The sequence below is a fragment of the Cnephaeus nilssonii genome, assembly GCF_951640355.1.
Source record: "Cnephaeus nilssonii genome assembly, chromosome: X".
NCBI lineage: Eukaryota > Metazoa > Chordata > Mammalia > Chiroptera > Vespertilionidae > Cnephaeus > Cnephaeus nilssonii.
The window spans coordinates 120,177,981-120,288,167 of NC_137071.1; the positions used below are offsets into that span (position 1 = coordinate 120,177,981).

General features: G+C 49.6%; 2 protein-coding genes across 6 annotated transcripts; both read left to right on the forward strand.

The window, feature by feature from the left end:
* The first annotated feature begins 18,876 nt into the window (after positions 1-18,876).
* ZNF185 (zinc finger protein 185 with LIM domain) lies at positions 18,877-89,034 on the forward strand. Of its 5 annotated transcripts, none has more exons than XM_079764861.1 (25): positions 18,878-19,050; positions 34,841-34,919; positions 35,114-35,237; positions 35,669-35,734; positions 38,205-38,243; positions 38,348-38,425; positions 39,042-39,131; positions 40,278-40,364; positions 41,375-41,458; positions 41,768-41,809; positions 43,199-43,282; positions 43,713-43,802; positions 49,685-49,771; positions 54,804-54,908; positions 55,886-55,984; positions 58,192-58,287; positions 59,157-59,246; positions 65,689-65,886; positions 74,310-74,522; positions 76,799-76,909; positions 78,214-78,294; positions 80,398-80,469; positions 82,637-82,739; positions 84,780-84,878; positions 86,087-89,033. In XM_079764861.1, the coding sequence occupies exons 2-24, from the start codon at positions 34,886-34,888 to the stop codon at positions 84,876-84,878; spliced, it is 2,172 nt and encodes a 723-aa protein (XP_079620987.1). In that variant the 5' UTR covers positions 18,878-19,050; positions 34,841-34,885; the 3' UTR covers positions 86,087-89,033. The 5 variants fall into 5 exon arrangements, with proteins under 5 accessions (XP_079620990.1, XP_079620987.1, XP_079620989.1 ...); XM_079764862.1 differs by having other exon boundaries at positions 18,879-19,050; positions 74,325-74,522; positions 86,087-89,032; XM_079764863.1 differs by lacking the exon at positions 78,214-78,294.
* A 12,206-nt stretch (positions 89,035-101,240) lies between these two features.
* On the forward strand, positions 101,241-104,688 carry PNMA5 (PNMA family member 5). The gene is made up of 3 exons (XM_079765699.1): positions 101,241-101,504; positions 102,205-102,262; positions 102,456-104,688. The coding sequence occupies exon 3, from the start codon at positions 102,582-102,584 to the stop codon at positions 103,911-103,913; it is 1,332 nt and encodes a 443-aa protein (XP_079621825.1). The 5' UTR covers positions 101,241-101,504; positions 102,205-102,262; positions 102,456-102,581; the 3' UTR covers positions 103,914-104,688.
* The last annotated feature ends 5,499 nt before the right edge of the window (positions 104,689-110,187 follow it).

The following is a 110,187-nucleotide window of genomic DNA, read 5'->3' on the forward strand; positions in this document are numbered from 1 at the left end:
TACTATGGTTTGGAAGGCTTAAACAATAAAAATGTATTGTCTCCCAGTTCAGCTTTCACCCACCTTCGCAGGTTCACTTGTGGCAGATGTCTCCCAAACACCATTGCTTATCAGATGCATACTATAAAAGAACTACATTTACAATGTTTAATAAAATGAATGAGATTTCAAAAAAAAATGTCGACAGGGAACAGGACTGAAATCATATAGAGCATACCTTCTAACAAAAAATAAAATAAGCGCCGAAACCGGTTTGGCTCAGTGGATAGAGTGTTGGCCTGTGGACTGAAGGGTCCCAGGTTCGATTCCGGTCAAGGGCATGTACCTTGATTGCAGGCACATCCCCAGTAGGGGGTGTGCAGGAGGCAGCTGATCGATGTTTCTCTCTCATCGATGTTTCTAACTCTCTATCCCTCTCCCTTCCTCTCTGTAAAAAAATCAATAAAATATGTTTTAAAAAATTAAATAAATAAAATAAAATAAGCTACAAATTGTAACAAAAAGATAGCTGGAAAATACTGACATGTTTGGAAATTAAGCAGCATGCTTCTAAATAGCTACAGGTCAAAAATCATAATGGAAAATTAAAAATATTTTTAGTATTTTAATAAGGAAAATACTTCATATCAAAACTTGTGGGATATAGTCAAGATCATGCTTAGAGGGAAATTTTAGCCATAAATGTGTGTGGTTGAAAAAGAGAAAAGGCTAAAATTAATGAGCTAAGTATCCATCTCAAGAAATTAGAAGAAGAGGAGCAATTAACCCAAAGAAAAAATGAATTAATGAAGGTAAGGACAGAAATTAATGAAAAAGAAAAAATACAGCAGAGAGGATTGACAAAACCAAAATTTGTTCTTTAACAAGAACTCTTTAAAAATTAAATCAGCAATTAAAAGTGTCCCCCCCCCCGAACCTCATGATGGTCAATTTTACATGCCAACTTGACTAGGCTATAGTCCCCAGTTACTCCATCAAACACTCTTCTAGGTATTGCTGAGAAAGTATTTTATAGATGTGATTAAAGCCCATAATCAATTGAGTTTAAGGGAGATTGTTCTGGATAACCTTGGAATAGGGTGGCCCTGATTCAGTTCATTGAAAGGACTTCAGAGCAGAGCTGAGGCTTTCTTGATGAAGAAATTCCTCCTGTGGATGGAAGCTTCGGCTCCTGCCAAAGGGTTCCACAGCCAGTGCTACAGATTTCGGGCTTCCTGGCCAATCTCCACCATCATGTAGCCAATTCCTGGCAATAAATCTCTATATATCTCCTACTGATTCTGTTCCTCTGGTTGAACTCTGACTGATACACCTCCCCCCAAACAAAATTTCCAGGCCCAGATGGTTTCAGTGGTGAATTCCACCAACCATTGAAGGAAAAGATTCCAGTCTTACAAAAAGAATACTCTGTAGAGACTAGAAAAAGAAGGAAGGTTCCCTAATAGGAACAGAACGGAAAAGGAAAATGACAGACCAATCCCACTGATGAGCATAAATGCAGAAAGCAACAAAGCAAAACAAGCAAACAAAAATATTATCCAAGTGACCATAGGCAAAGGATCTTATATCAGAACTGAGGGTATCGGTGCAGGAGTGCAATTGCAAACCAGGTCTTGGAGGGCCAATGGCCTTAAGTAAATGGTGAAATTCAATTTGAGAATAGTAGCACACCAATAGTCATATTTTCTAATGAAATGCTTTTTTTATTTAAAATTTTTTTTATTGTTGAAAGTATTACATGTACCCTTCCCCCGCCCCCTATTGACCTCTTCTAACCTGTCCCCGTCCACCAGACCTTCACCACCCCATTGTCTGTGTCCACGGGTTATGCCTATATGCATACAAATTCTTTGGTTGATCTCTTCCCATTCACCCACCCTCCATGAAATGCATTTTAAATCAGTGTGCACATCATTCAATTACCTTCATATCCTTGGTGTCTTTGATGCCTTGATGCCACAGGATCCAAGGCTGAGAATCTGAGTTGAGGAAGGTTCTTGGCCTCACAACTGCTTGGGCTCTACCCCTGCATTACTTCCCTGAAAATCCCCACCTCACTCGAAAGCCACAGTCCTCAATCTTCGCCACATACCTGAGTCTTCAGGGACATTTGCTAAAGATGTGAATCGTTAGACCTCATTTCTAGGCTGAGAATTAGGAGTTCTGCGGGAGGAGCCTGGGCATGTGTATGTTTCAAAGGTTATCCCAACGTCTCGTGCTTTCTAGGGCTTTCAGAGCCAGGCAGCTGTGTCTCCTGGGCAAGCTAGTTACTTTCTTAAAAGGCTCTGGCTGCCTTGGACTGCTGTCCCAGCTCAGCCACTCCTCAGCTGTGTCGCCTTGGGCAAATGACCTCATGGTTCTGAACTCCAGTGTCCTCATCTTGACCATAGTAGCATTCTGGCCTATAGGAGAGGAAAAGGTCACTGTTTTTCTGGCTTCCAGGAAGGGTCCAAAATGTGCTGAAGACCTGTGCGGAACAAGGGTGGATTCCCTTGGGCAGCCTGGGGTCCACGGGGTCAGCTCTGCCTTGCTCATTCCCAGAAATAGCAACACTTCTGCTAGAGGGCTCAGTTGGAGCTGAGCCACCATCTCCCCCTTCCTCTTCACCGAAGACAGACCGACATGGACCATTTCCTGGAGGGGCTGGTGAGGTGTAGTCCTCATTCTCTTTGTAAGCAGTCAGATATTCAAGGTCAGGCTCCCCAAATGCAACTCATCCCCTGATCTGTTTAGAAATATCCTGCTAAAAGCCAATCATATGCTTCTTTTTCAAATGTGGTATCTTGCACAGATATTTAAACTCTGGCATAAGCAGTAGGTTGCACCAGCCTCTCTTATAGTTAAAGCCTGCAGGATTCCAATAATTTAATTTTGACCAAAGGAAGAAAGCCTCCTTACAAAGTGGCAGAAAAAAGGGGGGATCCATGCACCCTAGAGGATTTTCTCAGGGCACCCACTATCTGAAGCACTTAGCATTGTGCCTGGCACATAATAATCCTGCAATAAATATTAGCCTCACTATTAGTATGGCTAGCACAACTCCCACAGATTCCCCCTGATTCCTGATTCTGCATGTAACCTGATAATTGAGCAGTCTGAGCTCAGTGAGGTAATAGACATGGAAGTTAGGAGTCCAGGCTCTGAAGCACAGCCAGGCTCAGATCTACCACTTGCTAGCTGTGTGACTGTGGGCTTCAGTCTCCTCATCTGTAAAATGGGAATAATCAAAGTATTTATCTCATAGGGATGCTTTGAGGCCTGTATTGCCACCTTGGGTACATCCTGATGGAAGGTATCTGGCCGCAACTGTTGCTGGCTGTCTTTAGACTGTAAGAACATTTAATGCCTGAAGTTCTCAGCCAGGAATTCGAAAAGTACCTGGCTCTTAGTGGGAACAAATTGTTTTCGAATGGCTCCTGGTACTATTTGGGGAGCAAGCAGGTCATCCCCAGTGGGTATCCCATTTCCCCTCTGCTCCCTGCTCAGGCTGGATTAGTAGGTTTCTGCTCCTTGCAACTGGATGAGTCTTTACAAATGTAACTGTTATTGCCTGATCTCTGATCCCTCCTTTGTAGGCTCTTTCCTCATGAAGCTGGGCAGGGCTCCTCCTTGGCCCTCCTTATTCTTCTATAGACACAGAACCCTTCCCATATGGCCTAAGTGAGGCCATGCCCTCTGTGGCCTTCAGGAGCCACCAAAAGCTGCCTCTGCCCTGGCACATTTGGCCTCTGCCCTGGACAGTCCTTCTGAGCCCCAGCCCCATAATATTCTGGTACTTTGGTTGTCACACGGACCCCTCAGTCTCATTATCTTTTTAAAAAAAATATTGTTATTGATTTCAGAGAAGACGGGAGAGGGAGAGAGAGATAGAAACATCAATAATGAGAGAGAATCATTGATCGACTGTCTTCCACCCACCCACACACTGCCCACAACCAGGGCATGTACCCTGACCAGGAATGGAACTGTGATCTCCTGGCTCATAAGGCGATGCTCAACCACTGAGCCACACTGGCCTGGAGAGTCTCATTATCTTCTAAACCATTTTTATTACCTGCCCCTCAAATTAGATGCCTACTCCATGCCCTTCCTCAGTTACTTCCCAAGGCTTCTCTAATTCATGAATAAAACCTTTGTGCGGGTAACTAAAGCAAACAGGCTCTCTCTCTCTCTCTCTCTCTCTCTCTCTCTCTCTCTCTCTCTCTCTCTCCACCATTCCCATTCCTTGTTCTAATGCACACCAAGCATTTGTCCTTCGCTCTGTGGATGGGGCAAACATTTTAACCCCTTCAGACCAAAGGAGGAGAGGACCAGTGGGGACCTCCCTTGCCGAAGCTGGGAGTGGAGGCCAGGGAAAAGGGAGATGAAAGTATATCCCAGCCACATAGGAACATTTTTGTTGGTGCAAAAAACCTACATCAAAGTGGCCACAAGATGAGCTAATAGAAGATGGACAAATGTGACTCCACATTTACTTAGCTTGATGTGGAGTCTTGACTTCATAGGGAGGGGCCCCACCCATGCCATTTTGCTGACCTCTTCCTCTCCTTCCCAAGCTCATGGAGCAAGAGGCCCCCCATTAAGGTTGGTTTATGGCATTTGATATTCTTATCTCTATTTTAAAGCACATGCTGACCCTCTGTCCCCCTCCCTGCCTTTTCCCCTGGGGAAATATAATAAAGGAATAATGACGTTTGTCTTGAAAAAAAAAAGCTGTGAATCCAACTTTTACAGATAGGGATAAGCTACAAAAAGCCTTGACCTGATGGTGGCATTTCACTGACAGCAGATTTCCTCCTTCTTTCCTTCTCTCCCTCCTTTTTGTAGTCATTAACCTGTGATCCAAAGGAGCACTCAGCTACTCCAGAACAACATGATTTCACCTTCCACCTCTACCTCCTCCTTCCTTTAGACCTGAAGCTCAAGGAAGCATGGAAGTCCCCTCTAAATGGGTACCGGCTCTGCCATATCCAGGCTCCCCTCCCACCTACTCTTCCCAGGACCATCTCTTTCAATTTCCCCCCAATGTCCTTCTCCCCTCTCCCAACTGGTTCCCACCCCATGCCAGTGGCTCCTCTTCCCTCTGACACTAGTTCTTCCCTCAGGACTCAGTGACTTGTTAAGCCTTTGGGGCATTTTTTCTCCCCTACCAGACAGAACCACCTGGGACCTGGGCTTGGCACAGGCAGGCACTTGGGACATATACATGGTCTACCTGAAATCTGCCTCCAAGTGTCATTTTCCTCTGTCCTATATCACAAGGAGAGAGTAGAGTCAGGGATTCAGGGGACCCCTTCTGGGGTGACTGCATAGAATTTTATATAATTTTAATCATTTTGACTTTTAAAATGTAAATTTCAAAAGCACAATTTAACTTGTTTTTAAAACACACCACATTACCTGCTTTTTACTTTGCCAGTTGGACTTGCACTGAGTGGCCAGATTATCATGCTCTCTGAACGCATAATAATCTGGCCACTCAGTGTATGTCTTTATTGGTCATTCAAGTAGGGCAAAGGAAATATCCTTTTAAAACTCAAGCAAACTGGGTGTTTGTCTTGTATCCTGTCAGAGGAAAAAAATGGAAAAGAAAAATAAATAAAACACCACATACTTACTGGGCTCCTACTTGTGAATAAATATTATTACACAAATGTTAAGAGTGGTCAAATGCAGTAATCGTGTGAGGACAGCTAAAGGCTGGCTGTCCTGCTATCCACGGTGTGATGGCGTGATTGGGGGGGCGGGGGTCAAGTCCCACCACTGGGTTTAAGTTTTTGTTTTGTGCAGCTGTTTTATTAACGAGAAAGAATATATTCAAGAGATTGTCACCTCCAAGTTACTCCTTGGGGAGGGACCCACTTGTCCACAGAGACTGCCTTGGCCTAGAATCCAACAGTGTGAGGTGAGCCCTGTGTGCCACCTGCTTGATGGACATGCTGGGCCACTGCAGATTGGACAGTGATGCCAGGGGACACCCAGGTGTCATCCTCTACCTTGAGTTTTGAAAAGTGAGCATTTACAAAATGTCATCTCCATTTTCTTTCTATACTAGAGAGGAACCCATTCCATTGCTCCAGCATTTACTGAGTGCTTAGTGTGCGCCTGGAGGGGAGGAATGGGAGTCAGTTTCTGCCTTCTAGAGGTCACAGGCTGTGGGGGAGACAGAGAAAAACCATGATGTGTTCTGTGAAGGGAGTACATATGTTGACATGGCAGTCGCTGATAGCTCAGAGGGGCTACAGTAAGGAGAAAGCTCACCTTTGAGAAAGGTGTCCTTTGAGAAAAGACAGCTGTAGACAGTTCCATGTGCATCCAATCCCTGCTGTGTGAAGTCTCTGTTTTAGGTCAAATTAATTCTTTCTCAATTAGGGATGACCCCAGATTCTGCCATACAAGTTTGTTGTAGAAGAGTTCACGTTCACCATCTCTACGTTTTCTGATTTTGCAGAGTTATTTCTTCTTAGCACTGACCTTTACAGACTTAAAAGTGCTTTGTTAGAGACACCGGTTCATTATTGGAGTTTTCTGCCTCTGACAGTCAGTCAGCTCCTTGGCTGTGTTAATGCCTTCTCTCTGGGCCCCCTGGGGGCCTGGCCTCTCCTTCCAGCACAGAGAGTAGGGGAACCCACAGCTGCAGGCTTTGTGGGGGTAACATATTACTCTTGGCTCAATGCATCACCCAGAAGCAGGAGGAGCTCCCTCCTGGGCAGCCCAACTACTGGCCCTGGCTCCGCAGCTCCAGAGCTCCTCAGCCAGAGGAGGTCTGGCACGATTTGAGTGGGCTGCTTGTGAAGTCGGCAGGGGCCTCAGCATGGCTTGGTGGGCTGGGCTGGGCCAGTAGCAGCAGGGGCTGGCAGGGGTTGACAGGGCTGGCTTGGGTGTTAAGAATAGCTCTCTTTTCTTTTGTGTTTTCATTAGTGTTTTTTTTATTACGAAAGTAATACTGTCATAAAAATTCAAAGAGTGGAGAATGGAATAAAGAGAAAACTCAAAGCACAAGTACCTTCCCACTCAGCCCACACAAACCCACTGCCTAGCGGCAGCTGCTCAAACCAATGTCATATGAAACCTTCCAGATACTTTCTAGCATATACAAACACAAATATAAGGGTGTACTTTTTGAAAATCACTTTCTTAAGAAAAAGAGATATGTATATTTAAAAAACCAAACACTACAGAATACATTTTTTGAAAAAGTAAAAGTAACTCCCAATCCATCTCCTAAAGGTAACAAATGCTAACGTTATTAAAGGTGTTTCTCAATGCCTTCGGACAATTTTACAGAAATGAAGTAATGCTATACATGCTGTCATGTATCTTATGTAAACTGCTTTCCCCACTTGTTTAAGAACATATTATAGGCATTTCCCAGGTCCCTAACTAGAGACCTAAAATCATCACTTGATCAGCTGCATATTAACCTGTGATAAATTTTGAACACGCCTATGGATAAAAATGTAGACTAAATGTTAGCATTAAAAATATATATTTTTATTGATTTTTAGAGAGAAGGGAAGGGGGAGAGGGAGAGAGAGAGAGAAATATTGATATGAGAATGAAACATTGATTGGCTGCCTCCTGCATGCCCCCTACCAGGGACCAGGGATCGAGCCTGCAACCCAAGCGTGTGCCTTGACTAGGAATGGAACCAGCAACCCTTTGGTGCACAAAATGACACCCAACCAACTGACGCCCGACTAGGGCATTACCAGTTTTTAATATCATAAAAAATATTGCAATGAGCATACTAGTACTTGTATTTCTCACTTACCCCATGCAGTTGCCACCTGAGCATAAATTCCAATAATACAACTCAAAACTGCAATGAACTAACACTTTGCATCCACTACATTGGCAACAATAACACATCTGACAACAACAAGTGTTGGCAAGGATGTGGAGCACTGGGAATTCTCAGACATTGCTGACAGGAAAGAAAATCAATGCTCTGTTATCAGTTTGAACATGCATGTATCCTATGACCTGGCCTTTCTACTTCTGGGTATCATATACCCCTAGAGCAATGGATCTCCAATGAGTAGTGTCAGCATCAGCTGGGATCTAGTTAGAAATGCAAATGATTCCTAAACAAATCAGAAACTCTGGGAGTGAGGGCTAGCACTATAACAAGCTCTCAAAAGGGATTCTGATGCCCATCAAAGTTTGACAACCATTTACTAGAGAATTTCTTGCCCATGTAATCAGGAGATGTGTACAGAATGTTTAGAACAGTGTTGTTAACAGCAAAACCACTAGAAATTCACCAAGTAGTGGAGTTGGGGAAAAGTAGGGAGATTTCTGGATCTATTGGGAAGGTGAGGCTGGAGGATTTCCTGACAGATAGGATGTGAGGAGTGAAAGAAAGTGAAGAGTCAAGGATCACACCAAGGTTTTGGGCCTCAGCCACCTAGAAGGATATGTGGCTATCAATTTTGGTGGGGACAGCTGCAGGAAGAATGGATTTGGAAGGGCTGGTAAGGAGTTTGGTTTGGAACACCAAGTACAATACCTAATAGGTATACAAGTGGAGATATCGAATAGACTTTGGGATATAGGAATCTGAATTCAGGGGAAAGGCTGACTTGGAATTGTTAAGTTTAGGAGTCACCAGCCTTCAGATGGTATTTAAAGACAGGAGAAGAGGCCAAAGAAGACTTAAATGGGGCTAGTGGGATAGGAGGGAAAGTATAAGAGTAAAGAGTCCTGGAAGCCAAAGGAAAAGTGTTTCCAGAAGGAGTATTTCTTATGTCAAATGCTGTTCACATGTCTAGTAAAATGAGAACTTAAAACTGATCATTGGATTTAACAAGTTGAGAGCACTGGTGGCATTGGCAAGAGCCATTTCTGTGATCTTCTGGAAGAGATAGAAAGAAGGGAAATCAGAGACAAGGAGTATAGATAATTATCTTCAGGATTGTTACTGAGAAGGGGAAAGGGAAATAAATAAATGGAAGGGAAGGTGGGATCAAGAAAAAGCTTTTGCTTTTTTTGTTATATAAATTAACCCATTTATTATAGGCTCGCAACGTTTCAAACTGTGGAGCTTCTACTGGTCTTTCAATTCCTTCAGTCTTCTGATGGCTGACTTTACTGTGATGGCAGAAGTGGTGTTGTAGATCCAGGCACCACCAACAAGTGTTTTCATGCAGGAACCACAGTGCCAGATCCCCACGGCTCACCTCTTCATCTTGGTTTTGCCACAGAAAGAGCAAGTGTACTTGGCGTGCTGGCTGATTTCAAATTTCTTTTTTTTTCTTTAACTTTATATTATTTTTTAAAGTATTACATATAGTAGTACATATATCTCCTTTTTTTCCCCATTGACCTTTCCCCAGCCTCCCCTACCCCCTGTCACATGCCCTCATCCCACTCCCCCCGCCCCAGTGTCTTGTGTACATTGGTTCAATTTTCTTCACCATTTTCCCAAGGGAGGCGCCATAACGGTCCGTATTTACCAACGTTTCTGACCTTCATGGAGCATTTAGCAATGTCACTGGGAACTAGGTCGGACACTGAGAGCAAGGTTTTTTTTTTTTTTATGGTGAAAAGAATTATAGAATGATCCAGCCAAGAGGAAATTATTGATGACTCGGAAGAAAGGGAGAAATGTTAGCCAGATGTCCCTGAATAGGTGGCAAGAGATGTGATCAAGGGCACAAGCAGAGAAATTTTCCTTTCATCTCAAGCCAGGACAGGTCATCCTGAGTATCAGGACTGAATATAGAAGGCATAGATAATGGTGCTGGCTGGTGGGTAGATGTTTATATGCATCACATTTTATATACTATACATGTATACCATTTATATATCAGATAATAAAAGTAATTTTTAAATGGCAGTATTGCTGGGTCAAAGGAAGTCCTCTTTGTTCATTTTGTTACATATTTTGCCAGCCCAGAAAGGTCACAGCAATTAATACTCCCACCCCTATGGCCCCTGGGACATGAGAGTAAACCATTTTTCCACATCCCACGCAACCCAGGTTTTGCAGATCTATTTTAACTTTTGCATATCTGATGGAGGGGTGGGAATAGTTGCATTTCCTTCATATATTAATGGACTTCAGCAAGTCGTCATTTGTGAATTGTCTGTTCCCTGTTTTGCCATCCCATTTTCCTATTGCTTGCTTTGAAAAGAGCCCTTTTTTATTTTAGGAAGATTAAGCCTTTGGCTGTCATATGTGGTACAAATAATTCTTCCTCATTTGTCATTTGTCTAACGACAGTTATGGTGGGTTTTGCCATACAGAAGTTTTTAATTTCTCTCTCTTTTCTTTTATGGTTTCTGGTTTTCATGACATACTTAGAAAGGCTGTCCCCACCCCAAGATTCCTTCTAGGACTTTCATGGTTTTGTTTTATTTTTTTACATTAAATTTCTAAGCCATCTGGAGTTTATTTCTGTGTGGAGTATGAGGTAGGAAATCCAGTCTCTCCCCCCCCCCCCCCAGTCAGTGCAACATCATCTATTGAATGATATACTTCTCATCCACTGATTTGAAATGTTACCTTGATTATACACTGCATTTGAAAGTAAATTTTATTCTTTCTTCCATTCATTTTGCAAATATCCCTTGTGTGTCCACTCAGTACCATACCAGGCACTTGGGAGAACAGGCAAGCACAAGATGTGTTTCCTACATGCAGGGGGAAGGGAGGAGAGAGACAGGAGACAGTGACTGCCCGGCAATGAATGCTTGGCATAAGTGCAGCCCAGGAAGAGATACTTAACTGGGTCTTGTGCTTAGGGATGATTTCCTGCTAGATGCATGAGTATAGTAGGGGTTAACCAAGGCAAGAGGACTTCAGTCAACAGTAAGGTTTGGAGACAGACAACAAGGCTTATGTGGGAATCAGCAAGAAGTACAGTATGGTTTCATTGTGCTGGGAGCTTGGAGCTTGAGAGTTTGGAGAAGAGACAAGATCCACAGCAGGCACCAGCCCTATACAGGGAGAGGGAAAGATGAGTCTCAGATGGCACCCCAGTTTCCAGCTTGGACAGCTGGGCTAATAGAGTCACCTTATTGCCCAGACAGTGAACACAAGGGGAGATCATTCTGGCTGATTCATGGAAAATAGATGCAGCAGAGCAAGAGTGGAAAGCTGGGAGACCAGGGAGGAGCTGACAGAGGATACTGGCTTGAACTAGGATGGTGGTGGCAGTGGAAGTAGGGAGAAGTAGTAAGGTATATTTTGGAAGTAGAGCTGCAATCAGGACTTGCTGATTAATTGGATGTGAGAAATGAGGGAAAGAAAGAAAAAGAGAAGGTAGGGGTCAGAAAATAGAAGGCCTGTGCTAGACATTCTAGAGGTGATGACAGGATGCAGGCTCTATCTATAGGAAGAAGTGGCTGCGGTGTAGTTGACTAGGTCTTCAGAGAAGTCAAGGTCGAAGAACTGGGAGTCCTGAGGGTGAATGGGTGTTCCACAAGCATGGATACTGAAGTCACACATTCACTACTCCACCTCATTGCTATCCTGCCCCCATCCCTCCCAATCACTTCCTCACATTCAGTGAAGTATGGAGGGAAAGGAAGAATGAGCCAGGTGTGAAGATTTGCCTGAATGTTGGATGTGTTAGTTGGTTAGCCTGAGCATCAAGGAAGATGAGGTTTTCATCCAAGGGCAGATTAGTCTATCCAAGGTAGGTGGGATATGGGGAAAGGAAGACTTTCCCCGGGGGAGGCTGTAGGGGTACCTTGCTTAGTGGAGGGTATCCAACTTCAATTAAGGAAGAAGTGAAGCAGCTAGAGTGCCTCTGTCCTCCAGAACTTTCTGTGATGATGGAAATGTTCTCTATCTGAGCTGTGCCACATGGGGGCAATTGAACACTTAAAACTGGACTATTGTGACTGAGCCACTGAATTTTCCATTTTATTTAATTGTAATTAATTTAAATTTAAATAGTCACATGTGGCCAGTGGCAACTATAATGGCAAGTAGAGTTCTAGAGATATGTGCTGGTTAGGGAGCTGTGGTCCTCAAGGTGACAACAGAGCAGGTGGGGGAGAAGGGGAAAGGGAGGAGAGCACAATGCCAGAGATCATAGAGCTATTTGGTTGAGTTCATAGTCCCCAAATACAGGTTACTGGGGCCAAGAGGGATGGATAGGGGCCAGGTGATGAGAGCCAGTCCTTCCCTCTATGCTGAGATTTGAATTTCCACCAAGTGGGGGGCGGACTTTGGCCAGCAGCCCCTTGTCCTGCTCAGATGGACAAGGAGGCAGCCTCCAAACACTTCTCCCCTCTACTCTCTCAAAGGCTGGAGGAAATCAAGGCAGCTGAGCACCCAGGGAGGGAGGTTTCCAGAAAAGACTAACAGAGAAGCTTACATCCTAAGAGGTAAATCACAGTAACCTGGCTCTCCTGTGTGAAGGGGTTTCAGGGATCCACTGCATTTCCCCTTCCCAGGTGGGCATTTTCCCAAGTGCAAGGGCAATGCTTAACCATAAGGAACAAATCAGCAACTCTTGGAGTTGGACAGACCCTCAGGTTTCTGTGGCCTCGGCTTCCCCAGCCAGCGGTTTTGCCAAGCTAGGCTTAGCAGGGCCCCTAAGTGAAAACTCCCTCCCTCTCCAGACAGATCTAACTGTTCAGAAGTCCATTTTCCCATGCAGACTGCATCCCCCTGCCAGGTCTTCCAACCCAGGGTCCCAGTCAGTTCTGGGGGCACTACACAAACCCCAATACTGACTCAGGCTTCCTGTTTCTTCAACAGGTGGTGGCTTCCACACCTTTTCTCTTCTGGACCTGGGCTCACAATACCTAGTGGGCATCAGAGGGTCCTGGAGCCCAGGCTGCTTCTGAGACAGGCTGGGCCCCCGCCCCCCCGGGGGTGGAGCTTGGGCCAGACTCAGGGGGCCAGCTGATTTCCCAGCCTGCCAACAGACTAGACCCTCAGCATGGCCCCTTGGTGGGAGTGGCTGAGCTCCAGGGATGAGGGGGCGCTGGGCAGGGAGCCTACTGTCTCCTCCTCATGACTTCCCTTCCTCCTTATCCCAGGAGCCTCCGTGCCGGCCAACTGTACTAAAACTCCGGAAAACCATGGCGGGGAGGTTTTCCAATTAGAACATTCTTTTTCCGATCTGTGGATGATTCTTAAAGCAGCAAAAAGCCATTCTTCAGGGCATGTGGGGATTATCTGCCAGCAGGGCCTTGGCTCGGCTTGCGCATTCGTCCTCTAGAGGCCTGGACTGGGGCTGTTTCACAGCCAAAGACAAAAAGCAGTCTGCATTCTGGGGCATCAGGTCACACAGGCCAAGACTGATGGTGGAGCAGTTCCTGGGCTTATTCAAAGTAGTAGATTCAAAAGGCAGCGGGAAATTCAGGCTGCAGGGGTAGGAGATGTCCCAGTGGCCAGGGAGGCCTGTTTGTATGACCTCCCTGCTCCCAGTGGAACCACTGTCCACAGAGCATGGATTCATCTCCTTGGAGCTGAACTGGTCTGCCTTCTGCACCAGACTGGGAGTTATTCCAAGCCAAGACTGGGGGTGGTAGTGCGTTGGAGGAAGGAGGCCCAAAGGGGGCATTTGGTGACTGAGAGTATGTGTGAGTTCCAGGGAGGGGGACCAGTCCCTTAGCCAGAAGTGCAGGCTGATGGTGGGGCAGGGGGGCTCCAAATGCAAGACCAGGCAGGCAGGGTCTCACTCAATGTGCTGGCCCTGCAGATTCAGGTCTCTAGGGGCCATTGTGGGTGCAGCCACACTTGGGGACCCTTGCCCCCCAGGGGATCCACCCTACTTGGAGCCTGCGGAGTCGCCCAGCAAGTGGAAACTGGTTGAAGAGCTTAGAAGGATGAGACGGCAGGGCGGGCCCTGGAAGGGAGGGAAGGAGGGGATTAGGGTGCAAACAGGAACCCAGCCCTTCCCACACATGAACCTGAGCACCCAGACTGGGTGGGGGCTCCATTCAGAACAATTGGAGCCCTGGTTTTAGTCCCAGCTATGCCTCAGGCTGGCTATGTGACCCCAGCTTGATGCCATCCCTCTCTGGACTTATGTTTCTCAACTTACACAGTGGCAGGGTTTGGGTTAATTGTTCATCTCCAGTGCCTTCTGGTATGGGGAGACTGCCTGGGTTGGCGTTGAGGCCTAAGAGCTTTCAGTGCCCCATCCATCATCCCCCTCCTTAGCCTGGGAACTCTTCAGCTAGACTGGCATGCCTGAGTTTCATTCCCAGGCCTGGAGATCAGAGGGGCCTTCCTGGATCTTGTGAGCACTGCTGGCAAGTTCTTTCTAAATAGCCACCTATCCCTGTACTCATCTGCTTGCTTCAATCTGGCTTTCCAGAGAATCTATTTCCACTGTCTGCTCATGGGCTATGGCCTCACTTGGCATAGGGGACCTCTCCACTCCTGCCTCAACTTTCCAGACCTCTTCCCTACCCAGGCAGTCAAGCGTAGCCCCACCCTTAAGCCCACCCTACTTAGAGGCAGCACCTAAGGGCCTTGGTGTCAGTGGGGAGACTGCCTGAGCTGCAGGCTTCAGGAGGATTCTGTCAGAGCCTGGCCAGCCTTAAAGCTGGAGATAGGGGCCAAGACACAAGAGAAGCTGAGAGTAGACAAGAATGGGGCCAAGTTCGAGCCAGGCAAGCGCAGCTAGAGCCCAGACTTGGGGCAGCCATCAACCACCAGGGTCTTGGCCCTCAAATTCTAGGCCAAGGAGAATTTATGAAGGAGCAAATGTTGCGACTGAGAATGGTTAGGAGGTCACCACCAACTGAACATCTTGTGTAGGGGCCTGGTGGTATGAGAGCAGTTGGTGTGTCTGGATTCAGGTGCCTGAGGGCAAGGAGTCAAAGAGGAAGCTGATAAAGTTGGCAGGGACCCTGAAGCTTGGATGAGGTGGCTAGGGGTGGCTCTGGCAGGGGTGGGGGCATTCTACTGGGGCAGTGAACAAGTGGGCAGGGCAGGGTAGGGCAGGGCAGTGACTGTTCAAGTCAAACCCGTTTGCAAGTGAGATCAGCTGCAGGGCCTGGCAGACTAGCAGGGAGGGAGGAGTTGAGGAAAGGCTGGTCCCTTTGGCTGACACTATCGTGGTGGATCTGGCCTGGGCAGGGCTGAATCACCTGGGACATGGGAAGAGCTTGAGGCCCTGGGGAAACCCATCTGATGCCCTCCCCTCACTGACTGGCCATTGGTGGCTTGGGACACCACTCTTGATTGTGCTCTCTAGCTGGCCCACCCAGACTTAGGGCTCTAGAGTGAACTTGCCCATTCCCAGTGGTGGCATTGGGAAGGAAGGCCACCCTCTTCCTCACCCCTACATCAAATCCATCACTGTGTCCTTTACATTCTATCTCTTTAAGATATAGTCTTTTGAAGGGGAAGGGGGCCCAGAGAGGGGATGTGACACACTCTAGGTCTCATGTTTAGGAGCTAGAATGCCAAGCCAGATACATCCACAGCCACCAGCAGCTCAATGCGGGAGTGGGGCAGGAAGGCTATAGATGTTGGCCACCAAACTGGAAGCATAAAAATGGTTGTTGGCAAGAGACAGAGATGAACTGAAGTGGCTTTACACTGAGTGGCCAGATTATTATGATCTCTGAATGCATAATAATCTGGTCACTCAGTGTATCCTATCTAATTAAAGGGTAATATGCAAATTGACCATCACTCCAACACACAAGATGGCCGTCCCCCTGTGGTCAAAGATGGCTGCCCCCATGTGGACACAAGATGGCCACCACAAGATGGCCTTCAGGGGAGGGCAGTTGGGGGTGATCAAGCAAGCAGGGGAGGGCAGTTAGGGGAGACCCAGGCCTGCTGGGGAGGGTAGTTGGGGGGGACCAGGCCTGCAGGGGAAGGCAGTTAGGGGATACCCAGGCCTGCAGGGAAGGGCAGTTGCGGGGGACCAGGCCTGCAGGGGAGGGCAGTTAGGGGAGACCCAGGCCTGCAAGGGAGGGCAGTTGGGGGGGGGGGGAGGACCAGGCCTGCAGGGGAGGGCAATTGGGGGGGGGGACCAGGCTTGCAGGGGAGGGCAGTTGGGGGGGAACCAGGCCTGCAGGGGAGGGCAGTTGGGGGGGACCAGGCCTGCAGGGGAGGGCAGTTGGGGGGACCAGGCCTGCAGGGGAGGGCAGTTGGGGGGGAACCAGGCCTGCAGGGGAGGGCAGGTGGGGGAGACCAGGCCAGCAGGAGAGGGCAGTTGGGAGGGACCAGGCCTACAAAGGAGGACAGTTGGGGGGAGGGGACCCAGGCCAGCAGGGGAGGGAAGTTAGGGGTGACCAGGCTGGCAGGGGAGGGCAGTTATGGATGACTAGGCCAGCAGGGGAGGGCAGTTAGGGGCAATTGGGCCGGCAGGGGAGCAGTTAGGCATCAATCAGGCTGGCAGGGGAGTGGTTAGGGGGTGATCAGGCTGGCAGGCAGAAGAAGTTAGGGGAAATCAGGCAGGCAGGCAGGCGAGTGGTTGGGAGCCAGCAGTCCTGGATTGTGAGAGGGATGTCTGACTGCCCATTTAGGCCCAATCCCGGTGGACAGTCAGACATTCATTAACCTTTTGTACCCGGATGTCGAGTGTGACTCGACACGGTTAGCATTAGAATAAAGGAATCGAGAAAAAAGCAAGCGAGTGCAAAGGGTTAAGGGGTCCCAGATTGGAGAGGGGGCAGGCTGAGCTGAGGGACACCCCCCCCCCCCAGTGCACGATATTCGTGCAAGAATAGGCCTTCCTTCCCCTGGTTTTGCTCCCGGCTGCCCAGGAGCCGGCAAGTCCCCGCTCCTGGCCGGAGCACCGCTCCTGTAGCTCCCTCCCCCCTCTCCCTCCCCCTCATAGTAGGCATCCCGCCTAGCCGGGCCACTCAGCGCCTGCATATGCAAATTAACCTGCCATCTTTGTCAAGTTAATTTGCATACACACTCCTGATTGGCTGTGGGCATAGCAGAGGTATGGTCAATTACATGTTTGTCTATTATTAGGATATATATATATATATATTAGAGGCCCGGTGCATGAATTTGTGCATGGGTGGGGGTCCATCCAGCCTGGCCAGGGGGAGGAGACATGGGCGGTTGGCCGGCCTGCCTGCTGGTCGAACTCCTGGTCGAGGGGACAATTTGCATATTAGCCTTTTATTATATAGCATATACACTGAGTGGCCAGATTATTATGTGTTCAGAGATCATAATAATCTGGCCACTCAGTGTATATGCAATCCCCCCACCTTTACACCCCACACATATTCACGCAGACACAGGGTCACCTCCTCCAGGAAGAGAAAAATGAAGGCAGCTTCCAGAATCTCAACACCGCTCGGTCTTCTGCAAATCCTCTCTGAGACCCTGTGCTGGTCTCCATACCCCAGTGATGACTCAGACAGGGCCCTGCCCGCCCAGAGTTCACCATCTAGAACAAGAAAGGATGGTGGCCACTATGCTAAATGGATACTATCAGAGGAAACTAGGGGAGCACACAGAAGGAAGTGATCAACTTGACTGAGTGGCCTGTGCAGTCAGGGAAGGATTATGGACACTGGAAATAAGTTTTGTGGGATGACTGAGTTCACTAGTCAGACAAGTGGACAAAAGACATAAAGGGAGTCTGAGTGCCAGGAGCAAATGCCCCAAGGAGATGGGACTTGTGATGCATTACAAAGGTAGAAGGAGGCCAGCGTGGCTGGAATGTAATGAATCCAGGGGGAGATTGGCTGTGCCTGCAGAGAGGTTGGTGCAGCAGACACCTTGGGCCCCTGAAAGAGTTTGGCTTTTATCTTGAGAGTGATGGGAAGCCATCAAACAGTTGCAAATGTGGAGCAACGTGTAACTGTTACAGAGATTTCTGTATGGAGACTACATAGGAAGGAAGGTTAGATCAGAGGCAGAGAGACCAGTGAGGATGGTGGCAGTGGGCGTGGAGAGAAATGCATGGATTGGAGGGCCATCTGGGATATAGACTTGTTAGGGCTGGATGAAGAACCTGTTGGTCCATCCTTTTGATTCTGTCATTCTGATAGGGCAACTCTTGACCAACTCTACTGTCTCTTAGACTGGCTTAACTATCCCTTGCCTGGAAAACCTCCCCCACTTCCCTACAGGTAGGGTTAGCGGCTTCTTTTGATGCTCCCTCCATCCTGCCCCCCCCAACCCCACCCCACGCCCAGTGCCTTGCACATTGCAAGTACTCAGTAAGCTTGATTGAATGATACACATGCTCAAAAAGCACGAATGGATGACACTGATCAAACTGCACTGGCCCTCGGTGTTTTTATGTGTCTCCCTGCCCAGCCTGTGCCATGGCCCTGCTTGCTGACGGGTGCTCCCTGCTGCTGTGCCTTGGGAACTCCAAGTCCCCCCAGGATGGCCTTCCTGGATAACTTCCCCAGTGTGGCCTCACTTTCTTCTCCTTCTTCCCAGCCTCTGGGACTTCCTGCATGATCTCAGCCGCCAGCCACTGTTCCCCCCCCCCAACCCCCCCTTGCCCCTCTCCCCGCCCCTGTCTGGGATCTCCATCTGTAAAATGGATCTAGGAACAGTAGTTCTCGACAGAATTAACCCGCAGCATCTGTGGAAGTCATTGGCCTCGAGAGGGGGCCAGATCACATCAGGAGCGGGTAGGGGCGCAACTAGGCAGCCGGGGCCCTTCACGTGGCGGAGGCCTCCCAGTCCGGGGCCGCGAGCCTGGAGGAATTTGCCTGGAAGTTTTCCACAGGGGCAAAGCCTTCTGGAGCTCGCCCTGGGCTCGGTGCGGGGAGCCCCGGCCTTGATTTCTCCTGCAGCCCCGCAGGGCGGGTCCGGGAAGGGGCGGGCGGGCCAGGACACTGGCAGGAGAATGTGCGGAATGTGCCAGGCCCATCTACCTACCCCAGGAGAGGGCAGAGGAAGGGGGCCGGCCGAGGGGAGGGGCGAGGGGCGAGGCTCCGGGCGCCGGAGAAAACCTGTTTGTTCTCCTGCGGGCGGAGCCCAGTCCGTGTCTCCTCGCCGCCCTGCGCGCTCCCCGCCGCGCCCCGCGCCCCGCGCCCCGCGCCCCGCGCTCGCCGCCTGGCCTGGCCAAGGGAGCCCGCGCCCCGCCTCCGCCAGACCCTCCGCCCGCCACGCGAGCTGGGCACCTGTGCCAGGTAGGGCTGTCGAGTCGCCGTCGGGGCAGCCCGGCAGAGAGGAAGCAGGGGGCACCGGGCCCCTGCCCAGTCTGGTGACAGCAAGGCTGGTGACAGGGACAACCACAGGGACAACTCCGGGCTTCAGTTTCCCTATCCATAATCTTCACGAGCTCCAAGCATCCCCCCTTTGCTTCCGCTGGGGAGGCAGTGCACCTGGTTTTCTGCTTTTCACTGTGAGCAAAGAGACTGAGAGAGGCAAAGAAGGCTGGCTTGATTCCTCTGCCCTCTCGCGCTTTCTGTAAGAGGGTTTGATTGTTGGTGAATGGCCTGGGGCCAGGGTGCTCTGAGAATTAATTGCAGGCCTAAGAATCAGGGAGTCTCAGATCGACTAGTTCACCCTGTGTCCATTTTATAGATGAGAAAACTGAGACCCAGAGTAGGGGGCTCGCAGGTTGCTTGTGAGCAACCAGTAGATTCCTGGAGGGCCATGGGGAAGGTAGCTGCTCAGACAGAAGGCGCCGAATCAAGTGTCACTGGGTGTTATCAACGGGATCTGCAGCCAGCGTGACTCTGTGGCTGGATTGTTTTGATGGGGGCAGGGGGAGCCAAGAGTCTGTCCTCTTTGGAAAGACAGAGTAAAATCTCAACTCAAAAAAGAGACTGAAAGCTCAGCTTCTCCCTCTGTCCATCTTCCCTGCTACTTCCAAGCTGGGGGCATCTGGGCCGCTCCGTCAGTCTAAGGGGGTGACTTGCCAGATCACCTGCCATCCAGGGCTGCTGGGGGCTCAGATTCAGTCAGAGGTGGGTGTGCCTGAGCTCTGGGACATCCAAAGTTCAGTAGAAACTGTCTGTGTTCTCACTCAGCCATTTACACTCAGCCTTGACACTGTGGAAGGTTGTGCAGCCGCATCTCAGGACCACAGTCTGTGAACCCCAAGAAAGAGCCCTCACACCCCACCCAGCAGTGGTCGAGGCCTCTGGCACCCAGACCCAGTCTTGCCTTGGTTTCATGGTTCTTTGGACTTCTGATTTTGATATTTGCCTGGGGACAGGGAGCAGGGTCCCATAGGCTGATAGGCCTGGACAGTGGGGAGGGGCTCTGGGTTCCCACTTCCTCCTCAGCAGCTCACATAAAGCTGTGGAGGAAGGCTGGGGAGGGAGGGTCCTACCTCCCTGGGGGCCTCCACTGCCTCATCTGAAAAATCAGGGACAGCTCAGAGGCCTAGCTCGCCACTTAGAAGCAAGTGGCCAGGACAGATGCACAGACCTTGGGCCAGCTTACCAGCTGGCCTTAGTGCATGTGCTGTTTGCCTCATCACCTCTGGGCCACTCCAGTGTGGAAAGAAACAGATGATACCTCTTTCTGAGGTGAGGTGTTATCTGCTCTACCCCCTCCTTTCATCAATTCCCAGCCCCAGCCCTTGTGCCTTCCTGGTATGGCCTTCAGAAGCCCTGGCCTGGCTGGGGGTTCCATACTCGGCTGCAGTGAGCTTATGGAAGACACCCAGCCCAGGGTCAGGCACACAGCCGCTGCTCCAGATCTGTTCATTTCAACCCTCGGGACACTCACAAGTCAGCTACAGAGATGGCCAATGACCACATTGGATGCTGCGGCTCTGAGTGGCATAAGCACAAGGGGCCGTGGGTTCCAGGAGCAAGGGAGCAGCTCTGACTGTGAGGATCAGGGAAGGCTTCCTAGAGAAGGAGGGCTTGGAAGTAGGAGAAGGAGCTCAGCAGCTACCAGGTCAAGGTCCTCACATCCTTTGGGGCTGCTTGAGTCTGACCTCCTCCTTGTGACCAAAAGAACAAACCCAGTTTTTTCTTAAGCTTCTGTATGTTCCACCCAGTTCTTTCTACGTTCCTGTATGTTCCACCCAGAGCTGAGCAGAGGGAACCTGGGAAGAAATTGTGAATGACAGTCCAGTTTGGGAGACAGAGAGGCCACTCAGTAAGGAGCTACCAGCTGCACTGTGTACCTCAGTTCCTCCTTAATTTGAGGGCAGCGATCCCAGGGGCAGCCAACACTTTGCCTCAGCCTCCCTCAGCCTGCCTTGCGCCCCCTGCATTTCTCTGTAGTGTCCCTGTGGCCTCCTGAGATGTGGCAGGGAAAAGACTCTGAGCCTTCAGCGGTGAGCCTGGGACCTGGCCACCCTAAGCATTGTCACCCGGTCCCTGAACTGTCCTCAGTCGCATGCCCAGGGAAGTCCCCAATCTGGCTCAATGCTGGGAGCCCTCCTCCCTTCCCCACTCAGCCTCCATGGGTGACTTATCTCTTAGGTCTGGAACTTGCTTCAAGCCACAGCCCACAGGGTGCCAGCTCATGTGAAATACCAGCTTGCTTTCTGAGCTGAGCCCTGAGGCTGCCCGCATTGCCAGGCCTTCATGGCATGGGACAGGACCGTGGCCCAGGAAGAGGAGAGCTACAGCTCACGTGGCGCCCTGGGCCTTTGGGTTCTTGTGGTTGGGATCCATCAGGGACTCTGAATGCATTTCCACTGTGCCTGCTGATGCCAGGACAAGGGCAGCACACCCAGGGAGCCCACACGCCGGAGAGCGATGCTCAAGAGAGGTTGGCATCATTGCTTCCAAGGGTCAGAGAGCTGGCAGAAGGCTCCTGAAGTGCAACAGGGAAGTGAATGGTGGGACAGGGCGGCACCTTTACAGCCTCGGGGTAAGAGAGCGGCTGGGAGGTCAGGCTGGGTTCAAACCCCAGCTCAGCCACCACCTAGTTGTGCAAACCTGAGCACATCACACAGCCTTTGGAGGCCTGGATTTTGTCACCTGTACAGAAGGAAGGCTGAAGCCAGGAGCACCTGCTACATAGCGGCAAGCAGCTGGCACCCGGCACAGAGGCAGTGCTGTCAGGAATGTCCTTTGAGACAGGACCACAGTGTGGTCCTCTAGGAGCTGTGGTGGCCAGGGGTGAGGTTGGGGCAGGTTGGGAGGAATGTAGTCTCCCCACCTAAGGAAAAACGGTTGTTTAAAAAAATCACTGCTAGTCTGTGCCGGTGATGCACGTGGTATCAAACTCACAGTTAAATGATTTGCCACAGAAAACTTCATTCTTAGGTAATTTCTGGATGCCTATTAAAATCGGATTCACTTTCTTTTTAAATTTTCATTGTTTTTATTTTTAACTGTTTGTCTTGGATCAATTCAAAACTCACAGCAAAGTTGTAGGAGTGGTACAAAGAACTCCCGTGGAGCCTTATCTGGATTCCCCACTGTTAACATTCCTGGTGGTTTTCTTCAGGAAGGGAAAAATTGACATGGAGGCACTTGTGTGACACTAACCATCCACTGAGGAATGGCTATGGATGGGTCAAGAGGTGGGCAGAGCTAGTGTCAGTCATTTTTCCAAAGGGAAACTGAGGCACAGAGAGAAACTCAATCAAGACTCATTTGAGGATTAAGAATAGAGCCAGGTTATCGTATCTCACATACACACGCAGATGTATTTGGCCAGTGTCTTCTGATCCCTTGCCCGTGTTAGGCACTGAGGCACAGGGAAGACTGAGAACTGAGAAGGCCAGGGATAAGAGAAGTGGGAGGGGCAGGCCTGGGTGGAGAAGGGACTGGAAAATGAAAGGACAGGAGGCTCTGTGGGTGTCATTCTCAAACTCTGATGTGGGGAGACAGGAATCTGCAGCCTAAGCACGTGTCCCAGAGGGACCCAGGGCCACTTGCAGAAACATTGTCTATGCTTTTCCCATGGGGAGTGTGCTCGCTTCCCATTTCAAGAGGGAGTGGAGAACTGGGGTCGCTGGTGGCGACCGATGAGGTGGCTGTGGAGCTCTGTGGCCACACCCTGGGTCAGAGAGGTGACCTGGCCACTGGGATCAGTGGTGGGCAGTCCCCACGCTGCTGCGGGTTGTGCAAGGTGGTCCCTGGCCTTGGCCCCATCTGTGGCCACACCTCAGGCACGCATCCAGCCCCTTTGGTCTGGTACCTGTGATCGTTGGCTCAGAACGCCACTTTCTGATGACTAGGTCAGTTTCCCAGAGAGCGTGATGTGGCCAACGGTTGCTATGGAGAGAGGCTCAAGAATTCCAATCACAAGAACGGGTGTCCCTGGTGAACATTTTCAGTGCCTGGTTTAGACTGAAAATAAAAACAAAAACAAAAACCCAAAAACCAAAAACTAGGACTTGCCTCACTACTTCTGCCCAAGGAACTCCTACTCACTCTTTCATTCTTTTGGGGGCACCCGAGCCCAGGGCACCTCCTTGAGTAATGCAGCACTCTGGCAGTGCCCTCACAAGGCTTCTCTAAGCTGCCTATCTGTCTGACCAGCACCCAACCAGCACTGACTTTCCATAAATGCTTTTTGAATAAATGAATAGGTGGCCTTCGGCAAATGTTTTCTCCTCTCTGGGTCTCCATGTTTTTATCCAAAAAATGAGGACAGTGATAAGAGGTGAGAGTGGAGCTCAGGGGACTCGGGGACTTGGGTGGAGGGAAAGGTGAGAAAGGAGGGCACCGGGAGGGAGCTGGGTAGGAGAGAGCTGCCAGGAGGAGGAGGAGGAGGAGGAGGCCCGCCCAAGGTCAGCTGAAGTGGGAGATGCTGTGGGTGGGGAGAGGGGGCTGGCACTGCTTTTCCTCTTGAGCCTCATTTGTGATCACCTGTAACTGGGACAAAAGGAATTAGCTTTTGCCAATGGCAGTCAGGTGTAGATGTGGGGGGACTTCCCTGTCACTGGGCCTGCCCTGGCAAAGGCCGAATGGATGGTAGCAGTGAGGGTACAGGGACATTCCTGGAGAGGGAGAGTTGGTTGGGGTGAGGGTGGGCTCCATGACAATTGAGTCCCTTTGAACTCCCTTGGCTGTCTGTGTGCAGATGGGGATTGCATCTCTGTCCCACTGGGACAGGCTTAAAACTGCCTTGGTTCCCAGGCTGCAGAGACAACTGGGGTGTTGAGGGTGGAGGACATAGCCAGACCAGGCCCCATAGGTGCGCTCCCAGGGTTCCTCAGTGCCCCATCTCATGGTACACCAGGGGAGGAGGAGGCTGTAGGAACAATGAGAATAGCTCATATAGGTTGCTGTGCCAAGGGGTTCTGTTTGGGGTGAGGGCTCCGGGGTCCTGCTGTGTCCAGCACATTGACCCTGCCCAGTCCTGGCTATCCACAGAGATATCTCAGATGGCTCTTCCCTTTACTGGCCCAGGCAGACAAGACACGTCTGAAATGGCCCAGTCACCCCCCCCAGTAGTCACTTGTGTTCAGCCTGCCCAGAGCTAGAAAATGGGTACAGGAGAGCCAGAAGGAACCCCAGCTGCTCAAGGGTGACAGTGGCCAGGTGGCCATGGCTCCCTTTGTCCCCTCAGGGCTCAAGCTCCCCACTGCTTTGGGAGGGAGCTAATCCACCTCAGACATCTGCCTCCAAGCGGCCCTCCAGCGCTGACGCCGAGAAGTCTAGATTCTGGGATACTGGGGGTGGGATGGGGGGAGGTAAAATTCCAGACTTTCATGCAGAAGTCATTTACCTGTAAAGCACATTTACAAATACTCCCCCCATGCGTTCTTTTTCCATATTACATTTTCCCCTCTGCAACCCAAGTCTCCTCCTGCTCTTTTTTCCATGTGGTGCATCTCCTTCCTGCCGCCCCATTGGTTAGCCTCCAGGCAGGAACCCCCGGGACTGGAGCATCAGGGGCAGGTCAAGGTTCTTTGCTCAGCCCCTCACACTGGCCCCTGGGAGCTGCGTGCTGAGCCGCAGACTGCGGGTCTTGCAGACCCAGCTGCTCAGTCATCACTCCTGCAGGCCTCTGAAGGACCCCTTCCACCCGACTACTGCAGAGACCCTCTGGACCCCAGGAATCCCTGGAGCAGCAGCAGCGCCCACTCCAACCTTTTCCGGAGGAAAGCAACCTGCTGCCGCCTGCCCTCTTGCCAGCTGCTGAGACCAGGAATTGGGATGCCCTCATTCACGAGACCTTCATAAAATGAGACATTTGATCATTCCAACCCTGTTGGCCTGGGGAATCGGGTCAGCTGCCTGAGTGCTGGCTTAGGTCTGCCTGGGTCAAAACTGAAACAGTTTGCCAAGTGCCCGCCTTGAGAAAGGACTGAGGGAAAGGGGGCAAGGGCACTTGAGGAGGGGGTGGAGGCCACTCTCCCTGACTTTTAGCATTCCCAGCCCCTTCACACTCCATGCCATGTCCTGCCTGAGGCCTCGGCACTGTCCATCTTTGTATTCAGGTGTTTCTCAGCCTGGCTTGTGGTAATTCCTGCTGCAGCCTTCATGGGACCCCTGCCCCTCAGCCTGGGCTCTCCCTATGATGCTGGACCTTTGACCTCCAGGGGATGTTCCAGAGGGAAGACAAGATAGGGATGGAGGCCCTGAAAGACAGCACTGAATATCATCCTGTGTCACTGGTGATGAGCAGAGGGCTGCACTGAAGCTCATGCCTTCCCACCAGGACCAGGTGCCAGGGTCAGGGAGCACTTTGAGAAAAGGGCTTCATCTTCAGCCAGAGAGGGTAAGTGAAATTTCCAGTGACTCGTTCTGACAGAACCAGGACTTGGACTCCTTTCTAGTGCTCTTTCCTTTGCACCTGAGTTGGAAGACAGTCTGGATGTGTGGCTTTGCAACCTTGACCAAGTTCTTCCACATCTCTGATGGCACCAGTGTGCCCCTCCTATGAAATAGCAGTTGATGGGCCCAGCTGGTTTGTCTCTGAGGCCTTCTGAACAAGCAGTGTCCCCACCACCGACTCAGCTTGGGTTACTGCTGCCCCCTTCAGGCTTGGCAGCTGCCAGACCGGCTACAGAGGGGAGCTAAGGAAGGCCAGTCTGAGAGAAGACACCTGCGCCCCTTGGTTGGCAGGTAGGGCTCTCTAGCAGGTGGGCTTTGACTACGTCAGTGTCATCCTTTCCTTGGCAACACAGACCACCCCAATCCTGGGACAGCTCATTTCCCTGAAAGAACTTGAGAAGGGCCTCCCAGGGGCACTTATGCACAAGGGAGGACCCTGACCTTGAAGCTCAAATGCATTTCATTAAAACACACCCAAAGAGGACCTGAGTGTCTATTCTGGAAGGTAGCTCTAAGGCATGGGACTTTTCTTTGAGTCCTTTCCCCAATGCTGGGGCCACTGGAGGCTCTTTATTCAAAGAGAACATTTACAGTGCAAATGGGCAGGCGTCTCCCCCATGCTGAGAATCCCCCATCACCAGGGCAGGTCCCAGCAAGTCAGACTGTCACACAGGTGAGGAGGGGCACAGCCTTGGAGGGTGGCTTTGGCAGATTGGAGCCTTTGGATTGTAGAGACCAACTCAGGCTCTCAGAGGAGACCCAGAGGGGAACAGGTGTGACAGCTTGGGTCCCCCTTGCAGGCTTTGTTTTTCCATTATTTAATCATTGATACTCTTATGCAATGGTAGGGAGCCAAGGCCCCATGAGAGAAAGGAGTCTCTTTCCACTAGGCCACCTGTCTACTCTGAGACCCCTGGTAGCAACCAGCTGAACAATCAGAACTGGCTGGTCCACTCATCTTAGGAACAAGTTGCTGGGCAACAAGGACTTGTCATCACTTCACCTCTCCCCTCATGACCCAGATGGAAGCACTTAGGTTTCTGTTGAGGTGGCAGAGGAGGCCTTATTCTGGGGCTCTGCCTCTGTGAGAGCTCCATACCCCAAAGCCCCATGAAACTGCTCATTAAAACGTGGTCTGGGGTTGGTCCAGCAACCAGCCCCTGCACTGGGCCGCCCAAGGCCTTGATGGCTTCATCCAGATGTCATTTGCCACATTCATGTTTGGTCACCGGGCTTGGCTGCATGGGCTGTGTTCTGAGCTGCATACTCTCGCCCTGTCCCACTGGGCCCCCACATGCTGTGCCCATACCTAAGAGGTCCACCCAGAGCTGAGCAGCTGGCTTTGGTTCAAAGAGACAGAACTGTGTGGATCCCTGCCAGTCAGGAAAGGGGCCCCTTGGAAAGCCGATACATGTGGGCATATGCAGTTGGGCTTCCGCTCAGCCCCCTGGGTGCAGAGTGTCACAGCTCACCTCTGGGGAAGCCCTGCCCCTTGCTCTTCTGCCTAGGATGTGCCCACTCATGCTCCCTCATGGTAGCCAGCACCCAGCACACACACACATTCAGACAAGCCCCAACACCCATGCCCCCTGGGTGTGTCTCCTTCATGTGCAACGATATTCCATGCTCCTGGGAAGCAAGCTAAAGATGTTGCTCCTCTTCCCTCCCAGTTTAGTTAGGTCTCTGCCTGACATCCAATACTCCCTATTCCCCTGCCACCCAGGGTGAGAGAAGGGCGGTCGCTCAGCCTGCTATCTCCTTTCACACAAACCCTTGCCACAAAGATCCCAGGCCAGGGGTTCAGGGGCTCAGGGGGACCAGGATGGCAGTTCCAGCTACCTTGCCCCATCCTCTGTGTGCATCCAGTTGTCTGGAAGAAGCCAGCCCTTTCCATCTGTGCAGGGGAAGCAGAGAGGACATTTTAATCCTGGAGTGGGCTAGCATGAGGCGGCCAGAGAGAGCCACCATGTCGATGGTCCTCCACATCCATGTCTATGCCCCCGGCTGCTGCAGTCTCTCCCCGAGGTGGGCTCTGCACCTCTATACCTCCCTCTCTCCTATGGATCTTTTTTCCTTCCAGGCTAGTGAGAAATGCAGATGTAGTGTGACCAAGAATGGGACTGGGCTATGTCCCTGAGTCAGGGGGCTGTGGGACTTGAAGGCTTCTCTAGGAAATGCCTCCTGGGCTGAAGTTAAAAACCATTTGGCTAGGGCAAAGTCACAGAAGCCTTCTTGGAAAAGGTGTGCACAACTTGGGGAGTCAAGAAGGGAGGCTATTCTAGAAAACATTCTCCAAGTTAGTCTTGCAGAGCACGTCCTTGTGGGCTACGGGGTGCCCCCTCCTCCTGCTGTTTCTCTCTCCATCTATGTCTCCTCACGCATCAGCCAAGCATTTGCGTCACTGTCTGCGACTCCCCCCTCTCCGTCTCCCGGGCTCCCACCCTCCTGCTAATCTGCCAGCATTAGCTGCTGCATCAGCTCTGACTCCACTGACGACACCGAGCTCACTGTGGCTCCTTGGACCCCCTCATTGGCTCCTCGCTTCTGTCTGTCCAATCAGAGCTGGAGGCCCCTTTCCTGGGAGGTTGCTGGGCAGCCTTGACAGACTGCTCAGCAGGGAGGAAGGTGCAGTGGGAGCAAGCCTATTGGCCTTCTGAGGCCATCTGCATCAGAGAGGACCTGTCCCCATCTCCCCCTGCCTGCCTCAAGAGACATCTGCAGGCTAATCAGAGAGAGATAAAAAGGGGATGAAGGTCCAGGAAGGTGGGCTAGGGGCACCCACCTGGTGTCTGAGGTGGCCTGGTTTGCTCTGGAGTGTTTGGACTTGGTTCTGAACTGGGAGAGGCTAGTTTAGTCTCAGTGTAAGGTCTTGCTCAGAGTTGGCACAGAAAGAGGTACTGCCTAGTGGGGCTGTGTCTAGTGAGGCTCCAGATATGCACCGTGAGGGAGAGCTGGGGTAGAAGGTGGAAGATGAGCCATCCACCCCTTTGATGGCCCAGGACAGGCCCCTAAGCAGGGCGATATGGCAAGTCCTAAGGAACCAGAAGACTTCTCATCAAGGTAGACACAGGGTGCATGGAGTGGCTGTCCTGACCAGTGATATGCTCACACAGGCCATTTGGGAGATGAGGACACCCACCAGCATCAAAACATCCAAATTCTCAGAAGTGGCACATGCTCTGGCTTGGGGGTGCCTTGGAAGAGACCTAGGCAACAGGTCCACAAGCTTGGTAGCTCAGCACCACTTTACAGATGAGAAGACCAAGGCTTAGTGAGTGGGACGGCATCATAGCCAAGTGAGCCCACTTAGAGATGAGGAGCAGAGATGTCTTTGCTCTCAGGTCAAGTGACCCTTCTGAATGGCAGGGTTCATGGGCCAAGGGAAGTGTAAGACTGGAAGGCCCCAGGCAAGCAAGGGGTCTCCGGTTCTGCTTTCAAAGGTGGCTGGGGATGTAACAATCCAGCGATCCAGCGTTCATTCATCTTGCTTCACTCTCCACCTTCTCCATGGGGTGAGTGGGGAGGTTCAGGGGCTCCAGTCAGAGCAGCTTATCTCTTCTGTGTCTTCTTGAACTTGGCTGGTATCTTGCATGTCAGGCGCACAGTGGAAGTAGAGCCCACAGGGGAGTGGGCTGCCCTCCATGGAGGGGATTCTGGGGCCCAGTGCATGGAATTGATAGTGGCTGGACCAGGATGAGCAGCTAGATGGATACTGTGTGTGTGACTGGCCCAAGTCCAAGAGTCCCCTCCCTCCAGCAGGTGCAAATCAGCTGCCGAGGCCATGTGTTCGGCTTTGGGAGAAGTGCACAAATGTCAGTTGAGGGGGTGCCTGGGCCACCTGCACCCTGACATTTTGCTCCAAGGAGCACTCCCAACCATGAAGCATGGGAACAAGGCTATTGCATGGCTGTGGCTGATTCCAGCTGCACCCCCCACCTCCTGGAAGTGTTGAAAGTGTGGCCTGGGACCAGTTGCCCAACCACTCCAGCTCCTTTGCTTATGGTGAAGCGTGGATGACAGTAAACTTACTGCTGTCTAGTTGCAGACCTGCTGCTGGGAATATCTGTCCTGACCCCTAGACTGGGTGCCTGTCTTATTAGCATGCTTGCAACCCACATCACAGGACCCCATGGAAAGGCAGGGCCAAGGGTCCCATCCTGGTACTCAAGTCTTCTTGCACCATCACTGCCAACATCCAGGCTTTGAGCATTCCCTCTTCCATGGTCTCCTTTCCCTGGGAACAGTGCCAGACATCCTGGGTGTGGGGGTGAGGGGAAGGGGGTGGCTTGAGGAGGGTGGGAGGGGAGAGGCCTGAGGATGGGGAGTTGTGTTCAGCACCTGCAAAATGCAGTCGTTCTGTCCTCCTTTGCCCCTTGCCTTTGTGAGGGAAGCTGGCCTCCTGTTTCCTGGGGTGTTTCTGCATTGTGCTGCTGGGGCAGCTTCTGCTGTGACCTCCTAACTGAGGACTGAGATCAGACTCTAAGTGCACCATCTGCTCTCCCCCCACCCTGATCTGGTGGGCAAAGAGGATGGAGGCTCCTGGAAGAGGCCATGTGTGCCAGAGGCAAGACACTGCACAGTGCAGCACAGCACAGCACAGCACAGCACAGCAAGGGGGTTCCCCTCCCCACACCCACCCCTGGGATGTCCACCTGGCAGGAGGGAGAGAATTCCCAAGGCCACTGTAGCTGTATCCATACACTCTCCTCACCATCTAGACCCTACCTTTGTACTGCTCCCCTAGTATCAGTTTTGAGATCCATCATTTGCTTAAACCACTTTTGTTTAGTCTTTATCACATAGGCAATACACATTCATGATAAGAAAATTAGCAATACAGAGGAGCAAAAAATAGAAATTAAAATAATCTTTAATTCCACCATCTAAAAAATTATTCTTAGAAGATTTTGGTACATTAACTGATTGTTGTACATTTTAGTGTATAGCATTTAAGAATGTTCCCTTTGCCTTTTTTTTTTTTACATAAATGGGATCATACTATTGATACTGTTTTAGAAGTTATTTTTCATTTAATTGTACATTATAAACATGTTTTTATTGATAAATATATGAGATCCTAATCAAATGTATACACAAGTTAGTAATATTTTAATTGAGATATGACATAATGTTATAGTAGCCTGCTGCATTTGTACACTCTCCTCACATCTCATCTTTTTAGTAGCTTTTGAGACCCATTCTTTGCTATCCAAGCAGCCCCAACTCCCATTTCATTTGCTTAAACCACTGTTTCTTTAGTTCTTATCATGCAAGCAATACACATTTGTGATAGAAAAATTAGAACTACAGAAGAGCCAAATATTTTGGTATATATCCTTTCAGGTGTTTTTTCCCATGTGCATTTTTATGTAAATACTAGAAGCCTGATGCACAAAATTCATGCAGGGGGGTGGTCCCTCAGCCTGGCCTGCGCCCTCTCACAATTCAGGACCCCACGGGGGTTGTCCGACTGCCTGTTTAGGCCCAATTGGACATCCCTCTCACAATCCAGGATCCCTCCCTCCTAACCATCCACCTGCTCGCTCCTTACTGCTTGGTTTGCAGCTCCGTAGTGCTGGCATGGAGGCAGGAGAGGCTCCCATCACCACTGCTGCGCTCATCAGCCATGAACCCGGCTTCTGGCTGAGCAGCGCTCCAGCTGTGGGAGTGCACTGACCACCAGGGGCAGTTCCGGCATTGAGCATCTGCCCCCTGGTGGTCAGTGCACGTCATAGCAACTGGTCGTAATGGTCACTGAGCTTCTATTATATAGACTAGGGGCCCAGTGAACAAATTTGTGCACCTTGAAAGGAACTGTGGTCTGCGAGGTTACAGTGGGCACAGGGGTGGGTCTTGGCCCATCCTCCATGCCTCCACCCAGCCCCTCCTGTTGTGATCCCCTGGTTCCTTCTCTGCCGGCAGTCCCACTCTCGCTGCCACCACTCCCACATGCTGATGGCCCCAGCCCCACTCACACCCGCTGATGGCGCAGAGCCATTGGGGCTAGCGCCAGCAGCAGGTGCAAGCAGCAGGTGCAACCCCGCTCACACTGGCTCCAGCAGCAGGTGTGAGCGGGGTCGTCACCGCCAGCGGGTGCGAGAGGCGGCTCTGGTGCCAGCAGCGGGTGTGAATGGGCCCTCACTGGCAGTGGGTGCGAGAGGCAGCTGTTGGCCCAGATCGCCCCTCAGGAGCAGGGGGAGGTGGGGAAACCTGGAGGGGCTCTGGTGCCAGCAGCGGGTGTGAGTGGGGCTGGAGCTGGCAGGAGCAAAGAATTTTCAGTAACCACCAGAGGCTCACCCTGATGACAGCGACCGGCACCCCACCTTGGTCTGGTGCCCCACTCACCTGCCCCACCATCCCGCTGCGACTGACGCCCACAATGCTTTGCACACGCCCCCTGGTGGTCAGCACATGTCATAGCAACTGGTTGTTCGGTTGTTCCAGTTGGTCGGCTGTTCGGTCTATTTGCATATTATCCTTTTATTATATAGGATATTTTTAAGTCAATAGCACCATCCTACACATCTTGTTTTAAAAGCTGCCTTTCACATAATGATATATGAAAACCATACACACGAAGGCTTAAGTATCATATATGCCAATATCATTTGTAATGGCTGCATAGTGTGTGCTTGAATGATGGATCATTATATATTTTTAAATGACTTGGGAATTTAGATTATTGCCAAATGTTCACCATCACACTAAATGCTGGGATGACGCCCTCTTGTATACTTGGTTCACTTATGCAGTTGTCTCCTTAGGAGATATGACAGTGAGGGGAACTGCTGGATCAACAGGCTTGCCCTTTCTAAGGTTTTCAAAACATATGGAGATTTGTACTCCAAAAAGATGCCCCTATTGATCTGCCCACCCACAGTGTGTGAGAGCTGCCCAGGAAACACCCTCCTGAGTGGTCAGCTCCCCATTCTCCAAAGCTGCTCCTGTCTGCAGAGGATTTTCCCAGCTGCCTCTTAATTGGGTTGCTGCTCTGCTTTGCTCTCTAAGAGGGGAGGGGATGGTGGGTCTGAATGGAGACCTTTGCCTGGGAGTCCCCAATGGCCCCTCTGCTTCTGTCATTCTGCATGTGTGTGAGTCCCTCCTGATTTGGGACGTGTTTTATTTGGTTCTAATTATTCAGAAAATTTCTAGACAATGTGGCCAACAGGTTTATCAGGAGAAGATTGATGAGTTTCTGAAGAAACCTAAAGACTGAGTAGTAGGAGTTCCAGAGCTGAGGCCCATAGGGAGTGAGGGACTCGCTCAAGGTCTCACAGTCAGTCAGCAGCACCAGGAGACCAAGGAACCAAGATCTCAGGAGGCGATTCTGTGTGCCCTGCCCAGTTGGGTCACTTCATGGGTTGCTGGGATGAGACAGTTGGGTATGTGAGAATCACCTATGGTATGTGTTCTGCTCAGTAGAACTGTGACGTGGCTGCCTTGGTGCAGGGGCTGGGCACGCAGGGTGCCCATGCATGATGATGAGGTGCTGTTCCTGGCACACAGCAGGCTCAGGCCTCCTGGGCTGCTCATTTGGTGCAGTTTATGGGAAAGCCAGCTCTTGCTGACATGGCAAATTTGGTTTGTTCTTGGCCCCCTGCCCTGCCCATTTTAGTGTACCCCTGACCTCCATGGAAACATGTCCAGGCCTTGCCAGCTGGCAGCAGGGCCCAGCTGCTCAAGCCTAGCCCTGGAGGGGCCCAGAGGGTGGCAGACCCCTTAGAGGAAGACTGCTCTGCCTCAGGACTGTGTAGGCAGGGCCAGGGCTCCTGCTTCTCATCATGCCCGTTTGTCTGAACCTCCAATTCCTCTCTTGAGACCCAAGAGGCCAGCTGTGACAGGTCAGGGCTGTGACTAGATCCATGACGTGGGCTTTCCATCTCCCTGCAGCACCAGGCCTTCCATTTCCCTGCAGCACCAGGCCAGTCCCAACCTGGAGAACTGGTTTCCTCACCCCAGGCCCTCAGGCGACAAACAGCCTTCATGGGCAGTGAAGGCCTCAGAGGCCACCACAGCCCTTCACTGGCCACAGGAGGGCAACACCTGGCTGAGGTGCAGAGAGGAGACAAGGAGTGAGAGCAGGGTTAGAAGACAGAGAGAGGAAGAGAAAGCAGAGCATAGGACATCGCCTGCTTCCCAGACACAGCAGCAAGCCCTTACTAGATCTCCACCCTTGCCTGGTCACCAAGGGCCCTGGCAGTGGGGCCCTGGACTTTCCTCACTGGAGATAGAGCCAACTCCTGAACCACACAGGGCTGCACCCCCAGGCCATGTTTGTGCTGATTGAGGACCACCCACAGTCCCCTCTCCCAGGGAGGGCAGGTTGAGAGTTACTGCTCCTGTTCAACACCCTTTGATCTTGGCTGTGCCAGGGGGTGCCAGTCGCTTGCAAGACATTAATGCATTCTGTCCTCGCAGCAATCAGGAAGGGTAGACTTTTAAAAATTTTATAATATTTTTTAAAAAATATATTTTTTTATTGATTTCAGAGAGGAAGGGAGAGGGAAAGAGAGATAGAAACATCAATAATGATAGAGAATCATTGATTTGCTGCCTTCAGCATGACCCTTACTGGGGATGGAGCCCACAACCCAGGCATGTGCCCTGATCAGGAATCAAACTGTGACCTCCTGGTTCATAGGTTCACAACCACTGAGCAACACTGGCTGGGCAAGGGTAGACTTTTAAAACTCTCATTTTACAAATAAGAACACTGAGGCATCCCCAAGAGGTTAGCTGACCTGCCCAAGGTCTGTCAGGCAGCTAGTAAGTACTGAGAGATGGTCCAACTTCAAAACTGCTGCTGACCACAGCCCCCGCCCTTCCCCCAGTCTATCCTTCTGAGTCTACGGGTGTCGGCCTCCAGAGAGCCTGCCCTCTGTGTGGCACTGTGAAGGTTCCCTCGCTGCCACTCTCTCCCCCACACATTCTGGGGCCTGGATTCTGGCCATTAGAGCTCTAGGAGGGCTTGTACTGTTCCCTCATCAGCCATCTCTCAGACAGATCCTGGTAGTCTGTGCCTTGTTCCCCAGGTGAATGACCCTGGGAAGATATGTGGTTGTTCCACCTGGTGTTGGCAGATCCAGGAAGTGTTCGCTCTTGGGGACTGTGGATGCTCTTCAATGTACCTGCCACCCAGGACTCCACGAGTTTTTGCTTCCCAATGCCCAAAAGACAGGCTGGGTGGTCTTGGTGTGCCAGGAGGCACATGGTGACCTGCAAGCCATTATAAATGCATGAAGTGACAGCCATGTGCTTGCCTTTGCCCCAGGAGCCCTGTTGAATCAACTGAGAAGTGACTGGTAGAGCAGACACCATGAGCATCTCAGCTCTCGGAAGCAGCACCAAAGGTGAGGTCCAGATTCCCTCTTGTTGCAGTCCCGGGCACAGTATGTGGCTGCTTTTTCCCAGGCTGGCCCTGCCAGGGCCATGAGCACTGCCTGGGTAGCAGAGTGAGAGACGCATGTTGGGAGGGCTGAAAAGGAAGCCCAGGGTCCTGGGGCTGGGCTCCCCTTCTGAAGCTGTGTAACCTTGCCCCTGTCAGGGAAGCCTCTCTCAGCAGGCGAGGAGGAACGCAGTAACGTCCTCAGGCAGATGAAGGTGCGGACCACTCTGAAGGGGGACAAGAGCTGGATCACCAAGCAGGATGAATCAGAGGGCCACACCCTGTAAGTCCAGGAGGTCGTGAGGGCAAACAGCAATGGGTGGGGCTGGGGTTGTGATCCACAAGTCTTGTCCTGACCTGGAGATGCTGAGGGGCTTCCCCCATTCAGAGCTCAGCCAGGCAATGTGGCCATAGGTCAGCTGGGGAGGTTGGATCAGGGGAAAGCAATGCAGCTGAGGGAAAGACTCAATCAAAGTCACAGGGCAGGAAAGCCCTGGGTGCTGGGGTATACATGTGTGAGTGCCTGTGGAATGTGGAGGCAATCCAGGGAAGGAGAAGGTGAAATGGGAATGGTGGGCCAAGTTCTTGGGGTGCATGTACGGCACCTCCCTCAGCTGCCTTGGGGCCTAGCAGGCAGTCTCTAGTAGGGAGTCCATAGGGTGGATGACAGTTCAGGGCCTGGGAGCCACTCTTTTGGGAACTCTCTTTCCCCAGAGAACTGCCCTCTGGTCGGAGTCGTGCCACATCCTTTTCATCACCTGGGGAGGTCCCGAAGGCCAGGTAAGAAATGGTACCCAGATGGCTGGTGGGTGGGACCCATGCTGCAGTCCTCAGGAGACAGGGATGGAGCCTGAGCTGAGAAGGGACATTAGGGTCTGCAGCCTGACATTTGAAATCCACAAGAAGCATGAATTTTCCCGCTCTGCTCTCCCTTGGGAAAGGGAAAGGAGGAGTCACTGGGTCCAGTTTCCGGGCCTTGCTATATGGCCTTTGGGCCAGCTGCCTCCCCTTCTGGGCCTCCATGGTTCCACCTGCCAAGTGTGATCAAAACTTTGTCATTAAGAACCCCCTGCTGGGAGTGAGGTGCTTTAAGTCTGGGAGGTGCTTTAAGTCGCACATGACTCCTTCCCTAGGTAGCCCTGATTGCTGAGTGCACCTGGTAATTGGCATGCCAGGGGAGACTCACACATTTACAACAACTGTCTCCCACGTTCAGGATGACACATTTTGACAGTTGTCCAAAGGGAATAATCCCCTCTCTATTTCAAAGACTTTTGCAAAGAGGTATCCAGGGAGGCTCTGAAGCGTGAGAACATCTGCCCAGATCTACAGGAACTGCTCCTGACAAGTAAGGGGGTACGGAGCCAAAAATTCAGGCTTGATCCTTGCTCTAAACAGCTGGCAATTGGCAGTGAATACATTGCCAGGGCCTTTCTCAGGTGGTGGTAGAGACAGAAGCAGCAGCTGGAAGGAAGGGGTCCAAATTCACTGCTAGCCCCAGAGGCTGCCTTTGGTAACTGTGGCCTTGTCCGTCATCTCTCAATGACTTAGTGCCTGCTACCCACTGGGTCCTATGCTGAGCACAGAGGAGACAGCCCTCTCCTCAGGGAACTGACATCCTAGCAGGGACCACAGGTACAACCCAAGTAGAGAGATGAACATACAATGGTGAGGTTGGCAAGGACCTGCGGACAGTTCAAAGATAGTCTACTCATTGGGGAAGCTTGTTTACTTTGGAGGTACAGTTCTCATCATGGGCTTTAGTTTGGGGGTGCATCTGGAAAGCACATCCTGGGGTACTGTGACTCAGGGCCCAGAGCAAGGGAGCCCAGAAGTCTACATAAACCTGGGCTCTCATTCTTTCTCAGGGGGGTCCAGGGCCAGCAAGGGGCCATGGCCTAGCCTCCCCAGCACACAGGTATTTCAACCATAAATGCTCATTGTGGCTAGAAGGGGTGCAAGTGACCTTTCTTTCTCTGGTCCCTCCCTAAGTGATCCTGGATCTTGGTCACCTCCAGGAGGCTGTCCTCAGTCAAGTACAGTGTCTGTTGAGATGGAGAGCACTTGGGCTTTGTGCTGCCCTGCCTGCCTGCTTGCACAAAGTCCCCTTAGACCCAATCCTGCTGCTCAGTCCCAAGCTCCTCTGTTCATGGACAGAGTCCTTATCTCCTGTCCTCACTGTCAGCCTTTGGCTCCCACCTCCAACCCCCTGAGATCTGAGTGCCCTCGGTTGTTCCCAATTAGAAAGTGCTCAGCACATGGAGCTTAATGCTTTCCAGCCACTGACTTAGCCTTCACCATGCCCTCAGGTCCCCAAATTCCATAAAGACGTGTGTTGTGGGTGTCCCAGGGGCTGGAGGAGGGCAAGCCCCAGAGGAGGGCAAGGGACAATCAACTGGCCTTGGCTGACTCATGCCTAGGCTCTGCCCCTTAGGCCCTCATGAACTTTCCTAGAAAAGGCAGGGTGGTGGGGGAGATGTGGAGTGGAGTGTAGGTCAGGAGCCATGGCTTCTGCCTGCCATGTCCTCAGCCCCACCCTCTGGCCACGGAGTGTACAGCCTGAGCTGGGTGAGCTTCGAAAATAGAGGGTGGTTGCCCGGCCGGCATGGCTCAGTGGTTGAGCATCGACCTATGAACCAGGAGGTCATGGTTCAATTCCCAGTCAGGGCACATGCCCGGGTTGCGGACTCGATCCCCAGTGGGGGGTGTGAAGGAGGCAGCCAATCAATGATTCTCTCTCATCATTGATGTTTCTATTTCTCTCTCCCTCTCCGTTCCTCTCTGAAATCAATAAAAATATTTTTTTAAAAAAAGAAAGAAAGAAAACAGAGGGTTGGAGGGCTGTTAGCAATCCCAGAAAAGCTCTCACTCAGGAGATAGCTGGGGTCTGGTAAGCCAAGGAGAAGCCAGAATTTTAAGGGAACACCTCTGCAGCAAATGCCCAGCCAGGGACACCTACCTTCCAGGCACTTACTGTGAGTCAGGACCATGCTGGGCTAGGCCTGGAACAATCAGCCACAGGTACTTTTCTTGGGGAGCATGAGAGATACAGGCAGAGCAGAGCAGGGACCAGGCTAGAGGTGCATAGTGGCTGGCTTTCTTGGGAAGCTCCTGGCCACCCCTGCTCCTGTTGTTCTGACTGCACTGGGATACTTACCAGCCAATCCAACTTGCTGTCCTTGGGGACAGGAAAAATTAGGGCCTTCCAGCAGGGCATCAATTCACTTCATGCCTTCTTTTTCCTTGGCAGGTCTTCAAGCACAAGGGCTTCCACTGGCTATATCATCCGGTAGGTGATGGCAGGACCCTGCCCACCTCCCCACACCCACCTGCACTGCCCCCTGGCTTCTCCCTGGATGCTTAATGGGCTTCTTCTTCTGGGCTCTCTTTTAGGGGCGTGTTCACCAAGCCCATCGACAGCTCATCCCAGCCCCAGCAGCACTTTCCTAAGGCCAACGGAGCTCCAAAAAGGTGTGTCCATGGGGTGCTGGCCAGCCTGCCAGTGAGGAGTTGTGAGGGCCTGGGCCAGGCTCATGGCAGAGAGAGTACTCTGCCTGTCACTGAGGGGGTGAGAGGTGGCAGCTCTGTCCTTGTGTAGGGTAAGGCCTTGGAGAGCAACACAGGAGCGACCAGAGGAGATGGGTTGGGGGGTGGTGCAGTTGCACCTGAGATACTGGAAGCCCCCAGGTGAGTGCATGGCCCGTTTGGGCCCTCTGGTCTCTTGGAATCCCTGGGCCACTAATAGTGACCTTGACCTTGAGCCAGTCCTGATTTTCAGGGAGCTTTGACCAAAGTGAGCTGTCTGTTTTCAGCCACCTTCCCAGCAGGCTGAGATGGCACCTTGCTGTCAGGCTGAACTCACACTCCATCAGAAAGGCAGGATCAAGGGAATTGGGTTGCTCTTGGCAGGAGGGATTCCCTGCTCAGGGTGCTGCAAAGGTTCTAGGTAAATGGCAGGACTTGGAGCATAGAAGAAAGGCCACCAGCGTTCTCTCATCCACCCCCCATGTGCCTGCTAGGCTGTGTGGGCAAATCTGGAGGCAAGAGGGGCCTGGGGTGGGCACATGAAAACTCCTTGCTTCTGCAGCATGGCCAGTCTGGTGAGAGCAGCTCCCTCTGGGTCTCTCCGCCCCTCCTCCTCTGGCTACAAGATGACCACTGAGGACTACAAGAAGCTGTGAGTATACAATCGCAGACCCAGCTCAGTTCCCTCCTCCAAGGGATAGGCCCAAGGGATGAGCCCAAATACTGGCCCTCTGAGGGCAGTGGGCTGCTTGCCTCTGAGCACACAGTCTAAGAGTGCTAGTCCTGCTGGCCTGACTTCCCTGCCAGTTGATGCTATGACCTGGAGCCCACCAGAGGGTGACAAGTCCCAGAAAGTTGGATGTCTGTGCACACTGCACTTCTGATTTGAGGCAAAGCAGGATCTGTAGGAAGTTTGTAGAAGGGGGTGGTGGGTCTGGGGAAAGGGTAACATGGCCCTAGGACTGCTTCTGGCTGACTGTGTTTCCTGGACATGCCTCTATACTCTGGGCTGGGCTTTCAGCCTGGGCTGGGCCAGGCAGGGCCAGGCTGGGCTAGGGCCTGATTATCCTAAGCATGCTTCTGGCCATGGCAGTCTATCAGTTATGGGCATTTTGTGCTTAAATCTGAGCTGCTTTTGAATATAAATCTTTGGGGTTCCCTCTAGGGTTCCACTTATGGCCCATACCGAAGGCCCTCTCCTGTGTGCCCAGGGATGGGGGCTCTGGACTGAATTGTAGGCTGTGCCCATGGATCCCAACCCCGCCCACCCCCTACCCCCAGTCTTTATATTGTTTGTTCCTTGTCATCATAGTCCAGTGACATGGAGCAGCTAGGGCAGTGGTCGGCAAACTCATTAGTCAACAGAGCCAAATATCAACAGTACAACGATTGAAATTTATTTGGAGAGCCAAATTTTTTAAACTTAAACATCTTCTAACGCCACTTCTTCAAAATAGACTCGCCCAGGCCGTGGTATTTTGTGGAAGAGCCACACTCAAGGGGCCAAAGAGCCACATGTGGCTCGCGAGCCGCAGTTTGCCGACCACGGAGCTAGGGTATCTTTCTGGAGAAGGGGTGAGGCTTGAACTGGGTCTTAGAGGACAGTTAGGGTTGGAACAGGGAGAGGAGGGCTGGCTCTCAAGGAGGAAGAGTGGCATGAGCAAAAGCCCAGAGGCAGTTGTTGGAAGTCAGGAAGCCAAGCTGCTGAGAGTGGCAGCCTATGACAGGGTGCAGGGGTGGAGGAAGGAGGAGCCATAACTGCTAGCATCCTCAACCCCTCCCACTCCCCGTCCTCCAGGGCACCCTACAACATCAGGCGCAGCTCAGCCTCGGGGGCAGATGAAGAGGAGGATGTGCCCTTCTCTTCTGATGAGCAGAAGCGGAGGTAACAGTACCCGCTGGGCATCCCATGGGCAGGGCTGGGCCCAAGTCTGCACAGTCTGGTGAAATAGGAATTGTGCCAGTTGGGGTGATGAAATGCACAACACTTAGGACACCGTTGCTGGCCTGTGGGCTGAAGGTGGCTGCTAGCAACAGGTGTCATCCCTTGAGTCCCAGAATCATCCAAGTAGCTGGGCCAGCTCAGGGGAACCTCTTATGAACATTTTATGAGGCAGCACCTAGATTACAAGTGATGGGGGAAAGCCCCATCTGTGGACAGAGGGTAGAAAGGATGTGCTTCAGGACTTTATATCAGTTTGTTTACAAAGGGTTCTGAGCAAATTAGACCAAAGTAGGCAGCAAAGGAGACCTTCAGAAGAGCCCTCTATGTATGTGCTGTGTGTGTAGAGTCAGGATAGGGCCTGCATGCCTGGGACACAGGGCCAGGCTCCAGAGGTTCCAATGTCCCTCACCCCAAAGTGAGGCTGGGTGCTTGGGCAGTTGCTAGGACCCAAGGAAATAAAGCTCCCCAGATTCAATCTACCTCCCTCCCAATCCCAATGTGTTCTATCCCCTCTGTGGCTCAGGAAAAAGAGCAAAGCCCCTTCTGAGGGCCTGGCAGCTGGGCAATCATAAGGGCAGAGTTCACAGTGGCAGGGGTCCCTAGCCTGGAAGGTACTGGGGAAGAGCCAGGCCACCTGGCATCGACTGTCCACTCTGCCACCAGCTAAATGTGTGATCTTGGGCAAGCCACTGCAACTCCCCATACCTCAGTTTCCTCATCCGTAAATCATGGGTGATACTAGTACCCAACTTCCTGGGGTGTAAGGAATGATCCAATGTGGATTGGTAGCATTCATTGCTTGATAAACAAGGGTTTCCCTTCCCTTGGTCTATACTTTCCACTGAGTGGTCCTCAGAGCAGGTGCTAAGCTGGTTTTGATCCCTTGCCTTGCTGTGGTGGTCCAAGCCATCCTGAGTACCTGTCTACCAGATGCCCCCTTGCCACTGCAGGTCAGAAGCTGCAAGTAGTGTGGTGAGGAAGACAGCTCCCCGGGAGCGCTCCTATGTCCTGTCAGCGGCCAAGAAGAGTACAGGGTGAGTTGCACAGCAAGAGACACAACTCAGCCACCATCCAGCTCCATGCTTTAGAACAGTTTCTGTCCCTTCAGGGCTTCGCTATTCCTCTGCCTAGTGAAGGGTGGGATGAGTGGGCCCTCTTAGCTGGACCTTCTGAGATTCTCAGATGTACTTTCTGGAAAACTGAGGGATCTGGCTGCTTCCATTAGGACAGACAAGGTGCTAGGAATGGGAGAGAAGCCCAGGACACTGGGGCAGAGTGGTCATGATGTCACCTGTCTACTCCAGGATTCCGCCCAACACATTACCTTTCTATCTCCTTTCCAGAAGCCCTGTTCAAGAATTGCAGGCCCCATTCATTGCGAAGAGGTAAGTGTAAGCAAGGGAAGCCTTAGAGGTCTGTCGCTGGCCATGGAGGAGGCTTCCTTTTAGCAACAGTGTAGTGTGGGGAGAGGGTCATTGGATACAGCGAGGCCACTGTCCCTGAGCAGGGGTTGTTGTAACGGGCTGGTGGCTTCTGTCTGGAGGCCAGGTGAGCACCTGAATGGCTGTGGTGGCACATATGGCCCTGGCATCCAGTTCTGTGTGGCTGGACACTCCCATTTGCCAGTAGCTAATAGGGCTGGGCCTCTGACCCATAGTATTTCAAGGGCCTCTGGGGTTTTGAAGCATAAGTAGCTATGGGAGTACATAGGATTTGTTCGCTGGTCCTCCAATCTGACCAGGGACAGGCTGGACAATGCCCACACAGGAGCCATCACAGGGAAGGAGTCCAGAGGCTTGTTATTGGGAATCCCTACCTGGTTGGTCAGGCCTTTGGGAGTGACCATAACATTGGAGATAGGCCCTAAAGGGTGAAGAAGGTTTAACAAGGAATGATCAGGATACTCCAGCTGAGTGAGGGAGGGGTGTCACCATTAGGTGAAAAGGACATCTTCTGAGAGAGGAGAATATTTGGGGAGGCCAAGGAAGAAACTTCTGGAAAGTTGAATTTTAGGGATATTCTATTGGGTAGACACGGAAGACCTTCATAATAAGCTGAGGACTAAAAAAATAAAAACAAAGAGAAGCCAGCACACCAAGTGTTCCAGGTAGAAGCCCAGAGGTGGAAACATTTTGCTATATTGGAAGACCAGAAAGGCTGATGGGAATGCAGCCAGCCAAGAGTGATGTGCTCTTGACGGCTGTATTAGGTTCCTGGGGCTGCTGTAACAAAGTACCACAAGCTGTGTGGCATAAACACCAGAAATGTATTGTTTCCTAGTTTTGGAGGCTAGAAGCTCAAGATGAAGTTGTTAGCAAGGTTGATTCCTTCTGGAGGCTCTGAGGGAGAAACTGTCCCAGGCCTCTTTGCTTCTGAAGCTACAAGCAACACTTGGTGCATCCTTGGTTTGTGGATGCATCACTCCAGTCTCTGCCTCCATCTTCACTTGACTTTTGTGTGTCTGTATGCAAATTCACCTCTTCTAATAAGGACACCAACTATTGGATTTAGGGAGCACTCTACTCCAGCATGACCTAATCTAACCATGATTACATCTGCAAAGAGCCTATTTCCAAATGATGCCACATTCACAGGTTCCAAGCAGACGAATTTTGGAGGGACACTATTCCACATAGTATGCTGTTCTTATCCCAAGGTGGAGTCGCTGAGCCCCCAGCTTGAGCCACCTTATGGCCATTGACTCCACTGAAAGAAAGCATGTCCTTCAGGTGCAGCTGAGCAGGTGGTGCATCTGTTTCTCTTCTTGCCCAAAGGGTGGAGGTGGTGGAGGAGGACGGGCCTTCTGAGAAGAGGCAGGACCCACCTGCTCTGACAAGATCTCCTCCTGGCTCCAGCAGGTAATCAATCAGTCACCCATCTCTGCCTGGGGCTGGTGGCTGCCAGGCCTGCCTGCCACTCAGTCACTGTGGAACCTCTGCCAGATCACCTCCATGCCGAGCTTCAGAGTCAGTGTCCTCACGTGCCCAGTGACAGGATGGGGCACGGAGATCAGTGAGGGCCTATCTGGCTAGATGTCCTAGGGCTGAAAGAAGCAAAACAGCCTGGCCTCCAGGAAGAGAGCACTGAACTCTTGTCTGTTTAGTGGTTATCTGTGTCACGGGGTTGGAGCGGGTCCGCCACCGGGGCGCCAACCCTGCCATTCTCAGGTTTGTTCCCGGCTCTCCTAAAAGTTGGCCAAGTTCAACCTGCCAACCCTGTCCTCCCGCTCCTGCTGGGGAAGGAGGCTCCACAGTCCCCAGCACCGCTCACAGATGCCTTTTTTGCCAGTGCGGATGGAGGCCGAGCCAAAGTGTCTCGGGCAATTTGGATTGAGCGCATGCCAAGTCTGCCAAGCCCTGCCGGGAGCCTGGAGCCCAGGTGGGTGTTGTAAGCTGGCTCTGGCCTGTAAGCTGGTCAGATGGGAGGATCTGGCAGTGGGGTGACAAGGCAGGAGCAGGCCGAGCATTGGTGATCTCACTCTAGGCAGGGCCCTGATTTGCCCTGATTTCTGAGCCCTGAGTGTCCAAGCAGATAATGGTTCTCTCTTGTCTGCGGACGAAGAGCATTCAATACCTCCTTGTACTTTGTGCTAAATCCTGCGAAGTCCGGTCGAGAGCGCCCTATTGTTGCTGCTGTTTAAAGCATCTGCCTGGATTGGCAGCTCTGCCCAAATCCAGGTCTGCTAAAAGTTGTGCCTCTGTGGCACCCCTGGAAGACCCTGAGGCCAGAGGGGCAGAGCACCTATCCCTACAGGTCACTTTTGGGGACTCCAGGGACTATTCCAGCTCTCATAATGCCACTTCAAGCCCCACTCCCCTCCCCAACTCAAGCCCCTCAACCCTTTGTTTGTGTCCACAGTCCTCAGGGTCATCTCCTCAGTGCCAGGAGAAAGACAGATCACCTGCCACAGCACTGGTGGTGGAGAGCAATGCTGCAGACCTTCTCTGCTGGGCTGGGGCTGGGAGGGGAGGGGAGGAGGTGGCCACAGGGACTTCTCTGCCAGAAAGCCTCTTCTCTTCATTCAGTCCCTCTTTTGATCGTCCCTGTTTGTCTGAACTTTTGTCCATAGGAACTGTTGAACAAGTGGAAATATTTGGGAATTCTTCAGAAAGTAGCAATCAATAATGGAACTTGGTGACTGATAGGATACGGGAGCTGTCTTAGGTTGCTAGAGCTGCTGTAACCAAGTCCCACAAACTGGGCAAATCAAATAACTATATTGTCTCCCAATTCTGGAGGTGGGGAGTCTGAGATCCAGGTGTTGACAGGGTTGGCTCCTTCTGAGGGCTTTCTCCTTGGCTTTTATTTTTATTTATCTTTATTTATATTTTTGTTATTTCTCACCCAAGGATATTTTCCCATTGATTTTTAGAGAGAGAGGGAGGGACAGACGGACGGAGGGAAAGAGAGAGAACGAGAGAGAGAGAGAGAGAGAGAGAGAGAGAGAGATTGACGTGAGATAAACAAATCCATTGGTTGCCTCCCACATGCACCCTGATCAGGGCCTGGGATCAAGCCTGCAACTGAACTATGTGCCTTTGACCAGAATCAAAACTGGGACCCTTTGGTCTGTGGGCTGGCCAACACTCTATCCACTGAGCCAAACCAGCTAGGGCTGTCTTCTCACTGTATCCTCACATAGTCATCCCTCTGTGCATGTCTGTGTCCTGATCTCCTCTTATTATAAGGACACCAGACAGGTTGGATTACAGCCCACCTCAATGACCTTATTTTACCTTAATCACCTCTTAAAAGATCCTATCTCCAAATACAGGCACATTCTGAGGTCCTGGGGATTAGGACTTCAACATACAAATTTAGAAGGGGACACAATTCAGCCCAAAGCAGTGCATAGCTCTGATTTTCCTTATTTCTATCTTTTTCAAAAAAGCAATGAATGGTTTTATATGCTTTTAAAAACAGAACAGAGGAGGAGAATTCAGTTGTACTATATTATAGATTTGAAAGATATTTTGACATTTATTCCAGAAAATTCCTTTAGATGTCCAATATCCATTACCTGGCTGTCATAGCAAGGTAGCTGCCATAACAAAGTACCCCAGCTGGTGGCTCAAACAACAGAAGTGTATTGTCTCCCAGTTCTGGAGGTGGGCTATCTCAGATAAAACTTGCCTGTAAAGCCCCAGGAGACAGAACTAGAACCAAATTATGGAATGTTCCAGACACCAGAGGTATCTCAAGACAAGTCAGCCTCCTCCTGGAAGGATGACTGGTCAGGCAGGCGTGATGGTTCTCATGGTGCTGCTTTCCTCAGATTCTGCCATCATCAAATATCTAGTCCCTACCAGGCAGCATCCAGGTGAGCTGCTGGCCAGTCCTAGACAGCCTTCCTCTCTGACCTGACCCAGTCAGGCCCTGAACTGGCCCAGGCAGCCATCATCAGTCTCTCAAGCCCAGCTCCTATCTGCCTGGCTATTCCCTTCAAGAATCCTAGCCCCCTATCTGGCCAGTGTGGCTCAGTGGTTGAGCATTGACCCATGAACCAAGAGGTCACCGATTCAATTCCCGTTCAGGGCTTGTGCCTGGGTTGCAGCCTCAATCCCCAGTAGGGGATGTGCAGAAGGCAGCCGATCAATGATTCTCTCTCATCATTGATGTTTCTCTCTCTCTCTTTCTCTCCCTTCCTCTCTCTGAAATCAATAAAAAAACCCACATATTTTTAAAAAAAGAATGAAAACGAAAAGAATCCAAGTCCCATGGGGAACAGGGACTCACCATACCCTGGGTCCTGCAGCACCTCAGAAGAAGCTGGTGTATGGCAGAGTGGGGCAGAAGAATATCACAGCCTTGTTCGCAGGCATGGTCCTCTTGAGGCCTCCCCCCTCACAAGCCTAACCCTGTTCTGTCCCCTTTGGCTCAAGTCTGAAGGTCAGCTCCTCATCTCATGCATCAGGCCAACCAGGAGGAGTGCCCCTATCTTAGGTGTCAAACCCTTTCCTGACTTCAAGGAGGTCTGAAAGTTTGGGATGGGAATTGCCACACAAGGATGCCCACAGGCTGTGTCCTCAGGGCTCTCCGGCTGTCTCTTTCCTTCCATTGGAATTCCAATCTTGCTCCAGACCCCAGACCTGCCTGGATGTCCCAAAGGCCCCTCAGCTCCAGTGTCTACATCCACCTCCCCAGCACACACACTGCTCACACATTGAAGGGGCCCTCCCTCCATGCACCTCGGGCCTAGTTTCTTGGGTTAATCGAGTTTTTCTTGCTGTCGGATAATTCCTGCCCACATTATAAACTGAGCTCATTTGGATACCTTCTCCCAGAGACACTGACTGGCCTGAGGGCTGCCAGGCCTGGCTGCTGCCCTGTTATAGCACACTGTTCAAGCTTCCTTGGCATTATGCCTCACCTAACCAGGGCAGAGCCTGCAGTCTGTGCCCCAGCATGCTGCCTGGTAGAGTAGCTGGGAAGCAGTGAGTAAGAGCACAGCCTCCAGTATAAGGCAAAACCCTGGCATTGCCCCTTCCTAGCTGTGTGACCTTGAGTGACTTTACCTCTCTGTGCCTCAGCTTCTTCATGTGTAAAATAGGAAGCTGTGAAAGCTACCCCCCCCCCCTCCCCAATGCTGTCCCAAGTACTAAATAGGATAAAGCTTGTAAAGTCCTTTGTGTAGTGCCTGGGTGCTGGTATTGTCAGAGGCTCCCACTAGAGACTTGCTAATTTGCAAGGCCCTTCTTCAAATAACGAAAGATGCTAATATCGCCACCTACTGGCCCCTGAGGAAAATGAGACTGTGGGCTCTGGAGAAGGAGGTACAGGTATCCCAGGGTTTTCCAAAGTTTGCCTTCTGCCACTTTGCTTTGCAAAATAGCTAAAAGACCTACATTAGTATCTGTTTCGCTAACCAAAAGAAATCTGAAGAGGATTTTTGCTTTTATGAAGAAAAAAAAAGGCAAAAAGAAAAAATAGCATTCAGCTCATTGCCTCTTCCCTTTACACCATTTCGGCTTCTGAAAGATTTTACAGGAACACTGTATTTTCAGATAGCTGGCGAAACCTGTACTCCCTCCTTCCTTCCCTACCCCTCTCCCTCTTTTAGCTGATGAGTTGCACATTCTTTGGCACAGGCCACTGTCAGTCGTGTTCCCATGGGCAGCTGGGGCTGCACTGGATGAGTGTTCCTGACCTTCAGCAACTCTTAGCCTAACTGAGAACTTCAGATTGGACTAGAGCCATCTGTGGTTGAGTGTCTGAGGAGGTGGCGGGGCTTGTCTAGCGTTGCAGGCGAGGAGAGGTTGGAAGGCTCTTGTATGAATTTGCTCCAGCTGCCATGACAAGGTGTCAGAAAGTGAGTGGATTGAACAACAGAGATTTATCCTCACATTTCGAGAGACTAGAAAATCCCAATACAAGGTGTGGGCAGGTCTGTATGCTCCCTCCAGAGGCGCTGGGGGAGAATTGTTCTAGAATATTCTCTTAGGGTGTTGTCAGCAATCCTTGGTGCTTCCTAGCATACAGGTGCATCACTCCAATCTCTGCCTCTGCCTTTACGTGGCCATCTTTCCTTTGTGTTCTTGTGTCTAAATGTCCCCTTTTTATAAAGACACCAGTCATATTGAGTTAGGACCCACCATATTGGAGCATGAATTTATCTTAACTAATTACATCTGCAATGACCCATTTCCAAACTGGGTCACAGATACCAAGGGTTCGGACTTCAATACATCTCTTGGGGGCACGCAATGCAACCCATAACAGCCCCTCTAGAAGGGCTCCCATTTGACCTAGGTCTTTAAAAAGCAATTGCTCAGGGGGATGACGAAGGAAAAAGGTGTTGAGGGAGAGATGCCAGCTTGGGCAGGCTGCGGCAACACTTTCTTTCTATTCCCTCTCTGGCATAACAAGAAATACCAGTGAGAAAGTATTTTTTACTTGCCTGTGATATTCCCAAGTGGAACGTGTCCCTGCTCCCTGGCACCATGTGCCTTAGATGGGGCAAAGTAGGGCAGCGGTCAGGGTCTTTATGTTGTCATCATCATTGTCATGGGAGGAGATAGACAGATCAGAGCTGTCTTCTCCTGGGCCCCTCCTGGTTTTTACGCGGGGAGAGGCCCTGTCCTTGGCAGCCCTGCCATTTCACTCTGGTCATCTCCATTGTCCCCAGGAAGGACAGAGATGAACAACCCACTGACCCTGAGCTGGCCCTCCATGAACTCTCAGTCTAGGTTGGAGCCAGATGTCAGGGTCAACACCCAGGGTCACCCTCTTCCCTGACCCCTCAGATCCCTCATCCTCCTGGAGACCCTGGAGTGGCCTCTCTAAAGTGGCAGTCTGATCATGTCAAACCTCTCACTCCCCTCATTTCCTTTGCTGCACCATATGTGACCTCAGAATTTAAGGTATTTGCCAGCCTCCACCTCCCTCTTCCACATCTCCCTCCTGCTGGACTGGGGGCTTCATCAGGGCAGGCATGGGGCTCACCCCCATCTGTACCCCAGTGTCCAGGGGCAACCAAAGGAAGAAATGGATGTGAATAGGTGTGATTTGGGGTGAAGGGTACCCCCACAAAGGCAGGGAGTTCTAGGTTCTCTCCAGCCCTGGCCATCACTATGGCCTGAGGCTGCTGGGTGTCAGGCCCTGCAATGGGCCCCCAAAAATACATTGGACTTGAAGGGATGTGTGCCTTTGGTTGCCCCTGGCTCTGAGCACAGGAACCCTCAAAGGGGACCAGTGGGCACTGAGAATGTTAGATCCTCTGTGGATTCACAGGCCTGGTCACTTCCCTTCATCTCTCAGTCTCCACTATCCCTCCCCAACTGGCTCTCACTTTAAATTTGGCTTGTAGGTTTCCTGGGCATCTTATTAATCATCAGTCCACATTAGCTCATGAACTCAGAATTCCTACTGGCCTCACAAACAGCCTCTTTGGACACTCTAGTCAGGCCATAGGCCGGATTCATTGTGGCAGCTACAGATGGGGTGTTGAGACTGGGTGCTTCTATTTCCACCCAAATGGCCCCTCTCTGTGCCTGAAGGGGGTTGGACTTGAGGGTGGAAGACTGGTGAAGGGGTCCTTCACTTCCCTTCCTCTGGGGCCTGGATATCAGTGGACCAAGCTCAGTTGCAGCACCAAGAAGATTCAAGGCAAAACAGGAGCCAAGGGGTGGGGGTTGGCAATGGGTCTGGGTGTCCAACTGCACTAGCCAGGAGGCTGCTGAGGGAGAACGCCCTTGGATGCCCAGAACAGATGGGGAGACTTTTCTTACCAGCAACTCTATGGCTCTCTCCTTTGGCTACAGTGCAAGAGGTGAGGAAATTGTCCGTCTGCAGATCATGACACCCGGGGCAGGACTCCGCCTGGTGGCCCCAGACCTGGAAGGAATGAGGTACGGGGACCCTGCTGTTGTCCGGGCTCCTTCCACACCATTTTAGAGATGGGGCCAGAAGAACCAGCAGGCAAATGATGAGGCCTGGAGTCTGGTTGGTGGGAGACATGGTCGACCTGGGTTCTCTGCCCCCATCTCATTCTTTTACTCCACAACTATTGAGGAGCAAGCACTTTGTCTGTGGGAGGCCAGGCTCCGCTCTGGGGACCCAGCAGAGTCCCAGCAGAACCCCTGGACGAAGGTGCTGACTGTTTGCCTGGTGGGGGAAGCAGATGTAGACATGAACCAGCTGTGGTGTCTCTGCCCTGGTGAGCCCTGAACACGAGACAGGCCAGGTATGCTTGGTGGGGACACGGGGTCTGCAAAGTGCCATGAGATCACTGGAGCAGTTGAACTGCCTGTGTGAGTGGAGCCGCCGGGAATGGGGTGGAGTTCCTGGCTCAGCTTTGACAGCCCATGATGCCACCATGTCCAGTGCTGGGGAGGACGAGGGACAGGGGCCACAACCAGAAGAGAGCCCAGCCCCTGCCCTGGGGGAGTGGGCAAATGGACAGTTAACAGGCAGGCAGGATTTCAGGGGTTGGGGACTGGGCAAGAGGAGATCTGATCAGGCCTCTCTTCAGCGCTCTCTCTCTTCTCTCTCTCTCTCTCTCTCTCTCTCTCTCTCTCTCTCTCTCTCTCCTCTTACTCATTTAGCTATTTACCCAACTAGTGATTATTGAGCTCATGCTGAACATCTGACCCAATGCCAGGGCCTGAGAGGCAGCCATGATGCTTAAGAGAGGGACCCTGCCTTATAAAGCCTGGAGTTTGGGGAGGGAAGCCAGAGTGTGTGCCCAAGATAATCCCTGAGGCACTGTGAGCTCTGGGCAGGGGCCTCTCACCAGCATGGGTATGGGGGTGGTTAGAGAAGGCTTCCAGGAGGAAGTGACATCAAAGATGAGTCCTGATGAATCTCTAGGTCCCTTTACTCTCCTCCTCTACAGCTCTGCCCCAGTCAGTAACTGAGTCCTGTCCATTCTATTTTTAAAAAATATGTATTTGTATTGATTTCAGAGAGGAAGAGTTAGGGAGACAGGGATAGAAACATCACTGATGAGAGAGAGAGTCATTCATTGGCTGCCTCCTGCACACCCCCCACCAGGGATCAAGCCCACAACCCAGGCATATACCATGACTAGGAATGAAACCATGACCTCCTGGTTCATAGGTGGACGCTCAACCACTGAGCCATGCCAGCGGAGCCTGTACATTCTATTTTAGAAATATTCCTGTCCTTGCTGCCCTCCCCTGGGTGCAGGCCACCATCACTCACCCAGCTATCTGTAACCGTCTTTTAGGGCCTTGTTTTCAGATCCTCCTCCACATCTCTAACTAAGCAACATTCCTAAAGGCAGAAATAGTCATGCCAGCCCATTGGGGAAAACCGTACAATGGGTTCCCCATTTAGGCTCTGCAGCCTGAATTCGATACCTTGCCTGACCTTCCCTTCACCCTCTTCCCAAGCTCCCCTCATAGTCTCCCTCCCTGGGCCATCCACTTCAGTCTCCCAGGCCTCCATGTGTCCCCGCACTATTCCTCTTTGCAGACTGTAGGCTCTGACTGGGATGCCCTTTCTCCTCTGCATTCTTCAGTCCCATCTTAGATGCCCTCCCCACTCGGGGAACCTCACTCCTAGAATTTCTTTCTGAGGCAGTGTCTAAGAGGGGCTTTCCCCACTGAGCTCTCACAGTGCTGCGTTCATACCTCCACCAGAGAATCATCCACAGAGTTGTCCTCTCATGGATCAGTTTTCCCCAAGAACCCTGAGTACCTGGAGGGCAGCAACTTCATTTTCTTTGAGCCCCAGCACAGGGCATGGTCCAGGACAGGAATGCAGACCTGTTTGTTACTGGAATGATGGAGAATCACCCACTGTGACAATGTCTTTAATAAGGCAACTCTGGAAGCTACTTCATTGGTTTTTCGAAGGTGACCAGTCTCTGAGAAACAGGAGCAAAGTGACCCCTAGAAATGCAGGAGGGAGCCAGGCTGCCTCCAAAGAATCCATAAGGCCTCTGACACCTGGTCTGGGAGTGGCCAAGCTACAACAGCCCATTAAGAGCTCCTCTCCCACTTTCCAGCAGGAGAATCAAGTTAGAAAAAGGAAAGCTAGAATTCTCCAAGCCCTGCCTTGCCCCAAGTAGGTACAGTCACTATGTCCACTTTACAGATCAGGAAACAGATCCTGAAGGGTCACCACACAGTGAAGGACACCCACCCAGGCTACCTGACTCCCAGCCTGCACCTTTTGATCCACAACTCACTACATTAGTGAGAACCAAGGGGAAGGGTGATATAAATGCTTAGTATTTTTTGAATGAGATTATTTGTAGGCATCCAAATGCATATTACTAGGAGGAATTTGAGGGTTTGTGGCTGAGGTTCTGGAGAGAAGTTAGGGCTCAAGATATTTCCATATTATATGCAGACAGATGAGAGTTACTATAATGGGGCTCAATGTTGATGTCTACATGGGTTACAATATCAAAGGAATCCAGGAGAGAGGGGCTGGCAAGATGAGCACAGACCATAGTGTGGAGGAGGCAGCTGCCTGGTCATCCCTCCTGAGGGCAGCAGCTGGGGGACAGTAGTCAGGTCTGGCCGGGTTCAGTGTTAGCTTCTGGAGGTCCAGTGGGTGTATGGGTTAGGAGCACAGAGGACAGGTGGGAACAAGCAAAGAGAGGCAGTTGATGCTATGGGAGCAGAGGAGGTGGCCAAGGAGGTGAACAGTGGGAACACCAATGTTTAAGGGTCCAAAAAGAAAAAGGAAAAGGAGACTTGGAAGGTGTGGCAAAAGAGATAAAATGTCACAGAATCATGATGGATGGACAGAGGAGAGAAAGTGAAAATGTCCCACTGGGTCAGTAGTCCTGAATGGAGTATCTCTATTGGGTGTGACACCATGGGGCTCCCCGATGACCTCAGAGAGAACAGAAGGAGGTTGAATTAGAAGGTTAGGATTAGTCTTACACCACAGATGATTATAATCTAGGACTCTGAAGTCATACTGCTTGGGTTCAATTCCCGGCTCTTCCCCTTGTTACCTGTGGAACTTGGGATAATTCACCCAGGCTCTCTGTGCCTCATTTTGCTCATTTGGAAAGTGGACATGGATAATAACAGTGCCTCTCTCCTGGGGTAAATGTGGAGAATTAATGCATGCAGAGCCATGGTCTAGCCCTCAATAAAAAGTAGTTATTAGTAACTAGAGGCCTGGTGCGTGAAATTTGTGCACTTGGGGGGGTCCCTCAGCCTGGCCTGTGCCCTCTCACAGTCCAGGAGCCCTGGGGAGATGTCCGACTGATGGCTTAGTGGGCCTAAGCTGTCAGCCGGACATCCTTAGCATTGCCACTGAGGTGGGAGAGGCTCCCACCACTGCCGCTATGCTCACCAACCATGAGCCCGGCTTCTGGCTGAGTGGCGCTCCCCCTGTGGGAGCACACTGACCACCAGGGGGCAGCGCCTGCGTTGAGTGTCTGCCCCCTGGTGGTGAGCGCGCATCATAGTGACTGGTCATTCCACCATTCGGTCATTTGCATATTAGCCTTTTATTATGTAGGATACGCTGTAGATGAGGCCCCCTAGAACCATAAGAAATGCAAAAAATTCACTGTTAACTCATTCTCGAATTGCCCCCACTTAAAATCAAGGCATGTGCTGCACCTTGGGAACTACTGGGCTTGACACTTTTCCTCTCTGAGCTTCATTTCTGAATACATATGCATATACCATGGGAATTGTAATCTCTTCTCCGCCTACCTCACTGGGTTGTCATGAGGAGGTCCTGAGCTAATAAACCTAGAAATGTTTCATCAAGTAAGTGATGTCTAAACGGGAAGGGATTGTTATTTTAAGCCCATGGGTACCCTCAAAGGTAGCAGGTGCTGATTAGGGGAGGAGGGCATGATTGTTTCCTGGGACTGTAGCTATGGATGCTTTGCAGAGGGTTCCACAGGCCTCGGAGGGGCGGGCTCTGGCCAGCAGACCTATAGCGGTGGTCGTCCCTGGAGGCACTAGTGGGGGGTGGGGTGTTAGGGGGGCCGTAGGGGGGCAGCAAGGCCGAAAGGGGAGTAACTGTCAAACCCTCCCACTTGGTGCCACTCTTTAAATTGTACTTGGCTGTTTCAAAGCTGTACCTGCTCAGGGTGGGGCTCCAATCTTCTGGAGCGGGGTGGGGGCCAGGCCAGGGTGGAGCCAGGTGGGCTAGGAGGGTGGGTTTAGCTGAGCCCCCAGCGAGGTTCAGTGCACTTCCTCTGCAGAGACAGTGCTGCTGCTGTCCGGAGGAAGGGTCTGACCCTGGGGGGCCGCTCAGGCCTGCCTCCACAGGGGTCTGGAGTTGTAGGGAGGAGAGGAATGCCTGGCCCCAGTGGAGGGGGCCCGGCAGTGATGGGCTGTGGGCCCCAGGTGCCTCTGGGGTGCTGATGGGTGGTCGCCAGCTTGCTATTATTGTGGGCGCTTCTGGCGGGGGTGGTGGGGGAAGAGAACGGGAGTCGGAGGTGTGGGTTGCAGCTACCCCCAAGGCTGGGTCTTCTCCCCATCCAGTCAGGCTCCCCATCCCCTGGGGGTACAATTGGCTGGGGTAGGGTGTTCATCCATCCCCCCGGGGGTGCGGGGGCTGGGATAGGGTGTCCGTGCAGGGGGATTGGAAGAGCTCCCTGTGGCCACTTCCTCTTCCTTCTTTGCAGTCCGGGCTCCTGTCAGGCAGTCTCCTCAGACTCCCGGGAACTTGGCTCCGACTGCCCAGCCCCTGCTGCACGTGCAATCTCCTGCTGGTCTGTCATTATGCAAATTGGTCATTACTGGGACACCGTAATGGACAATTAGCATATTACCTCTTTATATGTATAGATGAGATTTTGAGAATTGGCCAATCCTACAATATCAGGTTTTAAGCTCCTTGGAGACAGCTGGCATTTGGAGATGAGGTAACTGCCTCCACTTGAGTGTGGGTGGCTTCTGGGTGGTTAACTTATGTTTCTTTCCTCTATAGGTCTTCCCCAGACTCCAAAGACAGGGACGCCCTCAGTCCCAGAGAACCCAAGAGAGATTTGGCTGGTGAGGAGGCCTTTAAGGGCCCCAATCCAGACTCTGAAAGGTAACTTAGTGGAGGGACATAGAGACCACATGAGCCCCAGTCCAAGGTCCATGGTTGGAGCTGGGACTAGAACTGTCCTACTCACTGCGTTCACTGTTAATATCTGTGGGAAGAATGAATGAAGGAATACATGAGGCTTGGAGAGGGGAAAGCCCCTCAGGAAACCAGTTGCACAGGAAGACAAACTTCAAGCCAGGCCACCCCCACTCCACACTTGGCCCAACCTCACTGTGCTTTTACTCCACTGAAAGCATCCCTGTCAACTGCCAGGGCAAGCCAGGCCGCCAGGCTGTCAGTATGGGATAGTCAGTGACCAAAGGATGTATGGGCCCAAGCAAAGCATCTAGAAGGGACTTCCAGAATGACCTGTGCACAAAGGAGGCAAGGATGGGAGGTGGAGGCATGATGAGGCATGATGAGTAATGATGAGTCCAGAAGGGATGAGTACAGAGGGGATAGTTTTACTACCATCCCACTAATCAGGGGAAGCCAGTTTTGGTGTACTGAGAGTTGGGCATATACTCAGCAGGCAGCTGGTGGCCACTAGTGGATAAGAGCCCACCATCTTCTCAGTATGGAGGCCCACACCGTTAGCTGGGACTTAGCCATGGGAATGAGGGAAGGGGACCCAGAATGGGTGGGGAGATTTGTCTCTGACTTGGGATCTATGGTTTTAATTATAAGTGGCTCCAAATTTCTATGCCTTGTTCTGTTAGCCATTGTCCAACCCCCATCCTCCCACATGCATTGTGCCACCCTCCTCCTGAGTTTCTTGGCTCCACTCCTCCTCCTAGCCAAAAGGTTTGGAAGAAAAGCAGAAATACTTGCTGATATTGATTTGCTTTAAGTTGGAGCTGTGCAGGATGGCAGCCCAGGGCCCAAGGTTCTGGTCCCTGAGACCCACTTCTCAGGACATCCGAGTTAGATTAGATCAAAACCCAATCAAGAGTCAGCAAATGCTTCTCTTTCCACAACAGGTCAAGTGCACAGTCAAGGGATGGCAACGTGGGATCCAGAGCCACAGGCTCCCCACCTGAAGGCTTGGCTGGAGCAGACATCAGCTCTGGGAGAGGAGGGTGAGCTACCCAGGGGAGGCAGGTGGCCCAGAGTTGTTGATTCTCTCATGTCCCTGGTGACAGGCCAGGGTCAAGCAGCTAAAACTTATTGGGCTGCTGGGGGTGGAACACTGGTCATTTCCCTACTGCATCTCCCATCTCCCACACTTCGGCCACCACCACATCCTTTGTCCCTGGGATTTCCACTTCTGGGAATCCCTGTGCTTGAATATTCCTCCTGTTCATCCCCTCTGCTACTGGCTCTCAAGCTCCTCCAAAGCACACACAAGAGCCCACTTACAACTGGAGGTCTAGCACTGCCTGAGTGGGCACTGGGTGGATAGAATGAACGTGAAGAGAATGAGTGAAGGGACAAACTGGCAAATGACCAAATGATGGATGAATTGGTACCTTCTTGCTTATTGGCTAAGCTCTAAGAACAAACTAGAAGCTGCTTTCTCCCTTCCCTACCAAAAGACCCAAAACCTCCTTTTCCTGCCCTACTCTCATCCCTTGGCCAGCTCTGCACTGAGCTTCAATGAGAGGAAAAACAGCTTCCATAGTGAGACTAGCTAGGAGACAAGCATGTCCAACTGGGCCCTAAGTTGTTGGACCTGGGGAGGGTCAGGGACCACTTTCTCAGGTGATTTGGGGAGTAACAAGGTCCCATCTGTTCCCAGGTAGGTCCAAATCAAGTGTGAGTCATCCTAGTTGACAAAGGTTAGGTATGCAGATGTTGGCACCAATCGTTCAGCTCCAAGCTGTGCTAGAACCTTTATGGTTCAGGGGATGGCCAGAGAGGATTGGCAAAGCCAGTGTCTGCAGAGAGCCTGACTGCACGCGGCTCACTAGCACCCTGCCCTAGGGCAGTCAGGCCTTGGAAGGCATCCCAAGGGGGAGCTTCTGCCTACTGCTTCCTCCAGTGCTTTCTCAGATGCCCCTGTTTCCCTAAACCCATTGGGGGCCCTCTGCCTTCACTAACTTGAATAGTTTGCAACTGATGTTTGGACCCAGAGTCCCGGCTTCCAAGTCCAGGAGCCCTAGCCAACATGGGAAGGGGACAGTCTGACCACTGTGCCTCAGCAAGTGCCAGGAAAGGCCACTGGGCTGGGGCCTCAGTTCTCTGAGCCGCCACTTGTGGGGACTGTGCAAAGAGCCAACACCTGCAGTCTGCATCACTGTGTGCTGGCCAGCAAGTCATGCAGATTGACTCAATTGGCCAGTGGCTGTCATGGAAGATTTCCGGGCCAATGTGATTGTGTCTGGTTCTTGGCTGCTTCATTTTTGAATGTTCATCCATATCATCCTTCTTGCTTCCATACCCTCACAAAATGCATATTTTGCTTTCTGCTTTCAGTTTCTTTAAAATGAAGCCAAACCTCAAGGTACCTTTCAAAATAAGCTGGAGAATCTTCTAGATTTCCATTATTTTTAACCCAGTCTTTTTACATTGTCTTACCTATATTGATTTTTAAGAAACTTGCCTTTACTGTCTTTCTAAAGAAAAGATTGTTTCTCATTAGTTTACTTACTAATTTAGTGATTATGGTTGCAAATACAACTGGCATGAACAGGTTTAGGAACAAATACCAGGAACTATTAGTAAGTGTGCTACATAAATGAAGGGTGCAATCTTGCATAGGTGATAAGATGCCCTGTGAGCTGTGACTGCTTGGTGTGCCGTGAGAGTCAGTTTGCCTGAAAGACAGAGAATGTGGCCAACCTGTGGGAAGGCCGGGTTATAGAGCACCCACTCAATCTGTATCAAGTTTATGGATACAGATGGAATGTAAATGGCCACAGAGCTCAGTATTAATAATAGGATCACTTTAGCACATGCTAGGGCCCAGGCATTATTCCAAGTACCTGGCATGTATTAACTCATTTACTCTTCTCAGAAAATTTGTGAGGCAGACACAATTATTATCCGCATTTCATTGATGGTAAAACTAAGGCCCAAAGAGGTCAGATGATATATCCAAGGTCAGACAGCTGGGAGGTAACAAAGCTGTGATTTGAATTTGGGCAAGGTGCCTCCAAGGACACGTAACCACTAGGCTTCACTGCCCTGGTGGCAGGCAGCTGTGAGATATGAGTATTGTTCCCTGAACATCCATTTGAGCAGCTCCTTAGTTCATCTGTCAGGGTCAGAAGCCACCCTCTCAGGAGAGAGTAGACATACAGACACAAAGTCCTGAACCCAGACTGAGCTTGACCTCCTTCCACAGGGTGTGCTCAGCTGCTGGCTTCACGCCTCTCCTGGATGATGATGATATGCATGGTGCCAACTCTCATGCTCGCAAACCTGGACTAGTGGTCACCAGGTAAGGGTGGGTGACTATCTGGTGACCATTCCCATTGCCAGACATAGCCTTCAGGGTTCAGCCTCAACTCCAGTGCCCCAGAGTACCCCTCACACTTCTTAGCTCCATGCTACCCTCCTATCAGGTGATCACCACAGGAGACGGAAGGTTGGGAGGGTCCCTGACCTGCAGCTCAACACAGGTACCAGGGACAGTGGGGGCAGGAGGACAAATGATAAGTCAGGAGACCCAGACAGCCCAGCACCTACCCATAGGGACTTAAGGTGAGGTAGCAGAAGGGGTGCATCAGGAGGCAGCGCTTAGGAAGAGACCCTGATAGGAAGTCTCAGTGAACCTCTCCTGTAGGTACTGCAGCCTGGACCAGCAAGGAGGGCCAGGGGGAGGAATCCCAGGGAGCATGTGGAAGGAGGCAGCTGTGGAGGGTACATGGCCCTGGGGACATGAAAGTACAATGGGAAGAGGCTGTGTCTTGCCAGGCTGTAAGCTTCTACACTATTTCATCTACAAGTCTACCAGTGGGAGTAGCCATTTTGCTGTGGGTGTGTGGAGCACTTAGCAAGGGACAATCTTTCTGGACTCCCAAGAGGTGTAGGTCAGACAAGGACATGGGAATCCAAAATCAGGAGACTTCCTCAGGGACTCCCACACTAGTCAGGGGTAGTGCTTTGTCTTGAACTCAGGTGCTAAGGCGACAGCCAGGGCTCACAGTGGCATCTGTGCCACACTAATGGCAGGATTGAGAGGCCACCCATGACTGACAAATATAGGCATCACCTTTCCTGTGAGAAGGCAGCTGGGAAGGGAAAGGCCTGGGCCCCCGTTCTCCTTTGGTCTGAGGCCTCAGTGGGCCTGTGTGCTTCCTCCCTCAGCTCCGATGCTACTTTGGCTTCTGCTGTACCAACTAACAGGAAGAGCAACAGCCCAGCAGACCTGGAGGACATGAAGGCAAATTTGAAGGGGTAAGGCACCAGCCAACAGAGCTGAGCTTTTGTGGTGGAGAGAGATAGCTCAGGTTTGCATTAGCCTTTGGATGGAAAGTGAGGCCAGCAAGGTCTATGAGCTGGCCCAAGGCACATGGCAAACGCTGAAGCCCCAGCTGAAACCCCCTGGCCCCTGCCTCTGGGTCTATGAAGCCTTCTGCTACACTGCATTGTCTTTAGCCAGGAAGTCCTCCATAATCAGAAAGTCACCCACTCTTTCAGTCGGCAACCACTTGGACAACAACTGCCCCGCGCTGGAGGCTGAAGCACACAGACAAATCAGACATGGATGATGGAGGGCGAAGCCTGGTCCAGATAAGAACATCTCATGCTGGAGCAGGGGAAGGGGAGCAGGCATGGTGGCTTCATGGGGGAAAGCAGCATTTGAGCTGAATCTTAAAAGATGAATAGGAGTCCTCTGAGCCAAGGGAACAGTGTGTACAAAGGACTCCAATCAACCTGGTGTTTCCTGGACACTGTATGTAGCTGAGTATGACTGGCACTGAGAGCCCTTGAAGGGGAATGGTGAAACAGGATATTTTTTTGAGGTAGGCCTGGGATGATTAGCCTTCAATACCAGATATTGTAAAAGATTGCAACACTTACTTAACTTTTGGGCATATACTTGGTGCACAGCCCACTGCTCACAGTGTCACGTACAGTCCTCCCCACAATCCTGTGAGATTTCCCCCTAATTATAATGAAGAACAAAGGCTTGGAACCCAGGTCTCTGTGCCTCGTGGGAAGAACAGTGCTCTCCAAGAATTATCCAGGGTGCTGAGATAGAGTGATGGCAATGAGGAGGGCTACTGCTTAGATGGGCAGAGAGATAGAGGTAACTCAGGCGAGCTCCTTTAAGGAGGAGAAGGAACTAACTGTAGGAAGAGAAAGGACAAAAGAGCTGCATATAGAGAACTACAAACCTGAAAACCCTGTAGTGGGAACGTGCTCAGCATGATCCAAAGCATAGAGTGGCTGAATCCTGACCAGTGAGGGGTCCATAAATGGAGCAGGGCCTTAGTAAGCCATGATAAAGAGGTTGGATCTTATTTCAAGTTTAAGCCAAAGAGGAACATGGTCTAATTTAGGTGTTTTAAAAGGTGAATGCATATTTGTACTCTCACGCCACATTGCATTACTTCTTTACTTTTGTGACCTCCAGTGAAACTGGGATTCTGGGGGTGGGCTAGGCAAGGGATCTCTAAGGTATGAGGCCTTATTAGGTGACTTTTTTTGTTGCAAATTGCACTGACAATTAATAGGGTGAAAACAGTTAACTGACACCTATAGTGTGCTTTGCTAGTTGCTTTACAATATTCCCAGCAACCCTGTGAAATGGATAAGATGGGGAAACGGAGGCATAGAGAGTTTGTGATTTGTCCAAGGGCTTGCAAGTGGCAAAGCTGAGTCCCAATGTAAGAGGCTCTAAGAAAAACCTCAGGGGCGGGGGGGGGGGGGGACTTAAAAAATCTAGTTTTTAAAATATTTTCTTTGGAGTCAAAGCCCAGAACCAGTAATTCTTAGCTGGTTAACATGTAAACCATTCTGTATACATGATCTCACCTACAATTTCCCAAACCTGGGTAAGGATCTGGCTTCTGATGTAGTTTAATAGTGGAAGAAACAGAGAGCTCCTGTGAGGAGCAGAGCTAGGAACAGAGCTCAGATATGGCTAACTCTAGAGTCCAGTCTGAGAACTACTTTCTTCTGATGTATAAAACGTTGCAAAGTCAATACAAACTTTCTTGAATACAGTGTTTCACAATTCTGGCTGCAATTGAGAATCACTCAGGCAGTATTTTATATTTACTTATTTATTTATCCTCACCTGAGGATATTTTTGGAAGAGAGAGGGAAAGACAGAGAGAAATATCGATGTGACAAACACATGGATTGGTTGCCTCCTGCACAAGCCCTGACCAGGGCCCAGGCCGGGAAGGAGCCTGCAACTGAGGCACATGCCCTTGACCAGAATCGAACCCGGGACCCTTCGGTCCGCAGGCCAATGCTCTAGCCACTAAGCCAAACCGGCTAGGGCTCACTCAGGATGTGTTTTTAAAAAATAAATCTTCCTGAGCTCTACACAGAGATTAGATTTAATTGTTCTGAGGTGGGACTCCATCATCAATCTTTTTTTTTTTTTGAGGAAGAGAGAGGGATAGAGAGCCAGAAACATCGATGAGAAACATCGATCAGCTGCCTCTTGCACACCCCCTACTGGGGATGTGCCCGCAACCAAGGTACATGCCTTGACCGGAATCGAACCCGGGACCCTTGAGTCCGCAGGCCGACGCTCTATCCACTGAGCCAAACCGGTTTCGGCATCAATCTTTTTAAAAGCTCCCAGTTTTTTTTTCTCATGTCCAGTCTAGGTGAGAACCATTGTTGTAGGGCAGTGGTTATGAACCAGGGGAATCTCCCCATACCTCCCTACCCGCTAGGGGTCACTTGGCAGCTTCTGCAGATTCTGTGGATTCTCACAGCTGGCAAGAGGGTGATACTGGCAAATAGTGGGTGGAGACCAGGGATGCTGTTTAAAGTCCTACAATGCACAGGGCAGCCCACACACAGTTATCCAATACAAACCGTTAATAGTCGTGGAGTTGACAACGGTTCTAGAGCTTTCACGATCTCTATGGGGAGCCAGGAGATTCTGAATTGGGAAGAAAAAAAGAGTGGACACAGAGGGAAGCTAACACTCTTCCAAGGGTCTGGGCAGGGAGTGCAGAAGATGTGAGCATGGGTGTGCTTTTGCATTTTGCGTTTAGTCATGCATGAGACCTTCCTGTGTGAGCCTGCACCTGTGCCTGCGCCACACAAACCCGTCCCCACCGCGTGCGAGCCTGCGCCTGTGGGCCCCGCCCCTCCACCCACATAGGAGCCTGCGTTTGCGTCTGCGTTTGCACCTGCGCCCAGTCTGCCTAAATGCGCCTGCTCCTTCACCCCAGCAACCATGCCTGCGCCTGCTCCTGGAGTGCACACCTACCCTTGACGTGCATTCCCTTGCGCTTGCGCCTGCGCCTGCGGATCTTCCCCCTCCCCCCCCCCCGCCCCCAGCCCCCGCGTGACATGCCTGCGTTTGCGCGTGCGCCGCCCCCCCCCCCCCCCCCCCGAGCCCCCAGCTTGCTTGTCTGCGCCTGAGCCTGGCGTGCGATGCGTGCGTGCGTGCGTGCGGTGCGTGCGTGCGGTGCGTGCGTGCGGTGCGTCCGTGCGGTGCGTGCGTGCGGTGCGTGCGTGCGCCTGCGCTCCCCGTTCCCCAGCTTGCCTGTCTGCGCCTGAGCTTGGCGTGCGTGCGTGCGTACGTGCGGTGCGTGAGTGCGGTGCGTGCGTGCGCCTGCGCCCAGAGAGCATGCGCCTGTGCCCCAGCGTGAGACCATCCTATGTGCGCATGTGTGTGCGTACCCTGAGCTCCTGCGTGCACTGAGCGTCTGCGTGCGTGCGCATGTGCCTGGCGTGTGCACCACCTCCCAGCGTTTGTAAGCCTGCGCGGGCCGCCATTTCCTGCAGTGGCAAGTTCTGGTCTCAGTGCATATCGGGAAATGCGATTGTCCACAAAGCGAAATGGCTGCCCGGGGCTAGAGTGGCCTCCGGGGTGCTTCTCTCTTGCGGCTGTGCCCGCGCTGACCGCCAGATGGCGTGCGAGGATCATAGATGGGTCTCGTCTTCCTGGTCTCCCACTGCCCTTTCCCCGCTGGCCTGGTGAACCCAGCTTCCCAATGTCCTTAGAGTTGAAGCCCCTTCTACTGCAGCAGTCCATATGAAGGCGGGAGAGAGGAAGGGAGGTGGGTGCCCGCGAGGAGCCAAAAGGGGCTCCTGCGGCCTGATCCTATTTGGCAGAGTGCCCTGGAGTCAGTCATCCGTGACACTGGACCCTAGTCTTCAGAGCTGTCCGTGGACAGGGACTGTGGACATGCGGGGAGGGCAGCTGGACCATTGACCCTGCAAGGGATCCCCCGGCGGACCTACCTGCTCTGGGATTCCTTAGGGAGGGCCTTAGTTTCCAAGAGTTTGGTGAGGAAGGCTGATGGGGTGGGGTGGGCGGGGAGATTCTGCAGGGCAATGGAATTGTCCAAAACTTGAGGAATTCTGCTCTATTCTAACTTTGGCCCTACTTCATCCCAGGTACAGGAAGAGGTGATAGGGCACAGTGATTAAGAGCAATCTAAGCTCTGTCACTTTGTGGCCTTGGGTATCTTGCTCATCAACTCTGTGCTCCAGTTTCCTCACCTGCAGAATAGACATAATAATAGTTCCTATCACACAGGGTTGTTGTGAGGGTTAAATGGATTTGAATGTATAAAGCATTTCCTGCCACAAAGTTTATAAAAACTTAAAGCTAAATAAATCAACCTCAGAAGAATACTTCCTTCCATTGTAATAAAGAACACTCAGAAAGTTGGCCTCTGCTGCCCTTTACCAGCTTTATTGGCATGATTTCACTTAATACAGAGTAGCTCATATTCCCCCTACTGAGTTTTTAAAACGTATTTTATTGGTTTTTTAGACAGAAAGGAGCTGGGGGGGCGGGAGGGAGAGAGATAGAGGGAAACAGCAATGATGAGAGAATCATCAATCAGCTGCCTCCTGCATGCCTCACATTGGGAATCAAGCCTGCAACCGGCATGTGCCCTGACAGGGAATCAAACTGGCAACCTTTTGTTGCATGGGATGATGTCCATCCAACTGAGTGACACTGGCCAGGGCCCCACTAAACTTTTATTTTTAGGCTTTACATCTAAAACATAAGCTATTTTCCTCTTTGTTATATTGCAATCTGGGCATTGCAGGTTTATGATATTTCTGCATGAAGAACAGGTGAACTTTAAGCTAAGCACAATTATTCACTATGGACAATTGTTGTTAACCAGTGGCAGAGTCTATTGGAGGTGGTACAATAGGGGAAAGGGGCGTTCTCTTCTATGCAGAGTGTTACTGTGTCAAAAATTGGCAGTATCTGTATTAGACTACTAGATCTTTGATCTAGTTACAACCAGAAGTATTACCTTGCCTATCTCTAAACGCTTGACTTGCAGATAATTCATTATGGGCCTGGAAGACCTCTAGGCTATTACATTGCTCAGCAAGGCTTCCTGTGACATTTTTACTAAGATTTTCTTTTTATGGGCCAGATGGGTTATACCTCCTATAACTGGAGTGACTCCTCTCTGAGGCTAAGGGTGAAGGAGACTTATTCACCCACTTGTCCCTGTATTACAACAGACCCTCAAATTGCTCTTTGCAGAGAATCTTGGCTTTATTCACAAACTTGGTGAGGACATCTATTACCATAATTCTATAGAGGATGTGGGATGGAACAAGACTGATTAAATCCATGGTAAAGCTAGCTCAGGGCTCCCAGAGTTAGGAGATAAACTCTTTAGGCCTTCCAAGTTTATCATTGGCTCAAGCATGTATGTCACAGACAAAAGTGAAGTGGATGTATCACGAATCCTGCTGGCTAAAAGATTAGTATTATGTAAGCAGACCATTTTTGGTATCTGGCTGGGCTACAGCAGACCATCGGTAGAAGCAGCATAGAAAGGCACAGTACTCACTTGCCTACAGATCTTCCAGGTACAGATGGAGGTGGTATTTGGTTTGTTCCTGCTGGGGTACTTTGGTTCCCTCCAGCTGAGGCTGAAGAGTCCCTTTGCTTTCAGGGCATACTCTTCAAAAAGTATAGTCATTGCTCCCTGTCATTCTAGCTTGAAAGCAGGGACCCTGCCTACTATGGGATTAACTTTCATAAGAGTCCTAGGGCTGTAGGTAGCTAGTGGTATTGTCTTCTTGTCCTCAGGTAACCCCACCATCAATTGAAGGCAGACTGCTAATTTTGGGAGGTTTGGGTTCAGAGTGAGCCAGAATCAAGGTGATAGTGAACTACGTTTTCATTTTATGGAATGCTGGGCTCAGGCTCTCAATAACCTGACTTAGTCTTTGCCTTTGGCCTAGTGGGCATATGACACTTTTGGCACTGGAGGCCACCAGGTAGCAGCGCCATCACTCAGGATAGAGGTTCTGGAGGAGGTACCAGCTGAGAAAACAAAGCCCGTGGAAGCACCTTAGGATGGGGATGGTGATGGAAGGTGCAAGTGTTGGTGTGATGTGAGGCGAGAGAAGAAGGAAGACCTCCCAAAGAGCTCAATGCCTGGGACAGTTGAATTCGGGGTGTGGCAAAAGCATAAAAGGCTCAGGCTAGTACATGTGGGGATGGCCTTTGTAGGAAGGGAGTAGTAGTGCTGGGGTCCTCCTGAGGAGGATACAGGCTTCTCCCCAATATGGAGGCCATGCTGGGCTCCCCTCTGCCCCACTTTCAAGGAGAGAAGCCTGCTATGTCCACAGAAGGTGACATCAGTGTGCATTGGGTGAGCAAGGACTAGTCCCACAATATTTACTCCATAAGGGCACTCATTTTTTTCAGCTCCTTGGCTGGTTTTGAGGAGAAGAATGTGGTCATCAAGCTGGGAGAGTCCTGGCAGGAGAAGCCTACAGCCCCCAGAGGTGGCCATGGAGACCCAGCTGCACCTACCCAGCAGCCTGAAGACCCCAACACTCCAGAGCATCAGAGCAGCCCCAGAAGACCCCAGCAGTTAATGGACTTGAAGACCCAGGCCAGCAGGTAAGGGTAACGCTATGCTGGTCTTCCTGCCCAAGCTGGAATTTTGTCAGGCTCCATGACCCAGGTGTAGCCTGCTTTCACCCCACGTTCATGCCAGTGCCTGGTATATCACACGCTCAGATGCTCACCCTTGTGCCCAGTGTGGAGTTAGAATGGTGACTCCCTGGGCATGGAGCAGTGTCAGGGGGCTTCCTGTGGTGCAAGGAGCTAGGATGAGGCCTGTTGTGGGAGGGATATCTGTTCTCAGAGATAAGAAGCCCTGGCTAATACTTAAAGTGTGAACTATCAGTAGAAGCAGCATAGAGAGGCACAGTATACATGCACTTCATGTTGGAGGTCCAAAGTAGGGTGAAGGCTATTTGTGTGTTGCCAGGGGGATGGTAGTGAGTGAAAGTAACAGGATGAAGCAGTGAGAGTGCAAGAAAGAGCATGAGTAAGCAGGCATTAGAGAGGGTGACAGTGGCATTGAGGGTGGCAGTGGTATTGTGATTGGCAATGTGTTGGTGTGTCAGTGAGAGGACAAGTATGACTGTGACTGGAGGTGACCATGTGGTATGGGTTGAAGTGTTCAAATCAGTGATCTCCTGACAGCATCTGAAATGCTGGCCCCTACACCTCATAACCTATACAGCTTACAAAAATGTTGACAGATTGTTAAGATGCAGTGAGTTTATATTGCTTAGAGATTTCAGAAAGAGCAATTGAAAGCTCTTACCACTTCCAAACCAAGTGAATGGTTTCTCACACAAGACAGAAATGGGGAGAGCTGAGACTCTTACAACCCCAGGAGACAGTAGATGGTACTTGTGGCTTCTCTTGCAGGGATAAAATAAAAATTTTCATCCATCCTCATGGTACTGAGGTTCTTATACTGTAGAGATTCCATAGTTAGTGTGATATGAGGCTTTTTTTTTTTTTTTTTTTTTTACGGCCAGACTGTTCTATTAAATAAAAGGTTTTCTTATTTAAGAATATCCAACTTGTTTTTGACTCCTTTTCTTGTCTTTGGCCCCAAGCCCTGTAGGAGCCCAGACCAAAGTTACTGCTCAAACACCTTTGAACTTCCTGCCACATCATTTGGCTTCCTACACCATTTAGTGTTCCAATTAGTGAAAGGAGGTGCAAAAAGTGCAAGCTTTAGATGAAGGAGGAGACAATTGGGTTTCATTTTTGGTTGGGTGGGGGATTGTCAGGAGAGGTTTTCTTTGCAGGTGGCATGAGGTTGGAGCTAGAAGATTTTGCCAGATATGCATGCTGTGAAGGAAAGACAGAGTCAGGGTGGCGGCAGTGGAGGAAGGGTTAATTGGTGGCTTGGTGGGAAGTGCTGAGGGGGGGCTGAGAAGGCATCTATTCCTGGGCTAAAGTGTGATTCACCTTCTGATGCCCCAGGGGCCACTGATAGCTTTCAGGAGAGTGAAATTACTAAGATGACAGACCAGAGCAGCCGTGATTTGTAGGATGATTCCTTCCACCTGCCATGTATAGGATCAGGCCCCAGGGTATAAAGCAAGATGGTTCAGGAGACCAGTTAGGAGACATCTGCTCAGCCAATGGAGAGGTTATGAGGCCACAAATTTTGTTGCTCTGTTAAGGGGAAAGGTGAGAGAAAGTAGTAGCCAAGGCTGTTCCAAAATTTTCAGAGTTTGGCAACTTGGTGGATGGTGTGGGCCCCAAACCATGACAGGAACTAGCTAAGGGCCTATGGTGAGATTGTGAGGGTGTTGTGCAAATGGCATTTGAGCTATGTTGAATGTGAACTGCCTGTAGGGAATCCAGGCAACGATGTCCAATAGGCTATGAGTAAACAGGCCTGAAGTTGAGTGAAGATTAGATCTGGGGCTAGACAGTGAATGATGTTACCTGGAAAATGAGATTACCTGGAGCCGGGTAGAATGTCATTTCTCTGGCATTTTGTTTATTCTACTGGTCTCGCTTCCTCCTGTTCTCTTGGGAAGGAGTGGCTTATTTGGTTGTCAAGTTGGGGATTTCAGGGACCAAGCTTGGCCCCGAATTCTCCCTGTCTTTAGAAGCAGATGATTTTGTATGTACAGCCCAGAAGGTGCCCCTTGAATTCTCTGCTTTTCTCCACAAGTATCTGGGGCAGTGGTCTTGCCAGGCCCTTGGCTAGATGAGTAAGTCCCTGTGGTTCAGGAATGCAAGGGGAGTCATCCTTTTTGGCTCTATTTGTAAAGCCATTTGCTTCACCAGCTGACGTTTATCTCCATTTTCTGCTTTTCTTTTGTCTCAAAAAGAAAAAAAGGGGGAATAATAATTATTGGCCTTCTAAAACTCTAATCGAATATATAAAAAGAAGAAAGGTAAAAAAAAAAGAGAGAGAGAGAAACAAAGGCAGATGGATCAAAATTCTTGAAAATAATACTGAAGGGTCTTTTAGAGGAAGAGGAGCTGAGGAAAAAGACAATTTTGGAAAATGGAAGAAACTAGAAAGAGTATAGTCATGAAAACCAAGCAAGGCTGAGCTAACTTTCCTGTGTGCTGTGGACCTTAGATAGGCCCATCAGGTTTAGCAACATAGAATTTATAACTGCCTTGAGGAGGACATGTTGGGAGAGTAAAAGGTTATGGTTGGATTATGGTCGATTGAGGAGGGATTGGTCAGTGAGGAGATGGGGTGCAGTTGATACAGGTGTACAACTCTCTCTAAAATGTTGGTCATGGTCTGGCCAGTGTGGTTCAGTGATTAAGCATTGACCTGTGAACCAAGAGGTCACCGGTTCAATTCCTGGTCAGGGCACATGCCCAGGTTGTGGGCTCAGTCCCTAGTGTGGGGTGTGCAGGAGGCAGCTGATCAATGATTCTCATCATTGATGTTTCTATCTCTCCCTCTCCCTTCCTCTCTGAAATCAATACAAATATATTTTAAAACGTATTTTAAAAATAAAAATAAAAATAAAACATTGGCCATGAAGTGATGGATGTGGAAAGGGTGAGCAAATAAACAGCTACAGAATGAAGCTTATGTGCCCAGGGGAGGAAATACCTGCGAGATGAAGTGAGTTTGCAGTTCAAAGAGGGATGAGCAAACTTGAAGGTGAAGGGTCACTGAGGTCAGGGTGTGGCAGGTTCTAGAGCCTTGAGCAGGAAAGAGAGGGCTGTGTCTCTGAGACGGGAGGGAAGGTTGAGTGCAGATGTAGGTTGGAAGGCAGGGGAAGGAGTGAGCAGAGCAATGTGAACAACTTGATTTGTTATGTGAATTAATGAACCACACATTCCACAATTAAATCAAATTTTACTTAGTTACTAGCTCCTGCCAAGCCATATACTGCACTAGGGATACAGACAAAAAAGACTTGGTCACTGCCCTTTAGGAGGTCAGTGGTAAGTGTTTACCTGTGGGTATGGATACGGTACTATGGCAGCATACTAGAAGGACCATGTGACTTAGCTGGTCTCACAGAATCAGAGAAGGCTTCATAGAGGTGACGGTAGATGTTCCTCTTGAAAACGTTTTCAAGGAGTTGAAGGGAAGGGTCCAGGAGTAGGAATAATCTCCTATGCTAGAGGGAAGACAGGTAACAGTGTGACATGTTTGGGGAGTGCCCTGTGGTTTGATATGGCTGCAGTTTATGATGAGAAAGCAGTGGAGGAGGTGATGTTAGCTGGATAGTGTGCAGACAAGAGTTAACCTAGGAAGCCTCAGACTGCTCTCCTTAGAAAGGCCTGCTTGCAAGGTGACCCATTGGCTGACCTCTGGGAACTTGAAAAGGTAGACAGTTCTTTACACACATATGAACCTTTTCCTAAATGATAAGAGACTGGGCTAATGACGTAGATCGCCTGTACCAACAATGTGCTTTATGGTGAATCTCTGGTTGCCTTTTGGGAGTTGGGAATTTGGGTAGGTGCCAGGCAGTAAGTGCCTATGTGACCAGCCCTTAATAAAAACCTTCGGCTGTGACTAACAACACTGGCTTTTCATTTTGCTAATTATGTTTGGTATCCTTTTGCAGTAGTACATCTTAGTCTTGAGGACAACTATATGCTGAGTTCTAGAGTCCTCCTAGAGAAGCACTGACCCTGGGAGTAGTCTTAGGGAAACGAACACAGCATATCAATCTAATAAATAACAAAGACCATATGATCACAGACAGATGGGCAAGGTCATATCCTTATGCCATAACAAGGACTTAGACTTTCTCCAAAGGACAAAGAGGAGCCAGTAAGTTGGTCTTTTTAAATTGTAAAATACATGTAACAAAATTTACCATCTTAACCATTTTAAGTGTACAGTTCAATGGCATTCAAATTTAATTTAGGAAAGACTCAGCATTATTTGGAGGGATGTGTGACTGGAAAATGCATTCCATACAATTTATAGAATATTAAATAAACCTATTATTTTTAACACCTCTTGTTACAAGGCGAAAGAACAAATAAACCCTTTGGGTATTCTGGGAAATCCCACTGTCAGTTTTAGGGAGAAGAGAATAAGAAAGATATCTCACATTTGGTATAGGGAATGCAAAATGTCAAATGTTATCAGGAGGTGTGGACATTTGATTAAATAAGATTATGGGATAGTGAGAAATAATAATTATCTATTGAATCAAAGTGACAAAAATTTTCAAGTAAACATAGGCAATAACATGACTTTAAAGATTCTTATTTCCTTTAAAATTAAAAGGCCTTTTAAAAATAATTGAAGACATGGTGTAGTCAGTATACAGAATAGGGCATTTGTTTGGAAAAACATAAAAACTTTGCCTTCTAGACAGATTACTCAGAAGGAAATAAAGGTCTTTTGTTAAGAGCAGACCAGCAATCCAAGAAAGTTTGGGAGAGAAAGCCAGATTTTAGTTATGCATCAGTATAAGATTTGATACTAGAGCTCTTTTGAGAAAATCTTATAGTCTTATTAAGTTTTAGTTCCTTTTGACCATGACAATTAAAATTTCTTTTCTGTGAACCTTTTGAAATTATAAAAATATCCATTTATATTTTGTCTTACATAGTTTTTGGAACTACTAGTTATTTTAATTTAGGACAAAACTATTCTCTTTTTCCTTAACAAAAACGTATTTGCTTTTCTTGCATACAGAGTTGTTCCTCTTTGCCATTATTACTTTTAGTAGTCTCATTTCTACATATTGACTATGATATTTAACAATAGTTACTTCTATTTTATAGGAAAAAAAGGGGATAGATCATTTTGAACTGTCTGTTATACACAACATTTCTTAGCAGACTAGTAAAGCTTATGAATATCCCATAAAATTTATAGTTACATACATTTTATAGTATAGTTTTCAGCATGGACAAATGAACACATTTATTAATAGATCTAAATACAACCTCTCTGTGCTTCAAAAAATAAGCAAAAAGTATGTAAGCTTAAAAATAGGGTTAGTGTCAGTATTTTATGTTACTTAAAAATGATTTAGGTATTTGATGAATATTAATTAATTTAATTTAGCATATGCCTAGGGTTTTAAATTACCAAAAAGATCTTGAAAACTGTCTTAAAAGTGATGTATTATAAAACATAATTACTGTTTAAATAAAGTTTTCAAAATAATGAGTTTGGTTAAAAGAAAATTTATATTTTTGTAATCTTAAACATCTAGTAGATGTAATACTAGCTTATTCAAACAGTAAACCTGTTTTGTGTTTAGGAAGAATATACTCAAGTAGAATAAAAATATATGCTTGTGTTAGCTGTAACATTTATAACTCACAAGACATAGCTGTTTTTTAAATTACACTACTGTATATTCCGGCGTATAAGACAACTTTTTAACCCAGGAAAATCTCAAAAGTCGGGGGTCTTATACGCAGGAAAATACGGTGTTTGGGTTTTAAGCAATCTGATATACATTGTCAGAGATTTTTCTAACCTACCGTATTTTCCAGCGTATAAGACCCCCGACTTTTGAGAAGATTTTCCTGGGTTAAAAAGTCGTCTTATACGCCGGAAAGTATGGTAACAATATTAAACTCGTCTTGTTTGGCAGAGATTTACCTAATCTTTGAACTTTAACTTTTTAAACATTTGGGATAGTTTTTATAAGAATGCTTTATTTTTTCATTCCAAGTATTTAGAAATTGTTTCTGTAATTTATGGGAGTTTTAGGAATATTTAATTTATATAAGTGCTTATTTATTTCTAAGTCATTTCAAATAAAGCATAAGGGATTTTCTTAAGCTAATTTAGTAATAATATCTAGAGTCAAGAAAATATTACACATATATAACATACATATATACAGAAACACACAGACAAAAAGGAATAGAGATCTTATGGTTTTAATTCTAAATTTCCCAGCCAGGAGTCAGGTATAAACACAGAAATACAAAATGCACTGGTTTATATAAGCGTTAGTTCTTGTCTTTGTTTATATTTTTATCATAATTGTGTTTCTGGGAGATGGTACAAGTTGAGGTTACCTGCTCAATATGAATAGTAAAGCTTCCTACTAATATTTGTAGAGGAGGCTTTTAAGATTTTTTTTTTGCCCTGAAATGTAATCTTATGAAGACTGTAGACTAAATTTGTGGTGAGAGACCAAGGATAAAGCAAATATAAGTCGGGGTGTCTCCAAAGCTCATCTACCTGGATATTTTATCCAGATCCTTTCCAATTAGATTTTTCAGCCTCAGATGGTTGATTTTGGGGTCCCTGAAATCCTGGGGAACCTCCAATGGAGGCAGGGACCTTAAAGGGTAGCATATTGGTGTAGACACACTGGGGTAAGGAGCACAGATAGTTTGGGATATTGGGAAGCAATGGTAGTTTGGTGGAAGGTTGACAGGGAGAAGAGAATGAGGAAGTAGCAAGACAGTGCAGAAAACCCTTTCAAGAAGTTTGGCTGTTGGAAGAGAAAAGCAGCTGAGAGGGAAGGGGGGGTTGATGAGTTTGAGAAAGGCAGTTTTGTGTGTTTTGAACCGGATGCTTAAAGTGATGAGCCCTCGCTCCTGCTTCCACCCCACCTTTAATCCTTAGATTAGAGATGAGACGTGTACAGGCAGGTACGTGATCAGATTGAGCCACGGGGAGCAGGTTAAAGTTCCGTTGTGACTGCCATTTATGAGCGGCAACAGGATCCTCACCCCAGCTTTTTCGTCTGCCAAAAAGGGGAAGAAAATGCTATTGCCCCGGAATAATAGCAGTGACTGTTTACCAATAAAGAAGACAAGGAAGTAGTGGCTTCGAAAACAAAGCAGCCACAATACCTGTGCGCCTGCCTGCGCAAGCGCCTTCCTCCTAAGCGCTTAGCTTCCTGGTCGGTGAGTGCGCGCCTGTGCGCTCTGCCATTTCTTGCAGCCCTGAGCTGGGACCATGGTACCCGCCAGGAAATGCGACCTTCAATAAAGAAAATGGCTGCCCCCCTGAGCCACATCTTCTTTGGCAAGGCTTATTCTGCGGCTTTGCCCACCCAGGCCACCAGATGGCGATCGAGGATCACGAATGGGCTTGGCAGTCTATCTCAGGTGCCTGGAAGCCTTTTAGCTTATATGGCTCTTCCCCCTATTGTGGAGTCACCCTCTTGAGACTCTAGCGTGAGTGACAGCTCTGTTCCCTCTCCGTATCCCCATCCAGCCCTCCAGGGAAGCCTGGGGACAAGCTCCTTCCCAGAGAGCTGGGGGAGGAGGGAGCTTGCAGGGCCTGGCTGCATACACCTGTCTGAGCACCTGAGCCTGGGAATAAAATATGGCTTGGGACCTTTTAAGTAAGACAGATGGACTGGAACAGGGAAGTTCTTAGAGCAGTGGTTCTCAACCTTTCTAATGCCACGACCCTTTAATACAGTTCCTCATGTTGTGGTGACCCCCAACCATAAAATTATTTTGGTTGCTACTTCATAACTAATTTTGCTACTGTTAATGAATCGTAATGTAAATATCTGTGTTTTCCGATGGTCTTAGGCGACCCTGCTAGCAGTTCTCAACCTGTAGGTCGCAACCCACAGGTTGAGAACTGCTGCTGTAGAGCCTAAGACCATTGGAAAACACAGATATTTACATTACGATTCATTAACAGTAGCAAAATTAGTTATGAAGTAGCAACCAAAATAATTTTATGGTTGGGGTTCACCACAACATGAGGAACTGTATTAAAGGGTCACGGCATTAGAAAGGTTGAGAACCACTGGCTTAGAGAAAGGGGGATCACAGTGGGAGGAGGGGTAAAGGAATACCACTGTTTCTAACTAGGAGAAGACTTTGTCTTTTAAAACCTCATTAAAGCCCGTTGCTAGGTGTTCTTGGGGATGCTGCCTTTGTCAGTGGGAAGGGAGTAGCAGTGCTGGGGTCCTCGTAGGAGGAGACAGACTGCTTTCTGATATGGGGGCAGTTTTGGGCTCCTTTCTGCTCCGTCCTCCAGAGAGGAGCTGCTATACTCACAGGAAGTGACATCAGCTTGCAGTGGGTGAGCAAGGACTAGTCCCACAACACTCGCTCCTCAGCTCATTCTTCCTCAGCTCCTTGGCTGGTTTTGAGGAGAAGAATGTGGTCACCGAGCTGGGAGAGACCTGGCAGGAGAAGCCCGGAGCCCCGAGAGGTGGCCATGGAGACCTGGCTGCACCTACCCAGCAGCCTGAAGACCCCAACACTCCAGAGCATCAGAGCAGCCCCAGAAGACTCCAGCAGCTCATGGAATTGGAGAGCCAGGCCAGCAGGTAAGAACTATACTGTGCTGGGCTCCTGCTCCTATTGCCAGAGTTTTGCCAAGTTCCACACCCCAGAACAAACCCTGACACACTGAGCAGGCCAGTTACCTTTTGCAGGTGTGACTGCTTAGGAGCCAGTGGGAAGCTGACTGGCAAAGAGCATCCGAGGGGCCGGTCTACATGGGCTTCATTTTGAAGCCATGGTATCAAATCTGTTAGACCAAGCCCAGCACACAGAACCATATTATCTGGCAGCCATTTGTGCCATGAATACCTGGGTTGGAAAAGGCATATGGGTTGCCTTTGCCATTCATGGAGACGAAAGTTCTCAGAGGAAGGTGTGCTCTGGTGTGGATGGGACTCCCTGCCAGAGATAACGAAAGTTCAATGAAGTCTTCCACTGCCACCACCACCAGTTTGTCCTTGAATGACAGCATTTGGATGCTCCTTTTGCTCCCTAGAGATCTTTTCCAATAGTGGCCATGAGTAGGGAATAGCCTCATGTGAGCCAGCTATACTGGCCATATACACATTGAACAAGATGTACAGGACCCTGCCTGCCTGCCCTCAGGGAGCACACAGCATACTGTTACTGGACAGAGGACCTGGCCCTCAGCAGGTCTGTCTATGGCCAGCTTGACTTTGTGCAGGAAAAATTTCACAACACGAGTCCAGGCATTGTTAATTAACGCTGGGGCCAGTGAAACAAGGAAGAGCTTAGCATGGAAGAAGCAACAGGAGAGCTTAGCTCTCTGGGAAGTCAGAGAAAAGGGGTCCTTAGGAATAGATTCAGGGGGTTAGCCTGGAACAAGCTGCTGTTGCCCATTGCTCCCCTGGTTGCAAGTCTCCTGGGGACCCTTAGAGTTTAGGAAAGCCACGCCTGTAGGGTAAGAAGAGGGGGAAGAAGATGGAAAAGTGAATGGCACAGGCTGCTCCCCAGAGGGAGAGCATGTGCCAGGTTCTTTGTATTGAGGCTTTTATCTTTCTCTGGCTCTGTATTTTATCCCCTATCTGTCTTTCCAGGTTCCCATGGGGCTCTCCCTCTCAGCCAGTCTACCTCCTTTTGTTTTGATGGTGCATTCCTGTGTCATAGGGTGATGTAGGAATATGCACAGAGTGACTGGGCACATTGAGGCCTGGGGTGAGAGGGCAGGTATCCCAGAAGGTGTTAAGTGCAAAGGTACGAGAGAGATCCTTCAGTATGGCTAGAGCTTCAGGTACACATGACATCATTTGGGACGATGTGGCTGGGGAGCCAGGCAGGTGCTAGATCATGATTGTTTTTCCCCCTTCCCACTCTTAAACTAGTTGAGGTCTTGGGCACTGGATTCTCTGGCAAGGGAGTGATGCCCCAGAGCCTAGGCCAGGCGGAGGCAAACCACATCCAGAGCATGATCTGGAGCCGCATGTTGGAGAGAAATCAAAATCAGTCCAGGGCAGTGTGCACCCATACAGCTGGCCTGAGGCTGCTGGAGAATGGGCAGATGTGATACAGATGGCACATATGGGGCAGTGGTGTCAGTGGTGGTGCCAAACAGGATGCCCTGACTTGCAGTAGGTAGTTACGGCAGCTTTAGTATCAGAATGGTGACCTGAGAGCAGGCAGAGTGAGAGTAAGTAAGAGCCTGGCCAGAGAAACGCCTTGTGAACTGGTTAGGAGGTCAGATTTCAGGCCAAGGGCTGTGTGTTGCAGCTGAAAGATGGCGGCTCAGAAAAATCATTCTACCTGTCAGTGTCTTGCCTCTGCTTGTGGGCAGTGCCTTCCAGAATTAACTGCATCCAAGTCTCTTCCTTGGTGATGCTTAAACTCATGTGTCTCTCTCCCTCAGCCTTGTGAACTCACTGGAAAGTTCACTGGAGGGTATGGGGAGGGGAAGCTGATCCTAGGAAGGCGCTTTCCAATCCAATGAGTGGGTGAATTGAGTGTCAAGTCTCTAGTACCCCCATGATGTGCCCTAACCAAGTAAGCCACAGGCCAAGGCACTTGGCTACAGTAGAATTTTGTGTGGGTACTGGAAGATTAGGGTCTTGCCACTGATTCACGGTGTGACCTGGGTCACCTTGCCTGGGTTTTCTCATCTGTAAAGTTAGTGATACCACCTATTGACCTCAGGAGTCTGGAAGAGCAAAAGCTCAGTGATTTGCAAGGGTTATTTTAAAAACATCAGTTTTTCAAAAAAACTTGAGGTGGCAGTCTGGAGGACTGGGGTTCAAAAACTCTTTTTGAGCCTGTTTGATATCAGCTCTCAGAATGGACACACTCATCTTTCTTCTATTTCTTTCAGGATGAGAAACCCCTCGAGCTGTATGGTCACTGTTACAGTCACTGCTGCCGCCGAGCAGCCTCATGTTTACATCCCAGCCTCCCCAAGTGAATTGGACTCCAGCTCAACCAGGTAAGAAGGGACAACTTGGGACATGTTCTCTGGGCTGTTTCCTCCATGGAGCTAAAGGACTGGACTTTTATCCCATGTCACTTCTCTCACATTAGCTCTAGTGCCTTCCCCAACTCCTAGTGGCCATTGGTTAAGGGGCCACATAGCACAGCCCCAGTACCTTTCCCAGTGAAAGACTGAGGTGGTACTTCCTAGGGCTCTACCATCCATAGAATCTTGCTAATGGCTCTTGGGGGACATTCATGGAAAGGCCAAAGAAAGCCCATTGAAGCCAGGGTGTATGTCTGTCTCCCTCACATTATCCATCATAAGGAGAGGCGCACACTCACTGCCTCGTGTGCATTTCTGGCCACATCTACAAGCTTAGAGTGTAGGAAGGGAACCATTGCAGGGAAGTGTGAGTGAGGTTTGTGTGTGGGGGTGGGATCAGAGGGGCCTCTGCTAACATCAGACACAGAAATGGGACTACATTGGAAACCATGGTGAGCCCAACATGAGGCACACCTTGTTTCCAATGTCGCCAGGGGCCTAGCCAACATGAGGTGACTTCTGGGCCTCTGGAGCTCCGTGAGTGACAAGAGAGAGGTTAGATTGCTGATGTCGATTCACAGAGAGTGGAGAGGACCAAGTCTAGGATTGTGGCTTGGAGACTCTCCTGGTCCCAGTAGAAGAGGAAGAAAGTGCAGTCAGAGAGGAGAGATGGGCAGGCCACTGCACTGAAGTCTGCAGGGAGCGGTGCAGGGGTGGCGGGGGGGCTCTGGTAGTATTGAGATCTGTATGAAGTAGGACAACATGCCACCACTGGCTGCAGGGATCTTCTTTCTAGGGCTCTCACATCCACACACAGAAAACCGAACCCATGGGCTTTGATTTCAGCCTGAGTTCCCAGTAGGCTCAGCAGTCCAGTAGCTCCCGTTTGCCACTTTCCTTGCCCAGTGGCAGCTGGGGCACACCTGCACCTCTTCCCCCAGGCCTTCCCATTATCCTTCGCTTTCTTCAAACCAGCTGGAAGTCCTCCTAGCCCTGAACCCCTCCCTCCTTGGGACCAGGCCTAGTCCCCTGCAATCTTTCAGTATACCTCTTTCTTTTAATTTTTTCTTAAATTTTAAATTGATTTTTAGAGAGAGAGAGAGACATTGATTTGTTGTTCCACTTATTTATGCATTGATTGGTTGACTCTTGTATGTGCCCTGACTGGAGATTGAACCCATAACCTTGGTGTATTGGGACGATGCTCTAGCCAACTGAGCTACCTAGCCAGAGCCCAGTATACCTCTTTCTGTTCTGCTGTGCTCCTTCTACAGCAAAGGGATTCTCTTTGTGAAGGAGTACATGAATGCTAGTGAGGTATCTTCCGGGAAGCTGGTGTCTTCACGTTACAGCAGGTAAGAGCAAGTCCCTGAATCGTTCATGCCATGGCCTTCTCCTGCGGGGCCCTGTGTCGTCCTCATTCCTGCATCCCCAGTACCTCATCCAGGACTTGGCCCAGAGTAACTTCTGTGTAATCATGTATTGAATGGATAAATGATGTAATTGCCTATGGACATGATTTATGCATTTCCAGCTGTTCTTCCTACCTCAGTGCCTTTGTGTTCCCCCTTTATCATTAATTCATCTTACACCCCACTTCCAGTGCCATCCATTTCTGCCTGCCTTTGTTTCTTGGTAGACTACAAGCTTTCTTTTGTGAAATACTGAGAGTATCACTCTTTACAGAAGTGGTGGGGCCCATAGACAATGTAGTGAATTTCATCTTGCTCCAGAACATAGGAATTCTCTCTTCAGTTCCCACAATCTTTCCAGCATGCCAAGTTGCCTCATTTGAACACACATTTGACTGTAGGTCCTTATATATGTGTAACTTTTTACTCATCATCTCTTCATCTTCTTGTTTCCTGAAGCCATGTGAGGGTTTCCCCTGTGCCACATCAATGAAAACAACCTACACTGAGACAGCATCCCCCCTGGGAATTTTTTTATGACACACCATCTCACTGCTAGGGTGAGGATTTTAGAAACAGAGAAGCATCCTGGTCTTATTTGAGGATTGGGCCTCTAGGGATTCTGAACCAGTTTTCACTGGTGCTATGAAATGATGACCATGGGCATGGGGGTCATGTTCAAGCCCCACCTCAACCCCCAGTGGCTAAATTATTTTGGACAAGATACTCAACTTTCTGAGCCTCAGTTTCTTCATCTGCAACGCCTTAGGGTGGTTTTCCTCACCAGCTTTATTGAGATATAACTTACATATCATAAATTTCACTTTTTAAAATGCACAGTCCAGTGGTGTTTTAGTACATTTACAATGTTGTGCAACCATTAGCACTATCCAGTTCCCCATGAACATTTTCATTATCCCAGAAGGAAATCCTGTACCCGTTAGCAACTCTCCACACCACCAGCCACACAGCCCCTAGCCACCACTGATCTATTTTCTATCTCTATAGCTTTGTTCAGAGAGGCTTTGAGTTTAGAAATAATGTATATAAAACCTCAAGCACCCCCAAGGGAACTGCCCTGGCCATCTAGCATCTGCCTCTGTGAGTGTCATTTGACTGAACTTTGTCCCTTCTTTTGGTTTTTCTTCTCCCAGTCCCACCACTCTGTTAAATTTATTTCTTACACTCTGACAATTAAATTAATTTTAAAATTAAATTTAACATCCAGTCAAAATGGTAGGTCTTACAACAAGCCAGTGGATTTCTTGATTGGATAGTGAGAATCCATTGTGTTTTCCCCTTTTGCCTCAGGAGGCTCTGAGATAAGCTTAATTCTCAGAAGAAATTAGAGCCTGGGCTGAAACTCTAGCTCACCCCTTCCTTTGGGTGTGACCTTAGGCAGGGCATTTACCCTCTGAGTCAGTTTTCCTAACTACCTCAGGGGGTCATTATATGGCTCCTGTGAGAATAGCAGCTACACTAAGCATCCCGCAGGGCTTGTAGTTAGTAGTCCTTCCCTGGCAATGGTTTTATCTTTTAACCATTAGTTTGTATTATAAAAAGTCTTGTTATTGAAAAATGATGATAGAAAAAGGGGAAAAAATCTCACTTCCTATAACCCAAGCACAGGTGTATGTAGGAATGTTTTCTTTGTTCCCATCTGTAGTGTCTAATTTCTGCTGTGAGTGGGCTCCTGGTGACTGTCACATTACAACTCACACACATATGTGGGGAGAAAAGCCCTGCTCTTTTCCCACTGGTCAGTGAAATGGGGGGCCCTCATGGTATACACAGCCTCAAGAATCAGAGCCATGCTTCACCATGGCAGATCCTCTTTGCCCCCCATTCAAGGGCTTTTCTCCAAGAGAACTATGCCTCCTTGGCGCCAAGTTTAAAGCTTCTTGTGACATTTTGCATAGCAGATGATAGCTGGCCATGCAGAGTCATGTCTCAACTGTGTTAATGAGAAAAGCATCCCCACTCATGACTGTGGTAGTTACCTGGCTCTCATTTTCTGCTGTCCTCTTCCCCTACCACCCCCTGCAGCATCAGCAATACTGAGGACTCCTTCAACATGGAGAAGAAACCCACATATGACAGCACGCCATACTCTGAGAGGTGAGTCTGCTGTCTTACCAGGGAGCTCGCAGGTCTACAGAGAAAAAACAGTTGAGGGAGATTTCCACACTAAGTCGACTTGCTTTTGTCTCCTGTTTTACTGCTTCTGATCCACTTTCAGATCTTTCACATCACTGTGCATCCCTTATAGGGATGTCACACTAGTGTCAACTAAAGCCTTCAACCCAGCTAAGACTGGAGGGTGGACACAAAGGGCTTCTGAGAAAGGACATGGTGGTGTTTGAAAGCCCAAGGGGCTCCTGTCAGCAGGAGAGGCCCTTGGGATTAGAACCTAATTAATTGATCACTTCATGAACTTGCAAATCTGACTAGAACCGTGGTCGGCAAACTGCGGCTCACAAGCCACATGCGGCTCTTTGGCCCCTTGAGTGTGACTCTTCCACAAAATACCACGGCCTGGGCGAGTCTATTTTGAAGAAGTGGCGTTAGAAGAAGTTTAAGTTTAAAAAAATTAGCTCTCAAAAGAAATTTCAATCGCTGTACTGTTGATATTTGGCTCTGTTGACTAATGAGTTTGCCGACCACTGGACTAGAAGGAAAAGAACTATAAAAGGAGAGTGGTGAGTGGGAAATGAAGAAATGTGGGTTGCTCTCATCAAGAATCCAGAAAAGAGAAAGAACCATTCATTTGAAATGAATGAAGGTGCAGAGAGCATCTTATTTAGCAGTTTCAAAAGCTGTCACTAGATGACAGCAGTCTTGGAATGGTCTTAATGAAAAAATAGTACTACTGTTTTTCTTTTTTTTAATATTTATTATTGATTTTAGAGAGAGAGGGAAGGAGAGAGAGAAAAACTTCTATGAGAGAGAGAAATATTGATTGGTTGCCTTCCATACACACCCCAACTGGGGATTGAACCTACAACCTAGGAATGTGTCCTGGCCGGGAATCAAACCTGCAACCTTTAGGTGTGTGGGACAACACTTAACCAGTTGAACCGCCTTGCCAGAGCAAGAAGTCTTATTTTTCAATTCTTGGCATAGGGGAGCAAGGAATCTGAGAGATGCAGTTTACTCAGGTCACAGTGAAGAAAACAGGTCTGGAAAGAATAAATAATGTGTTGTAAGTCACACAGTAAGTATTACAGGGGTCCAAAAGTGTATGGTCTGAGAGGCAGGGCTCAGTGGTCCCAGGCATGAACAGAAGTGCCATCAAGACAGGTGACCTGGTAGGGCATACAGCAAGCATATCAAACTCAAAGGCTAACACGGGCCACATAAACAAGGTTTAAGTTTATGTGGGCCACAAAAAAAAAAAGCTTCAATTTTCATAGAAACGTAGGTTTATTTCGATAGAGACATGCTGAATATTAAGGGCTGAAATAAATGAGTCATCGTTAACATAATATAATAGAACATTTCCATAAAAATTAATATTTTTTCTTGAACATTAACTTACCAGACACTGAATAACTCTACAAATCAATAAGCATAACACAAATAAACCTATTTTTCTTGTTCTCCGAAAGCGAAATATTTCCTGTTGCGCACACCAAACAAGTCAGTCCAAGTCTAATGACGTGGCCATCGGCTGCTAAAATATTCGCTGCTAGTGTGAGTGGAGAGAAATGGTGCGCCTGTGCATAAGGCGCGTAAGGGAAATGAATGCAACACGATTGTAGTCATCAGTCATTAGCGAACGTTGTAGTTCGTTATTAATAATTACGTATAACAGGATATTGTAAAAATGAAGTTATGGGATTTTTATTTAAATGTTTCTTACATGCCGTTATATTGGCTGGGCTGCATGCAGCCTGCGGGCCGCGAGTTTGACATGCTTGGCATACAGGTACATGTCTCCTGTAGGAGAAGACATGAGTCTTCCTGTTCTAGAGGGGAGCAGTTAAGCTAGGCAAGGGTCAGGGAGAGGAAAGCTGACTGGAATAAGAATCACATCGGGGTGTCTACACATTTGATAGTGAGTATGAAGATGCATGACCACTTTCTGGAAATAATGTGAGGATCCACAGTGGCCTAGGCTGGCCCAGGTCTGTGTGGCCAATTGCACATCACAGAAAAAGTTGGCAGGCTGAGAACACTGGCAGCAAACCTAGGCCTGGCTATATAAAACTAGAGGGTGTAACTGTATTATATTAGTAGTCTGCATGCCAGACTGACCACCAGGTTCTTGTTTTTCATCTCACAGAACAACCGGAGGAATCTGTACTTATTGCAACCGAGAGATCAGAGACTGTCCAAAGATTACCCTCGAACACCTTGGCATCTGCTGCCATGACTATTGCTTTAAGGTAAGGAAAAGGGTGTAGCTGCTGAGATCATTGTCTAGAGTTAAGGAGTGTTAAGGGTTCAGAAGGCTTAATCTCAGTATGATTGCACTCCATAGGCTTTGCAGAACTGGGAGCTGAAAGAGCTTCCAAGTCCAAGGGAGTGAATAAGTCTTGGGGACCGAAGCCTGACTAGAGTGGGCTAATGAGAGAACAGGACATGACATGTGGAAATGGAAAAAGTGAGTCTGGAAGACTCTCTTGTGTGGTTGGTTTTGTAGGGGAGCAGTGCAAGAAGACGGCAGATCTTTGCAATAAGAAGGGGACAAGGGAGATCATTTGAGGGCCAGTTGTGTTCTGTGGACTCCAAGTAGGATTACATTTTTCAACATGTTGTTACATGTGGTTTTACAAAGAACATTTCATTCCCTGATTCCTGGACTTATGTGAAAATTCCTAGAAGATGCTGTCAACTTTTGGTTATATACTTAATTCCAGAGCACTCCTGTTAAATAGCAAAATTCCAGGAGCCTGAGAAATAAGTAGCTCTCAATGCATTTAGTCTCACAGCGCTAGTGTTAGGGGAAGGCTCAGCCAGAGTAGGTGGGAGTCCCCAGAAAGGCTTTGTGAGAGAGGTGGGTCTGGAGTCTGGAGTGAAGGGGCCCACAGAGGTATTTTCCAGGTGGCTGAACATGAGCAAAGGCATCTGCCTCCTGGCCCATGGCACAGAGGGAATAGGAAGAGGAAAGGAAGAGGTCCACAGGCGAGGGAGGAGGTGCGGGGAAGTAGACATGGAGGAGCAGCGATTTTAAACTTGACTGACTGGCGCTCACATAAGAGCTGGGGAAGTTGGAGGTGTGGCAAAATGGTGAGGCCTGATATTTTGGGGGGATTCTGGGAAGGTAGGTCAGGTACCATGAGCACAGGGTGGAAAGGGAGTTATTTTTCTAGGATCACAGAGCTGCTCAGGGTTAGCAATCCTGGTTCCGACATCAGAACCAACATTATCCCACTACATTCTGCTGCCTCTCAGGAAAGGTCACCCCATTGCTCAAGCTCATTTGTATATACTAGTCTGTCAGTATCCTTAATTGTAGGTTTTTCTTACCTTTATCAGGTTGATATAACATTTTAAAATACAAGCTGGTATTGTTACATTTAGAAAAAAAGGGAGAACACTTATGGCTGAAGCATCATAATAACTCTTCAGTGTCCCTGTTCTTCACAGTGTGAAGCACGTTGCAAGCCAGATTGTTGATTTTTTCTGTGTTCCTGGAGGTGACCCCCACAATGATCAGCATCATCAGTTGGCTAAGTTGAGGTTCAAGTGTTGGTCCATGGTAACTAAAATGACAGAAACAGTGATGATACATTGAGTCCTCACTTAATGTTGTCAATAGGTTCTGCGACTTTAAGCATATAACGTTAAATTCTTAAACCAATTTTAATGTATAACCAAACCAAGCCTGGCTGTTGTGGCTCAGTGGTTGAGCATCTGCCTGTGGGCCAGGAGGTCACAGTTCAATTCCCGGTCGGCCCAGATTGCGGGCTTGATCCCCAGTGGGAGGCTTGCGGGAGGTGGACAAACGATGATTCTCTCTCATCATTGATGTTTTTGTCTTTCTCTCCCTCTCCCTTCCTCTCTGAAATCAATGAAAATATTGAGAAATTTAAAAAAACACACACAATTCTACCATAGGCTAATCACTAGAAACAAGAATTAAGTTCCTACGGCATCTCATCAATGTAGAAACAAAACCATGTTATTTGAGGACCTGCTTAGTGGATTTAGGGCTCAAACCCAGGCCTAGTTCTAAAACCAGGGCTCCTACCCACTATGTAATCATCCTGCTTGCTAGTTTCTGTGGGGTTCTGTTTTGTTGTTTCATTTCTAGTTGGGTTTTGTATCTGTTTTCTGCCATTTTTCAATTGTTTGCTTCAAAGTCCAGAGTGTGCCTTCTGCTCAGTGTCTGCCTGCTTACCTTGGTCAGGTGCTCCCTCCCCACCGCACTCATTTATGTTGTTTCACTTGTATGCTGACCTCTGGCTTGCTTTCTCTTTCAGTGTGGGATTTGTAATAAACCGATGGGTGAGCTCCTGGATCAGATCTTCATTCACCGTGACACCATCCACTGTGGGAAATGCTATGATAAGCTCTTCTAGGTATGTGTTGGCACCCCAGAGGCCAAGCAGCCAGGGTTATTAGAGGGAAGAAATGTGCCCTGATCTCTCTCTGAGTCTCAATCCAGGGCACTGCTATCTCTCTTCACCTGTATGTTCAGGAGGCCCCAAGTCCTCTGTACCTATGTCCTATGGTACTTTGAGGTCTTAGGTGGAAAGACCCTCCCCAGGAACATTTCCAATTTGCAGGGGTTATAATCTCTTCCTCTCAAGAAGAACCTTCGATGCAGCACCTCAGTTGAGCCCTCTAGCTGCCCTGAGAGGCCAGCCAGGCATATGTTGTTAGCCTTGTTGCAGGAACAAGGAAATGAAGACCTAGGAAGAAAACAGGCCTGGGGAAACACCTCGCTGGTATATGGCAACATCAGGACCTCAACCCCAGACTTCAGATTCAGGTTCAGGGCTCTCTGGTATAGGCCCTTGGGCCGCTTCACCATTCCTTGTGTAGCATAAAATCAGAACGCAATAGCCAAGGACAGTGGTTGGCAAACTGTGGCCCGCGAGCCACATGCGGCTCTTTGGCCCCTTGAGTGTGGCTCTTCCACCAAATACCACGGCCTGGGCGCGTCTATTTTGAAGAAGTGGTGTTAGAAGAAGTTTAAGTTTAAAAATTTGGCTCTCCAAAGAAATTTCAATCGTTGTACTGTTGATATTTGGCTCTGTTGACTAATGAGTTTGCTGACCACTGGCCAAGAGGTTCAGTAAAACAAGATACAGCTGGGAGCAGCAGTAGGTAAAGGCCAGGATAAGTAGGCACAGGGGAGAGGATGGTGCCATGTTGGGTCTGGCCTGACCAGGAAGGGCTGCTTGGACTATCTCTCGGCCACATTGTCAACACTGCCTGCAGATAGATTTGCACGCTAAAAGCCAGCAGAATCCACCCGTGTCTGAGCCGCATGAGGTCCAGTGTCATAGGACACTGCCTTTCCAGATCCTGGTGGCCCTTCATCTTTAGCACCTCCTCAGCTAGAAGCGCAGACCAGAATATCTCCCTTGAAGGCACTGGAAATGGGTTGCACCCAGGTGTTCCACCAGCTACAAGCCCGTTTGCCGTCTCTCCAGAAGGCACATTGGCCTGCACTGTTACTTGTGATACCTGACGCAGTCACCCACCCCAGAAGCCTCTGACTGGTCATTAGATGGGATGTGTATTTCTAATCTCATGGCTGCTTCTATTTTTTTTTTTTTAGCTCCCGAAGCTGATGACTCCTGGACAAGTTTGGCCATCCTCAGTTGTCCCAAGTTGCTGGCTCTTCTTCCCTCACCATTTGATTTCTTCATGCTTTTGCCCTTCTCAAGTTGAATTTGCTTACATCTAGTAGCATATGTTAATGATGCTATGATAATTACTTGTGTGTGTAGCTTTTTATAGGTCAGAAAGTGCTTCACATCCATGATCTTATATCAGGCGTAAGCAAAGAGGATTGAACAAGAATTCCATCTTTGCTTCCCTAAGGCAGGTCGGCTTCCTGACAAGTTTAGGTGGCCTGGTATGATAGGCAGAGGCAGGAGCATTGGGTTTGGTGTGTACTGACTTGGGACAGAGAGCAAATCACATTTTGGTTCGCATCTCTGAGTGTACCTTTGGGACTTTAGAATACAAGGAGACCGCTGATGCTTCTGAGGGACCAGGTTAAAGACTGATGACGATCCCTGGTGGGTAAATCGCAGGCATTGAATGCTAGAGATTGGCATAGGCCAATGTTTAGCTTGTCTATTGGCCATATATACATGTTTAAACTTTCCATATACTTTTAAAAGTAGCTAGTTGCTTTTGATTGAAGTATATACCAGTTTTTAATTATCTCCTTCTACCCACCTTTCACTATATAGTTGAGGTTATTTTTCCTGCAGGCATGTATTAGAAAGTTTACATAATTTTGTTTAAATTCTATAGGATGTGATTCTTAGGAGGCTACAGACCAAAGGAACATCTATGTCTGAACCTTGATAGCTGATTAATACCTTTGCCCTCAATTCCCAGTCCCTAAACTTGACACAGAAATCTTCTAAAGTAGGTTTTAGAGTGTACACACTCCAGCAGGATTAGGACGGGAGAAAGGCAACTAACATTTCTTCAGGCCTTACTACATTCCAGACATCACAAAGTAATGGCATCAATCCCCATACTAATTCTGTGCAGAGGGCATTCTTGTCCCCAGTTTACAGATGAGGGTATTGAGCCTCAGAAAAGTGGTCATTGAATTATGCAGAACCATTGCTGTCTCTCTCCAGTACAGTAACCACAACAGCCAGCATTAATTTAGTGTTGAGTATGTGCCAAACACTGTGCAGAGTTTACTTAATCCTGCCAGGTAACACAACCCCTCCCAGACCTCTCCTGAGGCATGTTCTAACAAAGAGGGGAAGGTGAGAAATTGCACTGCTCCTCTGGGCATCCTGAGTCCCGCCCTGCCCCCATGAAGTACCAAACTGCCCATCTCCCTATCCTCTTTCTATGAAAACACCTCTGAACTAAGATGCTCCTATCCGGGAAGAGATTTGCTCAGAGATCTTCCCAAAGAGGAATTTGTCAACCCAGGGAAAACTCCAGTGGGCTAGCCAATCTGAGCACAGGGCCTTCAGTGACCTCCTATTTTCCGGTCCAGACTCTGTCCCATGCTAGTGGAAACCCATTGGCTGGATGGACAGATGCAGGCCAGTGATGCTCCACTCAGGTTCAATTGTGCTCCTCTGCCTTTGGGACCAGCATCACTGTATAAGCTCATCGAGAGGAGGAACAACCTCACAGTGTTTCCAGTGAAAAATGAGGGCCTGTTCTCTTGATTTAATTAGAAAATGTCTCCCATCTCTCTCCAGTTTCTGAGCCCTGTGCACATTGGCTGGTGGACTTGTTCTTCGTGCCAAATGATTAGAGTGGAACATTCCAGTTATTTGCATAGATGTGCATCAGATTTGCTCTGAAGGGAATAAGTGGCACGATTACCAACACTAAATGTAAGCTGGTCTTTCTGAAGTCTAGCCTGCAGCATGGGACTTGGCACATGGTAGGCACTGACACATAGATGCTAAGTGAATGAGTGAAAGGGAAAGAAAGGTCACTCCTTTGGGTGGGAGGTGCCATCTCTGAGTCTTGGTACAGGCCCAGCTGATGGAGTGCAGAATAAAGAGGTCCAAGATAGGCTGGTTTCCCCACCTTCAAGATACACTCTGCCTTTAAGGGAGTTTTAGAACCAACATGCAAGATATTGACAGAAAGCTTGCAAGACCATTATTGATTTCAGTCCAAAACAACCTCTTTCAATTCTAAAAAGGCATGGAATTCTGCAGACTCGAAGAGGGGTGGTTGCATTACACTTTTGCTTCTTTTTAATTGCCTAATGTTTTTAATCACTTGCTTAACCCACATTAATGTACACACTTATAATAAATGTTAAGATATTACATTGTCAATATTAAGGCTTCCTTTTTTAAGTGTAATAACTTGATATATTTGGCTGTGTGATTTATTTTCTCCTGTTACCTAAAGCCATTTTCTCTACAAAAGCTGGTAAATACTTTTAAAGGCATAAAATCTAAAGAGAAAAAAATAGCAAGCTCTTGAAACTATGCATGCACAAAAAGTGAGAATTCTTGACTTGTCAGATCTTAATGAAGAATATGTTATCCTTGGGGAAGGGATCCTCCTCTTCATTACAATTGCAGACAAATGGCCACCTAGGCCTTATTGCATACTTGCAATGACCAGGAGCACAGTCTCTGTAAGCCCATTCTGTCGGTGGACAGGACCAGTTTTAGAAAATACATTCTTCAGTTAAGTTCTGTTTCCTTTAACTATCACCCTCTGATAATCTATAATCCCTTCCTAATGTGCCGGCCTCTAAAATAGATGAAGATGCTTATTAAGTTCTTCTTTTAACTCTTCTCCGATTTGAACACCTCTGGTCCCATCAACTCTTCTTCAGCAGTAATTATGAATATGCATCTTCAAACACCTTCCTCAGAGGTGTCCTCCCACACACATTGAACCCATCCTTCCAGCTGCATACCAATGGGCAAGAAAGTTTCATCTTACCCTAACCGGTTTGGCTCAGTGGATAGAGTGTTGGCCTGCGGACTCAAGGGTCCCAGGTTCGATTCCGGCCGAGGGCATGTACCTTGGTTGCGGGCACATACCCAGTAGGGAGTGTGCAGGAGGCAGCTGATCGATGTTTCTAACTCTCTATCCCTCTCCCTTCCTCTCTGTAAAAAATCAATTAAATATATTTTATTTAAAAAAAAGGAAGTTTCATTTTGCTCATTAAGGCCAGTGCCCCTGGCTATCAGAATCCTGTTGAATCAGACCGACCGGCATGGCTCAGTGGTTGAGTGTCGACCTCTGAACCAGGAGGTCACGGTTTAATTACTGATAAGGGCACATGCTCCAGTAGCAGGCTCAATCCCAAGTCGGGGGTGTACAGGGGGCAGCCTATCAATGATTCTCATCATTGATGTTTCTATCTCTCTCTCCCTCTCCTTTCCTCTCTGAAATACTATATATATATATATATATATATATATATATATATATATATATATATATATATATCGTATTTTCTGGCATATAAGACGACTTTTTAACCCAGGAAAATCTTCTCAAAAGTCGGGGGTTTTATACGCTGGAAAATACGGTATTTGCAATTTAGAATTAAAGTGAGTTATTGCCAAATGATGGGTGGGTTACCGTATTTTCTGGCGTATAAGACCCCCGACTTTTGAGAAGATTTTCCTGGGTTAAAAAGTCATCTTATATGCCAAAAAATACGGAGTATATATGCATATATACATACTAGAGGCCTGGTGCACGAAATTCATGCATGGGTAGGGTCCCTAGGCCTGGCCTGCGATCAGGGCCTCCCAGGGCCTTCCTTCCCCCGGGTGCTGGCTGCTGGCCAGGGCCTTCATTCATTCCACACTGTCCCCTGGTGGTCAGCGGACATCATAGCAAGCAGTCAAATCCCTGAGGGGACAATTTGCATATTAACCTTTTATTATATAGATAGGATATATATATATATATATAAAATCCTGTTGAATCATCATTGTTTATCAAGTGATCCAAGCTTCTGAGTGTTATATCCGAAAATACAATTTGCATGCCATCTATGTCTTGATGCAGCACAAGCACCAAAAAAGGGGGTTAGCCTGGCCAGCATGGCTTAGTTGTTGTGCATCAACCTATGAACCAAGAGATCACTAGTTTGATTCCCGGTTAGGGCACATGCCCAGGTTGCAGGCTCCATACCACATGCAGGAGGAAGCCAATCAATGATTCTCTCTCATCACTGACATTTCTATTTCTCTCTCCCTCTACCTTTCTCTCTGAAATCAATAAAAAAAATTCTAAGGGATGATTAAGAAAGTCCAAAGATAGAAACATGATAAAGAAATTCTTTCACCAATGAGCACCTTGGGACCCAGTGTTCAATAGCTACTGAACTAGTGCCCCTATAGCTACTTTCTCACCCCAACCTCAGTCACCTTCTAGGCTACGTGAGTACAATTGGAAAAGGAAGAAGAGGTTTTACTACTTCAAAAGAGAAGGACTACGACTGTAGCTCCTAACCAGATATTTCTAGGACTTGGTGGCAGTATGCCCCCCCCCCCCCAAACAACAACAACAACAACACACACACACACACACACAAAAAAAAAACAAAACACCCCAACAACACCCACACACCTAAAACCTAAAAAAAATAATAGGGTAGTGTTAGTTACTTTAAATTATCAGGTCATATCTGATTCTATGAGCATCTTTCTCAAATATGACATTTCAGTCAGAGCCTTGGTTATCTTTCCAATTACATCCTGTTAAGAAGGAGGGCAGGTTCTTATTGAACCTAGGCAAATAATTGTATAACCATGAAAATAAAAAGATAAAAAAGAAGGAACTTTTACCATTTGCAACAACATGGATGGACCTGGAGAGCATTATGCTAAGTGAAATAAGCCAGTCGGAGAAAGATAAATATCACATGATCTCACTCATTTGTGGGATATAATGAACAACAAAACTGAATAACAAAAACAGATCCAGAGACAAGGAAACACTGAACAGACCATCCTACCTCAGAGAGAAGGCAGGGGAGGGGGAGTAAGAGATCAAACTAAAGGACTTGTATTCATGCATATTAGCATAACCAATGGACACGGACACTGGGGCGGTGGGGGCTTGTCCTGGGGGGTACAAGGGAAGGTGTCAATCAGGGAAAAAGGAGACATATGTAAAACTTTAAACAATAAAAAAAGAAAGTAATAAAAATAAAAATAAATTACAAATTCTGGAGGGATTGGTTAGAGAAAAAAATGTGTTTTATTCCTGTTTATAAAAGTAACTGAGACCCAATGTATGAAATTTGTGCAAGGGCCTTGGCCCATGCCCCCGCCCACTGCCCCCACAGCCGGGGGCCTCTGCCACCTCTACCTAGGTTCCCGCCCACTGCGGCTTTGTCTGGAAGGAAGGACATCTGGAAGAATGTCTGGTCTAATTATGCTTTTATTATTATACACTAGAGGCCTGGTGCACAAAATTCATGCATGGGGGTTGTGTGGGGAGTCCCTCAGCCCGGCCTGCAATGACGCCAGCATCCCATGCCCCGGCCTCTGGCCCGAGGCCCCTCCCTCCCTCTATGCGACTGGGGCATGGGACACTGGGCTTGCGTCGCCAGGGTGACGACGCCAGTGTCCCGCCCTGGCTGCTATGGGCACCGCCATCTTTGTGACAGAGTGATGGTTAATTTGCATATTACCCTTTTATTGGATAGGATAATCTACTAAATTGTTATGAGTTATGGATAGCTTAAGAGAAATGAGAAAGGAGTTCATTATATCCAGAAAATAGCACATTAAACATCAGCAATATTCCAAGCAAAACCCATAATCATCCTTCACGAGTTCATTCAATCTTATGTGATTAATTCTTGTTCTGCTCAGTCTTGGACTAGCAGTCTCATGAAGCCATCAGCTTCTTCACTAGAATTCTGGAAATTCTGAGTCCAGTGGTAGGATCTCAAAACTATGTAGCAATGTCATCAGAAGCCAGTGCCCCCAGATCACCTGCCATAGTCCTTTTCCCTGGGGGTCTGAGGCAGTGCCTTTTTCTTAAAAATTAAGCATTCTAGCCTGCAGCTGATTACAATCACTTTCAGAAAAGCCACAGTATGAAATACAAAACTATCTGTGCATACAAAAGACTTACAAAAACCATGCAGTTAACAAAGAAATTTGGTTGTTTCTTTGGCATGCAGCGTTTTCAAAGATAACTAGAATTATGGCTGATAACGCTATACTGTTGTTTAATATCAGGCAAAGCAGAACCAGGACATGTATGGACAGTGAGGGCATTGACCAATCTCTAGGAAAGGAACTTCATACAATTTCTGAAATATTTATATTAATAATAATTTGCCTACACAAATTTAACTTAAGGAAGGTTAGGTATCTCTTCTGATTGATTGGAAAAGCCTCCCAACTCGATATCCTACCTTATAATAGAGAAACATGCAAATTGACCGCACCTCCGCTACGCCCACAGCCAATCAGAGCAAACAAGATGGCGGTTAATTTGCATATGCGGGCGCTGAGCGGCCTGGGTCCAGGAAAGATCCTCCGGACCCAGGCCGCTCCTAGCCTGTAGGCCCGTGCTTAGGTCCTGAGCGGCAGGGGTCCCAGAACGTCCCCTGGCCACTCAGAGCCTATGGGTGTAGGCGCCAAGCAACCTGGCGGGCGGGAACATCCCTGGGTCTCTATAGCGACGCGGGGATGTTCCGCCCCGCCCCCAGCGGCTTGCAAAGGCTCCTGCACAAAGCAGCGGTTTGGGGCCATGCCCCCAGCCAGGCGCCCAGGACCGGGGGCTGCCGCTGGCCTCTGGGGTGTGCTGAGACCCTGGCAGCCACTGCTGTGTGCTGCCCGGGGTCCCTGCAAGCCCTGAGCCTGAGGCCCATGGTCAGGCTGGCTGCTGGCCTCCCCAAGCCACTTGCAAAGGCTCCTGCACAAAGCGGCGATTTGGGGCCATGCCCCCATCCAGGCGCCCAGGACCAGGGGCTGGCCGCTGGCCTCTGGGGTGTGCCGAGACCCTGGCGGCCACTGCTGTGTCCTGCCCAGGGTCCCTGCAAGCCTTGAACCTGGGGCCCATGGTGGGGCTGGCTGCTGGCCTTGGGGCGTTTGGAGACGGGGATGTTCCCGTCCAGCCCCAGAGGCTTTCCAAGCTCCAGCACCAAGTGGCAGATTGTGTCCATGCCCCAAGCCTAGCGCCCTCCACAGGGGGATGGCTGCTGGCCTCTGGGGTGTGTGGAGACCCCGGCAGCCACCACCGGCTGCACGCCCCTAGCCCAGTGGAGACAACCCAGAGGCTGCATGAGCTGCAGAGGATACACCTTTTTTAAAAAAAATTTAATTTTTTTTTTTTTTTTTTTTTTTTTTTTACAGAGAAGAGGGGAGAGGGATAGACAGTCGGAAATATCAATGAGAGAAAAACATCCATTAGCTGCCTCCTGCACACTCCCCACTGGGGATATGCCTTCAACCAAGGTACATGCCCTTAACAGGAATCAAACCTGGGACCCTTCAGTCTGCAGGCCCACGGTCTATCCACTGAGCCAAACCATTTTGAGAGTAAATACCTTTTCTGACAACTCATTGGATAAGCTTCCTGTAGGCCACCAATTGCAGTATTCTTGGTAATTTGGGTTATAAGAATCCAAGAAGGTAATCTAGGGTTTTTCCACCACACTCTTGAAGGAAAAAATGAAGGTCCCTTGAGGGGTCCCAGATTGGAGAGACTGCAGGATGGGATGAGGGACAGCACCCCCCGCTACCCCCCTCCCCGCCGTGCACAAATTTCGTGCACCGAGCCTCTAGTCCTATATAATAAAAGCCTAATATGCAAATTGTCCTCTCAGGCAGCCATTGGACCAGGAGTTTGACCAGGAGACCAGGAGTTTGACAGCTCGTTATGATGTGTGCTGACCACCAGGGGGCAGCATGGAACATGGCGGGTGTCGACGATGTGGCACTGGCAGTGAGCGGCAGTGGAGGCACTGCCAGCCCCGATGGGCCCTGACAAGAGCAGACCGCAGTGGGATGGTGGATCAGGTGAGTGGATGGCACCAGGCCAAGGTGGGTGTGAGCGGGGGCCTGATCGCCCTGCAGACAGCAACCAGCGTCGGTGGTGGGGGACAGGGCTACCATCCAGGTTCCAGGTACTGAGGGAGCCAGGCAGGGGGCCCAGCCCAGACTGATCACCCCGCAGATGGCGACCAGTGGCAGTGGCAGGGCGGCGGGGCCACTGCCAGGCTCCCAGGTACTGAGGGAGCCAGCTGGGGGCCCAGCCCCAATCAATTACCCTTTCAGGTGGGATGGTGAAACAGGTGAGGGGGTGGTGCCAGGCCAAGGCAGGGTGTAAGGCGGGGTTTCAGGCCTGCAAGGCTGGGGCCTGATCTCTGTAGGCCACCCTGAGGGACCCCACCCATGCAAGAATTTGTGCACTGGGCCTCTAGTATCAAATAAGCCTAATTCTTTCTAACACCTCTGTTTTTACAAGGTAAAAGGGCACTTGTGATTTTCCAGAGTCTGTCAAAAAAGATTGAGATCAAGAATATATCACTGAGGATTTGAGTTTAGGAAGGAAAAATATCAAAGTTGTCAGGAGATTTGAATACTTGGTTAAATAAGATCACGTGTTAATGAGACATACTACATGGGCTTTCCATTTAAAGTGACAAAATATTTTAAAATCAATATAGGAAGTAAGGCAATTGTAAAGAACCTTAGTTCTCTCAGCCCAGCCAGTGTGCCTCAGTGGTTGAGCATCGACCTATTTTCCAGGAAGTCAAGGTTCGATTCCCGGTCAGGGCACACGTCTGGGTTGCAGTCTCGATCCCCAGTGTGCAGGAGGCAGCCGATCAATGATTCTCTCTCATCATTGATGTTTTTATTTCTCTCCCTCTTCATTCCTCTCTGAAATCAATAAAAAAAATATTTTTTAAAAAGTGAGAAGGCTTGGTTCTCAAGTAAAGTTTTGTCAGAATAAGTTCACTGAAAAATATTATGCTTATGTGCTCTGGCCAGGTAGCTGTTGGTTAAAGTCTGTCCTGATACACCATCACAGGTCAGAGCACACAGAAGAATCAAAGTGGACAAACGAATCTTTCTCTCAATTTCTAACTCTCTCTCTCTCTCTCTCTCTCTCTCTCTCTCAATTTCTCTCTCTCCCTTCCTCTCTCTCAATATAATAAATTTTTAAATATATTTTTATTGATTTCAGAGAGGAAGGGAGAGGGAGAGAGAGATAGAAACATCAATGATGAGAGAGAATTATTGATCGGCTGCCTTCTTCATGCCCCCCACTGGGGATTGAGCCCCCAACCCAGGCATGTTCCCTTGATCAGAATCAAACCCTTGACCCTTCAGTCCACAGGCCAATGCTCTATCCATTGAGCAAAGCCATCTAGGGCAAATATAATAATTTTTTTTAAAAAATTTAAACATTACACACACACACACATACAAAATAAGTAAATCCAGGAGATGTAATTTACAGCATGGTGACTATAGTTAGCAACACTGTATAGCATGAAAGTTCTCTTTACAAAAACAAAAATTGCAACTATGGGTGGTGATGGATGTTTACTAGCTTTATTATGACAAGCATTTTGCAATATATAAAGATATGGAATCATCATGTAGTACACCTGAAACTAATATAACGTTATATGTTTTCAGGGATATTTCTTTTTTTTTTCTTTTTCTTTTTTAGAGAGAGAGAGTGAAAGGGAGGGGAGAGACAGAGAGACAGAGAAAAGAAAACTCTATGTGAAAGACACATTGATTGGTTCCTCCCGCACACACCCCAACCAGAGTTAGAGCCTACAGCCGAGTTATGTGCCCTTGACCGGAATCAAACCCGGGACTCTTCAGTCCGCAGTCTGACGCTCTATCCACTGAGCCAAACCAGCTAGGGCAGAGGGTATTTCTTAAGCTTCACTATTTTCCAGAATCACAGGGCCAGAATACCTCTTTCCATGGCATCACCCTGTGTGACACCTTATAATGCCTGTACCAGTAATACCAGGTGTTTGTGTGGTGGCTTCCTGGAGCCACAGTGGCTTGGTGTTATGAAAACCCTCAGGTAAAATGTCCCACCTGAGGTCTTGGACTCACTGACAGCACCAGGTAACTGACTTTTCTCGGCATGGGAAATAGATTGATTTAACATACTCTTAATAGTGTATTCTTATTAAGTGAAGCCTATTAAGGTCTGGGCTCCCCTTCTCAGACATAGCAAACGCCTGTAGTTGAAGGGGAATGAGGTGATGTCTGCAAGTATTTTGCTCAGCAACCTTTGGTTTAAAAGTTTTTTTTGTACTTCTTCATCTCTTCACCTTTTTAAACCAGCCCCACAATCCCCTCCCCACCTCCCATCTGGCAACCATCAGTTTGTTCTCTGTATCAATGAGGCTGTTTCTGTTTTTTCATTTATTTTGTTTTTTAATTCCACAGATAAGTGATATCATATTGTAATTATCTTTCTCTGACTTATTTCAGTTAGGTACAAATCAGTAGTTACAGAATAGTCACAGGGATATAAAGTACAGCATAGGGAATATAGTCAGTAATCCTATATAATAAAAGGGTGATATGCAAATAGACCAAATGGCAGAACAACCGAACAACCAATCAAAGCGTAATATGCTAATGATATGCTAAGGCTGCTCAACTGCTCGCTATGACATGCACTGACCACCAGGGGGCAGTTAGTCAACTGGTCTACCAGTCGCTATGACATGCACTGACCACCAGGGGGCAGATGCTCCGACCAGTAGGTTAGCTTGCTGCTGGGGTCCCAACCGATCAGACTGAGCGAGATGGGCCGGACACACCCTGGAGCCCTCCCACATCCCTCCCTGACCGATCATGCACTTGTGGGGTCTCTCAGTCTGGTCTACACCCTCTTGCAATCCAGGCTGAGGGACCTTCCCCCACTCCCCAAGTGCATGAATTTCATGCACTGGGCCTCTAGTATTATAATAATGATGTATGGTGCCAGGTGGGTACTAGACTTATATGGGGGGGGGGAGGATCATTTCATAAATTATATAAATGTATAACTATCATGCTAAACACCTGAAACTAATACACTAATATAACGTTGAATGTCAACTGTAATTGCAAAATAAAAATGGATAAACTTTAGTTTTTAAATTTTTTTAAAATTAAAACATTATAGAAAAGCCTGTTTTTTTTTTTTTTTTTTTTTTTTGCATCCCTAACAAGGGAAGAGAAATCTATTCTGTCACCAAAGGTCCCAATTTCTGGTCCTGAAAAGTAGTTACAGGTTTCAGAGCCTTGGTACCCAAAGCCCCGTCAGGGATCGGCAGCGCTGGAGTTGCCCCGCTTTAGAGGAGCTTGCAGATTCTTAGTCCCACCCCATCGTCCGGAGTGGGTTCTGCATTTTTATCAAGATCTGCCAGAGATTTGTATACACTTTCCATCGCGCCACCGGTACCCCACTCACGCCCATTTCGGACCAGAGCGTTTGGGTCCTGTGGAAGAAACTGGTCATTCCAGTCTAAGTGGAAGAAATCTCCTTCCAAAAAGGGCGGGAAGCAGTTCGGATACTAGGCGGGTAATACTCGCTCTCGAAGTCAAGAGAATAATGGCAGAATGGAATCCATGATCATTTTCTGTCTCTTGGCGAACACTAAAAATGTTCATGCCCTCGTAAAAGGCAGGTAGCGGTTGTATTTTTGCCACGCTCGCTTAGACCACTGCACAAGAACAAATAAGCAGGGATAGGGACTTTTCTTTAGAAAGCACGATCTGGGGCTTTACTTTTGCACCCGGCACTGAGCCGACTGATTGTGTCATTCAACTAAGGGGAGCCAATGGGAGACTGCCATACTTCAACTTCCGTTCAAATGGCTACAGTGCAACAGGATCCCCAAATGATTCCTGGGCCTGGTGTGCATGTGGCCGGCCTGGTGGTCAGCTTGTAGCTAACCCGAGGCTGGATGCAGTCCAGTTCTGCAGTACACTGCCCGCAGCTTGATTTGAACTCTGTACCCCCAGGCACAGCAGGGACAGGAGCAGGGACAAGGAGCCCCTGCGGGCCCCTCCCCCCCCCCCCGCTTTCAAGGTGCCCCGCCTTTCGAGGTGTCCAGGTTGCTAGGGCGCAGCCGCGAGCGTGCCGTGTGCACTCTATAACTTCTTGCCGCCTTCTGCCCCCTGCCCAGTGTGCATTGCGGCGGCGGCAGCAGCAGTCGCAGCAGCAGGTGCGCGTCGTCGTGGCTGTGGTGCTCCGGCGCTCCGGCCTGCACGGATCTCCAGCAGGTAAGGAGTGAGGCCCTGGACACCGAGAGCAACCCAAACTGCAGGGCTTCTCCTCCTCCCAACCAATGACCCTTGCAGTCGGACTTGGCATCCCACGGGCCTGTGGCTATAGGGTTCCCCTGAAGAGGGATACCATGAGATTAGGCCTGGCACCCCACCGGCTCCTTGCATTTCGAGGCATAGTGACTAGCCTGAGAACTGCAGAACCTAACCCTTCCCAGAGCCATAGCAGTCTGCACATCCAGGACAAATGGCTCCGGGCCTTCCCCTGAAAGGAAAGTGGCTTTGGCCCTTCTTCACCTGGCCTCACCCAAAATCCGCTGACCAGAATGGGGGTGTTTGAAGTACGGGGTGCGTAAGGGGTGAGGGGCATCCTCGGGTGGGGATTGGGGAGCATAGGGGAATGGGAATGGGAGGCTTGGGAATACAAGTTGGGCTTATGTGGGGGCAGAGCTTGGGAGGGGGTGCAGTTTAAGTGAGGGTAGGGTTTGGGATGGTTGCAACATGAGTGGCAGGAGGAGGACTTGGGTGGGGGTAGGGATTGAACTCTTGGGGTGGAGCTTAGCGTCAGGGCGTTTGCGTGGGGTGGGATTTGGTAGGGCGTGGCTTGGGAAGGGTTGGGGCTTGGCGTCAGGAATTGCGCATGTGTGGGGTGGGGCTTGGTGGGGCGTGGTGTCAGGAATTACGCATGCGTGGGGTGAGGCTTGGTGGGGCGTGGCTTGGGAGGGGTGGGGCTTGGCGTCAGGAATTGCGCATGTGTGGGTTGGGGCGTGGCTTGGGAAGGGGTGAGGCTTGGCGTCAGAAGTTACGCATGCGTGGGATGGGGCTTAGCGTCAAGGCTTTTGCATGGGGTGGGATTTGGTAGGGCGTGGCTTGGGAAGGGATGGGGCTTGGCGTCAGGAATTGCGCATGTGTGGGGTGGGGCGTGGCTTGGGAGGGGGTGGGGCTTGGCATCAGTAATTACGCATGCGTGGGGTGGGGCTTGGTAGGGCGTGGCTTGGGAAGGGATGGGGCTTGGCGCCAGGAATTGCGCATGTGTGGGGTGGGGCGTGGCTTGGGAGGGGGTGGGGCTTGGCATCAGTAATTACGCATGTGTGGGGTGGGGCTTGGTAGGGCGTGGCTTGGGAAGGGATGGGGCTTGGCGCCAGGAATTGCGCATGTGTGGGGTGGGACGTGGCTTGGGAGGGGGTGGGGCTTGGCATCAGTAATTACGCATGCGTGGGGTGGGGCTTGGTAGGGCGTGGCTTGGGAAGGGATGGGGCTTGGCGCCAGGAATTGCGCATGTGTGGGGTGGGGCGTGGCTTGGGAGGGGGTGGGGCTTGGCATCAGTAATTACGCATGCGTGGGGTGGGGCTTGGTGGGGCGTGGCTTGGGTGGGGTGGGGCTTGGCGTCAGGAGTTACGCATGCGTGGGGTGGGGCTTAGCATCAAGGCTTTTGCGTGGGGTGGGATTTGGTAGGGCGTGGCTTGGGAAGGGTTGGGGCTTGGCGTCAGGAATTGCGCATGTGTGGGGTGGGGCTTGGTGGGGCGTGGTGTCAGGAATTGCGCATGTGTGGGGTGGGACTTGGTGGGGCGTGGCTTGGGAGGGGTGGGGCTTGGCGTCAGGAATTACGCATGCATGGGGTGGGGCTTAGCACCAAGGCTTTTGCATGGGGTGGGATTTGGTAGGGCGTGGCTTGGGAAGGGATGGGGCTTGGCGTCAGGAATTGAGCATGTGGGGTGGGGCTTGGTGGGGCATGGCTTGGGAGGGGGGTGGGGCTTGGCGTCAGGGCTTGTACATACCTGGTGTGGAACTTAGTGGCAGGTCTTTTGCGTGGGGTGGGGCTTGGTGGGGCGTGGTGTTAGGGCTTGTGCTTACGTGGGGTGGGACTTAGCATCAGGGCTTTTGCATCCAGTGGGTTTGGTGGGATGTGGCTTGGGGAGCAGTGGAGCTTGGTGTTAGGGCTTGCGTATGAGTGGGGTGGGACTTGGTGGGGCGTGGCTTGGGGAGGGGTGGGGCTTAGCATCAAGGCTTTTGTGTGGGGTGGGATTTGGTAGGGTGTGGCTTGGGAAGGGGTGGGGCTTGGCATCAGGGCTTGTGAGTGCATGGTGAGCTTAGTGGCAGGTCTTTTGCATGGGGTGGTGCTTGGTGGAATGTGGCTTGGGAGGAGGTGGAGCTTGGCATCAGGGTTTGCATTTGCATGGGGTGGGGCTTAACATCAAGGGTTTTGCATCCCGTGGGGCTTGGTTGGGCGTGGCTTGGGAAAGGGGTGGAGCTTGGCGACAGGGCTTGCCTTTGCATGGGGTGGGGTTTGGTGGGGCGTGGCTTGGGGAGGGGTGGAGCTTGATGTTAGGGCTTTCGCGTGTGTGGGGTGGGGCCTAGCGGCAGGCTTTTGCGTGGGGTGGGCAGGGTTTGGGAGGGTTGGAACATGAATGGCAGGAGGACGACTTGGGTGGGGGCAAGGATTAAACTTACGTTGCCATGGAGCTTAGTGACAGGGCTTTTGCTTGGGTGGGGCTTCGTGGGTTGAGGCTTGGGAAGGGGTGGGGCTTGGTGTGAGCAGGGTTGGGGGGTGGAACATGAGTGACAGGAAGAGGACGGGATGGGGCTTGGTGTCAGGGCTTGTGCATGGGTAGGGGAGAGCTTGGTGGTGCTGGATTTAGGAAGGAGTGGAACATGAGTGGCAGGGGTAGGAGTTGTGTGGGGACAGGGAATTGAGCTTCTGTGGGGCTGGAGCTGAGTATCGGGTTGTGTGGGTATGGGATTTGATGACGGCAAGGCGTGAGAGGGGTGGAAAGTGAGTTGCAGGAGTAGGATTTGGGTGGGGGCGGGGGGATGCTTGAACTGTGGAGATGGAGCTTGGTGTCAGGGCTTGGGCTTGGTGGAGGCAGGGATTGCTGGGTGGGCCTTGGGTTAGAGGCTGAGCTTCGTTGGGGGTGGGGCATGACAGTGGGTGGGTATGTGGGCGGAGTGGGGGCGGACTTGAGGGTGGGGCAATAATCTTAAAGTAGGATTACTTCTGCTCAAGGCAGTGGACCCGAGGGAGCAGTTTCTTGTATCCCTGCAGCAGGGTACTTATGGACAGCTCGGCAGACTCAGAATGGGTACAGCCTGAGCATGGACACATGGCTCAGAACCCTAGCAAAATACCTCTGCCTTTTCTTGGGACAGATCCAGTGGAGCAGTACCCTCTGCCCTCGGGCCAGGAACTGCCTGACTGGACAGAACTGGAGAGCTGAACGTTGATTGTGGGTGGAATCCCCGCATCTGCATTGCCAGAGGACCCTACTCTGACTGGTGAGCAACTGATGTGGGCCTATGTTGGGAAGAGTTTCTGTAACCCTGGCAAGGAGCAAGAGGGGGTGGGGCTGCCTGTCAATGTGTACAGATTCTTCGGTGTAGGGTCACAACTAGAGGGACAGTTGTCTGTCTCCTGCAGTGTGGCACTGAAGACCTTTTCTGGGTCCCTTTTCTGTCTCTGATTCCAGCTCCCATGCAGTTTAAAGTCATAAGCTCTTGATTTTTGAGCACTGAATCCTTGCTGCCCCCCCCCCCCACACACACACCTCACTTCCCCCAACCCCCTTTGTTGCTAGAAATTTAATTGGCTGGAGGCCAGTGATATCACCTGTTGCTCATAGAGGGTCTTAACCTTACCATATGACACCTGTCTGTGATTGAAACCCACCCATGGTCCCCACTGTTCTTGGTATCCATGACAACACTGCACCTCTCCAGGGCTCTCCACACCCAGCAGTTCAATTGCATTGTGTGGAACTCCAGCCATCTTTCTGATCTGTTGGGCATTTACTGAAAAGAGGAGAACTCTGCACCTCCCTCCTCCCACCTTTGCCCTGGCAAAGAGGGTGCCAGGTGCCCCGGGCCTTCACAGCCTTGTGCCAGGGAGTGGGATATTCTCCTGGTCTCCCGCTTGGGGGGCTTTGTCAGGGTCCTCAGGCGTCAGGCCCTGCCTCCTAATGCTGCCTTTTCACCGCAGGCGTCTGCAGCTCCTGTGGCAGAGTTCTTAGACTTTGAGGAAGAACCCACAGCAGGAGGTCAGTAGGGAAGTGATGAGGTGGGGGGAGTTTCGACTGGGGAGACCCCTCTATACTCTTCACACCACCAAATGATTAGGGGGGCCTGGGAGGTAGGGACTGAATCCCTGTGAGTGGAGGTTGGGACAAAGAGGGGCTGCTGGTGAGGGTGGGAGTGGGCAATAATGATGCTTTCACCCCATTTGCATTACAGGCTGTGGAATCCTGGGACTCTTCTGCTTTTGTACTTGCCATTGGCTCAGAACTGACCAAGTCTGGGTCAAACTCTGTAGCAGATTACTACCCCTAGTATTAGATCTGTCCATAGAAAGTTAGAGCAATGGCCTTGACACTGTTAGAGGATTGGTGCAAGGGGATGGACCTGGACCCCAGGAAGGCCCTGCTGATTGTGGGGATCCCCGTGGAGTGTACTGAGAATGAAATTAAAGAGACTATTAGGGCAGGCTTACAGCCCGTGTGCCCATACAGGGTGCTGGGAAGAATGTTCAGAAGGGAAGACAATGCTAAGGCAGTCTTCATCGAATTGGGAGACACTGTCAATTACGCTAAGACACCCAATCAGATACCAGGAAAAGGAGGTGCCTGGGAAGTGGTGGTAAAACCCCGTAACCCAGATGATGAATTCATCAATAGACTGAGCTACTTCCTGAAGGGTGAGGGCCGGAAAATGGCAGATGTGGCCAGTGCCCTGGGGTATGCCCCTCTCACTGAGGATCAGGAGCCAGGCGATGCTCCCCTAGACAAACCCACAGATTTGCAGCTTCAGAAAGAAAGCATGTGGTACCGAAAAATCAAAATGTTTTCAGGAAACGTCTTTGCAGGCCCAGGCGAAGAGAACTTTGAAGCCTGGCTGGAGCAGGTCACTGAGGTGATGCAGGTCTGGCAAGTGTGTGAGGCAGAGAAGATACGGCGTTTGCTGGAGAGCCTCCGTGGCCCTGCCCTGTCCATCATGCGGGTGCTCCGGGCCAACAATGACTCTATGACTGCAGAGCAATGCCTGGACACCCTGAAGCAGATCTTTGGGAGCAAAGAGGACTGTAGAACCTCGCAGTTTAAGTTCCTCCAGACCGTTCAGAAGATTGGAGAGAAAATCTCGGCGTTTTTGGTGCGCCTGGAGCCGCTGCTGCAGAAAGCCTTGCAGCACAGCCCCACATCAGCGCGAAGCACAGATATGATTCGCCTGAAACACGTCCTGTCTCGTACCAACCTGAGCGGCACCCTCCGAGGAAAGCTCGAGCTCCTGGATCAGAGAGGCTGTCCTCCCACTTTCCTAGAGTTAATGAAGCTCGTTCGAGATGAAGAGGAGTGGGAAGTCACCATGGCCGTGCTGAAGCAGAAGCAAAAGCCTGCAGGAAGGGGCCGCAGGCCTTCCAGCAGACAGATGCTCGAGGAAGTCAGTGATTCCGCAGCTCAGGTCCCCCAGCAGGGAGTGCAGTATTGTGATAGCAGCACTCAGACCACCCAGGAAGGGACTGGCACTGTGTCATTTAGGCGCAGGAAAGTGCCCCGCTGCAATAGCGAAGAGGAGAGCCAGAGCCTGATCACAGGCATTAAGGCGGAACCGCAGTCACCAGAAAGGGAGAGGCCTCAGCTTGAAGGAGAGTCGGGAAACGAGGCGGGGGCTGGGGGCATGAGCCACCCCGAGCCCTAGGCAGCATAGGCTCAGAGAATCCAGGTACCCTTTCCCCTAGCAGGCAGCAGGGAAATTTTAACAAGGGGAAGGGGCATGCCATGCAAACAGAGTATTTGCGTGGGGCAGAGGGGCAGGGCAGTCAGGCACAGGCTAAGCCCCCTCATCCTCCAGCAGCTGAAAGGGACCCCACCCATGAGGCCAACCTCCCCTCAGGGAGAGACAAGCATAGAGTCCTGAAGAGTTACCAGCGACACAGGCAAGCGGCCACCACACCCAGCACACGGGGTGCTCGAGCCATGAGCAGGGGCCCCACCATGGCAGAAGCTGAAGGCGTTGCAGCTGAGGACTCAGGCATGGGCCCCGTCATCTGGCCTCCCCCAAACGCCCACCCTGTGGACTCAGAGCTAAGAATGCCGACGGGCCCATGGGCCCCCTGGGGCCCAGAAGAACCTTCCCCGGGGCCACCCCTGCCAGAAGAAGCCAGCACCTGTGATGGGGAAGAGCTGTGTGGTGGAAATGGGGTGACCCCCCGGAAGGGAGGCCGCAGAGTCCAGCCCGTCTTCAGGATTATCTACACTGCTCTAGGGAAGCCCCACGAAGGCACCACCCTTGAGCCCCTGCGCAAGTGAGGCCAGGACAGCCCGGCCCCAGCCTGCAGGCATTTCCTTCCCCCTGCAGCCTGGAAAGGCTATGGGGGGCAGGAGGGAAAAGACAGAGGAGAGCCCCAGGCGACAGCCTGGGCTCAGCCTGCAGGGGGATGGGGACTTGGGCTAGTACCACAGCTGGTTTGGATGGGAGGGGAGGGGAGGGGAATTTGTTCTAAAGCAGGAGGAGAAGGGGGAAGCATGAGGAGAGGAGAAGGAGGGGGAGGAGGAAAACTAGGAACATGATGAGGAAGAAAAGGTCATTAGGAGAGGAGGAGGAGGAGGATAACAGGAGGTGAGCAGGAGAGGAGGAGGAGGATAACAGGAGGTGAGCAGGAGAGGAGGAGGAGGATAACAAGAGGTGAGCAGGAGAGGAGGAGGAGGATAACAGGAGGTGAGCAGGAGAGGAGGAGGAGGATAACAGGAGGTGAGCAGGAGAGGAGGGGGAGGATAACAGGAGGTGAGCAGGAGAGGAGGAGGAGGATAACAGGAGGTGAGCAGGAGAGGAGGAGGAGGAGGATAACAGGAGGTGAGCAGGAGAGGAGGGGGAGGATAACAGGAGGTGAGCAGGAGAGGAGGAGGAGGGTAACAGGAGGTGAGCAGGAGAGGAGGAGGAGGATAACAGGAGGTGAGCAGGAGAGGAGGAGGGGGAGTTATTGGGAGGGGCAGTTTTTTCTGTTTGTTTATGCAGGGCCACTGGAGGTATGGAGCGAGCAGGCAGGAGAACGGGAACTGGCCTGGCGAACCACCACTCAGCAGCCACCAATGCCAAGGCCAGCCTCAGCACCAAACCTTGCCACCTTGGGCAGCCTGCCTGGGAGCACCCCTGAGCAGCCTTCCCAGGCCTAAATGAGGGGCACCTGAAGACATCTGCCACCTGAACAGACCTAGGGCAGGGCCAGGCCCCAGCATGTCGTCCAGAGGGGGAGGGAGCCCTGCAGTGAGTGGACATCACCAGCGTCCATAGTCCTGCAAAGACCAATCGTGGGGCCCTCAGGGAGGGAGACTGGTGGGAGGGCCGTGTGTGGGAGAAGCTGAGGCACCTCATCCGGGACCCCAGGAGGGTGTGTGAACTATGTACTCTAGTGGCTGTTAGAAGTTCTTTTTTTGTTAATTCCCTTTTTTTTCCCCAGTAGATTCAGTAAATGTTTTTCTTCAATAAATTTCCTTAATTGTTACATCAGAGATTTGTCTCTGCTTCGCGCAATTGAGAAAAGGGTCTGCTGGGCGTGGGTTTGGGGAGCAGTGATGGCCTGGGATTCCAAATCAGCATTGGGGTGTGATAGGGGCAGGGTCCATGAGGATTGTGAAGTCCTCTGGGCTCGATGGTATAGGTGGCAGGAACTTGTGGGCGAAGGAGAGTATCTGTTTGCATCCCCAGGAAGCTCTGGGATCCATCAGGAATAAGTGGGTTAGACTTTAAAGGGAAGGGAAAGGACAGCAGGCAGGCCAGAGGCCATAGGATTCCTGGCAGAGGTGTGGGGACTCAGGGTGCCCATATGGGTCAGAGGTCAGATGTACAGTTCCAGAGACCAGCTGGCCACAGAAGGGCCCTGGAGGTTGGACACCCCTGCCAGCTGCTGGACTCCAGGGTGGGGCTGGGTGCCTGCCTACCCTTCCGTGATCAGCCTACTCCTGCCAGCTAACAAGTGGCCAGCATTGGTATAGCCACGGAGGGATGTTTGTGGGCATGCGGGTGCATGATGGCTGAAGAGAAAAGAATGGTGAACAGGTGTGAGGGTGTGTGTGTGTATTGGGCAATTGGTGTGTTTGGAATCCTTCTAGGACTGTGTGTTGGTAGCCACTTTCCCACCCCTCCTCGGGAGAGTTGACAGGAGGAGGGCTAGCTCCTGGGTCCTGGGTTTCAGCTCACTTGCCTCTGGGCTGGCACAGAAAAGAGAGGTCCCTGCCTGCCACCTGGCCCCTAGAGGCCACCCTTCCAGCCTTTTTTCCTCTTCCCCCAGAGGGAGAGTATTTACAAAGAGATTAGTGTGAGTTTTTCTCCCTGTTGTTTTTTTCTCCCTATTGCCCCTGGCTCCTTCACCTGGAGCCCAAAGTGCAAGGTTCGAAGCCCAGGTAATTGCCAGCCAGTTCCCCAGACCTGGGGTACAGGTCCAGGTCTCCTGCTGCTCTGCACCCCACATTCCCCCATAGCCGGGATTTGCCAGTGCCTGGGATCCCCCTCTGCCCAATGAGCTTTTCCCTACCCAAAGCCCACCATTTGGGGGCCGCTTCTCAAGGCCACAATCCCCCTCTAGATGCCACCTCCTCCTGGAGCCCAGAGCAACTCCTTCCTTGGAGCACTTCAGCAGCAAGCACCTCCGGCTGCCCTGCTCCTTCCTCAGTGGCCTGCTGACAATGTTGAACTCCCTTGAATCCTGTGACCCTGGGAAAAAGCAATGGTTAAGAAATCTACCCCGACCAGCATGGCTCAGTGACTGAGTGTCAACCTATGAACTAGGAGGTCACAATTCAATTCCTGGTCTGGGCACATGCCCAGATCGTGGGCTCCATCCCCAGTGTGGAGCATGCAGTAGGCAGCCCACCAGTGATTCTCATCAATGTTTCTATCTCTCTCTCCCTCTCCCTTTCTCTCTGAAATCAAGAAAAATATTTTTTAAATTAATTCATTAAATCTATTCTTTTATGTCCTGAAAAATAACTTATTGCAAGGAACTGCTATGGCTGAATTGCATCCTTACCAAAATTTGTATGTTGAAGTCCTAACCCGCCAGTGCCTCAGAATGTGCCTGGTTTGGAGGCAGGGTCTTTAGAGATGGAATTAAAGTAAAGTGAGGTTATTAGTGGACCCTAATCCAATACAACTGGTATCCTTATAAAAAGGGGACATTTGGGTGCAAAGATAAATAGACACACCTAAAGGAAAGATGATGTGAAGAGCCACAGGGAGAGGTGGCCATCAGCAAGCCAATGAGAGAGCCCTGAACCCCCCCCCCCCCCCCCCCCCGCTCCTCTGGCCCTCAGAAGGAAGCAACCAAATCTTAATCTCTCCAACCTCTGGCCTCAAAAATTATGAGACAACACATTTCCAGTGTTCAGCCACCCAGTCTTGTTATGGCAGACTGTGCAAACTCACACAACCCCCTTTTCCCCACATGACTCAGGAAGGCCCCTGTTGTTTATGTCTGACAAGACTAGACAAGGACCCTCCAAATTTCCCTTCTTTGTTTCATTTCCACTAATCAATAAGTAGGAACAGAGTAGAGTGCTTATTACCAAAATTTGGTTTAGCTCCTCTGCTTCCCACAGACCCCTGAACTTTGGCCCAACGCCAGCCTGAGCCAGCAGTGACCTGATAGTTGTTACTTGTGACATGGTAATAAGGGGTTACTTTGATTCTTCTGGCGAAAAGACTTTGCTTTGACCCTTCTGTGAGGCCTCTTTTTTTTTTTCCCCCTCTGACTCCAGATATGGCATGAATGGGGGAAGGGTTCCCTGGCGCTCCTTCCCAGGAGGCTGAGCAGGACTTTCTTTGGTTTTCAAACCCAGAAGTTGGGAGAGGGCCTAGGGAGGGGGAGGTCTTTTGAATCCAGAAACTGCATAGGAGGTTATATCAGCTCTCCCATCTGGGAGATTTGGGGAAGGTTTCCTTGGTTCTCTGGCCGCAGAAATTGCAGGGAGGGCTCTTTGGCTCTATGAACTGGGAGCCTGAGGGAGGTCCCCTCACACTCTTTCCCAGAGATTGCTCTCATGGTGGGAGTTGGGGTTGGGCAGTTCTCTCTGCTCTTTGATCTCAGAGTTCCCATGGAAGGGTTGCATTGGCTCAAGGATGGAGGTCCTTAGGCTTCTGAACCTGGAGATTGAGTGGGGTGTTCTTGGCCCTCAGACCCAGGGAGTATGGGAACTTAAAACAAATACTGTGTTTTCTGGCGTATAAGACGACTGGGCATATAGAAGATTTTCCTGGGTTAAAAAGTCGTCTTATACGCCGGAAAATACGGTAAGAGTATTTCCTGGCCCTGTGAAATTTTTTTCTCTTTGGTTTAACTATCTGCTAATACCCCCTTTCTCCTTCCTGCTCACTACATGCTTCAGTATTATAGAACTAACTCAGTTCAATATCTCCAAAATTGGCAAAATTTTAACTTTAATGGCCTCTTTGGAAAAAAAGGAGCTCTCCCCAAACTGGCTCATCTAAGATTTCTCCCTTCCTCTCATCCCTGGTCCTTCTTCCTCCTTTTTACCACCTCTTAGACCTTCCCTTCAACTCCCCTGAATCCTTTTCTCTGTCTCCCTTTCACACCCCTACTCCCCTCATCGTTCTATGCACCCCTCCAGACCTTTCCCTTCAACTTCAGCTTCTCAACTGCCCATAGTCACTAGATATTTTTGCCCCTGCCCCCTTTGGGTGCTCTCCAGGGACTCAGGAACCCCAAAGCAAAAAACTGAGGGTGAACATTCTAATTAGAAACACTCTGGATATTTTATTTACTCAGCTTTGGAGAAACCCTGATGGCTGTTTGATGTTTCTCTGTCCCTCACCCAAAATTTAGTTCACAGCCTCCATAAGATTACACAGGGCTAAAATGCCCCCTTTACAAACATGGGTGGTATGCTTTAGCCCTCCTATTGAGCAACTAACCACAACTTATTCCATCTGCCACAGACGTAATTCTAGTAAAAATGTAAAGGTGGGGCAAAAAGCCAACTTAAAAAAAATGAAACAGCAAGATTTGCGTTTCTGTGTTTAAACCTGACTCATGGCTAAAAATTTTAGAATTAAAGCCACAAGATCTCTTTTTAAATCTGTTTGTGTGTTGATGTGCATTTATGTAATAGCTTTCTATCTCCAGATGGTATTGCCAAACTAACTTTTATCTTAAAGGAGCTCTATCTTAAATGGCTTAGAGATAATTAGGTGCTTATATAAATTAAATATTCTTAAAACTCCTAGGAATGTAGAAACCCAAGTGTTTTAATAATTCACATTTTATAATTAAGGTAACGTTTTGGCAAAGAATAGTTTAATATTGTTCGTTTAATAAAACTAGCTTTGTCCCTCAGTTATCAGCATTAAGCATATACAAGCATTCCTTTTTATTTTACCTGGATATGTTCTTCCTAAATTTATACAGGTTTACTAGTCAAATAAATTAATATTACATTTACTAGATGTTTTAGATTACAAAAAATAAATCCGAATTTATTCAAATTGACTCTATTATTTCAACAATAATTGTGCGTTATAATATGTTTGGTTAAAAATAGTTTCCAATATTTTTGGTAACTTACAAGCTTAGACTTATGGTAAACTAAGTCAAGTAATAGATATTCTTTAAATACCTAGATCATTTCTCAAAAAGAAAAAATGTTGAAAAATTTATTACTAGGCATAAGTTTAAATTTATAGACATTTTCCTTCTTATTTTTATATGGCACAGAGAGGCTAATTATATTAGGATCTGTTAATAAAAATGCTCTTTTTTTGGCACACTGAGAAAGTGTACTATAAGGATGTATATACCTATAATATTATCAAATGTATATTCAGAATATTTGCTAGTTTTCCACAAAATGCTGTCACATGACAGATGGTTCACAATGATATACTCCCTAGTTTTCTCTGAAAACTAAAAGTTACTGGAGGTTAAAAATTATAATTGATATGTGTAAACAAAACTATTTGC

Bases quoted from the DNA above. Each gene is read 5' to 3' on its own strand.
- ZNF185 (XM_079764861.1), top strand. From the start codon at position 34,886: ATGAGCATCTCAGCTCTCGGAAGCAGCACCAAAG. The intron at 58,288-59,156 runs GTAAGGGTGGGT...TTCCTCCCTCAG, and splicing joins CCTGGACTAGTGGTCACCAG to CTCCGATGCTACTTTGGCTT. The intron at 65,887-74,309 runs GTAAGGGTAACG...CTCGCTCCTCAG, and splicing joins TTGAAGACCCAGGCCAGCAG to CTCATTCTTCCTCAGCTCCT.
- PNMA5 (XM_079765699.1), top strand. From the start codon at position 102,582: ATGGCCTTGACACTGTTAGAGGATTGGTGCAAGGGGATGGACCTGGAC.